Here is a 131434-nt window from a genome sequence, read left to right on the forward strand (position 1 = left end):
CCTCTGCTCTGAAAGCAAATAGTTAAAATCAAAGCGGAGCAACTTCTCAAGATCTTGCTTAGCCATGCAATGAACTTTTGAATCAAGCATAGCAGAAATTTCATTTCAGTTCCAATCACAGACTAAATGACTTGTTCAGGAAGGTTTAATTAAAACAATGACTGAATTGGGAGAGAGTTGTTTTGTAATGAGGATATGATCTCCTACCACTGTTACCTTAATTGCTTAGGATACATTCAAGGTAAGAAAACCATAAATAATATCAGGAAATAAAGAAGCACACAGGAGATCATTTGTAGCAGCATTTTAGAAGAACCTTGCAAAATGTAGCGTATAGTCATTTTATTTTTTAGTATTTTAACCATTATTCTCAATAAACTGCGAAACTAGAAAATGCCTTATGCTATTCTTTAGTCTTATAGGATAATTAAATGGGCAGAGTCTTTCAGACTCATTCTTGTCACAGTATAAATTTTCATTAATGAATATAAGGGCATAATGGTGAAATTTTAATATTATTCATTAAAGGAACATTATCGCTCTACCCCCCAAATCTTTTCTTTGTAACAGAAGAAATGGCTACAAAGGATTCTACATATTCCTGTACTACACAACTATTTATGTACACTTCAAGACTTGCTGAATTCAGATATGTTTATTTTCCTCCCTTAAAAGTCAATTATAATTAAAGACTCTTCTGAAAATATATCTGCTCTTACACTAAAAGTTGATTAAGCAAAACTTACTCAGGGAGAACTGTAGCCTCAGATCTTACCCTATTTTTAGGGTAAAGAATGTCTGAATAATGCACAAGACTATATGTATTATATGCATTTCTAATTAGCCTGCTGGCAAGAGAAGCTATATTTTCCTCCATCCATTCAGCCAATATGGATCTTCCACTTATAAGCACTGAAACAGAGGCAGAATGCCACTAAATATGTGATTTGCCTACTTAATTCCTGTGTATTTTTTCTGAGAATGCTATAACCTAAGAAGGAAAACAGGCTTTCAACCAAAAACACAACAGGACCACATTTATAATATACTAATAGAAAACACTCTGTATTTCTCCTCTGGGATAGTACAAGTTATTTAATATTTACTTCTGACTACGGTTTCTCTTCCAATATTTGGCTATTGGTAGATGTAAGGCTTCTTTTCTGATGCCTACTCTTGAAATACTTAAATGGACAAAAATGCAAAAATATTTGGTTTTCAGCAGCAAAGTAAAAAAAAATGTAAGCACCAATATATATATATAAAAATAAAAACAAAAATGAATTCAAAACAGATTAATTTTCATTTCTGTAGCATGTAAAATCAGAGGCTGACATTATTTTAGAATGCCAACCTTCTGGAGATTACTATTAAATTCAAACATTCTAATACAATTCATTTTTTTCTCATGTGGTGCATTCACTGAAGCAACAAATCCAAAAATAATACAGCAGGGTTGCCAAACAGACCTCATAGTATTTAACAAATATTTTGTTAAAACATTAGTGCTAGTATTAAATTATGAGCAAATACAATATAATAGGACACAGAAAATGGTGGAATTAATTTTAGTAATAGTAGTTTAGCGACCACCAAAATTTCTCAATAAATAAAACAAGTCTGAAAAACAATTGCATGGCTCCCCACCAAGCTTGGCTGAAGATCCTTTGGGCAGAAATTGTGACATAGGCACAATGTCTTTGCATTTCAGGAAGAATCAATATTAACATTTAGAACCTACATGTTTGGGAAAAGAGAGAGAGTGGGCAGAGGAAGAATAGAATGGGCCATCAAACACATTTTGGAATTATCTTCCGTTCGTTAGTTAAATGACATCTGCTTTATTACAAGCTGCCAAAACCAACTGTCTAGAAAAGAACAAAGGAAGGCTCTTTCTCATCTATGTCATGCATTATAAACTAGTTCCTAAAATTAACTGCTCCAACTATCATATCGTGATTCTGATTCAAACACACCAGCCTAAGAATATACATACATGTACAAAGCAGTAAATGGAGTTGTAATAGTTAAGAATGTGCTTATTCTCTTTTCTGCATATGTCAGGGAAAAAAGTGGGGTAGAAGGAAAGCTCTGAATTAACTATCTAAAAAATATCTGCTGAGCACTGGAATCATTTTCTATACTCAATTTCCACCTGGTCAGCCTATCTAAATTTGATCCAATGTTAGTTGACATTTTCTATTTCTGTCTTATTATTCACTTTTGTATTACCCAAAGTTTCTTCTGAGACATAATAGGGTTTCCTTCCTTCCCCCTTAGAGGTTTGTGGGTCATCTAGGAAAAAAAAAGGTGGGGGAATGGATTTTTCTAGTGGATTAAGTCTCAAACCCACACAACCAGTTGGAAGTCAAGTCAAAACCCAGCTTTCCCTTTGGCTCTGTGAAAGTCCAGGGTGCGCTGGCACCCATTTATCCATTCATGCATACACAGACAACTCCTTGGAGATTCAGAAAAGAGAGTTAAGAATAAGAACAAATATCTAAAGAGATCCCTGAACTTGCCAGGGTTAGAAGGTTTTTCGGTGGATTGCCCAGGAACTGTCTTCTTCATATTCTTTCTTGGAAACCCACATTTTCTTAAATGTGTCAAGTGAAGCCAGGATGGAGCCTCTGTAGAGGAACAAGCACAGAACTTAGATGCATGGCTATTAGGAATAACTTTTTAAAAATCTTTTTAAAAATATTACTAAACTCATAGTCATCAACTTGCAAATTAAAGGATGCCCAGAGATTTCTTTTCAAAAGTATGGCAAACAAAATAATCAGCATTTGATTTATCTAAATCCATCTATCATCTATCTATATCTATCTATCATCTCTGTCTTTCTACCGTGTTTCCCCATAAATAAGACCCTGTCTTATATTTTTTTGAACCCTGAAATAAGTGCTTGGCCTTATTGCCATGCCCGATTGGGCTTATTATCAGATGTCTTATTTTGGAGGAAACAGGGTATCTACCCACCTGTCATCTCTCCCTCCCTCCCTCCCTCTCTCTCTCCCTCCCTCTCTCTCTTTCTGTAATTATGTATCTATGTATCTATGTATCTATGTATCTATCTATCTATCTATCTATCTATCTATCTATCTATCTATCTTTATCTTTCTGTATCTCTGTCTGTCTATCTCTTATCTATTTGACTGGCCAAAGTGAACTAGCTGACTTTTATGTCAAAGCAAGGATTGGAACCTGGATCTTCCAGCACCTTAACCATTACACATTAAAAAGTTTGTTTCAAACTTCTCCAAAGAGCAATTATTTAACCACAGTAATTTGTTGTATACCATATATAGTACAAGACTCTAGTTCAGAGTCTTCTTAGCTTTAAATGAGTCACTTTCTATTTTAATAAAATGTGTGCATCCATGTAAAAGAAAGTAAAACTACAATTTCTGCTGCAGGAGATGTTGTACATACCCAATCCATGTAGAATATAATCTCTCTTGAGGAGCAGATATCTAGGGATTAAAATAAAAAGTGAGGAAGATTAGGAGAAGACATTTATTGTCCATATACCAAATTTACAAAGCTCTTCTATTGCAGGCTATTGGATTTTTTTTTTCTAACAGTCCCAACCAACCAATTTGAAAGCCAGAAAGATATTTATTACTGTGGTTGACAATCTGTTCAAAAGACCCTTTGAAATAGACTTGTTGTGTCAGGTAAACACAAGTTTATTAACATAGCCCCTGATGTTAATTTATGATTAAGGTGGTCATCTAAATCCTGAAAATTCATAAACCATCGGTTGGTTAACCATAGGTAGCTGCATTATACAACCACAGTAATAGTAAGATAATTTATGTCTTTCTAAATTAATTTACCACTCTAAACAACTCCAAGAAGGGCAATGGTGAGGGATCTTGGGAGTTATAGTTCAGCAACATATGAGGGCCACAGTAATTACATCACTGTGTTATAAGTTTCATAGGAGAGGCACTAACAGCTATGACAGATGAAGAGCTGGTAAGTAAATTGGCTCTTTGATAATTCCTATTTGGACAAGGAAAAGACTTGAGATTGCCCACAAGTGCTACAGACAGTTGTCCCTCACAAAGAGATAACAAGACAGTGGTCTCAGGCAGATTTAGAGCTCTAATAGGCAAAGTAATAGCCATCTTGTTCAAACTGCGGTTGGTGCCACCAAGTTCTTTTTAATCACTTTCAGAAATTGCTTGTCAACTGCTTTTCAGCTATTGGGAATCTTTAGATTGACACATTTTACAACACTGAGTGAGTTTCCATCAATTGTTAGCTACACACATTTGAACTACAAGTTTAAGAACTTTTTTTTAAAATAAACAGCAAAAAGGGTGATTAAAACTTTGATTTTAAACGGACTAAGACTCCAGATAAAGTTGAAATAAGATTTTGGAATTAATTATACAGAATTCTTCTAGTAAGAAATGAGTTTGTTTTAAATGTTTTTTAAAAAACTAAAATAAAATAAGATTTTTAAAAAATGGGCATGAGGGGGAATTAAAGAAGAAGAAATTAAAGATTACAATTAAAGGAGACGACTCAAATTATCTTATAAATACAGAATGAAGCAAACTATTTTAACATTGGACATAATAAAGGATAATTTTTGAACAATAGATCCAGAAGTTAATTTTACAAGTGTCGGTCTCTATGGACAGACTATGTCTAAAATATGTTAGGGAACAAGTTCTACTTTACAACATTGAGACAGAGTTGAAAGTGGATTTTAAAATGGCAGGCTACAAGAATGACGTGCAAAAGTATGTTACACCGGACATGCAAAAGAAACTGGCTGACATTTTAATGATTAAAAGGGGTTAAAAGAACAAATAAAGAGAGCGACCTGGATAATTTCCCTAACTCTGTCCACAGCTAGGAGTTCAATCTTAACCATCTCAAGTTTGACTCAGCCTTCCATCCTTCCCAGATCAGTAAAATGAGGACACAGATTGTTGGGGGCAATATACTGACATTTGTAAACTGCTCAGAGAGCTTTATAAAGCACTATGGAGTGGATGTAAGTCTAAGTGCTATTGCTATATTCAATTGGCAAAAAAGGCTTGTTAAGGTTTTGAAGAATCTTGTGAGAAGAGATAAAGAAAAAGTGGGGGGAAAAATCAAAGGTTTGCAACATTATTTGAAGGGATTAACTCTACTCTTATTTAGAAGTAAAAAGAAGGAATATATGGTTTATTTGAGCAAGGGTAAAATATATACATTATTATATCTGGCAACCCTTAATAGACTTTTGCTCACAACAGGGCTGAAATAACATTTTTATGGATTTGTTTATAGATAAGAAATGGGATATGGGAAGAAGAGATCATTTGATGTATTTTAAGAGGAGGCGATAAGTTATTTAAATTGTTTATAGTTGTTATGATGGTGATGTCACTTTTGTATATATTTCTTTACTTTTTCTTTACTATAATTTTTCTTTTCTAGTTTATTGTGTATCTTCTGCTCTTTTATTCTTTTTTTTTTTTAGTTTGTATTAATTTTTACTGTTGTAATTGTGATTGTTAATAAAATTACAATGAAAAAAGAACATATTGTTTTAGTGATATCTGAGTAGATGATAGTTAAAACAGAGTATGATAGGTTTCTTAGGTCCTTTAATGTGAAGATTATATGGTTGCAATATGTCACCCCATTGATCACTAGGGCTGAATCTGCTGATCTGGCTGGTATTCCCTTCCTCCTTCACTGCTCCATGTGCATCCCTCCCGAAGCTGCGCAATTGGTGGAGAAGAATAATCATCCCAGATAGGAGTGTACTGATCTTCAGGCAAATGTATACATTAGTTGTGCTCCCCTGCTACAACCTCCAAACAAGCTCTACATACCCTGATTTTGACATCTTTAGGGGCCAGTTTCTTTACTTCACTTAGAAGTCTATCACCAAAACCTATTAAATATAAGCAATAATTTGAGTTAACAACCTAGGGTATTGTAAAGTAATCAAGGTTTCCTGAAAACAAATCTAGAATCAACCAAACAATCTCTGAAACAACATCTACATCTTCTTCCTCTATAATAAAGGAATGCACGAAATGTATTAATACATAAACTACACCAGGGGCGCCCAACCCCTGGACCATGGACCAATCTGTGGCCCTTTGGCAACCAGGCTGTGCAAGCGTGCGAAGCTTCATTTGCGCATGGGCGGGAGCTAGGTTGCGCATGTGAAACCATCCCCTCTCCCCTGCTACTGCTATTGCTGGTCCGTGGAGCCAGAAAGGTTGGGGACCGCTGAATTACACGGAGCAGATAAATAATAGAATAGGTAAAATCATTTAAGGACACAAAAACTGTATTTCATTAATATTAAAAAAAGAGACATATTAGGAAATGCTATGACTATTTTCCCAGAAACTATATGTGAATCTAGCCTGCTGACTTCCAGTTCTTCCAACAGGGCTGGAAGAAGATTTTTCTGGGAACAATTTTTGCCTACTTCCAGGAAAAGAATTATATGGAGTGCTGCCAATATTTACTCCCAAGAGCTAATATTATTTTCAATAGTTACAAAGAAAATAAGGGGACAAGTTAAAAGTTAAGTTCAAACACCACATGTTTATAAAGTCAAATAAGCATCAGAAGGAACCTTTGAAGAGCGTGGAGCCTCCAGAGAGCACAATGTTGGAAAAGAGAGTTCGCCTTAAGTCCATATCAGACTTCTGAATTGCAAAAACCAGAACTTCATGCAATCCCTCGCATTCTTCTCCAATCAGATCTGGACGGAACAGTAATTCAGGAGCCCTGAATCGGGCAGGACCAATCTGCAAACAGAGCAAAAATGTCAGGATTCTGGTTCGTATATAAGAAGTCTTATTTCCTAGATTAAAAAACTGTGTCACACAAATATTCTTATGCTCATATAAAGACTTTCTTCCCACCGCACTAGTCTAATCTAAAAGGACTCTTAAACAGAACTTGAAGTGCAGAGACAAGGACCTTCTCCTCTTCAGTATTGTGGTGATAAACTGATATGGTTATAAATTACTCTATTTTAAGATTCTACAGGACTTAGGCAGTCTGATGCTATCCAAATGTTTTGGACAACTTCAACAATATGTCAACTTTTTCACTGACATATCGACTAGGCCTGATGAGAACTGAAATTCAAAACATTTGAAAACTGATAGATTTCACATTTTGTTCTACGGCAACTTTGAGTAAACAAAACTTCAAAAGCCCTTATTGTAAAGAATACAATCTTACTAAGATTGTGTCAGATGACTGACACCAAAAGTATCAGTTGTACCATTCCACTGAGTTAAAAAGGAGAAAAGGAGGGAATGGCAACTCAAAATAAACAAAGAGATGATTAAAAGATGAATGAACTTAAATCAAGATCACTTCAATTCTAGAATCCTGAAGGAGCCTGAAGGTACTGTGTTACTTCAGAGCCTTTTCCCATGATTTCTTTAAGAAATATTTAAATTATGTAAAGTTTTAACAAACCTCAATGGTGCTTCCATCAGGAAGGTAATATTGAGCTTTTTCAGTTTCTAAAGTTTCATCCTTCTGAGGGTTTATTGACAAATAGCAAGCCCGCTGTGGAAGAATGACAAGCAAAGATAATAATCATCAGCATTCCAAAAAGCAGCCCACGGTAAAACAATGTTCACTCGGATGCTTCACATGTACTATCATTCATTAGTTTTTTTGCCTTTTGGTATTGTTTTTATTCCCACTTCTAACATGGAAGGAGCCTCACCATACAAACAATGTCATAAAATTCTTAACCATTTGATGATTAAAAATGAAAAATTCTAGAAAATTTATTAAGAACCAGCAGTTCTACAAAGAAAATCCAGAGTAGCAAAGCTCTCCAGTAGACATTGTTTTGTGGAATATAGATGAATCTATAAGATGGGAGTTTTCAATATAGACTCATTCAGCAATGATACAAAGGACATGAAAAAAGAGCTTTTACAGTGTTTATTTTCCTTACAATGCTTAACAGCAATTCTGTAGTAAAACACTATATGACCTCCTTCCAGCTGATCACATAGTAGATGGTAGCCCAGTGTGTAAAGAGACACACCACTGTTCATGAGTTAAGCCACTTTTCTCAACCTGGAGATGGTCACTGAGAACTGGAAGACATCAAGTTGAAGAAGTTGGAACAAGCCCACATGATCACCTTATGATTGCAATAAGGTACACAAGCCACTCAGAATATACCATTAAAACACCTTGTTTTCCCCAAAATAAGACATCCCCTGATAATAAGCCCAATCGGGCTTTTGAGCGCATGGCAATAAGGCCAAGCGCTTATTTCAGGGTTCAAAAAATTATAAGACAGGAAACACGGTATAATGGTATGTTATATCAGAATGGTATATTCTGAGTGTACATTATTGCAGTAATCCTGTATGATAAACTAGCTCTATTATCAGAGGTGAGTTGCTCGAATGACTAGAGAAATTATACTTTTAGTAGTGCTACTTCAATTGTAAAATTCACTCTTCAGGGAGGCTTATCTGACACCTATTTTGTTATAATTTTAAAATAAGATTTCTGCAATTTTTCCAAGGCTATACTCCTGAATCTTGTTTTCTTTCTTCCTTTATGTGAAATTTCAACTTTTTGTAGTGTTCTAGTGTTTGAATTTTATTAACATTGTGAGCAACCTGAGAAGGACAACTTGTAAATATTAAGAAACTAAAGTAGAGTTTCTGTGTTTTAAACACATAGGTTAAGAAGTAATGCTTTTCTAAAATGACCTAGTAGCTTCATTATGGAATAGAAATTGGAATGAAGTAATTGTTTTCCACTCAATTTCTCAAGTATCATGCTATAACGTAATCAACTGTTGTAGTTAATCTGAGTTTTTATGACAAAGTTAAAGTATCTATTAATAAGAATTAGGCACATCTACTTTATTATCCTTGGCTTTTGTAGAGCTCAGAAATCCTTCTACATAAGGAAAGTTTATAGTCAGAAGGGCCAAGAATCCTGGATATACTGTAACTCTCTGGTAGCTTTCCCAAGCAAGATCTGGCAAACAGCTTTGTCCAGCTCTGATTTTTCTTGCCAAGATGTTCCCATTACTTATCTAGTAAGCAAATTCTGCATTCCTGACCTAACCCTAGCCCTAACCCTGACCCAATGTTTAAACAGACAGTGAAAGCTTGCATATTAGCCATAAATCTACTGATCTACCAGCGGCAAATAAAGTTCTTGACTTGATGTAAATTACAATGCAGTTTGATCCCAAAGATTAGTATATTTGCTATGTTGTGTGTTTTTAAAATTGTTATCTGGGCTCAGACACCAGCTAGTAATTTGAAAGGAATATGTAATGAAATACAACCTTTTTAGAAAGTGGTATTTACGGAAATGTCTGAAGGTTTTCCCTGGTTTACCATTTTTAACAAAAGAAAAGATATACATGCAAGAAGCCAAGGTAAGAATATTCTATTTGTTTTTTTAGATGTGATAGCTTTCTAAGCACCAAAGGTTTCTGATAAGGGGGATAATTTTAAAAACTACAATCATGTGTCCACTATATGAATGTGCACAATTACACATTAAGGATTAAGATTGTAATCATATGACTTCTCTAAACATACTGATTGGACTGAGATTAAAGTAGAACTAAGGGAAAATGGCCCTCAAGAGCCAAAAGAGAGCAGTTCTGCACCACAGATGCTATTTAAACAGGCTTGTTTCCCCATCTTTTCTTGTAATCTGGATAGACATTAGCAAATGCTATGACATATATCAGCTGTAACTGCTCAATCCACCCTCCTCTGCTCAGTACCTTAAAACAGAAGAGACCCCAGAATCAAAAACAAAGGGCATCCATGCACCTCTTTTATGGTTTTGACGATCTCAAATTCAGATGATGTATGGAAGTCATAGCCTTCCTTTCGGAGATAGAGGCGAAGAAAACGAGAGACATCACGGCCAGCTATGTCAATTCGCATAATGGAGTGGGGCATTGCAAAACCTTCATATATAGGTACTGCATGGGTGACCCCATCCCCAGAGTCCAACACCACCCCTGTAGTTCGTCCTGTTGCATAACTACAGAAAGGAGAAAATCAACAGTATTTGATGGATAATCTGTAACACTTCCAAGATAGTAATTCCCCCAGCATAATTCTATTCTTATGTACCTAGTAATAACTAAATAGCAATCTTTATGAAAGAAAATCAGTGATAATAAGTGATGTATTACTACATCAATAATGTAATATTGATGTAATGATACATCAATGATCATCAAATTAAAACAGAGGAAAGTTAAAATTGTAAATTCACTATGAAAAAGTGTGGCATTGGGCCAATTCACCAGAATTTATAAGGAAGCAGCAATAAAAATCCACTCTTTATATGTACCATACTAACAGAGTGGATTTTTACTGCTGCTTCTGTATTTGCCTATGGTATAAATCTCTTCATTTAATTGTCAAGACATCTTTGAGGAAATCTTTTTTAAAAAATCAAGGTGCATATTTAGTTAGAAGTAAGTCTTAATGAACAAAGATCTACTTGTGTGTGCATGTAGAAAATCTCCTTGATCATTCCATATCCAAAGTAATGCAATAAATTACAAAAATTAGTTTTTGTTCCAGGTTGAGCTTAAAAAAAGTTATAGGTAAGATACTTACAGACTAAGCACAGCTTGCATAGAGATGAATAGAGCTGGCACATTGAAAGTCTCAAAGAAAACCTCAGCTGCTCGTTCACGGTTCTTACGAGGATTCAGTGGCGCTTCCGTCAAGAGCACAGGATGCTAGTGATTAGGAACACAAGGGACTCAGCCATTATTCCATGGCCAATGGAGACTTTCTCAGTTATCTAGCACAAAGCCTTAGGTTTAACAGTCTCTTCCTTCTTGTGGCTATTCATTTGGAAAGTTGATCCCACCAAAAGGGAATTGTGAGGTAATCCTTACACTAAATCTGCCATATTGGAACTGCAAAAATTAAGATAACCACTAGATGGTAGGACATAGTTAGCATTTTCTGTAACTCTTTGCTGCCACCTACTAGTATTTTTGGAGTCCAGATATGGTAGCCTTACATATAGTAAATAGCTACTCATCATGGATGGGGAATATGTATTATCAGCGTACAGCCAATATTACTACTGGTGAGGAAGGCTAAAAGCTGTAGTTCAGTAACATTTCCAAAACTACGGTATAAGTTTCCCTTCCATGAGTGGATACAGATATAAAAACAGCTCTTTTAAAGCACAAGTTTAAATGCATTTTTTTCTTCTTGTTATAGTAGACAGTGGAATTATTATGTTGAAAGTCCATGCTTGTGTCCCCTCATATCTTAAATCAGAAAATGTTAATCCATTTTTGTTAAATATATTATAATGGCTGAAGTCACACATCACATCATCTTATGGCTGTTTGGTTTTGACTTAGTGCAATGCACAATTTCAGCCATATTCTCTTATTCTCTGTATGAATCTAGCCAATAACCTGATTCAGGCTAAGCCAAAACAAATTGTTACATATTCTTACATAACACCTATTCTCACACTAAGTCAAAATGGAGTAAATCACATTACTGCTTGGCACCATGGGTATAAGACTTCAGGTCAGACATGACTATAAATCCTTACTCTTCCTGAAACTCATTCCTATATTCAGAAATAAGCTAATAGCAGGAACTTCACTCTTAGAAACTTATACTCCTAAATAATTTTCTAAATACGGAAGAAAATCAACATGCTATAAAATGTATGTTCCAGGACCAAGATTTAAATTGTAAACTTTTTTATTCTGCGCTCTTGAATTAATAAACTTGGCTGTGCTTTTCCTAGCCATGAGATTGGAATGCACCTGGTTGGCTTATAAAACAGCTGTCTCTGGTCTTTCCAGTTTAATTCTTACCCTGTGAATCCAACCAATAAAATTGCTATCTCTTTTGAAGTGAATTGAACAGAATCAAAAATGCTAATTGAGTTGGCATTGAGATTGAAAAGCAGATACAGCTTTTTCTCTTATTAGGTACTCTGGAGCTTAGAGAAAGAAAGGTAGCTTACTTCTTCAGAAAATGTCTGGAGTTGATCTTTTGAATACACGTACTGCCAAATGCGCTCCATATCATTCCAATCCTTCACTATACCATGTTCCATTGGGTACCGTATAGAAAGAAGACCTCTATGTTCCTTAAGAAAATTAAAGAGCCAAGACAGCCAATCAGTCAGAGAAGGAGACATATATACATACATTGCCTTGCTGACAAAAGATTCCCAAATATAATAACCACTAAATTTACAATGGAAATTACACTTGTAACATAGCAGAAGAAATGTGTTCATCATGCAACAATCCTTTATTTGTAACAGCAACTGTGTGGATGATATTTATGCATCCATAATTCATATGTTTCATTATGTATAGATATGAGTTCATTATTACTATAATCCATTTGAGTTCATTCAGGAATACTTCTAATATAAACCTAAGCAAATGCCTAGAACCCAATCTGCTTATCAAGAGGAACATAGGAACGATAAATATCAGACTCTGCTTAGATAAAAAGCATAGGCTGTTTCTCAATTTCTGGTGACCCTAAAAAAGAATAAAAATTAAGTCAAATAAATATTGTGATATTACCTCTGCTTTTGGGCCAATGAAAATGTCACCTTCCAAAGCTCCAGCCATAACACGGACATGTTTTGGTCTGCCAACACTGAAATAAGTACCACAAAAGGAAAAAATGGATTTATGACTTCAAAAATTCACTCAGAAAAGGCCTTTTTAGAATTGTTAGATTAAGGTGCTGCAACTTGAACTGAGTGATTGAGTTTAATATCATAGGATGATTTAATTTAACCATGGTTATTGAATAAGAATAATGCACACATCACATTAATGCTTAAATCAGAGTCACTGGTTCATGCTACAGAACTAATTCAATATCAAATATCTTCAAAATCCACCATAGGATTAATGAAGAAACTAATTTGTTTTGCTTCTTAGAATAAGCTAAAGGATTCTAATTTGCTGCAAGCAGCAAATTGTAAATATCCTTAAAATTCCAAATCCATGAGAAGCTATTTCTGAGCTCCCGCCAAACCCTCAGTATTAAGGAATTCTGTATCCTATATGCCACGTAATAGCCTAAATCAGAGGTGTTGAACTCGTGTGGTCATGGCAGCATTACATGACGTATCAGGACTTTCCCCCCACTTCGCTAAACCGGGCGTGGGCGTGGCCAGCGCGTGACACATCTGGCCCGTTGGCCACAAGTTTGACAGCCCTGGCCTAAATGAAGCTATTCATAAAAAATTGTGTATGTTCAACTGCCAGAGCCAGCATAAGTTAAAAGTCTCAAGTCTGCTCCATGCTAAAATGTTCATAATAGGAAATTATGGAACAGCAGCCAAAATTATGAGGAGACTTACTAGTTTGGAAAACAGTACTTAGGTATTTGATCACCTGCAAAGCCAGCTTTAATCATGCCAGAACCCTGTTGGGATAAAAAAACAAAGACCATCATGTGAAATGAGATAATTATTCATGAGCGTCTTGGCTCCAAAACTATGCCTATCAACACATGAAAAAAATAGTCCAAATTTAGCACCAGCCCTCTTGTTGAGACCTTTCAATGAAAACTTCACCCAATACATTCCATTATGAAAACTGTATGACCTGTTAGTGAATTTATATGACCACTAGATGGAGCACATCCCATTATCACACTTATGCAGCCTCAGACCACCCAAGAAGAATTTCTTTGTGCGGGACAAAAGGTTTTAGAAATATAGTAAGACAGAAGGGGCTTTTCCTCAAGAGAACTACAAAAAACAGGAAAGATCCAGTAAACAGCACTGAATCACATCACCTTAATAACTTACAGAACACTGAACCATTTGCCCCTCTGTATACATCTTTAGAAATTTATGAAAATAATACACCAGCCACAGCTTGGTTCAGACAAGAAACTTGCAAGGTTGAAATCGTATTGGCTAATTTGGGACTCAGCGGCAGGATTTGCAGATGTTAAAACTTCAGTGATTAAATAATGGTTAATTTGACTGTGGATAAGCATTGAAAGTATTAAAATCTCAGGTGAGTCAAACCTGAATCTGGTCAATTTATGTATATGTTCATGTACCTGTCTAAGCAATAATAGAAAAATTATTTGCAATTGCCTTCTTCCAAGATTTGATTTTTAAAAATTGCCTATGTTAATTTACAGCAAACTTTGAATAATAATAAATAACCTATCTACTGTGTTGTGCAAACAGGTCTTTAAAATACAGTTCTAACGGCTATGCACAACAAAATTAATTCTTTATTAAGGTCTCTGGCCAGCTTTTACAATTAAAATACAGTAAAACGATGGTTTAACACAACAATTAGTTGTTAGGGAAGGGGAAAATAATGGGACAGTAAACAATGTCTGTGCAGTTGGGTGAACTTGGTAAAAAAAAATTGGCTGCCTTATATGTAAGTGTAGGGTTAGTGTCCCTTAAAAATAATAAACATAAAATTTACGTGCATGGCCCTCATATTTGGAAATGATTGGTGCAATCAAAGCCCATTTTGGAACATTGTAGAATGGACATTGTATGAGAATATGGGTGTTTCTACCTTCCTAGAACCATAAAGGCAAAGTCTCTGTGAATAAGGGATCCCATGAAATCTTTCCTCAAGTGGGGCTAATGCGACTGCATCAAAACAGGCTCTAGAAAAGGCCCATCTGTTTTTGCTTAGTGTTAAAACTGTTGAAGTACTCTGCAATGGAGGGGTTGTGGCTCTCTAACAAATGGCAATTCAGGGCATTTGCAGAACAAAGTAAAGAAAGGTAGAAACAGATTAACTTTTACAGGGAAGGAATCCATCTAACCACAGAAAAGGCCTGTTCCCTATTCCCAACTGCCTAGCCTCTTTCAACTAATTAGCATACAGAAGAATCCCTGAATCACATCATATAATAAAACTACAGACATGTTCTTCTAGCAGGCAGCAGTTTTTCTTATGACTTGGTTAACCATATGGAGAGATTTATAGAATAGAATAGAATTCTTTATTGGCCAAGTGTGATTGGACACACAAAGAATTTGTCTTTGGTGCATATGCTCTCAGTGTACATAAAAAGAAAAGATACATTTGTCAAGAATCATAAGGTACAACCCTTAATGATAGTCATAGGGTACAAATAAGCAATCAAATCATACTAGGAAACAATCAATATAAATTGTAAGGATACAGCAAAAGTCAGTCATAAGTGGGAGGAGAGGGGTCATAGGAACGATGAGAAGATTAATAGTAATAGTAATGCAGACTTAGTGAATAGTTTGAGTGTTGAGGGAATTATTTGTTTAGCAGAGAGATGGCGTTCGGGAAAAAACTGTTCTTGTGTCTAGTTGTTCTGGTGTGCAGTGGTCTATAGCGTCGTTTTGAGGGAAGGAGTTGAAACAATTTATGTCCAGGATGTGAGGGGTCTGTAAATATTTTCACAGCCCTCTTTTTGACTCGTGCAGTATACAGGTCCTCAATGGAAGGCAGATTGGTAGCAATTGTTTTTTCTGCAGTTCTAATTATCCTCTGAAGTCTGTCTATCTTTTTGGGTTGCAGAACCAAACCAGACAGTTATAGAGGTGCAGATGACAGACTCAATAATTCCTCTGTAGAACTATATCAGCAGCTCCTTGGGCAGTTTGAGCTTCCTGAGTTGGCGCAGAAAGAATATTCTTTGTTGTGCTTTTTTGATGAGGTTTTTGATGTTAGGTGTCCATTTTAGGTCTTGAGATATGATAGAACCTAGAAATTTGAAGGCCTCTACTGTTGATACTGTGTTGTCTAGTATTGTAAGCAGTGGTGAAATCCAATTTTTTTTTTACTACCGATTCTGTGGCTTGGTGGGCATGGCAGGGGAAGGATACTGCAAAATCTCGATTCCCACCCCACTCCAGGGGAAGGATACTGCAAAATCCCCATTCCCCCCCATTCCTGGGGGAAGGATATTGCAAAATCTCCATTCCCACCCCACTCTGGGGCCAGCCAGAGATGGCATTTGCGGGTTCTCCAAACTACTCAAAATTTCCGCTACCAATTCTCCAAATGGCTCAAAATTTCCGCTACTAGTTCTCCAGAACCTGCTGGATTTCACCCGATTGTAAGAGGTGGTAGTATGGGAGGGTTTCTCCTAAAGTCTACCACCATTTCTACAGTTTTGAGGTATACAATTTTTTTATAGGTACAAAATCACTATTCTGAATTGTACCAGAAAACCAAGAAGGTTGCTGGGCAGTGATTTTATGACCCCAAAATCCAGAAATTATTGAACATAACATGGAAATCTAATTGAGGATTTCCTGTGACAAATACTAATTACCGATTACTAAATCCTATCTTCAAAGATGTATGCATCACAGCAGTGTCCATTAAAAAAAAATATTCAGGAGAAATGCTTTGGATCCTCCACAAGCACAGCACTTGTCTGCTGGTATTTACTGAACCAACCCTTCATTTGAGAGGTCTTTGGTGCTCTCTGAACTTGGTTGTTTCCTTCCAGACGTTTCATTACCCAAACTAGGTAACGTAATCAGTGCTAGCCTAGACAAGTTACAAATAAATATTCTCCTTTATTGACCCTTCATTTCTCAGGTTTCTGCATAAGTTCGAAAAAAAATGCAACATTTAACAATCATATTAACTGATGAGCTGATTCTTAACGCGGCGTTGTTGTTTTCAGGGTCAGAGAGAAATCTGAAAAACGGTAGAAAGAAGCCTGGGCTGGATGGATCTAAAAAAAAACGTTTCTTCACTGCACTCCCTGTTTTACAGAAAGAGCAGCGCGGGCAATTATACACAGTAGCAAAAATACACCCAGGGAAAATGGAGGAGAGCGAGGCAATTTTCCCAGCTACCTAACCCAGGCCATTCTCTCTCGCACGCTTTGACCGAAGGAGCGGTTGAGAACAAAACGGAGCCCTTAAAGGTCATAAAAGAACGAACAGCAGAGCCAACGCGCCAATAATCGCGCATGAAACTATGAAGGGGGAGGGGCGAACTCCCTCGCGAAACGCGAACCGATGACGCTGGGTCGAGAATCGGCAGAGCGTGACCAATCAGAGGGCGAGGAGCTCAACAGGGCGTGGATTTACCTGCTCCGTTGTTCTGCAGGCTGCGCCGTTCTACCATTGAATGGCAAAGGCATCGGCCAACGGGAACGTGGGCCTGGATCATAGAGGAGGAGGAGGAGGAGGAGAGGAGGAAAGAACCCAACTTCGGTTGGAGATGGCGAGGGGCAGAGGATTGCCCGGAGACTGGGCGGGCGGGGGCGGGGAGGATGGAGCAGAAAACCACCGGCTGACAGATCCGTTGACTGGTTTCTATGAGGAGCAAAAAACCCACCGTGCCAATCGCGACGCCTCCCCTCCCCCTCCCCCACCTTCTCACATTGCAGAGACAAAATTGCGCTCGGACTCACGTTATCAATCACCACCGGCTGATTCGCGATCACATCGTAGGACTCCATGGCGAGCGCCTATGCGCCGCCGGCGACACCCACCTCGGTTACTGCCAAGCAAGCGACAGCTCAGGCGGCAGAGCGCATGCTCAGAGCAAAGGCAAAGCTTGTCGGGAAAGCGAGTTTCTATGGAAATAACCATTGTAACTGGAGCTTACCCCGGAAAAGAGGCCTTTTTTTTTTGTTTTCATGAGTGGGTGAATGAATGAATGAGTCTATTTATTTGTTCTAGTAAGTTACCGTGGAGTACTGATTTGCAAAACTATTTTTGTCCTGGAGAGAAATAAAAGGTATTTATAAGCAAGGAAGAAATGTAAGATTTTTTGATATCAGCATTCTCCGTACAGTTTTAAAAAACCTCCTTCACACACATATTGAATGTTGTATGTGTTGGTGCAGATATACTGTATACAATATGTTAGGGTTCCAATATTTAGTCATAAAGAAATACAGAAAAGTCTAGTCATTTTGCAGCCATCTATTGACTACATGAAAGATTTGGAGACCAGTTATGATAGGCCTAACACATGTTGCATTTTTTAAAGTGGCCCAGTTAATATAAATTCCATAGCAAATACAACTATTATCCTTTTATTGGGATTCCTGTTTCTTTTCCCTTTTTATTATGGTAAGTAAAGGAGATGTTGTAATACATTGAGGGGGAGAGAAAAAATTACGTTTTATCAGGACAGAAGTTCAGAGCATGTACCTACTAATATCTTTTGGATATAATGCATTCAATTTTTTTTCAGTCCACAGAAGGAATTATACTTCCATTGTATGGAAACCTTTATATGGTCCATTGCAGTGATGTGAACAAATGTAACATCTAGAGCCCCTCTTAGTTGCCACATTCATTCATAACATTAATTGAAATGCACACACTTGAACTGTTTATCAGTGAATAGACTATATTTTTTTATTTGTATCCCATCTTTATTATTTTTAAAAATAACCCAAGGAGGTGAACATATCCAACAGATCTTACTCCTCCTACTTTCCCTACAACAACAAACCTGTAAAGTGAGTTGGGCTGAGAGAGAATGACTGGCCCAAGGTCACCCAGCTAGTTTTCATGATATAGGTGGAATTAAAATTTACGGTCCCCCACTTTTTAGTTTGGTACCTTAACCATTACACCAAATTGGCTCTATTCTTATTTGACCTGGTGCACACAATAAGATGTTATTTGCTGAAATTTGAATTGGTGAATAATTTAGTTAGGAAACCTTGCTGAGGTTGGATATCATAATTCAGACCCCAATTTCAGGAGGTGTTAGTTATAACTTGCCAAAGAAGGCAGGGCTAAAACCCTTGTTATGTAGGTATGAAAGTACTAGAAGTACTAGAAAGTACTAGAAAATTTTGAGACTCGGAGTGGGAACATTTTGCCTTCCATACAATACAATACATACTTTTCATACAAGCATTGGGCTCTAGAACGTTGGGTGGTTGTGTCTATGAAATTCAAGGCAAAGTCTTAGAATGCTTTATGGATTGCAAATGGAATCTGAGGAAGTACATGTTGTTATATTTTATGTGTTTCCCATTCCTTGTTTTATCTGATTTTCTACTCCCCTTTAACTAGCAAAATAGAAACTATACAGCTAGCCAGTATGGACTAATGGTTAAAGCAGAAATAGAAAGCGGGAAACTGTAAACTCTACTCCCACCTTAACCATGAAAGCCAGGTAGGTGACCAATCACACTTCTCAGCCCAACTCACTTCACAGGGTTGTGGTGGCGAAAATAGGAGGAGGAAGGAGTGCTGGATATGTTTGTTGCCTTAAGTTATTTGTAAAAATAATAAAGATGTGATACAAATAAATAAAATTAAAAAAGAGAATTTCCCAAGTATTTGTATTAATATCAGTGTTCTTTAACTTGTTCATAAATGACTTTGCAGTTCAGGTGATAAACAGTGAGATAGATGGTGAAAAGTTTATATTTAGATATGCTAAAACGTTTTAATGTTTTTCATACAGTTTGTTTAAAAGATTATGTGTATTTTTATGAAGAAAATGATTTTCAGAAAACTCAACATTAATATAGCATTAAGCTTTTGTGACTTCAAACCTGTACCCCATATATCCGGAATTCTCTGAGTAGAGACAAGAATATAAGATGAACCATCCTTTTAAAAATCTCACATATATACACACATCTATTAAAGAGGTGCAGACAGAAAATTGCACAATACATGTTGATTGGTAATACTAGAACTGCCCAACTGCAAGCAATTTTTAAGATAAACCCAGCCTAAGGTACTGGTAGTATTAAAACGTATTTCCCAACTAATTGCCCTCCAGATATGTTAGGATTATAATCCTCATAATTCCATATAAGTGCAATAGTGGGAATACACATATAATTACATTTATTATATTATGTATGAATCACACCACTTGAATAGATGGAGATGGTTGACCCAGAAAAAAGGTCTCATCCCAGTGCTATCCATCTCCTTGGTTCTGGTTTTTGCATAGTTGTACATTTTTAATGTGCACAGATTTAAAATTTTAATTGCTTTTCTATTCATCCTTTTACCTTCTATAAGTTCCCCAGAATCGCCCTATCGGAGAGATGGACAGCATTCAACGTACTAGATTAATAACTTTATTGTCACTTTGAATGTACGCTAATCAGCATACATTAAAATGAAATTTCGTTGCATACAGTTCTCAAAGGGTCACCACCTCCAATATACTCTTTCTATACTGTACTGTTTCTGTATACTGCAATCGTGGACGATTCACTAGGAGATAAAACTCTATTCGCCCTAGGCTGGATTCATAGGCTACGATCTTTTTAAAGTAGGATTTGATAAAGGAAGCAGAACTCCCCCGGATACACACATGGCAAACTATGTCCCAAAGGTGCTTTTTTTCTAGAGGAAAGCTGGACTTTCTGGGGGAGAGGGAAGTCTCTAGAAAAAAAGCACCTTTGGGACAACCGTGACCTGGATGACCGGGAATGCCCACAGACACAGGGCAAGGTAGTAATTCAACCACGGCTTGCAGCGCGACATCGTTCCCTCTGCCCACTCTGGGCAAGAAAGCGTCAGCAATGCAAGCTAAGCGACGCCAGAGGTCAGAAACGCGCCGGCGGAGAAGGGGGTGGGACACCGGGTGGAGGCGAAGGTGGGATTATGTCAGCCTCTTCTTTCACTACGGCGTGATTGGCAAAGACTGTGGCCTATCAAGACTGGAGTCGGGGTTAGTGGGGGGACGCTTTTCCCCTCCTCCTGCTGCTGCTGCTGCTGGGCCCTGCTGGGGTCGCGAAAGGAGTTTGGAGCGACCTTTGGTTTGCCTGCGGGGGTCGGGATCGTCCCCGTTCCCCCCGCCACCCGCTCCGAGCTCCGTTGTTTCCCTCTGCCCTTTACGGGTTCCCTCATGGAGACCGTCGCCCCCGTTGCTCCTGGCCCCGGAGCGGGACCGTTTCCTTCGCTTTTCCCCCCGGGGCTACACGGGATCTACGGCGAGTGCCGGCGATTGTACCCGGAGCAGCCCAACCCCCTGCAGGTCACGGCGATTCTCAAATACTGGTGAGTGAGGCGGGAGGAGGAGGAGGAGCTGGTTCCGATCCGAAGGTTTGTTCCGCGGGTACCTTCGCGGCATTTTTGGGACAAGAGGCCTCGGGGGGCTCCTGAGCGAGTTTGGGCCTGGGCGAGGGGACCGGTGGGCGACAAAGGGCGAGGGGGTCTGGCTCCTTGAACGCGGTTCCGCCGAGGTTGGAAAGGTGATAAATGTGTGTGTGTGTGTGTGTGTGTGTGTGTGTGTCTGTGCGCGCGTGTTGTGAAGGAGGATCTGTCGGAAAACTGGGAGTGGCTAAGAGTGGTAGAAGGGACTTAAGTTTTGGGACGGCTTGTGGTACTTGGGTCGGAGAGGGTTGTTTTGGGGGAGAGGAGGAAAAGTGGTTGGAGAGGGGGATCATCCCTCTTAGAGCATCATCCCCAAAACGTTGTGTCAGCGGTTTGAGAGTTGTAATCCAAAACGCTGAAATGACACGGGATTCTGGCCTGTACTCAAATCTAAATCCTGGGTGGTTGAAACCCAGATTTTAAAAATGACTCCGAATTTGGAAGAGTGATTTTACCAGTTTATAAACTGTAATTATTTATGGGTTGATGTCCTGATGTATGTCTGTATGTGAATAGAATAGAATAGAATATAAAATTTATTACGGTCATAAACCAGCAAAAGACAATAATCTATTTACAATAATATTAAAAGATAATACCAATAACAATAGTAAATAATAACATCCATAACAATAACATACATTGTATCATACAGTTTAGATCGTGCCCATGTGTACTTGATGGATAAGTAGATAAGTATGTATATAAATATAAATTGTGTAAAAATTGTTTGAGATATCTATGAAAACTTGGAACAAGAAAACATGTTTAGTCCTGTAACCGAATTTTTCCTTGTGGTCATTGCAGCAGTACAGAATTTTGCTACTGCAAGTGTAGTAGCTGGGTTTGTGTCCAGGAGGAGATAGACTACATACAAATTGTTTGCCCTCCCTGGTAATCTCTCTAGCAAGGGGAGAATATGCATTGGCCTAAAAGCACTGTATAACTCACAGTGATTTTACCAGTTTATAAATTGTAATTATTTATGGGTTGATGTCCTGATTCATGTCCTTGTGTGAAGAATAGGGGAGTGTTCAGAGAAACAGCTTGAGCTTATAAAGGATTTAAATTTTGTTACGCTGAATCTTGCATGCAAGATAGATTGAAAGAGGAATTGTTCTTAAATTTTGCCGTACTGTGAATAAATATCAGAAACCATTAGAAGCCCGAAGACCTTTATTTTTAGTAAGGGCAATATTGATAAGGTTCTGCAATTTTCGTAAATGAATGCATGTCTTTTGAGACTGTCCTTTATATTCATTACATCTTTAAGAGTTGGCTTTTGCATATTATTGCTAGCAGTAAGTTAGTGGATGGATCCTTTTCCTTGTCTTTAACTATTTTCCACACTACTTCCATTTCTTTTCCTATTTTATCATATGTACACATATTTTTCTCTTTGGTTTAAATCATGTCTGAGTCTTAGTGTGTCCATCTAATGTTACACTTTAACTCTAAAATATATAACTTTAAGGGAAAAAAAATGTCATGTGAGCCCAATCTTTATGTTACTTTGCTATCTTTCAGCACTGAATACACTTTCCCCAAAGGATAATTTCTGATGTTGTGAAACTGTTTTCAGGTTGGATTATTTGTTTTGCTGATGTAGTTAGGCAGCAGTTGTGTCCATACGTGAAGCATCTCCTCCTTTCATTAGCAGTGGTTTTATTCTCAGTCATACCATCTCACTTTTTAAAATACATAAATAATCAAAATGTTACTGCCTCTCCCAATAAAGTGCTCTTGAAGTGACAGACTGCCTGCCATTGCAAAACTGTAGAAATGCTGCCTGGCTTGTCAATTCCCAGTATAACCAGGGCAGTCACTGATTTCATAAATTGTCTGGTACTGGTCACCAAAATCATCTATTGATGGTTTAGGCCAAATTATGGTTAGTTGTCCTTCACAGACATGGCCAATGTTCTGCACATAACACAACTGCCATGGAAGAAATAGATGGAGAAAGGGAATTGAACTATTGTAATCACATTTCTGGATTGAAATAGTGCCATCAATAAATAGTGGGGGGAAAACTGAAGTTGAGAAAATTTGATGAATTTGCTTGAACTCGTAAATGTTTTGAATTCAAATATTGCTGTTATTTAATACCAAGGTCATGAAGGGTTTAACAGAATAACAGAGTTGGAAGAGACTTTGGAGGTCTTCTAGTCCAATCCCCTGCTTAGGCAGGAAACCCTACACCACTTCAGGCAAATGGTTAACCAATATCTTTTTAAACACTTCCAGTGTTGGAGTATTTGCTGGTTATTTGCATGGTCCCATGGAAATAATAATAATTTTTCTGTACAGGTAGCCAGTTACTTAGGACCGGTTGCTTAGCGATTATTCAAAATCACGGTGGATCCGAAAAAGGGACTTAAATCCTGGATTCAAAGTTCTGATGTCTCTTTCCCCCTGTAGGCTCATGATTGTATTTTGGGCACTCGGCAACCAGCCCACATTTACAGCCATGGTCATATAATTGCAATGAATGTTTTTTCCAGAAACGTATTTTCCTCCAGTTGCTGATTTTAAAAAAATGCCCCATTGAGAACAATATGCCCACAATGTTTGCTTTATGACCACCCACATTTGCTTAATGACTGTCACAAAAAAAGGTTGCAAAATTGGGCACAGTCACATGATGAACCAACCTAAACACTATCAGGACTTAAGATCAAAATTGTGGGTTCAATTGCCATCATAAATTGAAGACAGTTTGTACTTGATCATAACAGAGAAAGGATCTGGCAATCTGCTTTTTACTTGTGTTGATCACTGAAAAAGATTTAAGATTTTTATATTAGTTAGTAGTATCATCTTACTCCTCTGTGTCTGTTGATTTACAGAGCCAAAGTGCTGTGATTGTCCCAGATGGAGCTGCCTGTTGCTCCTTTCCCTGATTAGTCTTCCCAGTGATTGACAACTCTGTGAATTAGATATTTATTTAATTTGAATCTGGAATCAACCACAGCCTGTAATTTTAGACTTTGTTTCACTCAAAGGATGCCTTTGGGAAAGTATTGAGTAGCTAGGTTTATTATATTTGAAAAACTGTTAGTTTGCAAATAGGCATCAACAAGATCTTAAGGACAGCATGTCTGGCTGGGTTGTAGGACGTGTCAAATATTTCAACTTTCAATTTCTAAACAGTAGGGGTGCTCAAAAGTTGTCACATGCCTTGGGGATTGTAAAGTTATTTTGGTTATTTTAATATAATTTAGATGTGCTTGGTAAGTAACTACATACATATCATAACTTTTTAACGTTTTATTTGTTTCATTTAGTAACTAGGATGAGCTAATTGAGCACTACATAATTGCAACACTTCTTTATTATTATTATTATTTATAAATTTATGAGAACCAAAACCAGAATTAGGTAATTTTGATCATTTTCTTTATTTCCCGTTTCCTCCAAGGGCTTTGGTTTGAAATTAGTTTACATTGTATAAAAGATTCTATAAAACATTTTAAGCAAATGTTTAGTTTCTTGTAATGTACTCTTAATTACTGTCAACAGAAACTGAAAATTATTTAGTCTAAGTTTCATTTAAATATAGATTTATCTTTATGCAAAATTTCATATTGTACAAACCAATCAACATATTGTACCAGTCGGTCAACAATAAAAACATAACCAATCCATAAATGAAAAACACTTTGAACCTACATCATTTCACTTAAAAATATTTACCTCTTCCTTGTCAGTTCAAATTAAAAGCCTGGTTAAAAAGCAATGTTTTCAGGGCTTAGCAGAATGCTAAGATTAATGGCATAAGGTTAAGATCTTATTTGTCTACTCTGAAAAATATTCTTAGAATACAAGTATGCATGACTTCATTTCATTTTGGAAGATTTCATTGCCTGACATAATAAATATGAGCAAAAGTAAGGTTTGTTGGTTCTGCAGTTTACAGTAGGCATTGATCTCTGGATATAGCTGGTTTGAGAATGAAGGGAAGAGAAGAAAAGGAAGAAATCGAATTGGATTAAGAAAATATGACTTAAACTTATATTTCTTTGTAAATAAGAATGTATACTCATATTGATTATAAAATTGAATGCAGTGGTATGATTAGTTTTGTGGAAATTGGCACAAAGTGATGTATTTTGATTCCTACAAAATGATATGGAAACTACAGTATATAATGCAAACAACTTTTTTATGGTAAGAGTTGGGAAATACCATATTTTTCGGACTATAAGATGCACACCGGTGTATAAAACGCACCAAAATTTCAAAGAGGTAAGCAAAAAAAAAAAAAAAAGGTTTTTGCTCTCCCTGGCCCCAAGGAGCACTCTGCAGGCCTCTCAAAGCCTCTGTGCGCCCTGTTTTTCACCCGTTTTTTGCAATAATGGCGTTTTTGCCCTCCCCAGCCCACTGGAGCACTCTGCAGGCCTCCCAAAGCCTCTGCATGCCCTGTTTTTGTGAAAAATGGGCCCATTTTTTGCAAAAATGGGATGCATGGGGTGGGGCTTCGGGAGGCCAAAAATGGCTGTGTTCGATGTATAAGACGCACCAACATTCCCACCCTCTTTTAGGGTGGAAAAAGTGCGTCTTACACTCCAAAAAGTACGGTATCTGTTTCTCAGGCATAAGCCTATTTAAAATCACTCTGTTCTTCTATTGAGAATGGTATTTTGCTTTCCTTTGGCTTATGTAAAATAACCTAAATTAGCTTCTCTATTGGTAGTGATTCTGCTTGCCAGTAAGCATGAAGACCTTCAGCTCTTCATCAACAGAGTCTCAGAAATATTTGAAAAATATGGCTTAAAGCTTAACACCTCAAAAAGCAAGATCCTGGTCGTCAGCAAACAACCCATTAATTTACCACTGATAAATTCGGAAGGAATACCACTAGAAAAAGTTGAAAGGATCACATATCTCGGTTTTAATTTACATGAAAGCTGGGACATGATCAGTGAAGTAAAGACAAGGATAGAGAAAGCTGGAAGAGTATTCTTCAAAATGAAAAAGGTCTTCTGCAGTCACGACATAAGCCTAAGACTGAAAATCAGGCTTGTCAGATGTTACATATTTTTTATCCTGCTCTGCGGAGTAGAGAGTTGGTCTCTGACAGAAAACCATTTGAAGAAACCAGAAGCATTTGAAAGAGCACCTTTCTAAACCTGCAGAAATAGTAAGACTGACATCTGGTGGTCCAACTGTTCAAAACTTTATTTAGGTATGACTGAAAAATGTTTCACTTCTACAAGCCTCAGCTGGTAGAAGCTAGCATTCAGAAGCTAAGCACACTGGAGTCTGATTATGAATTACTTTTGACTTTACAAAAAATAAATAAATTGCAGGACCATATGTATGAAATCTAGCCTGTCCCAAGAGAGACATTCTCTTTTACTTCTTTTTAAACTTTGCCTTCCAATTGTGATTTTTAAGATGTCTAAATGGAGATTTTATTCAATCTTAATCTCTGATCTTACCTTTTCTATCTGAAAAAAATGCTAGAGCTTTCTGTAAAGTGTTTATTTCAACTTTGCTGTTAGTTTTTTTTCCACACAAAAATGGAAATTAGGCTCTGAGCTTGTCCTGTGATTATCTCATTGTTAATTGTATTTTTCTTCTGACATCATCTGGTTGAAAACTAGGCTATATTAACTCTAGTATGGAAATTGTTTTTGCAGTTTTTTTGTATAAAATACCCATCTCTTAGGACTTCATGCCATACATCTATGAAATGAATTGAGATCCACTTTATTTCTAATTTTGAAAAAGAAAAGTTATTCACCAGTTTGGGGTAACAAATGGCATATATCACTAATTTTGATAAAGATGGTGATTACTATTATATGTTTCACAAAAACAAAATATGCTACTTGAGTTTTTTTCTATTTGGTTTGCAATAATTAAAAGGTTGGCTCTTTATCTTATTGGTTTGCAGTGATTAAAACTAGTTGCTTGGTTAGTTTTATTAATATGATCTTAATAAATCACAAGTTTACCTTAATAGCAGAAAGATAAGAATGGCACATATTTCTGAATCTAAAAAGGTTTTACTGAATTTAACCTTTAACTTGGTCCATACTTACATTGTGTTCTAAATTGTGCTCTAATTTGATTTGTTTTTCTTAGGCTTAGCATGGTGCATGCAATCAACTAATTCTGACTTATCAGCAAACTAAATAAATCATGGCTGATATAATATGTGAATCTAGCCCATGCCTGAATGATCTTTAGATAAATATTCCACAAAGGCACATTATATTTTTGAATAAATGTAGGGTGTTTATGGTATAATATTACAGAGAAAAAATTAGACATATTTTTATTAACAATTTTTATGAAAAATTATGCTGTCAGATGAAAATATTCATTTTAATTATGTTCATTTGTTGCTTGCAATACACTAACATCTTTGCAATCCTGTAATTTGTTCAGTATTAAAACAGAAAAAAAAAATGAAAGCCAAGCAATATAGAACTTTTAAGATCTATGACAACAGCTATGTAGTTATGATGACATCAGGCAAAGTTCTGACTTAGTTTCAAATAGAAGCATTAACTGTTTTCAGAAGGAAGTGGTGTAATAATGTGGAGTAGAGGTAAATTCACTTACTTGAAACTATTTCCCAAAACTGGGCTAAAACATTCTAATTTCTTTTTTTTCTCTTTTTAAAATAGGTTAGGTGGACCGGATCCTCTGGACTATGTCAGTATGTACAGGAATTTGGGAAGTCCAAATCAAAATGTTCCTGAGCACTGGCATTATGTAAGCTTTGGATTAAGTGACTTGTATGGTGATAACAGAGTGCACGAGTAAGTCTTTAATTTCTATGTATTACGATTTGTTGTTTTCTGAAGTTGTTGGAAATGCAGTAGAAGAAACATACATGCAAGTAAATAAAGACTAGTTTTGTGCATTCAGTTAAGAAATGGTTAGTTTTAAATTTCCGGAATCTCAGAAGATCATCAGTTTTCATATTTTTTCCTGTTTTTACTTGAAAAAAATGGGACGTTTTGAACAAGAATAGCTAAGTTTTGTGAGTGTACGAGTGAGAAAGAAAATTATGTGGCATCCGGCAATTTCATAGCCAAAAATATTTACTATAGAGAAGATATAACTGCTGGTACAGCTTAATTTTTCAACAATTGTAGTATTGCTGAACCACTGGGACCAGTGGGAAGATTGAGAGTTGGAGGTACCAAGTTAAAATAATTTCTTTGTAGCACAATTGGGGAATTGGCCTTATTGGCTCACAGAATGACAACTGTTGTAACTGCCACTGCTAAATTATAATATGGATTATTTTAGTAACACTAAATTTCTAGGAAACATCAACTGAATTCGTGCCTGCCTTGGTGGAGTATGATTGTTTAGCCCTGAGAAAGGTTGACTGAGGGAAATCATGATACTGCACCTAAAAGGGTGTCATTTAGAAGACCAGTATCTGTAGTGTCTCATTCTAGAACGGAGGAAACAGACCACTGGATTAAAATGACAACAAATGAAATTCCAATTACCGTATTTTTGGAGTATAAAACGAACCTCCGCCCCCAGGGGGAGAAAAATCTGGGTGTGTCTTATACTCCAAATGTAGCCCCGCCCAGCCTCGCAAACGGAGATTTTAGAGGAAATCTAAAGAAGCCTCTGAAAGAAGCTTCAGAAAAAAAAGCCTCTGAAAGGCTTTTATCTAAAATTATATGGCAAGCAACAAAAGAAGAAACAGTAAAGGTTCTAAACAAATCTGGAGAATGACTCAATAACCAACAGATCAGAAGAGGTTAATCTACATACCAATACCAAAGAAAGGAGATGGAACAGAGTACAGATAGTCCTTCAGAAAAGAAGCCTCTGAAAGAAGCTTCAGAAAAGAAGCCTCTGAAAGAAGCTTTTTTTCTGAAGCTCTGTTTCAGAGGCTTTTAGAGGCAGAATTTTTTTTTCTCCTGAAAAAGAGTTTCAGAAGTTTCAGAGGCAGAAAAAAAAAGCAAGGCGCAGAGCTCACAACCAACCAACCTGTTGCTAAAATTTACTTCTGGGAACAGCTGGTTGTGGGTATTCTGGGAGGCCGATCCACCCACCAATCAGCTTTTTTCTTATTTTCCTCCCCAAAAACTAAGGTGTGTCTAATGCTCCGGTGTGTCTTATACTCCAAAAAATACAGTACATGTTAGAAAAGTCTTCCTGACAGAAAGAGCAGTTCCATGGTGGCTTCAAAGAGCTAGAGAGTGGTGAGTTCTCTATCACTAGGTGTATTCAAGAAGAGCCTAGATGGCCATTTGACTGAGATGCTTTACTTTGTAACAGAGCTTTCCAGAAGACCATAGATCTCCTGATTCTTCATACCTTATCTTGTTTTGGCTGAAAACTGTCAAACATAGGTAGCTTAGCTAGTTTAGCATCTTTATTGCAGACAAGGATGAAGCCTTACCCAGCATATGATTGCCCCCTGGTGTGTTGGCCAAAAATGGCTGAATACTATATTTCAGTAATACATGGGCATGAATTTTCTGGGGTGGTATTTTTATTGGAATGGATTCCCACCCTCCATATTGTAGAGGAGTTTATGAAATGAAATGTGTTCCTATTTCCATTTCAAAAATTGCATCCAAGAAATTCTGTTGATCCCTTTTGGACTGGCCCCAGTTTAGTAGAAGAAAATCTGAAATGTTTTGACTTCCATATTTTGGCAGAAATGAATTCTTTTAACAGTTTCAGATGTTTTAGCCATGGCAAAAAATGAAATTCATAACAAGATATTTGGGGCTGCAAGAATCTGAGTAATGCAGAACAATATTCTTTTAGTTTGTATCTGAAAACAACAACAACTATGTATCAAAGATATGTGAATAAAGCATCCATAACATGCATGTCTTGGTCTGTATATGAACCACCCCAAAGTAACTGTTTTATATATACAATGATTTGGGCATAAACTGATTTAAACATCTATCCTGTTACTATATCTTTCCAATTGTTGTTGGAGATAAATCTCTTTGTCCAGGCTTTCCCTGCATGAATGTTAGATGGTTTCTGATTTATTTATTTTCCTTTTCATCACACTTTAATAAATATATTTTATTTTGTATGCATTGTTTTAATAATTGCACTATAAGATGCTTTGAGTTGATATGCAATTGTACAGGAAGCAGTATTTTTAAAAATAATAAATAGAATATTCCTCAAAAATATATGAAATCAGAAGGTTGGGAAGCACTTGTATAGAGTACAAACGCAGGTTTTAAAAATAGTTCTGTGCAATATAATTCAAAGGGGTTGTTTTATTCTGGGCTTAAAGTATTATTTTTAGAGTATGAACAATTGCTATTATTATTATTATTATTATTATTATTATTATTATTATTATTAGTTTGATTTATATGCCGCCCTTTTCTGGAGACTCAGGGCGGCTTACAATGTGTTAAGCAATAGCCTTCATACTTTTGTATATTTATACAAAGTCAGCTTATTGCCCCCACAAACCGGGTCCTCATTTTACCTACCTCGAAAGGATGGAAGGCTGAGTCAACCTTGAGCCTGGTGGGATTTGAACATGCAGTAATTGCAGGCAGCTGGTGCTACTTAACAGTGCTTTAGTCTGCTGTGCCACCAAGGCTCTTATTTATTACTGTTATGAAATACTTGAGAAGGAAATTTTAGTGTGAAATTAGGATTCATCATGAAGTTTAATTGTAATTGGCGATTGTATGTTTTCTTGTTTATAAGTTAGAATAAGAATTAAAATGAATGAGCTGGAAGGAACCTTGGAGGTCTTCTAGCCCAGCCCCTTGCTCAAGAAGGAGAACCTATACTATTTCAGATAAGTGACTGTCTAGACTCTTGTTAAAAACATTCAGTGATGGAGCACCCACGATTTCTGGAGGCAAGCTGTTCCACTGGTTAATTGTCCTTCCTATTAGGAAGTTTCCTAATTTCCTTGATTCCAGTTTGCTTCTCTCTTTGGTTTGTTTCCAACCATTGTTTCTTGTTCTGTCCTCTTGTGCTTTGGAGAATAATTTGACCCCCTCTTTTTTGTGGCAGCCCCTCAAGTACTGGAATACTGCTATCATATCACCCCTCATTCTTCTTTTCTTTAGACTAGCCAAACCCAAATCCTGCAGCCATTCTTCATATGTTTTAGTCTCCAGGCCTTTGATCATCTTAGTTGCTCTTCTCTGAGCTTTTTCCAAAGTCTTAACATCTTTTTTGTAGTATGGTAACCAAAATTGGTTGCAATATTCCAGGTGTGGTTCTATTAGGGCTTTATAAAGCGGTAGTAATACTTCATCTAAGTGTTAGATTAGAAAAAAGTATTGATAGCAAGACAGCATTTACTTATAATTTCTAATGTTTAAATAGAATTGCTGCATTTATGTATCTGTATTTTATATTATAAAATACAAATCTGTATTTTATATTCTGTCACTATTGCTGCCTATTCATGGATAACATACTAACATGTAGATGACACTACATAAAATGACCTTTGATATGATTCAGGTTATTAAGTCATAATTTATTTTAACAGTGATTTGTGGCATGAACAAAATGATTTGCTTCATGGGTAAACTTAAGCCATAAATCATTATTGCAATGCAGTGGCACATTACACTAAGTAAGATGTATCTCTCAGACACCAATAGCCATAAAGCAGTTAATCTAAAGTGTACAGATTCTGCTTTTGTTGCAAGTGATGCATCCCAGACAGAACTATCTTGCTGGAATTATAGCAATAGCACTTAGACTTATATACTGCTTCACAGTGCTTTTACAGCCCTCTCTAAGCGGTTTACAGAGTCAGCATATTGCCCCCAACAATCTGGATCCTCATTTTATCCACCTTGGAAGGATGGAAGGCTGAGTCAACCTTGAGCCGGTGAGATTTGAACTGCTGAACTGCAGCTAGCAGTCAGCTGAAGTAGCCTGCAGTGCTGCACTCTAACCACGGCGCCATCTTCATGTAGCTGTGTGCATGTGATTGTTATTGATGTTGTATAGATAGCTCTTAACTTACAATCACAATTGGGACAGGAACTTCAGTAGCACAATGATTCAGTCGTTAAGTGAGTTGCGGTAAATTTTACCATCTTTTTGCTGTGTAACTTTTGAACTAAACAAACTGTTGTAACTCCAAGAATACCTGTAACATATCTGTGATAATATGTTTTAAAGCTGATGATTATTAACCTTGTTAGGTGAAAGAATTCCTAGTGATGTGTTCAAAAGTATTTGAGAAAAAAGAACATTATGACCAATTTGTCATAATATCAATTTGTCAATTTGGTTTCTGCTTTAAATTTTGTAATAGTCAGTATATTCATATACATATATATTCTTTTCTATCTATCTATCTATCTATCTATCATCTATCTATCTATCTATCTATCTATCTATCTATTTATCTATAATTAGTCTTGTTAAAAGTAAAATATTCGGTTGACTGTATCAGGAGCAGGCTTGAAGCTTTAAATATAGAGTGTAATATAATCATCATTTTAGCTGGCAGTGCCTATTTTACCCTTTGTTTTGCAATTTAGAATATATAATCCACAACTTTTTATTTCATTTTCTCTATACGTAGTTGCTGCAGTTCTGTTTCAAGGAGAAAGAAAGTGAAATGTAAATGTTTTCAATTCATACCCATTTGTTTTGGGGTAGTTTTGTATATCTTAAACCCTTGGCCACATATCTTACAAAACCTGAATCTTTTATGCACCCCACCAAGGCATTTCAGCACATTTCCTGTTCTTTGTTGGTGGTAGACCGCCCTGGAAGCCATGACCACCTTCGTTTTTTGTTTTGCTTAAGTCTGATGGAGTATGCTTGGCTTTAAAAGTCAATTGTTTGAGGTAGCTAATTTGAGAAACAGCCCACCTACAAAGAGGCTGACATGAACTACTTAAACTCATACACAATTCCTGGATCTAAAATACACCGATATTATTAAAAACACTTTTTTGTTGTTGGTTCTAAAAGCATGGAGAGATTCTTGCTTTATATTTATAGCACAGTAGTTGAACTTAAAAGGACTGTTTTTAATAAGAGTAATGTGACTAAATTTAGCTCAGGGCAAAGCCAGTCTGCAGCATATCTGCATCTGCTTCTTTGGAGAATAATCTCCTTTCTAGCTTAAAACAATTTTCCAATATAACACACTGAGAGAGGAAAGAGCTAATTATTAAAATTATTAAAAAACAGTAAAGATAGGCAGATTCTCATTTATCTTTTTTCAGTATTATACATTGGCCCTCTGTTTCTTCCTGATTTCCTTCCTTTGAATTCTATTCTCTTTGCATCTTTTGCTATCCCAAGATACTGTGAACACAGCAGTGCTGGGGGGACTGAATTCCTCTTCTGCTTTTATCAAGTCCTTAATTGTATCTGGGAGGTTTGACAGCTATATGTGACTTCTTCTGCTTGCTAGTACTGAACTCATCATCCCCCCCTCCCTTCCCCCAACATAGCGACTTTGGCATAGTTAAAGACAATTGTGCTTTCTTTCTACAGGCAGTCCCTGAATTAAGAACAAGTTTTGTTCCCCAAGCCTGTCTTTAACCTAGATTTGTATTTTAAGTCAGAACAGGCTACTGTACCTATACTTCTGCATAATAGGGATGAACACTGCAATTCGACTTCTAACAATCCTTTCCTAAGGCAATGCAATTCTTGAGAAAAAGAATGTTCTCTACTCCTATTCTCAATATTCCATTTGTCTATAGTGGCAACTTCCATGAATTTGTCGAATTTTCAGAAATGTATGACTTGGGGAAACTTGAATTTAAGCTAGAGGGACAAGGGTGGCATTTGCAGTCATTGTACACTATAAAGATTAACTACTGTTGCTTAGAAATTCATAAGAGCTATCTCTTGTCTTCCTGGTAGAAGATCCAGAAAGGCTACAAATCCATAGCCCTTCCTTTCTTCTAAATCCATAGAATCAGAGAATCTGTTTGCTAATTTGATCTTCATCTAGAATAAATGGATACAGCTACATGCATCCTTTACAGATCAAAACACTAATTTCATGACTTTTAAAAACTTGATATAAAATGAACTTGGTATCTTTGTAGAATAGAGAAAAGTCATTTTGCTGAAGACATTTACTAGTCATTGCAATTTTGTCTACTGCAGTAACTCTTCATAGTTTGGGAAACTATCTAAGACTCTTCTAATGGGATGAATAGCCATTTTCTAGCAGCATGGAAACTAATGAATTATCAAAGTTATTAGTAGATAAAAATGAAATGTTCTGCATAAATTCCTCTAACCTCGTACACTTTTATAATCTGCAGTTTTCTTGATAGGATGCCGTTGAAACTTGAGAGCCATTCTAAACTGACAGATACTGTTTATTTAAGCTTTGTTTTATTTTTGCTGTCATTATAATTTAGTTTGCATTGTTCTAACTTTCATTAGTTACTAACAAGTTTTTATTTATATGTATTGCACATATTTTAACTGTTATCAATATTTTTGTTGATTTTAGGTAAATACTGTGAATTTGTATTGATACAGAGGAATACTACTGGTAGTAAAATAAGTAGAATAAATGAACAGTGGAATTCTAAACTTATATTCCTGAACCTTTCTTATGAAACCTTTTGTGGTTAATTTCCTTCAGATTTACTGGACCAGATGGACCAAGTGGTTTTGGATTTGAGCTGACATTTCGACTTAAGCGTGAAACTGGGGAATCTGCACCACCCACCTGGCCAGCAGAGTTAATGCAAGGCTTAGCCAGATATGTCTTCCAATCAGGTATAATTTAAATGTTTACTTTAAACACTAATAGTTTGTTGTTGGGTTTTTTTTTTTTTTTTTGCAATAATTAGCTCTGATTCTAGCTCCTTTTTCATAGATATTTCATTAATTTGAATTTTGCGTAATTTGTCTGAAAGATGAAACTCATATTTTTATTTTGATAAAGCAAATTAGAGGCTATCACTTGCACTAGTAAGGACTCTGAAAACTGTTCATAATCTAGGAATAAGGACTTTGAATACCAATGTTCAGTTGAATAGTGGTATCCAGATTATTTTACAGACCAGTTAAAATCCTGGACTTTTTTGTCTTGTCTTTTTGAGTTAGTAGTTTTGTAGCTGCATGTTTTTCAACTTAGAATGTCTCTGTTGACTATTTTTTATTTACAAATTGGTTTTCTCTGGGTTGACAGTTTGAGCCATTTCACCAACTTCAATCCCAACAGCCAATAAATAAGTCAGTTCCCACCCCTCTTCTTAATTATTGGTTGGAAATTAATTATTTTTCATCTGAAGATATCTTTCTTTTACTGAAGCCTCATTTGCTAAGCAATCTCATTCAATATTATTTGACAGCCAAAAGTTTAAATCTTTCTCTAGCTTGTTTCTGATACTTTCTTTTATCTTAAATGTTAATTTATAGAATATTCAGCACTTTTTGCTTGCAATACATTTTGCTTGCAGGTTTCCAATGTAAAAATATATTTCCATTGCCGGGTCCTTGGTGCTCTCTAAGCTTGGTTTTTTTCTTGCAGAAGTTTCCTTATCAAACTAAGTAACATCAACAGTGTTAGTAGGGAGTGGAGTTTGCTGTCATTTTATATCAGTGATCTTGGTGGGAATGGTCTTTGTGATTTTACTTTGAATTAGAGAAAAGGGAAGCAAGCTCAAGGTGAGAACATTAGTAATTGAAATCCCTTTTCCATTAACAAATTTTCTAAATGGAAATAATATTTAATGGTCCAAACCATTTCATTATGTTTACTCATATTTCTAAAACATTCTTATCATATCACCTTTGCTTTATTTTTATTAGAAATAAAAAAAATATAGATGAACATTTTTATTTTGTATTTTTCCTTTATAACCCATTTGGGTATCTATTATTTTGTAGTCTCTATAGTCAGCTAATAGGAAATTCCTATCTTTTACTGAACTTTTTATGGAATCCATATAAAAAAACCTGGATATTTTGTACTATTTAAATTGGCTGTTGCTTCAAAAGCTTTATCTGTTTTTACATTGAGTCTCAATGGCAGTAGCCTTCTGTGATTTAGTGTTCTCAAGCCTCAGGAGTGTTTTGTTCCTGTGTACCAACTAGATGTTGAGTAATATTTCATGGGATAATGACTGCTTTGACCTCTGAACAAGAGGTTCATGTTTCAGATTTACCTTTCAGTGGTTATTGAATTAATCTTTTTAATTATGCATTCAAGTGAATTGTAATCTTGATCATTTAAGTGTTGGGAGTTCTTCAGAAGCACATTCAAATTACTTCAATTATTACTTGAATCTGTGACATCTTTGTTGGAAGTAGATTTTAATACAAGAATATTTAAACTACTATTGCAAAAATATTGTATAGTAATTTAATTGATCATTGGGTATGTGAAAATATTTGTAATTTCATTTTAAAATTGTTCTAGAACAGGGGTGTCAAACTGGTGGCCCACAGGCTGAATGGGTCATGCGCAGGCCATACCCACCCCAGCTCCACGAATGAGAAAAACACCTGAAATGTCACATGACAGCAACGTGACATGGCGAGTTTGACACCCGTGTTTTAGAATGCCATATTTTTGGTTCTGTTACTTATAGTAAACATGTTCTCATATAATGCATTAAAAGATAGGTAACATTCTAATATGTAAGTGGTTTTTGTAAACATTTATTGGAAGTCATAAGGACATAAGGAAAACTTCCAGAATAAAAGCTTATGTCACCACAGAATATTGTGACTAATTCAGAATCCAGTTTTTCAGTTTGCAGATTATTTCTGGCACCACTATAATTAAAGTACACCTCACCTCAGCTATGATGTGCAAATCCAGTGACAGCTGAGAATCAAGTTGTGCGCTAAGATTATAAACCTTCACCAGCTTCATCAAAAACATGCTTACTTTCTAATTTCAGTTGTCACTATCAGTTCCAGTTTTATTTTTGTAACAGCTCCTCCCTATTGTCTGATTTTAATTTTTCCCTCATCTATCAGTTTCCAATATTTTAACAAATTGGGATCTACAATTCCTTGTTCTGTTCTGGCTTTAAAATTTGCACATCAAATTTTATTAATAATAAATATTTATAAAGACTATTTTGTCTCATAACGTTTAGTGATGCTCATTGAATTTCAATAAACCTCTATTTAGGTATCTCAGAAATTAAAAATGTTGGTGGTCCAAATCAAGGTGTTAATAGATGTCGTAATTGTTATGTGGGTGGCAACAGAAAAATGATATGTACCTTTCACCTTTTATGAAAATGATTTTTACCTTTTACCTTTTACCAGAGCTAATGATAAAGATTCTTAGTTCTTATCCACTAATTGATTTAAAGTAAAAATGATAGCATCCATCCATATTTTTCATATAAGAGGTTATAGTTTTTAAAATTATTGTTACCTGTATCTTCTTATTCACTTTCCATTCATTTAGGACATTTAGGATTTTGATACAATTTGGGTTGAATGATAATATTGGAAGATGATACAATTCCACAGAAAATTAAAGGAATTAGTCATTATTTCAGTGATAAAAATGTCTGTTTAGTGTTTTTTCCCAAAAACTTCAAATTGCATAGCAATAATTTGTCTTGATAATGATTTGATCCAAGTATTGTGGGAAACCTCTATAGAAAGACAGGTCTTGCTGTTATTATACGATAGCAAGGTCCGCTTTCTTAAGCTTTGATATTGGATTTGCTCACTTTGAGGTTTTGAAATTGAATCCATATAATTTTTCATATACCGTATTTTCCAGACTATAAGACCCTCCAAACTATAAGATGCACATTAGCTTTAAAGGAGGAAAACAAGAAAAAAAAAATCTGCCTCTACCTCTCAGTATCCATGCAGCATTCATCTGGCTAGTGTCTTTGCAGCAAACAGCAAACAGCCTGGTCAGCTTCAGCATGTTATCGCAGCACCAGCACGTGGCTCGTCAGGGTTCTGCTCAGTTGCGCCCACCACCGGACAACTGAGCTGAGCTGCTGCCGCCACAAGGCAACACTGGAGTCTTCACTGCCGAGCAGCTGATTGGTGGTTGAATCAGCCTCCCAGAATACCACTGATCAGCTGTTCTAGGCGGCGGGGACTGCTGAGGTCCATTCACCACCGCGGCCCCTTCACCACCTTGGCCTGTTCGCCGCCAATCGTATTGATCGGTGGTGAAGGGGCAGCAGCAATAGGCGGTGGCAATCCCCACCACCTAGAACAGCTGATCGGCACCGCACCAACTCCCCTCCCCCCGCCACAATATTCACTCTATAAGATGCACAGACATTTCTACCCACTTTTGGGGTGGAGGGAGTGCATCCTATAGTCCAGAAAATAGTAGTAGTTGGTTAGTTTAATTGTAGTTTAATTGAGCAGTTAGTATGAATGGTATATCTGTAGAAGAAAGACATTTATTAAATAGTCTTCATCCAAATAGACACAAATAGCTGGACTTCCAGCAGAGATTTGTATTAGCATTTGAAAACCAGTTGGAAATGGTTGATTTCCTGAAGGAAGAAATCTAGGCAGTAAAATACAGAATCAAGAGAATATTGTGACAAAAACACAAGCCTCGGGAATAAGTCGCTTTGTAACTCCTTTCATTATGGAAAATAGTGACTGAGGTTTACATAATTAAAGCATTTAGTTAATCAGAGTCCTAGCTGGTGTTTTGTATGACTTGGAAGACATTGAAATTTGGAATCCTAAGGACTCGTAAGATGGCTTTGAATATTGTTGAGCAGCTGCATGTTCCTTTTCTTTATAAGTCTTTATATGCTTTTGAAATCTGAATGTATCAATTGATTTTCCATACATGTCTGTTGAAATGTGAAATATTTCTTCCTTAGGTTACACTTTATTTTCCTGCACCTAATCCTCTGGCCCAATTGCTGTAGTTTCATGGTGGTCAAAAAATCAGGTTTCCCTCGAAGGCTTTGATGGTTTCCAATGAAAATAATTTTCTTTCCTGATCTTCCTGCAAGATATTTCTAAAGTGGATTTGGAGACTAAAAGTTATGTTACTTCCAGCCCCCATAACCTAGCTCTAATAAATGCCTTAACCCTCATAGTTGTTGATCAGTAGAATTTTGTTTTCCTGTAGTCAAGGGATTAATGGGACATGTTTCATCTAAGCAGGATTTTCCATGATCAGATTCTCTATGGATCCAAAGATTCCTTGTGGATTAATTAGGATAATAGAGGGAGGTGGTTGGAAATGCATATGGTATTAAAACTTACTTGCATTCATTCTTTTGTGCAAATGGATAAAACTTAACAGAAAATAATGGCATATTAAAATCTGAGCTTTTGATACCGCCATTAAGACAGCACTGTAAACTAGCAGCCAACTATGAATGATATAATATATGGATTTTAACTTTACTGCAATATGTTAAGCATTTTAATTCTGATTAGTTTCTAGAAACAAAGTAGACGTAAATTTTTGACAAAATATTTGTCAAAACATCCCTACATTGGGATGTTTTTGCCAGGCTCTGAACAATTTATTTATCAAGGTTGCATTGATTGATTAATTGATTTGTTTATTATTTGCTGCCTTTATTATTTTTATAAATAACTCAAGGCTGCAAACGTACCTAATACTTCTTCCATCTTCTATTTTTGCAAAACAAGCCTGTGAGGTGAGTTGGTCTGACAGAGAGTGCCTGGCTCAAGGTCACCCATGGCTTTCATGGCTAAGGCAGAGTTTGAACTCCTGGTGTCCCGGTTTCTAGCCTCGTGCCTTACTGTTTTTGTTAGAACTTCGTAAGTCACATTGACTCTTTTTAACGAAAAGTGACACATAAAGTTGCAAAATAAAAATAATTTTTCACTGCATTTTCCTGTTTACTGGAACTTAGAGTTCCTGGCATGGGTTGGCAGGACCAACATTTTATGTAGAAAACTTCATGGAATCCAGTCCAGATGAATGAGCAGGATGATCAGAGATAAACTGTCCTTCTGCACCAGCTTGCTAAGTAGAATGAATTTTAAAGAGAGTAGTCACTTCATAGAAGACTTGTTAAAAAAAAATCAAGAGTGGTAACTTTTTTTGCCTTCTAATCAGTGGTGCCCAGATGGGTGTGTGACTTATGGCCGTTTTTCACACGGCGGTTGCAGCATCCCCATGGTCACACGGTCAAAATTCAGATGCTTGGCAACTGGTTCATATTTATGACGATTGCAATGCCCTGCAGTCATGTGATCCCCTTTTGCAACCTTCTGACAAGCAAAGTCAATGGAGAAGGCAGATTCACTTAACAACCATGTTATTAATTTAACAACTGCAGCAATTCACTTAACAGTTGTGACAAGAAAGGTCATACAATGGGGTAAAACTCACATAGCAAATGTTTCACTTAGCAACACAAATTTTGGACTCAATTGTGGTCGTAAGTCGAGGACTACCTGTAGATGTAAGCCATTTCACTTTTTAAAAAAAATCTCCATTATTATACATAAGAATAGAAAATAAATGGGTAGTGCTTCTATTGTAATCTTTTTATGGTGATGTGATGCTTGTTTTGGCCATTTATTGATTATTCCAGGTTTTTAAGAAGTTTGCCTTCCTTTTCCTCAACAGAAAATACATTCTGTAGTGGTGACCATGTATCCTGGCATAGTCCATTGGACAACAGTGAGTCTAGAATCCAACATATGCTCCTGACTGAAGATCCACAAATGCAGCCAGTTCAGACACCATTTGGAATCGTAACATTTCTCCAGGTATGTGTTCTCTAGCAGCCAGTATTCTTATAATTGTCTATAAGAAATAATATTTTATTTTTCTATATAAACAATTATCAGTCATTTTCTATTTTTAGATATTAAAAAGACATTATATACCATTTCCCATTAAAAACCATGTAAGTAATTTTGGTCAAGGCTAAAGTACCAAGTACTTCCCATAATAACTGTGGTAGACTTTTAGGTCACTTTAGTTCATTTTCATCAGACTTCAATTTCTTTCTTTTGTACATCTAATATATAGTCCTTACAATGTCAATTGGGCCTGGAATCTTTCTTGTTGAGCAAAGCAGTTGTTAAGCGAGATGCCGTGCGACCACTTCATTCAACAACTGCAACCTCCACCTCCCCCAATGTGGTTATTAAGCAGAACCCCAGGGAACTCCAGATATAGTAGGGCAGAGAGATGGCCCAGGCCTCCCACCACACCTGGGAAGCCCAGGCCTTCTCCCCATTCCATCAGGGGAAATGACCATGGAAACACTGGATTTCCCTTGGCATGCTGGAGAAATAGACTTCAAATCTGATGAAAATGCTAGCAGATGTCAGCATTCTGAGTCTTCCAGGGGTGGGGAGAATGTTTCTCTTTTCCTCCCCTCTGGAGCCTCTCTGAGCTTTCCGAGGGGAGGGAAAGGCTCAAAACACTCAAGTTTCACTAACATTTTCCCTTCCTCTCCAGAGCCATCTCTGAGCCATCTGTTAGGGTGGGGGAGGCTAGTGAACGCCAGTGGTTCTGAAAGGCTACAACTGATCTTAGCCAAAAGGCATTCACTAGAGTTTTGCCCAGATTTTAGGTCCCTTCCTCCAGTGCACAGGACTTCCCCCCCCATTTTTCTCTATCGTTTAAATTTGTGCTACATTATGTTAGTTTTTCCAATATATTTACTTGTAATGTATAAAAAGATCCTGTTATTATTTTATTTTATTGTTCTAGATTGTTGGAGTATGTACAGAAGAGCTTCATGCAGCACAGCAGTGGAATGGGCAGGGTATATTAGAATTGCTTCGGACTGTTCCTGTGTAAGTAGAGCATTTCCACCTGATTTGAAAGTCATATCAGCAGTTAAAAGACAATGTCTGATTAAGATAAATTCAGCCACTTCCAAATGCCACACTTGAAATAATCTTTTTAAAAACCTGTATACTTAAATAGTTGAGGTTCTTCCCCCCCCTTTAATTGCACAGTACAACTTGAAATTGCAATTTATTTGGTTAGTTATGGCATCGCCATAGTACATAAACCAACTAAAATCCTCCAAAGCATCCTAAGTAAACCAAAAGACCCAGCAGGCCCAGAAGTAAAAGCAGGAGTCATCTATAAAAGTGGTCACCAACTGGTGGTCCATGGACCACGGGGTGTCTGTGAGAAAATTTTGGTGGTCTGCAGAAAAATTATTTGCATTTTTTATGTTGCACTAAATCAAGGGTCCTCAAATTACAGCCCCTGGGCCGGATATGTGAAATGAATGTTTGTGTTGCTGCAGAGAGTCTTCCCCCTTCAGGGTCTTTTTGTGTGGGTCGGAGGGGGGCAGAAATTCTGACTTGGGGTCTGCTTCAGCCTCCTGGTGTGGGGCTTTGGGCAAAGGCTGGAGGGAAGTGCCGCTGGTGGTGAAGAGCCAGAGAGCCTTGTTCCAGTGGGACTGCATCATGGCCTGGAACTGGCTGACCATCTCAGCCTGCTGAGCCTCCAGGCACCAGTACCTGGCCTTGCACTCCTGCAGGTCTTCCCTCTGCTTGGAAAGCCTATGCTTATAGTCCTAGTGAGGTGCTTCTGCTGAGCCTCCTTCTTGGTCAGATCCAATTTGAACTGAGCCAGCTATTTTACTCAGGAGTGGCTGGGAGGAGAGGAGTGAGTAGAGGCCAGTGAGGCACTCCTCGATGTGAGTGACATCAAGTTGGCCACGCCCACCCAGTCACATGACCACCTGGCCACACCCACCCAATCATTAGGCAATCATATTAGTGGCCCACGGCATTTAAAATTATGAATTTAGTGGTCTCTGAGGTCCAGAAGGTTTGTGACTCCTGATCTATAATATACAGTGTAAGGACTATAAGAACCACTACGTACAACAAACAGGCAGAAGATTAGCAGAGCGCATCCATGAACACCAACTAGCAGTCAGAAAATAGGATGAAAACTCCTTTATTTCACAACACATGGATAGACTTAATCATAGTTTTAGCTGGAAAACAGGCCATCCTAGACCAAGCCAAGTCCAAAAACGCTAGAAAATTCCTGGAAGCATGGCACTCAAACAAATCAGCCACCAACAGCCCCTTAGAGAGAAATAACATCTATGTACCATTCAAAAGAGACAATCAAAAAGCCAAAAAGGAAAAAAAAGACCAAAACACCTCCTCATCAGCAATCAACACCCAGATGAGCAGAGATTAACACCAAGATTAACACTAGACCAACAATCAAGAAATAAATACCTCAGTCAGGAAATTAACCAAGTCAGACAAACAAGCTAACAGTAAGCAACAGCCTAATCAATGAATCATCAATATCATTCTACCAAGACCACAAGACAGAACAAACCTCTAATATATAAAATGAAATTGGTCCACACTCCCTTCTTGCACTGATGAACTTACCTAGTTCGGTAATTAAATGTTTGCAAGAAAACATCCAAACTCAGAGAGTACCAGGGACCCCAAACTTCAACCCTGAGCTACAAAATACTGTCTTCTATTGGTTACTTTATGTAACATGGGGAAAATAAATATCTTTAGTGTGAAGATATTTTAGATATCGTATTCCCTTAGGATTGTGATACCTAAAGAATTATGTACATTCGTACAAATTTGATAGCCTGCAAAGAGAATCTGAGAAGGCATTTTGTGGTCTGAGATATAGTTAGTAAAGATGCACAAGACACCCTAAAATTCTGGGGATAGTTGCAGTTAATTATTCTTTTTTTTTTTGTACATCTATAGAGCAGGAGGTCCATGGTTAATCACGGATATGCGACGTGGGGAAACAATATTCGAAATAGATCCACATCTGCAAGTATGCATTTTCATTTTTTAGTTTATTGATATTTCACGAGTGGACACAGTTGCATTTTTAACCCAAAACAATTCTCTCCTTGTATTGGAATGTTCTCAGAAAAAATAGTCAATTATTTTGTTATTTTGCTATCAATTTTTGACTTGTGAGTCTTCATGCTCCCAATTCTTGGAAGCACGGTCAATAAATGGCTCAGTTCAGATTAGTTTCACTGTTGCTACTGAACTGGGTCACATACATTATTTCCTTCCTTCCTTCCTTCCTTCCTTCCTTCCTTCCTTCCTTCCTTCCTTCCTCCCTCCCTCCCTCCCACCCTCCCTCCCTCCCTCCTTCCTAACTTCCCTCCCTCTCTGTCTCCCTCCCTCGCTTCCCGGACATTTGTAAAACTGCACAACTCCAAAATGACTCTGGATGGCATGCAGTAAAAACAATTAAAACAAAAACAACAAAAAGGCCCATTCATGTGCAGATTCCCTGATACCTTGTGTGCTTGGGGGAAATTGAAGGATTGAATTATGAAGGAAAGACATCTGTTCATTGCTTTGTTTTGTAGAAACCAATATGATTTATGATAACTATAATGATTTCAAAAGCCTTGAAAAGCTATATGTAACCCTTCACTTCTGGGTTGGAAATAGACTAGCATGCTGAAAGTGATATTTGCAACCGTTGACAGTATTGGAATATTAAATGTAAAACTGTCATTTCAGTGTGAAGTCTTCCTTCAGTATTACCAAACATCATAACTATAGTTCATGGATATGTAGTTTCTAACAGTTTCTTCAGTGGTATTCTCAAGCAAACCAGGTTGTACGTGTTTTTGTTTTCATGTGAAAAAGAAAATTGAATCACTTTTTTTTTCTGTTTTCATGTTTTTTTCTTCTGTTTCATACTGTTGCAGTTTACCCTTTCTTATTTTAAAAGCCAAGATTTAGTTTAACAGCATCATCTGGTGGTGAATGTTAGAACTGAAAATAAATCGTTTTCTTCATCTGTTGAACTTGGTAGTGAGATGCAGGAATATCTCTTTTCTGATATTGATTTTGGAAGTGAAGCATGGTGGGAGAATTAATGGTTGGAATTCATTAAACCTTATTTTTGATTCAACGCTACACTTTCGTGAAATGTAGTTTTGAATATATGCTATGTCTCAGGACACCAAATGATAACTGGCAACTCAGACGTTCTGCCATTGCTTGGTGATAGAGCACAGGCATCATCATGCACAATTACAGAAGTTCAATGCCTCCAGATAGGGCTGGAAAAAAAAGTCCCATGAAGCAGTGTGACATTACACCGGGCGGAGCTACAGTATGTTCTGAGTTTTAAGCCCATTGTATTCATCAGCATTGATTTGCAGCTGACTTTTGTGTCTTTAGAGCAGTGAAAAATGAGGACTGCAGCTCTTAATTTCTCAGACACTTAGCATTAATAAAATATATGTAATAGATCCTGTAATGACAGAACTATGTTCTCAAATGTGTGCTTGTTTGGGATCCTTTTAAGCAGGACCGAGTTGATAAAGGGATTGAAACAGATGGCTCAAATCTAAGCGGTGTCAGTGCAAAATGTGCCTGGGATGACCTTAGCCGGCCACCAGAGGACGATGAAGACAGCAGAAGTATCTGCATTGGTACACATCCTCGACGATTGTCTGGAAAAGGTAAGCTAAACTTTGATCCCATCAGCCTTAAGGTTTATTTGGCCTAATAGTTAAGGCTAAAAACCAAGGGTCTGTGAGTTCAAGTCCGACCTCACCCATTAAAGACAGCTGGGTGACTTTGGATAGTCAGTCATCCTTGGCCCAACCCACCTCACAGGATTGTAAGGAGATCTACCTACCTACCTACCTACCTACCTATCTTTATATTTTATATTTATAGGTTCCTGGGCCTCTTACATAGTAATATAGCTACTATACCAAGAAACGTAGCAAATTTTTGATGTCAGTTTCTAAAAATTAAAATATTTACTTCCCAATCTAAGTGAAAATAGAATGCAGGCACTTTCCAAATATACTCAGACCCTGTGCATAAGAGGAATTTTAAAAAATATTTAAATAAACTGTATTATAATTAGGCAACCATTTCCAGCTCAAGAATATATTAAGGTCCAAGTTAGGTCTTCAAGAAACTTCATCAGTACTGTGAAAATGAGTCTTTTCCCTGATGCAAGGTTGTGCAAATGTGTTCACAGACAAGTCTCCACCCACCCAAAATGGAGCTTTTTGCTGACAGACAGTCGCTTCCCTCCAGGTGAAGGAGAAAAACTCTGGTTTCCTGGCCTATTGCATTTTGAACCCTTTTGCTGAGAGGAGGGGCAAGCATCTGGGAAGAGGCGTAGCAACTAGTTTTCTTTAGCAATTTATGAGGCAGGCCAGGGATCACAAAGTCACCTTATCAACTCTGGGTTTTTCTATTGCCATGACTTCAATGTGCCTATGCAGATAGAATGTCATAGAAGTAAACATGAGGAAGCCTATAAGTACTAGCTGATAACAAATGAAGTAAGATCATCTTCAGGATAATGCATACTGTCAATCAAAAAGTGAGGTAACTCTTGAAAACAACATGGGAGTTACTGATGCAGGGCAAATTCACATAGATTTTCTTCCCTTTCCTCTCATTGCACTGTCTCCTGAATTTTTTTTCTGTAATTGAAGAAATCTTTTATTTGCAGAAAGACAATTCTGATTCTAAACTATTTAGAAACTAGTTAAAGGGTGTTACATTTTACAAACATAGGTTTTAGTACTGAAAAATTTGTGTACTAATACCTGTGACTTTGTGTTAACTTTATATAACATTTCCCCAATGATAGGGAAAGGGGTGAAGCCAGAGGATCAACATTGCTATTATATTCCATTATGCTTCATTCAGTGCTTTGTGACTAATGTTTTCCAAAAATCGTAATTTGAAATATTACTCAACACTTACGTTTTTTGAGTGTTGTTTATATTAAACGGATCATAGTTGCCAGTTTGCTGCAAGAAACTATGGGTTTTGATATATAGATGAAAAAGAAAGTATATGGTCTTTGTTTTAGTATTACAATCTACTCACCTCATCTATGTTTAACTCTATTTTTAAATTTCTGAATTTTCAGACACAGAACAAATTCGAGAAACTCTACGAAGGGGACTAGAGATTAACAGCAAGCCAATTTTGCCACCAATTAATACTCAGAAGCAGAATGGATTGAACAGTGACAGAGCACCGTAAGTTTAGTCTTATACATGAATCTTGAAGTGAGAAAAAATAGGTTTTTCTCATTTTTCTTATGATAATAATGGGAGGAAAGGCTACTTTGGTATATAGTTTATAATATAATATTTATATTATAATTATATTATATAATTATTATAATAATAATTAATATAATGTTGGTACTATACTTCAAATATATTTTATTTATGTATTTGCAATATTTTATTCTGCTTTTAATTTAGAAACTTAAATTTAGAAACTACCGAAGTGGTATTTGATATACAGTATATAAAAATATGAAACAAAATAGTAAAAATGGCTTAAAATAATCAAAGGAAAGCAAATAACAAATTGTTTATAATTAGGGCAATTGAAAAGAGTCAGTGGAAAACTTGGCTAAATAAAGAACATTTCACATTCTGAAAAAAATATTCAGGTTTGAGAATGCTAATCTCTGCTTGAGCACTGGTAAACATCATTAAATTAAAGTAGCATAAAGCAGAAATGATCTTAGAAGTAATTTAATCTCTTCTCAGTGCAGAATCTTAGAATATGGTTTTAACGTATGTATTTTTGTACTGTATGTATATATAGACAAACAGACAGACCAACAGAAAGATATTTTTTTGTTGTAAAATGAGCAGCCAATACATTTTATAAATAAATAAATAAACTATCTCTAACCAATGATCCAGCCTCTTTTTCAAGTTCACCAATGAAAGGGGACTCATGACTTCGTGTAGCAGCCTATTCTTTTGGCTGGCAACTTGTAAATTCAGGATGTTCCTCCTTGCATTTAGCCTGAACCTGCTTACTTATAGCTTTTAGTTAGTATACTGTTTCTGAACTTGACTTCTGGGACAATGTCTACTATCTTTTCTGTGTTATAATATTTCAGATATTTGAAGCATATCTTTATAAGAGAAAATGCTTGTCCTTTATACCATAGTTATTTATTGGTTTATTTATTTATTATTTCAATTTATATGCCGCCCTTCTCCGGAGACTCAGGGCAGCTTACAATGCGTTAAGCAATAACCTTCATACTTTTGTATATATCTGCTTAGTAGGGCTTTCGCCCCCCCCCCCCCCCAGCGGTGTTCTTTTTTATACAAAGTCAGCTTATTGGCCCCACAATCCTGGTCCTCATTTTACCTACCTCAAAAGGATGGAAGGTTGAGTCAACCTTGAGCCTGGTGAGATTTGAACTTGCAGTAATTGCAGGCAGCTGGTGCTACTTAACAGCACTTTAGTCTGCTGTGCCACCAAGACTCTTTTATGTGAATATTGGCAAGCCACAGGACAGTCATTAGAACATCAATATGAGAGTCAAACTCTAAGAGCTCAGAATCTAAAGGCCAAAAGTTAAGAAAGAGAAATTGAATGAAAGGCTAAGCTATCTCACATTCTAACATAAATGTGTTGACCAAGTTACCATATAGTGTTAATTGAGAATGTTCAAATTATTAAACATCAGACTAGCAAAATTAAAAAAAAACAAAAAACTATACACCAGATAGCAGCATATTTATTTATATCAGTAGCTGAGGTAGATCATATATGTAATTAATTTACACATTACTAGCAATATGGGATACATAAGAAGTAACTGCATTTGGGTCACGTTACTTGGCCTTTTGTGTACATTAGATATAAACGTTTCTGTGTGTGTGTAAAGAAAAAAATCAGAATTTAAATTTTATTTTGATTTCTCAGTTTCAAATGTTCCTCTGCCTTCTTTAGAATATAAATAATAGCATATTATTGTTCACAAGTAAGCAAAGGATAGTTGTTTTCAAGTAAACTCTGAAGTACACACTGTTAACAAATAGAGGTTTTTTGTCTGTATCCTGTGGCTGTTTGACTTATTAGCATTACATTAGATTCTGCACATTACTTTTTGTAATACTGATTATGAGTGTCCAAGGTTTGCAGCCAAATCTTACAAAAAAAGAGGAAGAATTGGCACCTTTAGAAGAACTTCCAGGTTGATAGAACTAGAAAATATCTAGACAATCTTTTCTTTCCTCTCCCCCCTCCCTGCCATATTAGCCCTGTAGGGACTATGTGCTCTCAGAAGTTACATAAAGTAGAGTGAACCAGTGGTGCGTAGAATATGATGTCTGGGCTAATAGGCATAGATTGTTCTCCTCGGAAGAAAAACTGGCTGGAACCTTATATAGTAAAAAGCTATTTTAGAATGGAAGGTACGCTGTAGTATAACTTTAGCATTTTATACCTCTTCTGTAATTTCATATCTCTAACTTTAGTTATTGGTCCTCTGTTATAAAAGTAAACAAATTATATTATTTTTTGTCCACATTGCCTAGTTAAAGTGTATATAACAAAGGAAGTATTTAAATGCAAGTGCAGCATTGCAAATATATCATTTTTTTCAGCATTACCCAATCAGCATTGAACTTTGGTATCAGAGTTTTCTTAAGAAAAAATATTAATTGTCTGTTAAAATATAGCACAGTAAGTCATACAGACTCTTGCGTTAAGTAACTTTAATGTACTTTTTAGAACTTTTAATTTAAGTAACAGATAGGCAGTGGAACATTGTATTTCTGCACAAGTTCACTTCTCTGTCTCTGAATCAAATACCCCAGACAATAGATTTCATAAAAATAGTCAGCATTTAAGAATAACTACCCTAGTTTGTTATTTTATTAGCAAGCTTTAATCTGTTACTCAATGCCTGTCATAGCAAATCTTAGTTTCTCCTTTACTTGGACTATAAGCAATTATTGAAACTTTGGTCTCTCAGATTCTTAGAATCCCAGAAAAAGTGTAGGATAGTTAAACTGTATAGCAAGCAATTGGTTTTTTTTTCCTGGAGAATTTATATTAACTGCCTTCAAATAACATGGTTTATATCATCTGTCTCTAATATTGCAGGAGGGTCAAAGATGATTGCAAATTTGTTTATGTGACTATGACTTCTGTTCAGTGGTAGGATTCAAATAATTTAACAACCGGTTCTCTGCCCTAATGATTTCTTCCAACAACCAGTTCACCAAACTACTTAGAAAGTTAACAACTGGTTTTCCCGAAGTGGTGCGAACTGGCTGAATCCCACCACTGCTTTTATTGCTTTCTTAGCAACAATAGAGATGTGGTTTTCCAGCAGATTATTAGCTGTGCTGCTGCTACCCAAATCCAGATCTGAAGTTTAATACAGCAGCAGCTAACAGCAGTACGGCTAACAGTGTTGTTGTTCATCTTAATTCACAAGATGTAGAAACCAATTCAGGCTCTTAGTAAGAACAGAAAATGAAGAAGAAATAGTTGAAAGTCAGCAAAAGTCACCTTGGTAACTGCTGCATTACACTCATTTAAAATGAAGAGACTTCAAACATTGACTACAAAAGAATTTAATCATCTAAAGAATTAATCTGACAACTGCCCACACTTACACCTCCCACAATCCTTCAATCACTCAGAATGAGCTTTAATCTCAGATTCCCTTCCAATTCCATAAAATGTTAGATATGCAGTCTCATGCTGGGGCATTTCCGGCATATTTCTCTCATTTAAATGCACTCTCTCTTTCCTAATACAGAAGTCATGGCTCTTGTCAGTTGTTATTCATTTCTTTCTTGATATAAGCTGAGAATCCATGAATTATTTGTGTTGGTTGAGTGGAGAATTTTATGTGGCAGTTTTTTAAATATATTAGTTAATGACAACTGGAATTTTTTTATGTTAAATAGATCTGATTAAGAGTACTTTATGTGTGTAAGAGTAAATGAAGGTAAGAGATGATGACCATGAAAAAGGAAAATAACACAAATAAGTAGAAATAAAACTGAAGATACCAGATATAAAACCTGTATTAAGCTCCTGCTTTCAAAGCTACATTTGTAGAGGAAAAAAGCTGCAGTAATAACTTATTTGGCTCCCCCTGATTTTCCCTAAAGTGTTAGAAATTCCATCACCCCCTCATCTAGGTTGTCTTCTTCCCCAGGACCATGCATGGCATTCATTCAAGCTGAAAGAATGAATACTTGATTCTTTATTCAGCTTAGTGTAGGTTATTGAAAATCTTATATGTGGGTGGCCCTGCCAATACCCTTCATTCTTAAGAGCTGGCAAGGCAAAGAGAAGGCCTTCATTTCAGATACAAAGAAAATGGAAAATGGAAAAACCCCTATAAACAGAAATCTCCTGATGTCAGCCGCTGGATCTAACAGATTTTAATGAAACATGGATTTTAGGGACACTTGTCCCAGGACCGTTATCTGGTCAAGAGGTAAAATTCAATAGAATGTGGTCAAGTGAAGAAATTAGGCAGAATAACATTCAGAGTAAAGTGCAAGCAAAACACTGAATTGGAAACGAAAGGACTAATAATAGATTCATTTATTTTTAAAGCTAGAATTACTTTGTTTGCTAATACAAACATCCCCACTTAAGCCAATAGTTTGTTCGGCAGAATTTCAGAATATTGGGATATAAGTATAGCAATATATCTTGATGAAATATGTGACAAAACATAATGATTCAATACTGGCTCCTGAAATTACAAACAAATTTTTATACCGTACTTGTGTACTCTCAGTGCTAAAAATATTCTGTAGATTTAGACATACCAAGCTTTTGTTCATAACCTTATTTCTACGCAACATGTGGATTTTGTTGGTCTGGCAGAGACCAGTTCTGAGCAAGATAATTTACCATGATCAAAAAACCATAACCACTTAACCATATTTAGATGATTAGGGGACTGGAGGCTAAAACATACAGTATAAAGAATGATTGCTGGAATTGGGTATGTCTAGTTTGATGAAAAGAAGGATTAGGGGTGACATTATAGCAGTGTTTAAGTATCTCAGGGGCTACCACAAAGAAGAGGGAATCAAGCTATTCTCCAAAGCACCTGAGGGCAGGACAAGAAACAATGGATGGAAACTAATCAAGGAGAGAAGCAATCTAAAACTAAGGAGAAATTTCCTGACAGTTAGAACAATTAATCGGTGAAACAATTTGCCTCCAGAAGTTGTAAGTGCTTCAACACTGGAAATTTTTAAGAAAAGATTGGATAACCAATTGTCTGAAATGGTATAGGGTTTCCTGCCAAAGCAGGGGGTGGACTAGAAGACCTCCAAGGTCCCTTCCAACTAGTCTAGTCTAGTCTAGTCTAGTCAAGTCTACTCAAATTCAAGTCCAGACTCCTTTTTACTAATAATAGATAGAAATCCCAACTAAGTCTGACTTAAATGAATTGTTACTTCCATCGGTTAGAATGGATTAGACAGTTTTTAAAAATTTACTTAGCACAAGTTTCAGAGATATCAAAAGTGCAACTTTCCTGTGAAGTATTAAGTATACAAAGGAAAGCTACTGTATGGCAAAGTTAGACAGCATACTAAAAAGCAGAGATATCACCCTGCCAACAAAAGTATGTATAGTCAAAGCTATGGTTTTCCCAATTACAATATATGGTTGTGAAAGTTGGACCATAAGGAAGGCTGAGTGTCAAAGAATTGAGGCCTTTGAACTATGGTGCTGGAGAAGACTCCTGCGAGTCCCTTGGACTGCAAGGCGATCAAACCAGTCAGTCCTAGAGGAGATCAACCCTGACTGCTCTTTAGAAGGCCAGATCCTGAAGATGCAACTGAAATACTTTGGTCACTTAATGAGAAGGAAGTGCTCAGTGGAGAAGAACCTAATGCTGGGAACGTTTGAGGGCAAAAGAAGAAGGGGAAGGCATGAGGCATGAGAGAATGAGGTGGCTGGATGGAGTCACTGAAGCAGTCAGCGTGAGCTTAAATGGTCTCCGGGGGATGATAGAGGACAGGAAGACCTAGAGGAAAGTTGTCCATGGGGTTGCGATGGGTCGGATACGACTTCACAACTAACAACAACATTAAGTATACACCAGACCCAACTCTCAATACTCTTTTGCTGCTTTCCCCAGCAAGGTAGTGCAAGGATCCAATCCATCCATGGCAGAACTGAAGTCACAGATAATAATTAATAATAACATTATTATATATATAAAAAATAAAACTAGTTGGCGAAACCTCAGCAAAGGGGACTCTACAACAGGGATTTAGAGATGTGTACCATGTCTGCAATCTCACTCACAATCAGGTCATAGATGAAACTAGATTTGTTACACACAGATCTGATGTAGAGGCTACATATATCATATACTTTGTAAAATGCATTAAGTTTTAAAACCTAAACATTGCTCCAGTAATTCTCTGCTTAAGGATTTACAGTGCCAGTTTGTTATAGTGGTTAAGGCTCTGGACTAGAAAGCAGGAGACTGTGAATTCTAGGCCTCCTTTAGACATGAAAGGTGATTGACTTTGGGCGAGTCACTCTCTCTCTACTTAATATACCTCATAAGATGGTGGTGGTGGTGGTGAAAATAGGGGGCAAGAATATTAGGTGTATTCTCCACCTTGAGTTGACCAAAAATGCATTTAAAAGGTGGGATAAAATCTTATACCTTCTTTGATTTAGGAGTCGTAAGGACAGTTTAGAAAGTGACAGCTCAGCAGCAATCATTCCTCATGAACTGATTCGCACAAGACAGCTTGAGAGTGTGCACCTAAAATTCAACCAGGAATCAGGAGCATTAATTCCACTTTGTTTAAGGTGAGTAGAATGTTAGTTTTTGTATGAGGGGCTGTAAGGACCATTCTGTTATCTCTACATTACCGAGGTCTCTTCAGCCAGATTTTAAAAAGATAAACTGAATATTACAAAGTATTTAACCATGTAACATTATATGCCTATTGGGGCTCAGGAGTGCCATTCAGAGGGCACTGCATGAAATGAGCAATATGCCCTTGAATGTGCTGCATCTCAAAGATTTGGCATGATCCTTCAAGAGACTTATTGCTTTACTACAATAGTAATTCCAGTGCAGATATCTTCCCTGAAAGCATACATATTCAAACAACAGGGAAGACCTTGAAATGGCTGTATAAAGTCTTTGAAAGGCCAAGACGCTTTGTTTTATGCAACCCACACCTTCCTTCCTGTGGCCTCCCCGCACTTGCAGCTCAGTCCCCCTTTCCTCCAACTTGTGTGTGACCTGTATGGGGCCTCCTAGTGTGTATTTGGGGTTAAGACAGCAAGGGGGACTGTCTGGATTGTCATTGGTAACTGATGGTAACTGCATCATACTTCATACCGCATTGCTTAGCGACAGTAGTCTGGTCCTAATTGCCATCGTAACCTGAAGACTATCTGCATTTCAAGGCTTTGGTTAACTCTTATATGTCAAGTCTCAAGTGTCTGAACTGATTGTTATAATACCACAATGCAATCTTGTGGTATTATATTATATATTATTATATATTATATATTTGTTTTGGTTCATGAAAAAGCATATATTAGATTTAGATGGAATGTGTCTGGAAGAGAGAAATGTAGGTGAGATATAGAATTCCTTTCATTTAATTGCTTCTCATTCATTAGTCATTGTACTGTGAAAGTGGTTTGTTCTATGATACAAGTCGTTGAGTTTGTAGTTTGTTTGTGTATATTGGAACTTAGATGAATTTTCTTTTTTTACCCAATCCTTTTTTACTAGAGCCTTAATTACTATAATCAAATTATAATTGTTTCTTCCCCTTGTCCCTATTTTGTTTTTTTTTTATCTTGAACTTTAAAATTATGGGCCTAAAATATTATATGTATTGAGGAGTACATGACATGACAGAGCGCCACATGGGGAAGATTGTATTGATTTGAAAGTCATTTTTTTGTTTATTGTTTCAGAGGCAGATTATTACATGGTCGGCACTTTACATACAAAAGTATTACAGGAGATACAGCAATCACTTTTGTATCTACAGGAGTTGAAGGGGCCTTTGCTACAGAGGAGCATCCATATGCAGCACATGGACCCTGGTTACAGGTATTTTATTTTTATATTTTGTATTTCTGAATAAGAACTGATTTGTCCCATTTTGTTTCAGATGCTTTAAGTCTTTAATAATCATTTTTTGGTTTTGCTGTATTATTTTTAGGTCAAGAATGCTTTTGCAGTCTTTACCCTTTTTTAAAGTATTTAGAAAGTAGAATTATAAGCCAAAAAGAAATGGCAGTTTTTAATACTCTTCTCTATGTATGTAAACAGCAATTTTCTCTTCCCAAATCCCAGAACATTTTACAAACTCTGCATCCTCTAATTTTTTTTCCCACCACTGCAATGCAGTTGCCTTTATAATCACTGTTGTTTTCAAACAGTATGCAGCAATTGAAAAGGCAAGGCTACAATATTTGAAGCTATTAAAAACTCAAAAAGAAAGTCAAAACAAGTAGCCTTGCAAAGAATCTTTAGGATAGCATGAAGAGGCCTATTTTTAAGGATATGGAGAATTCTTCCTTCTTCCCTTAGAAGAAACAATGGCAGAATTTTTAAACAGTTTTCTAGAAAACTAGTTATGGTTCCACAAAACACACTACAACTATTACTTTCTATCTTTTGTTTTATATTTGATTAATCTTGGGAATCCTGTGCACTGAATATGTTGCTTCATCTTTTGTAAATTCCTTCTGTTGTGACTTTTTGCATTTCCCAGGGTAACTAATCAAGGCAGGAAATAGAACTGAAACACAGGATAAAGTAGCAGACTCAGCAAACAGTCTTGTGAGGAATTATTTGAAGTAATTGAATTATGGTGTATGTGGCTCACAAGGCCCATATATTCCTAAACTTTTTCTTTTCCAGATAAATTTCCAAATGCTGAATGTTTAAATATATAATCCCGATCTAATCTTAAAAAATTAAGAAGCCTTATTGTGCAGCTATTTCTGATTTAACATGGTTTCCAAAGTTAAATTTACTTTTTTACCTTAAGCCCTTGTTCTTAGCTCCTCTAGATGTCACAGTCAAACCTTCTATAAGTATTTTATATTTTAACATTGCCCACAGATAATGGCCTGTTTATATTTTTGACTAGAGTGTCTTTGGTTTGTTTTCTGTGAAACTGAATTTTCAAGTACACATTTACAGTAGGTCTGTGTTCTGGTTATGTTTTCTGTAGCTTTATTGGAATTAGCTCAAGGAATTGCTACTTAAAATGTACAAATACCTGTAGTATTAGAGACCATTTTTCATAATAGTTAAAGGATAGTCTGAAATTGTTGGTTCTGGTTAGTCTTTTTCTTGAAAGACTATCGTAATAGGTTTTGTACACCTCTTGGCAATGCTAGTCTTTAATTTACTTAGAACTGAAGAAAACTGCATTCCATTATCTGTATTATGATAAGCCATGCTGAATGGGAGAAGAGCTCAACACATGTTTCAGTCAAGAGACTTATAATCCATACTTATCCCACTCATTCTTCATGATTCAAATCAGCCTAAATTAGGTTGGAGTAAAATTCAGTAATTCATTGTGCCCATGGTTCTTCCTAAATCACCAAGCTGCTTGGTAATTTCTACTTAATCAATCTTGTAAAAACATTTTCCATCAAATATTTTTAGCATGAGTCAGGGGTTTGAAACACTGTCAATTCTATTCTCTCCATAAAGAAAATCATATATATGATATTCATATATGTTTTCGCGGGTATTTGTATACATATACATATACATATACATATACATATACATATACATATACATATACATATACATATACATATACATATACATACACATACACATTTATATACATACACACACACACACACACACACACACACACACAGCTTGACACAGGAATAACAACCTAAGCATTACAAAGTAACTTCAATGCAATATAAAATATTATGAAATATAAAAAACTGTCTTACAGGAGGTCAGACAATTCATTTGTTTAGCTCAGCATGATCTCTTCTGACTTGGTACTAGTAACTTGGGTTTCAAGCAGAGGTTTGTCTCATTAATTGCTACTTGAGATTGAATTAGGGACTTTTTGCATTCAATACATGTCCTGTATCAATGAGCCATTAATAACTGACATACATGCATTAATTTTAATAAATAAAAGTCGGCTAGAGAGCAAGTATTTAATTATTCAGGTTTATACTCTGTTTTACCATGAATCTTCTCAAGGTATATTTTAAACATTTCAAGGTCCCTTCTTATATTCATCCTCCTTAAAGAAGTTGAGTTTGGTGATATCCATTGATTAATTGGTTCTTATATAAGAAGCCAATCATTTAAATAATTTTCACATCTCAAAAACAGTTATATAGGGGTTATTTCAGCTTTATCATTATGGAGTCTTTGTTCTTCTCAAGAATTTAGAGATACTATGATATAATAATTTGTACTTTAATCATGTCTTTTTCAACCTGTTGAACTATAACTTTTTGAATTTCTAGTCAAGATGTTATTAGTTATGCTGACTGAAGTCTCCAAGAGGTCTAGTCTAATCAAAAGTTGTTTAATCTATCAACAAAAAAATGCATATAGTTTGTGTTGCTCTGAGCAGATATAGACAGAAGGATGAAGAAATTAGAATTCGAAAAGTATAGACTCCTGTACTGTAACATACTTAAATATAATGTAAGACAAGATAATTTTATTATTGTCAATTATTTTTGTGTTATGATTTGTCTTTGCATTTTTGAAACCTAATTACTGTAATGGAAAATTAACTGCTGAGTCTATGGATTGAAGAGTCTTGTATGAATAGTCATATAAACTGAGATAATAAATGATAAACTAGCTTGTAACTAAAGTAGGAGTGCAGTATGATACATTATAACAGAACTATGATAATATTTTGCAGTACAGTGAATGGTAAGTGATAAAACAATACAATATTTGGTAACCCTATAGATTGGGATATTTAATATTAATAGATAACATAAATTGTAATCAAGATCCTTGCTTTGAAATTCTCTTAAGAATAAGATAAATTGGCAGGATTTTCCAATCCTATAAAATTAGCAATAAAGCATTAAATAAATCATGCTAGGTTATGAAATGTATTAAATAGCATTGTGGAAGACAGAATGTCAAATTTTACTACAGTAAAGGTATGGCATATCAAAGCAGTAATGAATGTAAGTTTATGTTAATTAAGTTAATTTTATGATTCTGCTGGTAATACTAGTCCATAATGGTTTGCAGAATGAGATGTGTTGGGATTTTGTGTCACCTACTTAAGTCTCTCTCAAGTAATTTTAGCCATTTACGGAAATGGAAAAATGGCAATAAACACATTCCATTCTTGCCATTACTAGCCCCTTTATATATTCCTTTACTCTGTGCTTAAACAGGTTTAGAAATGATTTAACATATTGTGCACTAGGCCTGTTCCAGTAAGGAAATCTGGAGGTAAACATTTCACAGTTAATGGCTTTCCCAGAATTTGTGACTTTATATACGTCATTTCCTGCATGATGTCAAGCAAAACATCCTATTTTCTTCTAGGTGCCATCAGAAGCTTTTTAAAAAAGAAGGCGGCTTGATTCTAGAATGTCTTTCAAATTTTAGTAGCTCTAAATAGCCTATATTTTTAATTTAAAAAGAAACAACAGTTTTACATTTTTATTTTTCTTGTTCACTAAGTAAGTATCGTGGCTTTTTTTTTGCCTAACTAACTTAATGATTAAAATTAATTGTGCAAAGGAGAATAATCTCTACTTCACATAGCAGGTTCTTATGGTTCACAAAATAATCACTTTACCTATTTAGTCAGAAAACGATCCTTATGATCAATTAAATCTTGAGATTTACTGTATCTTCAGGAGGAAAAGCATTATAAAGATTAGTAAAAAATAATGCAGTTTTCCAGGTTTCTTCGCCATTTTTTTTAAAAAAGATCTTCTAAACCATTTATACTAATGCATCCTTTTGTTTTGAAATACACCATTGTTGAGAACCAAAGCTATGCTCAGATATTAATAATGGAGTGTTTATTGAGTGACAGCAGCAAAGATATGTGTTTCCTGACCAAACAGGCAATGTGGTAGATTCTCTGCTTCCTCATTGGTTTCCTCACAATATTTTCATTCAAAAACGCATGGGAAAACATTGAATTTTGTCCAGATACGTCAGCGCTTGGATTGTTACTGTGTCTGTTAACATCATTTGTTTCTAATAAATTCCTGTGTTAAATGAGGGTGCTATCTAAAAACAAAGACTACTCTTTCACTCATAGCTAAAATGGCAGATTTTAATTGTTCAAAATGGGCGGTATATTCTTTATGATAAATTAAAGGTATTTTAACTGGGAGCTGATAGTGACAAGTGATATGATCAGAAATAGATTATGATACTAGTCTGGTCTTTTGCTGTACAGATAGGGAAAGCCCCAACTTTCTGCAGTATCAGTTCTAGCAATACCTCTTTTATTAAAAGCTTAGAGATTGTTCCATTTATTTCTCACGGTGATTTTTGACAGCTATGCTATTGTTTTCTGAATACAGGAAGTCTTGGACCTATATCCACTTGTTCAGGAACTGTTCAGTGTGATGATGGTGCTGAACGAATGGTGGTTATGAGCAGTTCTCGGAGTTCCTGGCTGTACCAGCATCCCATGGTCATGTGATTGCAGCCTGGGTGCTTGGCAATCTGTTTATACTTATGACCAGTTGCTAAGTGCCTGCATCATTTGATTGTCATTTACAACTTTCCCTGCCAGCTTCCCCAGAAAGTCAGGGAGGTAACTGGCAGGGATAGTCACAAGTCTCCCCATTGGTGCACCCTCACCCAGCCCCTCTGCACTTGCTCCGACCATTCATGCACCCCTGTGCCTTTTCCCCAAACCATACAGCACCCTATGCCATCTCCCCAATCCGCGTGGCATCTCTTGCCCTGTTGTCAAATGAGGGCTAATCTGTACGTTAATGGAATTTTCTGTTTTTCTATTATTTTTATACCCCATAGATAATCATTTTATTGAAAAGGTTTTTTTTTAAAAAAAAATCTGCTCACAAGGTGTCAAGGGGCCAATGTTCAATTTTCTGTACATTGGCCAAGAAGCCCCTTAAATCACTGACTATTTGTCCCAGTCAGCTGTTGGAAGACCCTATTTCTGGTTGCAGTACCTTTTGGAAGGACAGCAGATAATCTTACTTCTCCCAAGTTGAATAGATTTAATTGGATATCTGTAAGAATTTAAAAAGAAGCACCTAATCTTTTTGCTGAAAGCTATATATGAATTCAGTATGAAGATGTGTTTTTTTCTGCTTTTTTAAAATCAGATTATATTACTACAGTACTCTGGTATGGTTAACATATTGAATGTTTGTAAAATCAATCACTTCTGCCTGCAAAGAACAAAGAGTTTTTCCAGAGATACAGAACTCTATGTTATTAGTATTCAACTCTGTATTATGAGCCGTGAGTTCCCTGCCTCACCCAAACATGCTCTGAATGGATTCTTGCTCTCATGCTCTATGAGTTATCCCTTTCTGCCCAGAAGACATTAGTAGACACTCCACAAAGGCCATGTAATCTTCAGCAGCTGTACATGACACATTTTGCTGCAGTAATTATGCAGGGTGACAACTTGAACTCAGTCATCTGCTTTCATAAAACATATTGGATGCTTGATTCCCATGAAGTACTTCATTCACTAGGCAGACTTGGTTAACTTGCTGATGTGATTTCTTGAATCTTACCAACCCAAAATTGAATCATATCTCTGTGATTCATAGCAAACCAGATAAAAGGATCCTGTTGCTTAACTGCAACTGTTGATCTGTTCTGATTCTGCAACTGTTGATCTGTTCTGATTCTGCAACCGTTGATCTGTTCTGATCTGATTCTGGAGTACTGATCTGTGTATGTCATAACTCACTCTCTTCCAATTCGAGGTTGTTATATTAAAATACCTATTTTATTTTCCATCCTCTCCTTTTTTCCCCTTTGCCCCCTTTGCCCCTTTCTCCTCTGCCACATTTAGCCAATATGACTGCAATTGGATATAATATAGGAGAAAGGTATGAGTCCACCAAAAGTTTCTTATTCCTGGAATATCCTGGATCAGGCACTGCAAGATCCAGAAGCCACATATATGGATTTGTATATAGGATCTGCATATATTTAGAGGCAATCAATGAAAGTATTTCAGTTATAAGTAAGTTATAGTTCTTCTGAATTATAAAGCAAATTATCTCAAAATATAAGTATGTCTTCTTCATACATTAAAAGCTTTTGATAGCTTGAGTTCTTGTTTTGCAATTATAGTGAATTAGTTCACAAAATTTGCCCCATTATCTCAGCAAGACCAAAATTGAATTTTAAAAGGAATAATGAATTCTATAAATTTAAATCATAAATATCAAAAAGCAAGTCTTGCTTCTTTTATAATCATTGACAGCCCTTCAGTGTTCCAAAATTGGGATCAAGCAATATGAAAAACAGAATTTTTTTTTTTAAGTATTTCGGTTTCAGGGAGGTCTGTTAACAAACTATAAACATAAGCAGAGATTGATGCTTCTATAATGTATATTCTGCTCTATAGCATGTGTAAGAAGCTACTGGAAAAGAGCATCTGGAAATTCAAAGTATTTTACTCTCAATATGCTAACAACTCTCCACTTATATTGCCATCCTGGGTAAAATAAGCTTTTTATCCACCTTCAGCCAATGCATCATTTGTGACCCTTTCTGCACAAAGGGGATCTGACCCCAGTAACTTAACACTTGAGCCTCTGCAGTCTGTTCCTGATAGAGCTGCCTCTAAATACCCCTTGGCAACTGTAGATGATCCAAAATGTAGCCCCATGCATGCTGACAGAGACTTGTCTGTTTGATCATTTTACATCTATGTTGCAAGACCTGCACTGGCTACCTGTGAGATTCCAATTTCAAATCAAATACTGTCTATGGGTTTGCCTGCTCCAACTTGAGTCAACCAGACTAAGGTAGTCCTCACAGGAAAGGCTGCTGATTGTCTCCCATTTTTTAACAAAGAAGTGTGCTGAAGCCAGAAAACTGCACTCTTCCAGAGGGCTTTTGCAACTGAATGTTCATAATCTTTTACTTTATAAAGTCTAATTATCTAATAGTTTTGTTTATCTGGTTTTCTTAATAAATTAGATTAATAAATTATATTACATTATTATGCATTGATTTTAGGTTTAATATTGGATGTTATATAACTTTGTATCTCCTTTATTATTGTGAGCCGTTGGATTAGACTGGACATGAATAATAATTGTTGTTTTATAATGGGCACATATTATTCAGTCAACATTATAGACAAAGGCTTAGAACATTTTTGATAGAACCATCACTGAAAACAGCAAAGTGAATTTAGCAGTTGGGAAATAAACTGTCAGATTTTCTTATAGATTAGCAATTAAGAACAAGAAAAAGCAAGCAGAAATAATCTTTACAATGGAAAGAGATAAATAGTAGTGTGAGTGCAAAATATATCAAGAGTATTGGATATCTTAAGAAAGTGTACAAGTAATGCTTACAGGGCTGCATTTCAACCTCATTGTAGAATTGAGAAAAATACAGAAGGGGACAACTAAAATGGCCATAATATTCTAACATTTTCCTGATAAAGAAAGCAGAATATATTAGGGCTATTACATTTAGGAAAAAAAGAAAAAGATACAGAGCAAAATAAAGAAGTGAATTTTTTTGACAGCGGATTGAGAAAAGATAAAAAAGTATAATACAAACCAGATCTATTTTGTAGAATTACGTGGCTTTGAGAAATTTATGGAAGGTAGAGTTGTCAATCAATATTAGCCATGATAGTTAAATGGAACCTCTTGGTATAGTGGTAGTATTTCTCCAGATCTCAGTTGCAGGGGGACAAACAGCAATTCATGCTCTGCTTTAGGCATCCCTGAAGCCCATTTTCAATATACAATTGGTCATGCTTTAACCAGACTTTCAGAATCCTTGATTTACAGGTTCTTCTCTTGCTCATTTGACTGGCAACATAAATCCTGATATTTCTTTGTCTTTTCCCTCCTTGGTGGGAAAAATTTGAAGGGAATTTATGAGGGCATTTGACTCTGGGAAACATAGAAACATCTCTGAAGCAGCTGTCAAACCCCATAAGCCTCCAAATGTGTGGCTTCTTAATGCTGGTTTAGGTCTGGAACTCGGACCTTTTGAGAACAGCCTTATAACGCAGAGGCTTCTCCATATGATTAAGCCAAATATGCAGTTTTGAATCTTTTTTCTCTCAACCTAGAAAGATTGGGAAAAGAGGGATACTATACTTTGCTCCGTATTGTGTTTCTGTATTCAAGTATGTTGTTTGAATAGAGCTGTATATAAAACACTGTTCTAGAGATACCTAGCCCAGGTAACTGAGACTTCGATAATCCATTTCTCAAGGAAAGCACCCCATGTGAACACGTTTTATGGGATTTTTTTCAGCTTTGCAAAAACTAGGGTGTGTTGTAAGATCTTCATATAAAGGCAGAATTATGTTCCTGCATGACGAATCAGTTGAGTAATCATGGTAGGAGCTATTTGCACAGTTTACCTGAGTTACGTTTTTACATTTCAAAAGTTCCATCGCAAATGCTATTTGATCTTCTCATAGTTACAGACTAGTTTTGAAAATGCATGAAACAGTAGTATCGGGGTATTTTTTTTCATAATTACTTCAAATATTTTTTTATGCATTGGAAAAATAAATTGGCTTTCTTTCCATGGTATTCTGTAGCTAAAAGGCCTTAAATATTCTCACCACATGCTGAGGAGTTTGAAAAAGAAAACCTGGAAAACGTGAAATAGCAGCTTGTGATATGATTTGCTACAAATGTCACCTTTAATATGCTGATCAAATGTATGTGATGTCTATTTGTTATGTGATGTCACCACTGCAAGAGCAGTGCAGAAACTAAAGAGTTTTGAGACACATATAGTTAGCTATTGTTTTGTATACATTTCAGTAAAAGCCATGGTAGCTGGAGGTTTCTGGAATAAGCCCACACATCTTAAAGTTGCCATGATTGAGAAACACTTATAGTGTAATAATATGAGCAAAAACACGAGGTCTTGTATTGCTGTACCTTTGCATCTATGTGCATTTTTTTAATCTGCCTTTTAAAGGAAGGGTAAAGATGCATCCAAACTTCCAGTAACTGCAGATTAATTCCTGAAATTTTGAACATGGTTTAATGAAAAAAATCCTATGGACACATTCAAATTAAGCATTCTCTTGCCTTCTCTCTCTCTCTCTCTCTCTCTCTCTCTCTCTCTCTCTCTCTCTCTCTCTCTCTCTCTCTCTCTCTCTCCCCCCCCCCTCCTCCTTTCCCTTTCCCTCTTCCTCTTCTTACTACCTATTCAATTATTTGGCAAGGGTTCATGTGTTAAAAAATGGGTACATCCATTACATTGCCTGCCTTCTCATATAAAATGATGTTTCTTTACAATTCTTAGATCCTTACCCTTTCTGAATTGACGTTTTATTTGGCACAGGAAATATTGATACAATATAGATGGATTCCATAATAATTACAGGTATTACAGGAGGAAGCAAATAATTACCGGAGGAAATCAACTGACTTCCCAAGCCTTTGTGAATTACAGGATGAGCAACATGGAACAGTGCTCTGAGCACTAAAACGATCTGCTGCTAGGCAATTGTTAACTTGGTGCATAAAAGAATAAAAATTATTGCCTCTCACTTTTGCAGATCTTACTTACAGAAGAGTTTGTGGAAAGAATGCTGGAAGACCTAGAAGATCTGAGTTCTCCAGAAGAAGTAAGTTTACTTAATCTTAATACCTAAAGAGACATTCTTTACAAAGGTAGTCTTCGGCTTATAGCAGTTCATTTACTGACTGAAGTTACAACGGCACTGAAAAAAGTGACGTATGACCATTTTTCACACGACTGTTGCAGCATCTCCATGATCACATGATCAAAATTCAGATGCTTGGCAGTTGACTCATATTTATGACAGTTGCAGTGTCCTGAGAACATGCGATCACCTTTTGCCGTCTTCTGACAAGCAGTCAATGGGGAAGCCAGATTCACTTAACAACCATGTTACTAACTTAACAGCTGCAGTGATTCACTGAACAACAGTGAACAACAGTGGCAAGAAAGGTCATAAAATGGGGGAAAAACTCACATAATGTCTCACTTGACAACATAAATTTTCAGTTCAATTGTGGTTGAGGACTACCAGCATATTTTTGCTTATATATGTAACTTAACGTAACTTATTGTATAGATCAACATCAACATTTGGAATTCTTTGCTGAATGAACTTGAAGAATTAAGATGTTCCTTCAGTAGGGACCTTACGCTAAATTGACATTTCTCCATGTATTTTTTTTGCCATGTATCCTCCTTTCCCTAAGACATTTCCCCCTTTTTATGGTAATTTGTAAAACTTTAAATGTATTACTTTGATGCAGATTTCATTGCAATAATATTTATATACTATGATTAAAAATTATGAATATTCTGTTACTTAGAAAACTTAAAAGTGTTGAAATTGAGATATCATGTTTTCTCTAAAAGATCCAATACTTTGCTCAGAAGAAAGTGCTTCAACCCTTTTTATAGTTTTTGTTTTGCTTTTAGATTAATTGATTAATGCTTTTAGATTAATTGATTAATTGACATTTAATTTAACAGATTTTTCCCCATGGAACCATTTTAACTATCTATTTATGAACTATCAATCATCATACAACTCCCCTCTCAAGTTTTTTTTATAAAAACAGTGAATAAAAACAGTATCGACATCATAGCTGTTCATAGACATACTGTAATGGGATTGGAGAGAGAGAGTATTTTTCTATGATCTCCTTGCACAAATGTTTTCTTTGCCATCTCACTTGTTACCTTCTCACTGTTTAGTTCCTGAGGGTTCCTTATCTTCCAAAGCTGCATAATGTTTGTTAAAATTGCAGGATCATGAAATCTTGTTGTAAATTCTTTATTGGCCAAGTGTGATTGGACACACAAGGCATTTGTCTCCAGTGCGTAAGCTGTCAAACAACAAAGTGATAAGTCATAGATCATATATAAACTCTGGTTTAAAAATCCTCATTTGCTTATTAATCTGATATCTTTTCATTTGCTCCTGTGTTATACAATGATATAAAATATATTGAAAATTTGAAAAAAGTACATTTTCTCACATGAAATATTGTTTATGCAACTTTGGTTTCTCAATATTCACTTCTGTTACTATCAGTAGCTTCTGCTTCTTCTATTCTTAATTTTGTTATTTTCATGATCTTCTAAAAACTGAGACTTTTTTTGTATTGAAAGAAGCCTCTTTTCATATTGATGTATTTCTTCATTTATTGTCTATTTCCATATGAAACACCAGTTTCTTTTAATTAACTATTTTATACATCACTTCAGAAGATATCACTTTTTTATATAATTCTACAGAGAAATTATAAAATACTATCTTCAAATTTTGTTTTTCTTCTCAGGCTTTCAAATTGTACTTTTATTCACCCTGGATTCTAGCAATTTCTATAAGTACTAACTGATTTCTTTGTTTTTTAGTTCAAGCTTCCAAAGGAATATAGTTGGCCTGAAAAGAAACTAAAAGTCTCCATCTTACCTGATGCTGTATTTGACAACCTACTCCATTAAAGACAGCTGACGCCCACAAGTAGCAGCTTACTGTTTATTGCCCAAGGACTAATGGGAGCATTGAGTAGAGTAAAAGTTGGTCCTGACAATGTTGCTGCATAACTACAGCAGAAGAGAGGTTACTCAACAACAGTTCAGCCAGAAATGTTCATGTCTGGTTTTTTCCCTTTTTCATCATGGCTGAACTCTCAGTATCTGCGTATGAATGAGTACAAGAATTAGACAGAGGAAGAAATATTCCATTATGAGTAGCAGCTGTAATACATCTTCCACTATTTTAACTGGCTCTAGAACTGCCTGCTGCCACCTTAGTTCAGGGTTTATATTCCTCATCTGCATTTATTGTACACATTTTTCACCTGTAAGCACATAAGCACATGTTCTCCATAATGCCAAATTTCTTTTGTTAACCAGGCTTCTCCTTGGCAGAATTATTCCTTTAATGCAAGTTGCAATTCCAAAAAGAAAGTAGGATTCTCTACATGTATTGAGAGTAAATAGAGTAAAAATTACTCTATTATCTTGGCTCCAAGCATTTCTTGTGGTTCAGCTGCAGTGAAGTTGGGTGGGTGGGTTTGGTTTTTTAGCTCAGATTAATTGAGTGTAGCTGAATTTTAGAACCCAAATTTTGAGCCCTATAATGAAATGAGCCTTTCATTTGCTTTTCTGTAAAGAATGGATAATTCACTAGTAAGATAACATCCAAAACCAGTTTAATGATAATAATATCAGCAACAACTCCCAAATTGAGCCTGTGAATATTAACAGATTTAGAAAGAAACCTAGCTGTAATTCAGTTGGACTTATTTCTAAAAAAATGTATGTTAAATTATAAGTTTTTATATATTACTTTGATAATGTTTGGAGACAATAAGCCCCCCCAATCCTTTTCAGACACTTTAATTGATAAGATAACCCTAAATTATTGGATTATAAAGCATATTAAATAATCACTCATTTCTTTTACTGATGACCAAGCAAGAAATATGAGTGATTAATTTTATATGCTTTTCTCATTGTACTCACTGAGCTATAAAATGAGTTAATGGCTTGTCTTATTTGTATTAGCACTGTTAGCACTTCTGTTTTTATGAAAATTCCTGATGCTGCACTCTTTCTGAAAAATTTCCACCAACTCTATTTCAGGTCCTAGAGGTGCCCAAGAGCCTGTTATCTTATATCAGCTTTGGAACAAAGCAGTCTATAAAACATTTAAGTTTTGTTAAAACCATCTTCTCACTTTTTATTAATGTAATAGAAAGCTCTGATGAGCATTGATTGAATCAGGCCTCTCCAAAAATTGTAATTCATATAGAAGTATAAATTGTTTTTGAACTATGTGAAAATATGTACTTTTTACAACAGGGGTCCCCAACCCTTGGGCTCTACCCACCACTGGGTCATGGCCTATTCTGAATTGAGCTATGCAAGTGGCTGGCCGGAGCGTGTGCATGTATGCACAACAACCTGCGTGAATAGCAGGCTGGCGGGCACTCACCCATATGTGCACCAGCCCGCTGCTCAAGCAAGTCAACCTGCGTGCCAGCCTGCCACTTGCGCAAAGCCTGTGTGTGCACACAAAGTCGCCCCAAGCCACAAAGGTTGGGGACTGCTGTTTTACAATCTACAAATTTTCAGTGGTCTTCATCTGTAACTCAAAGGATAGGTTAGACTCGCATCGGACAAAAAAGGGAAAACTTTTTTACGCAATGACATTTTGGGAAAAGAGAAAGAAATACACATTAAACATGAGCTGGCCTTTATGCATTGTGAAGTACTGTATTGTTAACAGACTTTTTGAATACTGTGATGTATTAACCTGTTCTGATATTAGAGATCATAAAGCAAGAAGGCTTTGGAATCTGTAACATAAGTGAGAGTCTTTTGGAGAGCCTAGTTCATACTTTGTTTTGAGTAGATATTTAAATAAAATTAACAATGTTAAATTAATAATAGAATATTTCAAAGATGTGCAGAGCTAACCGTAAGATTCTCTGGAGGAAATGCACATGGGTGGTGTTCACATATACTGTGCAACCAAGATCATTAACCATTATTTGTTGAACAAGCCAGAGTCAATTTTCTGGGACAGCAGAGTGATTGTGACTTTGATCAGTTTCTTATTTTCACTCCATTTCTTCTATCATTCAGGTGATATTTCATAGTGTTCTTAACAAAAGTTAAAAGAACAAGGTTTGTTTGTTTGTTTGTTTGTTTGTTTGTTTGTAGGAAGATTTGTTCTATAATTTGCTCTCTAATTAAGCAAGTTAATTAGAGGGCCAAGTGTGGTGCCCAGATCTTCTTTTGATAGCCCTCAGATCTTCATCCAACTGTACTGCAAATGTTGGCACTACAAATGATGAAAATTGCTAGCCTGGTTTCCCACCATTTTATGACAAAATATTCATTAAAACTAGTATATGGTCTGTAACACACAATGCATTTTTTTAAAAAAAAAAACAAATCCCCTGCAAAATCCAGAAAATTCTACTTCCGCTCATTTATCTGAGAGCCCCATCCACTCTTTTGCACCCTAGGAAATATGTATAACTTCCATCCTCAAAAAGGATAGTCCTGAGAATTTTGTGATTATTGTTATTTTGGCTTTGTAAGATTGATGGAATTGACTTTGTTTACTTTTTTGTTGTTGGCGGTTTTGTTAAATGTACACTATATTGGGTTTTTAAAAAAGAATTTGTAGAATTTAGAGAGCAATTCTGTTTTGTGTAGGTTTGGTTTCGCCTGTGTCTGTTATCTGAGTATGGTTAGTTTTATTTCTATGAAATGGGTATTTTGTTGAAATGTGTATGCTTTGCTTTGGCATTGGGAAGCAATTCCCTATCTTTTCAGGGAGGAGTTAGGCATGAGGGAAAATAGCCTGAGTGGCAGAAATGCTGTGTAGTTTTTCCCACAACTGTACTTTTATTTAGTTTCTGAAGGAACTGAAGTGGGAAGCCTATTCCTTAATTTTTATGCTTCAAACTGTAATTGGATCTAACATCATTGAAATGCTTTTATATGGAAAGAAAAGTGATCCCTGCTGGTAGAAAACAGATATGCTAGAGAAATGACTAAGCTAGAGAGAGCCTCCTACAAGATCTAATTTATTACATATAAATATTGTGTGTGTGTGTGTATGCGCGCACACACATTTTAATTTTAAAAGGACCAGCTGACCTGGAGAAATGTTCCAACTAATTCAGTATCTTGTTTTTTCACAGATGCCTTTGAGAATCTCATAGGTCAAGCTATAGCAATAGCATCCTCTTCACTTCTCAGGACCTAATACTGAGAGACATAGTTAAGATGATAAATAATTGTTTTGATGGTTGTCATTCTGTCGTGGGCTCTCGGGAATTATTTCCTCCAACTAAATTAGTTTATGTATATAGTTTATTTGGAAATATATTCATTACTGTAATGGGAAAGTATTAGTTACAACTGCCTCATTGATTCCTCTCTCTCTAGTTAACCCTCAGTTTGTTCTCTTTAAAGTTTAATAAAAGGAGGCAGAGTCAGTATACTGTGAAATGCTAAACTGGAATTTAAAAACCGTTGTGAATTTCTCATGAAGGATCTACAAGTTAGAGCTAAATAGTGTCTCATAGGATTTTCTGCAAGATCCTAGTGTTTTCAGTGTTATGTCCTGCATGAGTATTCATTTTGGAGGGCAGAACTGACCCAAAATATATATTTTTAAATGACTTGTCTCTTTGGATTTCCAGAGAGAGTGCATTCAGGTTTTTTTTATCTACTTGAATGCAACCACAAGTTACTGGCTTGGCAAATCAAAGGTATGGTGCTTTTATGTATTTTTGTTTAATCAATAACAATTTATGACTGTTCTAGTTAGTTCCCTAAGGGACAACATAATAGAACAGGGTTTGGTCTCTCCTCCAATTCTTCATGAGCAGAAACTCACACTGTGGCTAGTTAGGCTGACTTTTTATTTTTTCTCAACATAAGGTAAGAAGAGTTTGCTTTGCACTCTTGTTCTTTGCTTGCTAGTTCCTGAAGTGTTTTACCGGAAATAGAAGCTTTGGCTGCTCTTCAGTTGGTTTGCACCTGCTACTTAATCCCTTCAGCACCTGGAGCAGTAAACACCCTTCCTGGCTTGTCGCAACAATTATTAACTTTTAGTGCAGCTGTTGCACTAGTCATATGCCAGGATAATGCTAACAGAGCCACCAGACCATTCCAGAGTGTTTAACTATCTAACTATGAAAAAATATCTGTAAGTTAGTTATCATACAAGCTGTAAGTAGAATAGAGATTTGAAGCTATTGCACATGTTGCAAGTTCTGGCCTATCGCCTGTTTTGCTCTGAATCCCACAAAAGCACTAAAGATTTTTGTAATGCAAAAAAAGTAAAAGGTTCAAAATAAACAGTTGGATTGTATTTAAAAATAAATCATTTAAATATACAATCCTATCACAAATAACATTTTAAACGCATTTAAAATCGACGATAAGCTACTTGAAATATGGTAGAAGAGCAAAAAGGAAGAAAGTCATTGTTTGTTGCAGAATCAGGTATAAAAAAAGAAGCTGGGCTCACCCTGAAGAAGACAAAAGAAATAAACATTTGCATGGCTATTACATTAAATCCTACATCTGTAGTCTTCATAATATCTCTTTAGATTTTATATAAATGTGTACATCTTGATTTCATGTTTCCCTTTTGTTAGATGGTGGTTGGGCAAAAAAGTAAGATACAAACCTTTGAAGTCTCTGCAGGATATTTTGCGTTTCAGTCTGATGATCAGTGCAGAATTAGAAGTGAAAGCAACTTCTATGGCAGATTTAAAAAGGATTGCACTGTCATTCCATTACATTCTCTTTTTCCAGTAGTAGGGACACAATCACAACATGCTTTATATGACCCCTATACATAAGAGAAGTAAGGGATTAGAGAACTATTCTATTTACATAAGCATTTTAATGGTTTGAGACAAAAATATTTAATACTGTTCCCCATGAGTACCATCCTTGCAGTTTTTAGGAAAAGAAATGATGCCTTCCATCTTTGGTAGCCCTGTGGCATTTCATTTCCACTTAACCTGTATGTCCTTTTCTGCTAGACATCTTGAATGTCAAAATTAGTACTGTCTGATATAAATTTATAAGGACCCCAGACTGACCTATTCCTTAATTAACTTGTCATTATTATGTATTATGTTTCATATGTATTTCTTTTTTCTTTTTCAAATTGCTTACATACAATCATAGTAAGAGCTTTTAAGCTTTCTACTGTTTTTCCCAAAACATGTTTCTTATTTTTAGCCAATCAGTTTCCTATATTGCAAATATTTTGAAAGAAACTCTCATTTAGAGAGTTACGATATACTGGTAGTGAGTTCCAGATGAGATGAGGGAATCATATGTTTAAACTCTTTCTTCAATTATATTTTCTTTTCAGACATTGTTTTAAGGCTTTGTTGCCAGCTAATTGTTGTGGCATCCTCCCTAGTCCTTATTTTCCTTTTCAGGGCAAAATTACACATTTCTTCTGTTACACTCTTATGATATAAATCTTCAGTGAATGGAAGAAAGTGATTCTATGATCTGTGTTCAGAGTATATACCATAATATGGGCACTGTGTTTAATACAAATGGCTGTTGTGGGCCCCGGGTTGATAAGAAGATGCAGGAGCATGCAAGTTTCTTGCTGGATCTTTTAATTCCAGGTTAAGATGAACTAGCTTTCTTTCCAGTTTTACTTTCAAGGATGAACCCCACCCCCCAAACTTATCTTAGAGAAAGAAAAACCTATTTAAATAATTTTAAAATGTATGAAAAGGTTCAAAAATTTAACAGTACTTTATGAACAATGCTGCCCATGACTTAGCTTTTCTGGAGCTGTATTTAACAGTAGCAAAGACCCATGGTGTGTGTCTGTGTGTGCGTTTGTGAACATGTATGCAAATACATGCACAGTTTAATCTAGTTTAAGGACATAAAATTGGTATTCAGTAGTAGCAATTCTGAATTGTACTGCAGCTGAAAACAGCACATGAGAGTTAAAAGTTTGAATTGAGGTAGTATCACACTTCAAATGAAAAGAAGTATTTTTCCTTTTTTGAATGGTTGTATCTCAATAGGAACTAGAGTTCTCTATTCAGCAGAGGGCTTGCTAATTTTTTTTTCTTTTTGAAGGGAGAAGAACTCTTGTGGGGTGTTAGTTTTATACTTCAGATGGCTGTACTATAGTTCTAGGAAGCTTTAAACAAATTGAAATATACTTTTGGAGAAATTAATCCTTAGACTTGTTCAGATGCTAATTCTGACTGCTGAGGCTGTTTTGAAAAGCTTCAGCTGAGATGAACCTTTTTGTAGTTCATCTGTGTGTGAGTGTGTGCATATGTGGGGGGGAGCACGTGTGTGTGTGTGTGTGTGTGTGTGTGTGTGTGTGTGCATTTCTCTACAGATATATTTAGAGTTACTGCAGAAACTGACTGAAAACAGTTTACTTCTCCTGCAGTAATATTTCAATATTTTAGTATACCCTTTTTCTACCAAAAAAAAAAGCAATGAAAACCTAAACTAGCAGTTTTTAAAATATTTTATATTAGTTTGTAATGTATATTCTTACATTATCACAGTGCTGGTATGAACTACTTTTTTGTAATATTTTTGTGAATCACAAAGCTTTTGTTTCCCTTCTGTGTATTCAAAGTACATTAAACCTGTTTGCATATTGTGTTCGGTGTGTATTTATTGATTGCAGAGCTGATAAATTAGATTTTATTTTTCACTTATACTTAATTTTCTTTTTCCAACTGTTATCTGCAGGTTGTAACCAGATAATAGGCAATATATAATATGAGGGCCAACCACCAGCATCTCCTTATCCACAATCTCTGTTGCAATTATCTGTTGTTGTTCTGAACAGTACAGTCTACTTCAGGAGAAACATTTGAGTAAATGTGGATGTATGCTAATTTTTATAATATGATGTGGAAATCATTAACACAAGTGCAGGAACCTTACTGCATCTATAGCAACTAACTTCAGCCTAGTAACCTCTACATGTGTTCAGACTAAAACTCATATAAAATTCTGGAAGTAACAGAGTTCTTTTCTAATTTTATTTTTATATCATCTTTCCTTGGCTATTGAAGAAAGATAAAGTTAAAATGATCACATGATCCTATGTATCATATTGAAGTACTCAGAAAGCACTTTACTGTTGTCAAAAAAGGAAGGGGACTTTTTTTTAGAAAGCTGCAACTGAAATGGGGGGACTTCATAGAGACTATAAGTGCTCACTGATTTTTGGTCACCTCCTATCTATGTGTTCTAAAGAAAGCATAACTCCCACTTAATTACTATCTTGAATAAATATAATTTGATAGTTGGATTGTGCCATTAATTTGGTTTGGATGCTCTGCTCTCAGTCTGGATAGTGAAGTTTTGCAACAGTGAAAACTAGTGAGAGACAATACATACATCACTTGGGATTTTGGGGAGTGGGGGGAATCAATTTTGTTTCATAGTTTCACCACTCCATTGGATTGTGCATATGACTTAGGATCCATATGATATTGAGCCACACTTTGGAGCCCTGACTCAGCTTCATTGATCTCTTGATTTACTGTGCTTTGTGGCATAGGCCCTGTGGCTTGTTGCAAAAAGTCACTTTATTATCCTGTTCTTCTCAATTGAGAAATTACCGAGTCTCCTATACGGCTACATCTCATTTGGAATTCTTGCTGTAATGGAGTGATACACCTTGTCCACCCAGTGAGGCATATCTTCTAGACCACTGGAGTGCTTATACTATCAATATATATCCGATTTTTAGAAATTAATGTTTTTCCACAAAATTTTTAAAGAGAATAAAAAGTGTGTGGCAAATTTTGATTCTGTAATTCATAGTGCTGTGCATTTCAGGGATGAAATGAATTTGTGTAGAGACCTGGGGAATCGTTCTTTCTTCAATAACTTTGAGAGCTTTTGTTGCATTACTACCATATCAACAGATGACAGGAACAGTATGAAATACTCTATGTGAGCCATCGTGTTTACACATACGTATGTATGTTCCTGTAACTGATTAAGAAAGTTCTGAGAAACTAAAAATACTCATACTTTAAATCAGTGATTTTCAACCTTTAAAGAAGAAATCTTTTTGCTGGTGGCTGCCTAAACTCAAGCATTATCTATGGTACATTTGTTTTATTTTCCACTAGTATTGTTACCTCAAAAATACACTATAGTGATGAGTTGGATTACTAAATAACATGGCATGTATAAGGACTAAAGTTAAGCTTAGGCAAAGTGTTTATTTTCAGATGACATCTTGTTTGCAATTAAAACTTCAATAAAAGATACTGCAAATAAATCATTTTCAGCCTTCAACTGCTTGAGTACCGTATTTATTACTGGTATATTTCCAATTTTAAATTATATTGAAACAATTGAACAAACAAGCTTTCTGGTATTTAACTTTTCTTTTGTTACTTACTGCGGTATTTTGGCTTGATGAGATTTTCACAGCTGTTTCACAAGCACTCTTAATTTCTCTCAGCAATGTTTACATCCCATTTTTCCAGTTTTTGCTTGTGAGTGCAGAAAATCCCAATTCACACTGGTAATAGGTTAAAAATGTTTCTTATCAGACTTCCTTTTCCTGCAATCGAAGTGTGTATTCATTCTGTGCCTACATCCAAAATTCAAGAAAAACCTTCCATGAGGTTTAATTTCAAATTGCAGCTCTTCTGACATACACTAATTCCTCCCATTCGGTGAGACTAAGCTGAAATTGGTTTGATGTTTCAATAAAATGGTTTCTCAGCTAGTCACAGTTTTCAAAAGTAGACTGAAAAATATAATTTTATTTTCCAGCTTGTTCAGCAATTACTGGTATGACCTCATTTTGTTTGCTGCAGTAATATTGGGAAATATGCCCATATTTGTCTCTTTCACTTTTCCAGTCTAAAATTTTTACCATTATTACTTTGATCTATAGTCATTGTCTTATTTAAATATTTAACAGTAGCTACCAAGAAAAATAGCTTTGCAGACTGAAAATACAAACTCCTGGCTGCTGAAGAATAAAGGTGGTAAGATGCATCATGTTCTTCAATTACATCATAGTTTCTCATAAGCTAACCAAAGTTGGGATGGAGGGAAAAGTATGCAATTTGTTCCAGTTTCTTCACAAAATTTGGGAAACGTAATTAGTGACCCTCCATTTTCATGACTGTGTCTACCCGTTTTCAACTTGTAGCCAATTGTTTTTGCAGCTAATGCTTCATGATACTGAAGAAAACTTATTGTTATAACATTACTGTTTATGTTTCCCATTAACATAAATTCTTTTACTGACTCACCCATTAAAAGAGCAGCAGGTTAACAAATTCCTATGTGCACAGGATTTCTAGGGCAACGCAACAGATTCCAAGTAGCTAAGATAAGACAACTACCCTCGCTTTGAGTTTTTCCATCAAATTCTTTACCACATTGTTCTATTTTACAATCATCAACATGGCAAATGATTGACAGTAATTGAACTGCATCCATTTCTTTCTCTTTCTAAATTGAGGTATAAACAGTTTCTTCAGTGTTGGCTAACATACTGTCCATGAAAGGAATTTCCTTTAATTTTTTGTTCTGCTTCATTCCAAATCTTGACTTTCCAATGGCACTACAAGCAGGAAAAATCAGTATGTCTATAATTGTGTAAGGATCCATAGTTAAGAGAATAAATTCTGTGATTAAATAATTTTTCTTAGGCTTTACCTGGAAACTATTTTAGCAAAATTCAAACTTGATTGCTTTTTCGAATTTAAAAATCTCCCATAATACCATCAAATGTTTCTCAATAGCAGTGTTATTTTAGTTAGGAATGTCTCTGGCTGAGAAGAAACTATTATTTTTAGTTTTCTTGTTTATTATGGCACCTTTCCCCCCCCCCCCCCATTTATATTCCATAATTGTTACTTTGTTCCCACCACTGTAATCTTTATATTTTCTTACTGACTACCCATTAACATTTTAACACATCCCTGGTATCTTTGGGCATCACTGTCACTTCCTTATTAACCAGTCAAACTAAGCTATATACTTGCATTTGTTACTTAGGGTTTATTCACGGGGGAACAGCTTTCAAAAGGTAACATTTTAAACTGAGGCTTAGTTTTAGCTGACTCACCTTCAGGCTCTTGAAGCACATTAACCCAGATTTCAACAATACTTGTCTCAGTCAGGACATCACTTACACAAGAATGAATCGTTATTCATAAAACAGAATCACGTCTACTATAATAGTACATTCATTCATTAATAATTTAAAGTTCCTTGTAAAACTTTTCTGGTCCTGTCATGGGCTTTTAAAAAAAAACTCTAGCCAATTTGGTCGACTCAAGCTCAAAAGATCCCTGGACCCTAGACAATAGGATTTTTATATCTACTTATAAGGGTTGGGGAAAAGTTTTATTCTGAAAAAAAGTATCCAAAATACAAAAGTGAAATAGGTTTGTGTGTGTTCTTTCTAAATCTTATGCTACACTCTATTTCTATTAATACTATTCAGTGTTTCTATGTTAATGTTCTACTATTAATACACCTTACTCTGTAACCTGTATTTCTATGCTATATTATACTATTCTCTAAGTATACTATTACTATTGCTATTATACTAGTATTATTACTAGTATAATACAGTGTTTTAACTCCTGCAATCCTGGTTCATCCTTAAATTCCATCCGCACTCCCATTCTCTCAGATTTTCTTCTGTTGCTATTTTCTTTAATGTTCTGTTAATGGCCAGCAGGTAAAGCATTGGCACTTTCCCAATGCCGTACTTTGCCCTTCTTTTCTTCCTGACCCTTCCATCTCTGTAAAGCAAACTTATTTGATGCTTTCTCTTTGGTTGCTGCAGTTGCTGCTGCTGAGTTTCCAAAACATGCTCATTTCCTCTGTTTTCCTCTTTGTCTCTTGCCTTCTCTTCCTTTCGCTGTTTCAAGGTTGCAGTTCTTACAAGCAATTCTGCCATGCTGACACTGGGAAGAAGGTTCAAATAGGAGGGGAGAAAAGCGGCACAATGCCTGCCATGTTCTTAGCAGCCTGCTCTTCCACAATCCCCTAGACTGACTATGTGGCATCCAAGATGCCACAGCAGTCTGGGTAAGTAATACAGCTTTAAATGAAAATTAGTCAACAGGCTCATATTTTCTGTGGATTTGGGTGTTGACACATTCATACAATACTGAACGTGTTTCAATTCTGCATGATCACAATAATGTTGTAATATCTGTTGGATCAGACCTCCTGCATTTTGGGGTAGCAGGTTGTGAGCCTAATTGTTGAATCCTGAGAAATGGCCAGGTAGAAAACCTGAAGTTTTGAACAAGGAGAAGTGAACACTCCAGATGCCTACAAAATTTTTTGCTTATAGAGACCATAGAACTTGTCTCTATACTTAACATTGATCTGAATCTTCCCCCAAAATCCTGGGAATAGTTTTAGGCAAATACATTGGATCAGGTTGTTATGCCTTCTCTTGGAGAAATGCCTCTATAGTTGTTTCTTTCATATTCATTTTTTCTAGGGTTTTTTTTAAACTCTAAATACTTGCATTGTTTCATTTTTATAACTCTTAAAAATAAACCAAATGAATGTTGAACCATTTCAGTGTTTGCCCACATTTTATGATCTAACTGTATTTCACTGCAGAATTTGGGTGCTATTCTATTGGAGAATAGTGGAGTACATGAAGGGATTTACATCTGATAAAACATTAGGCTTTGCCTGACAAGCACAAGTTATTTGGAACATTTGGACTGGGGCATAAAGGGAGGTGCAAGATAACAGCAAGAATGGGGCAATGATTTGTTCAGTCATTTAAAAAAAAGTTCTCTTCTGGGTACCCTCAGGCAGTTGCATCTGGCCTGTGCACACAGTTAATATTTCAACTGCTTTGAGGTTGAGCAGAATGTTAAATATCCACTGAGGCAGGAGAAGGCCTGAGGCAGTTTCTAGGGGCTGGCAACACAGAGACAACTATAGGCTTGCTTTTGCAAAACAGCAAAGTCTTGCGACTTAAGGCATCAGTCCAACAAACTGATAGCAATCCAAGTAGTTAATAGTGAGGCAGAGATTCTTTCTTATCATTTTTAATTTTTTATATCATATCTTGTCAGTTTTGTACACAAAGATAAAATTTCATTTGGACAAAAAGACATGTCCCAGACATGTCCATGTAGTTTTCATTGCAGCAGTATGATTGTTTTTTTTTTTTAACTTTACTCCTTTTTGGGTGTTTTTTCAGCTAGAATCCCATTCCCCCAGCATTTCCTAAAACCTCCAACTCAAGTCTTAAGACAGCTGTACTTCATTTTTACAGTTAGATACTGCAGTTTTTAAATTCAGATAACTTTTGCAACAATCAAAACACATTTTCATTTGTTTTATTCTTTATAATAATATATGAAGTCATGCATCAAGCAAAATGCCTGTGGACGATGAATAAAGGTGGTGGGCGCCATTTAATTGTGTCCGTTTCAACTTATATGAGAGCAAACTGGAATTCTTTGGGGAGAGAAGTGGAGGTGTGCCATACTTTTAGCCAGATTTTGTACATTCTGCTTGAGCTAAGTGAAGATACTGTGCTAAACAATAACATAATCTGATTGATTTTGAATTAGCATCTAAGTGTAAACATGACTATAATAGTTTATTAACTACAGTTTGTGACTTAATCATTAATTCTTAAATATGAACACAGCTATGGTTCAAACAAACTACAATATATGAATCCAATCTAAGAAAAAGAGAGAAAGGTAAATCCCTAATGTGTTTGATCCATTTACCCAGCCTTTTAACATCCTCCAACTTTGGCCAACATTATTCATCAAGTTATGAAGGCTACCCACTCTGGAAAGTCTGTCAATTTCTTAAGTGCTGCATTTGCATGACTGTGCCTTTTATAGGGTAGATAATATTTCAGGATTTGAAGCATTCCTGTCATCTGCTCCAATAATTTTCTTTCTTTAGGGATGAAAACATCAGGAGTAACACCTGTAATTTCTGAGGGTGGGCTGTATACTATCCTTTTGATGTCTGGGACGCACTTCTTAGGGTCAGTACATGTGCTGTGCTACATGATTGTCTTATCAAATGCCTACACAAGTTATGTTTGTGAGAGCTTAGCCAGATTACTTAGTAACACTTCCTGGAACTTACAGTAAGCATCTGTCTGGCCTGGATGCAATCTTTGGTTTCCTGCTTAGTCTAAAACCCATAAGGACCTTTTGCATGCAGATTCTCCTGTTTAACAAAATTGTTATTCCCCTCCTCCTCCATTTGCACCATGACCTTGACAAGCAACTGATTAGCCCTGGATTGGCTGTTAGTAAGTAGGGTTTTTTTGTTTTATCAGACTGCATGTTTTAACTATGAACTAAAACTATGATTAGAATATATCACATGGGATCTTTGAGATGCTAGTCTCATTTGTGAGTCAAGGAGGAACTCCAGAATATATTGATTTTGGACGAGTTTAAATATATGTTGATAGCATTCTCAGTATCAAATTGTGATTTCTGTTTTTGGATACATTTCATTTTCATCCTGTCCTCCCATCCCTCAATCCCTCTCTTGATTCACCCTGGATTTTATGATGAAAACTTAGAGGGGGGAGGTGTTAATCATAAATGAACATTTCATAATTAACCTAGAGGTTAGATATAAAGTCACTTCAGGTTTGGAAAGCAGGCTTTGAGGGAGGAAACAGATGAGAGAATATGCTGCTTTCTCCAGTAGTGTGTGACTACAAATTACCTGAAGTCATCAGCTTCGTAGACAACTGTCTGCAATCTGTCTTCTCCTCCAATACTAATGACAAGCTGTGTTTGGCTTACATTTACCAAGAGCAATGGAGGATTATTTATTTATTTAACAAATTATATAGGCACCAAACTCACCCACAGTAATTCCCAAAAGTTATTTTTTTAATCCTTTTGATAAATAATAGAATGCAAGCTGAAATACCTGAGCCAGTCTGAGAGGGTTTTTTTTCCCCCTTCCCAAGCTGATCTACTCATCCTTGATTCAGCAACAAAAAGACAGAAACATTACCAGCATGAAATTTGCTGCCTCCACTGCTGATCCCTATCCTGTCTCTCTTGACTCTGTTCCCAGTCGTAGTCACCTGACTTCCCTCCAGGGAAATGAATGACAAAGCTTAATAACTTTACACACATTAAGGCTGTACTTAGACAGTGTCAGGAAAAAGGGAAAACACTACTTCAGCACCAGTTAAAGTTGAGGAAAACTTAAATCTGATGGGCTGGGGGGCAAGATGACATGGGGTCTTGGCAGCAAAAGATGGTTCCAAGGCAGTGGTGGGTTTCAAATTTTTTTAACAGTTCTGTGGGCGTGGCTTGGCAGCCGTGGCATGGCATGATAGGCATGGCTTGGTGGGCGTGGCAGGGGAAGGATACTGTAAAATCTCCATTCCCTCCCCAATCCAGGGGAAGGTTACTGCAAAATCCCCATTTCCTCCCAATCAGCTGGGACTTGGGAGGCAGAGAATAGATGGGGGCGGGGCCAGTCAGAATTTTTACTACTGGTTCTCCAAACTACTCAAAATTTCTGCTACTGGTTCTCCAGAACTGGTCAGAACCTGCTGAAACCCACCTCTGTTCCAAGGTATGGTTGTACTGTAGTCAGGTGCAAGTGGAGAATATTCTTGAGAACAGGGATGCAGTGATGTTAGTTACAGATATATACAATAGAGAGAAATGGAGGCCTTTGAATAGGTATTCAATAAGTGAGTGGACATGTGCTTACAAATTCACGTTTGTAAGATGCTAATGTTCAACAAAAGTTACCTCTCCCATTTTTGACATTCCCAGACCAGCAGATTGATTGGCTTTGAAGCAAATCTACTTGGAATTGCTTAGAATAATTTCCTCTGGCTAACAAACTCAGTAGTGCAGGAAAGAAAGGCTTATTCAAAGGACATTAAGCATACTCTTTAGCTGATATTATTCTGAGTAGAATAATAACAAACAAGATCTAAAGGAAGATAATAACTTCCACGGGAGAAAATATGGAAGCAGTTCCCCACTTTCCTTTGTCTGAATGTTCTTTGATTTGTGTAATCCAATGAGAAGAGAGGAAATCCAGTTGGGCAAGCTTTAGATCAGCCTTCCCCAATCTCCCACTCACCACATCAGCTTCCCTTAAAATCTATAATCCACACGTACAGTTGAAATGCAATGCATCTTGAGGGTGTCAGAAGAAAATGATCTAGGTGAACAGATCCAGCTTCTCTGCAGTTCTCTGGACCCTCATGTTAGACTGATGTAACTTTCTAACTTATATGAGTTAGAAATCCATCCATTAAAAAGCAACTTTTAGAAGAACAAGAGGAATCTCTAAAACATATTTCAGATTTTAAATTCCTCAGAAAAGTATGCTAAGGGGGCGTACACGCTGACTTGAAATTCAACTACTCTTAATGAATTACTTTCAATTTATCCAATCAGTTTACTTCATTAGCCAGGATTTGTAGTGGGAAATGTTCTGGTTTGAATATGGAAAAACAAAGTCACCGCTTACTTTGGCTTTGAAGTTCGCTGATAGCCTTGAGTAAGTCATACTTTTCTTGGCCTAAGACTACCTGTTAGGTTTGCTGTGGAGCACTGCAGAGCACACTAGGTTTCAGTATTGAGAAAGATGCCAGTAGAGGATGAAGTTTCTTTTCCTTCAGACTTGAAGGTTGAACATTGTGCATACTTTGCATTATTAAAGATTGCTAGTTTATTTCCCATTTTTAAAAGAACTTGAGAACCAAGGCTGAGAAACATAAAATCACTGAATAGAAAGCCCTGGTGAAGTAAATACCTGATTATATGCATTCCTTTGCTTAACTAATACCTCCTTCCATACATTGGCTATATTAGCTTTCTTCAAGCTGGAGCCTTCCAAACAATTTAGATTTTATCTCTTACAGTTCTCAATCATTCATCCTAATTGTGAACTGAGGAAGCAAAAGTCCAACACATCTAACAGGATAGTGGAAAGCTACATCACCTCCCATGATGCGGCTCTTAGACATCCTCACAGTATGCTGCTAAAATCTGGCAATAAAATCCTCAACTTGACCAGCGTGAGGTTTATTTCCCCTAAAGGTAATGTAGGTATGTGCTCTCTCTGATTACTTAATGTACCTATTTCAAAGCTAAAGAATCCCCCAAAATCTTCCAAGAAGTAAAAAAAAAAAAAAAAAGGCTGCATAAACAGCATATGTGGAATGTATTAGAGAGAACACTGAGATATAGTGTTATATAAATGTACTTATTTTATACATTTTAACCCATTTTTCTTCTTTCAGATCTCAAAGCAAGGGCACCGTAATTGACAAACCCTCAATGTTTGATATTGTATAGCTCAATAGTGCTCTCTAGACCTTGTGGTACAGTGGTGGGTTTCACTTACCTTTGCTACCAGTTCACGCACGTGCCACTTCTGCGCATGCACAGAGCGTATTTGATAAAGTCCTGGCAGGTGGGCAGAGCCTCGCGCCGCTGCTGCTACTGGTTCGCCAGAACCGGGGCAAACCAGCAGAACCCACCCCTGTTGTGGTAGTTGAACACATGCTGAGATTCCTAAATAAATGGCTTTTATCTCTCTCTCCCTCCCCTCAATTCCCCAAAAGTCTTTTTCATGTTATGCTATTTATCTAGTGATTCATCTAATGAAAACTGGAGTATTTCATTATCTTTCCACCAAAGGTCCTTCTGCAGAAATTATCTAGCCATCAGATACTTTCTTATTGATTGGCTACAGCCAAGGCATCAAAAATGGCAGGCAGGCAGGCAGGTATCGGCCCTTTGAGGTAGGCCAGGTCGAGAAACATACACTGCAGAAATTTTAAAAATGCTAATTTATTTTAAGGATATATAACAAACTCTTGACAGCTGCCAAGGTTTCCTTCTGTGTCATGTTATATTAAATAAAATCAAGGCAGAGTTATTTTGAGTTTCTTTCTCATGCTTGCTTGAATCTCTGCAGTCTGTCATCTTTTCACAAATCCAATCTTAATAATTCTTTGATACCTTCTTCAAGGTCATACTTAAATTCTTTTACAAGAGAGACATAAAATATGCTGCAGTTTTCCAGAATGTATATTGCTAAATTAATGGAACTTATGCATTTGTGGTTGAGTGTCTTAACTTTGGTGTTCCAGAAGAAATTATAAAGGGGAAGTTAAGATCTAGAATACCTTGCAGAAATCAAAAGTGTCCTCAGGGCACTGGTGAAACAACTGGTTTTTGCCTTTGCTGACCCCTGGGTTTGGGACATCATTAATATGTCAGTAAAACCTGAGATTTTTAATGGATAGTAATCTTACACTGCTTGATCCTTCCTAGAAAGGACCCCCATGACTTGCAAAGAAAGATTTTAGTATAACTCTTCGTTTCATTTTTGTTCTAGAATAGGTCACAGCCTTTCTACACCTACCTGTGACTTTCCAAAATCATGGTCCTGAGAGAGAATATGGTGGCCAAGAGAATGAAAATGTTGAATGTTGGCAATAAAAAGATTTTTTTCACCACTTAAATTAGTCTTTTTTGACTAACATTCTGGACATCTGAAAGGATTTTAGTTTTGTGAGATTCTCAAAAGAAATAGGTTCTCATAAGGGATGGACATGCAAGTTATATAGTCCCAGGGCTAAATCCATTATTGTATATATATGAGTCACATCTTTCTCCAACCACTGAGAAAGCTCTATGGAGATTAGAAATGCAGGCTCTTGCGTTTAAGAAAAATACTGAATATGACTTTACTCTGATTTACTCTGGATCTGAAAGGATTATCTCTTTTATGATAAAATTTGTTTTCCATGAATTGTGGTTCTGAGAGATGTTGCCTAAAACCTCTAAAGACTATTTCATATGCTATGAAGAATGCCACTGTCTTTCTCATAGGTGATCATGATATCCCGCTGACCAAGCAGCTAAGTGGAACATACAGAAATTTTTGAACTGGACAGAGAGCAGGCAGTCTTGCCCTTATTCTCCCCAATATTTTCACATTTAGCTGGATGTTTCATGGGGCATTCAGACTGGCCTGATTATGACTTCCCTCTCTGTGCAGTGCAGCACTCTAATAAAACAAGATCCCAATTCATGTAGAAAGCTATAGTCACATTCAAGCTGCAATAACCTCCGTTTCCTAGCAGGCTTTCAACTAGACATTTGGAGGGGAATGTTAGCATGCATGCCTCATTCTCCAGTTGAGTCCTCAGTGCATTAAGCTCAATATTTGAAAAAGGCTTTAAGGATCTATGACCTTCCAGGTTTCACTCTCCACTTCATCAAACAGAATTATGTATTCATAGAGCAGAATATAACACATAGAGCAAAATATAACCTTTCCCAGAATATAACCTTCCCCAAAATCTGCCGTCCAGATGCATTGAAAAACTATTTCAGAATTCCCAGGAAGCATGGCCTTGGGCAGTTTACACTGGAAAGCACCAAGCTTAAGGAAACTGATAATGAAAGAGGGGGTGTTTGTAGGATACCCCTAACCAAATTGATCAGTCCCCATGAATGATCAAACTGAGGGCTATGCCGGTTATATTTAGGCCAGTCATGTTGATTATCATTCAGCCATAATCATTGTAGTAGTCTTTTCTTAATCTTTTAAAAAATCTCCATTGAGTCCTTGAGGAAGGATTGGAAGAAAATCTCACCTCTGTGCTTTTGTGCTGCTTTATTCCACCTCCCCACTCCCACCCCCATCCCTGGGATGATCCAAAAAGAAAGACCAGATAATATGCTGCTGGAACAGCCTCACTTTTGCAGCTGTTCTAGCCTATTGGCTCTGCACCAGAGGCTGAACAAGAGGACTAATCACAAATTAACCCCCTTTTCCAGATTAAGATGAGTCATGGATGGTTGGATTTATCCAGCAAGTAATCTTGGCCTCTCTCCTAACATAGCAATGGCTTCTCTGGGTTCAGACAATATAATGGGGCTGCCAGTGACACGGCTTAGATTTTGTATTAACACAGTCTAAGTAAGCAGGGTTGTCTGCTGGGTGGGCCAGATAGAGCAGCTGCCTCCCTGAATTAATTGGACTGGTTGCAGGAGAATACAGAGGCAGCAAGGAAGTGCTTGAGTCCCTACACTGAAACCTGGCTAGGGCCAATTGGCCCCCGCAGTGCTATGTTAACATCTCCCACCCTGAGTCTCTAAGATCTCACTCAAAGTGGGGGAGAAAAGGCTGCCAGGCTGCTGCTCAGAGAGAGACAGTACTGAAATGAAGGCTAACAAACTCTCCAAGCAAACTTAAGGAAGTGGTAGTGATTGTGGATGGAGACTGCCCGGATATACATCTAAATGCTTGTCAATCAATCAGAATAGAGCTGGAAGGGACTTTTGAGCTATTCTAGTCCAACCCCCTGCTCAAGCAGGAAACCCTATACCTATACCATTTTAGACAAGTGACTGTCCAGTCTCTTCTTAAAACCACCAGTGATGGAGAACCCACAACCCAGTTCCATGGGTTAATTGTTCTCACTGTTAGGAAGTTTCTCCTTAATTCCAGATTGTGTCTCTCCCTGATTAGTTTCCATCCATTGTTTCTTGTCCTGCCCCATGGTGCTTTGGAAAATAAGTTGAGCCCCTCCTCTTTGTGGCAACCTCTCAAATACTGGAATAATGCCACCAGGTCCGCTCTATGTTTCTTTTCTCTAGCCAAACCCAAATAAAAGAACATATCTTTTATTTTATGTACACTGAGAGCGCATGCACCAAGACAAATTCCTTGTGTGTCCAATCACACTTGGCCAATAAAGAATTCTATTCTGTTCTGTTCTGTTCTGTTCTGTTCTATCCTGCAACCGTTCTTCATCTTAGTTACTCTTCTTTGCACCTTTTCCAAAGTCTCAACATCTTTTTTGTAATGTGGTGACCAAAATTGGATGCAGTATTCCAGATGTGGCTTTACTAAGGCTTTATAAAGCAATACTAATACTTCATGTGATTTTGATTCTATGCATCTGTTTATACAACCAAGGATTGTATTAGCTTTTTTGGCTACTGCCGCACACTGCTGGCTCATATTCAAGTGCTTGTCATCCACTAGGACTCCAAGGTCCCTCTCACAGTTACTGTATTTGAGCCAGGTTTCACCTGCAGCTTTGGAATCTGCCTTATTGTGGGTGAGGAGCTTGGCCCACTCAGCTGAGTTGAGTATTGTTTCTAGTGCTAGGTAATAGATTTTTCCCTAGCTGTGATTAAAACTAGAAAAACCACCTTCCTACAGCAGTATAATGTCTGCTATAGCACTGAATTAATAGGATCCAGCTGGACAACCAGCTATGTCCACTCCTCTTCCTGGACATTCTAATTCCTTCCACCTCCTACGACTTTCCAGCCAGTTTTCGATCCCTACCCAGCCAGGATTCCACAGTGCTGACTGTGGGCTTGTTTGTGAGGTACAGATTTTAACTGGGGGCCTGATCTCATACTTCTAGCTATTGTAATGTGTTTTTAAAGCTCTGGAATCTGGAGGTTGGTTTTCTTCTTTCCTTTTAACATTTAGGTAGGACATTTTGATATACTTTTCTCAGAAAAATACACATTTCAGGGAAATACTTCTTTGCTCAGTGCAAAATTAAATTTTGGAACTACCTGCCACGAGATGGAGATGACCACTTGTTTAAGTAGCTTTATGCTTAATAGTTAAGTAGATTTAATGCCCAGTTTTTCTGTAATTACCCAATTCAGAATAATATGATGATTTGAATTCAAGCTGCTGGGATGGGAGAGACTAATGCCTCTTAACCTTGCTAGTGGGCCTTCAGGAGCCATCTGATTACTTTCTCTGTTATATAAAAGGCAGGATCAGAAATAGATAAGTGTGATCCAACAGGACTGTTTCTGCTTTTCTTAGGCATTCTATTGAAGCGTGACTGTTCTCACAAAAGCTCTGTCTTAGAAATGTTGATTTAGTCTTAAATTTTGATTCAGTATTGATGCTGGTCTATATTTAGTTGTATCTCATGTTAATCCTGGTTAGAGTAACCCCTATTGAGAGGAATTCTAACCAGATTCACTAAAAAGCATGCCACGTTGAATGAACTAGAGCTAGTCTCAAATTAACACTGGGCTGCATATACACTTATCCTTTTTGTCATAAGTAATTTTGAGATATAAGAATTAGTTACTTTGGCATCAAGGAGTCTTATCAGAAACAATGGGAGGGTTTATTACTGTGAACGTTCTTGTCTTTTGTCTCCCTTTATTAGGAACTAGTTTCCTAAGTGTCAGTTCTGCCAAGACCTTGAATACTATATTAAACCAGCTTATATATTGTGGAAGTCCAAAAATAAAACTTGCTGCTCACATGGCAGACATGCTTAGCCAATGGCTCAGTATAAACTATTAAAATATTGAAACTAATAGTATACCATGCAATCAAGGAATATTTACAATGTGTAGTTCTAAACAAATTCATATTTTCTGTGAGACAAGGATAAAGAATGACCTTCTTCAAAAAGAGGTAGGGGAAAGGGGAATTTTGAAAAATGATTTATTTTAACAGAGTTTTCCTATGTGGGGAAACTGAAAACAAATATAAAACTGAGGACTTCATGTTAAAGCTGCTTCTTGCCCCTGCATAGCTGAAAAAGTGTAAGATGTAACATTCATCATATACCGTTTTCCCCAAAATAAGACATCCCCTGATAATAAGTCCAATTGGGCTTTTGAGCACATAGCAATAAGGCCAAGTGCTTATTTCAGGGTTCAAAAAAATATAAGACAGGGTCTTATTTTCAGGGAATCACGGTACATACACATGTTGTAAGAAAACAGGCTCCGATGTAACTTGAAAATATAGAAAATAAAAAAGAGCTTGCTTCTTTGATGAGGAAATTAATTTTTATTTAGGACAGGGTATAACAAAGAAACACCTGTCTGGTCAGCACGCTGGGGTGATTTTGTGATTAGGTGTATAGAAGAAAAAGGACACAATAAAAAGAAAATTCTTATTTTTTACTCCTTTCTTCCAACTTGCTGTTGAGAATTCAGGAGGGTCTCCCTCCTTTTCTTGGGGAATTTAGCCAATTAAAAAAAGTCAACCCCAAATTCTCAAACAGTCAATCATGTGTCAGAAAAAGAAAGGTATTTTTCTTTTCATTTTTTCTGGGGTGACGGGAAATTCTTTAGTATAGTGATTGAACAAAATATTTATGTATACTTATAGTGAACAGAATATTTTCAGTAATTATCCCAAATATGGCATTATTGAAGTGTTCAATAGCAGCTGGATATGGCAAGTGCAAACCCTGTTTAAGTAGCTTTTAGCATAAGAAAAAAGCAAGATTTTAAGAGCGGATACTAATGCAGATATCCTTATGCTACACAAACTATAGTCTTGCTAAAATTCAATAAGCCATGCAAATGTGCCATGTTGCAGGTAGCCATGATCTAAACATAATTAAAAATAGGGTTGCTTTTAAAAAAAATCACTGGGTAATAGATAAGCTTTTCTACTCCAGATATTGGATCTCTTTTTCTATTTTTTTCCAGCTAGTCTCATTTGAATAAAATGGTTTTAAGCATAATGACCTGAATTCTTATCCCAAGTCAATTATGATGCTTTCTGTAGATGTGTTTGCCGAACTGACTGATCTTGGCAGTCAATGGCCTTGGTGAAATGCCCTTGTTGGTTGATGGCACATGATCACAGATATTTCAGTCTAATGGGAACTGTTCGTCTCGATAAAGTTGCAGTCTTCCAAAGATGGCTGGAAGGCTGTTACTTCTTGCTGTTTTTAATTTTTAAAATAAATTTTTAAAATTAGAAATGGTTGTATCAGAATCTTGTAATCAAGAATAACATTGGGTAGGGCTACCAGATCTGTGCTCCAAATACCCAGATGATCATTAAATGGCAGCAGAGTAGACAGAATCTTTCCTGCCACTTAGTAGTTATCTGGATCATTGCAGTCCAAATTTTGTAGACCTAGAGTGGGTTTGTTTTCCTATGTGCAAACAGAGCTATAGTAAAAGAGAAATAACAAATAGGAAATACTACTGTATTTTAAAATTCTAAGTACAGCTTTAATAGCAACAGGGGAGGTTTAGTAGGCCTTTAAAACAATTCTACAATTGAAATTCTAGATATACGTTTGTGGATTTTATTTATTTTTATGCTTCATTTTGGTTTTTACCACAACTTTGCCTTAACATATAAACAGTAAGTAATGCTGGACTAACCAGCAACCCAATTGAAGTTCTTCTGAAAGCATATTACATATGTGAATATTCTGCCCCTTCCCTCTCTGCTCAACTTTTAAGACTAAGATTTCAGCAAAACTGATAGATCTAAAATTACAATGAATGTTGTTTATAACAACACTTCTGTGCTTAGCAGGCTTTTGAGTTGGAGAGGAAAGTAAGTTTGCATCTCAGAACACACACTGCAACAGAATCTAAGAAGCAACTACAGCTGTTATGCAACACTGTTCCTTTGTCTTTTAAGAACCCAGCAAAGAACAATTTACTTGATTCTTATAAAAGTTGTTAAGAGAAGAGGTTTGGTAGTATCATTGAGAGAATGCAAAGCAATCAGCCTCAAGAATGCCCAAGCCAGAGGTTACATGGAATTGCCAACTTGAGATTGTGAGTGGGCTCCTGCAGTTTTAAGAGCTGCAAAGAAGGAAAAATCTTCTATGTTCTTGCAGTGATGCCAAAAGTTGCCAGGGACAGCATTGCATAATCTTTCCTTGATTCTTGGTGCTAGCAATACGGTACTCAGATAAATTATTTCTTGTTCAGTGTAACTGTTTTCCTATGATACACTGAATCAAACTAGCCAATTAAATTTTAGCTTTTGGGATTGTACAATCATCAGCCCATGGTAGCTTATGATTCGGCGAATCATGAACCCAGTAATGTTAGGTTAATTAAGAATGGCTTAGCTAAGCAGATAAGCTGTGTGAACATAGACAGTTTTGCTAACTTGAACTAGTGTTTCTCACGTTGGTACTTTCCAGATGTGTGAGATGCTAATGTCTTATTGCTTTCCCAGCTTTCTCTTAACTAACTAACTAACTAACATACTGGACTAAGAGAGTATCAGATGGGAAAGATTAAGCTGTATACCAGCTTTCTTCAAACTCCAAACTTTTTTCAAGATTTATTTATTTATTTGATTAAACTTTGACTCCAGACTGGCTCTGTCAGAACTTCCAGAATTTATAGCACTGTCTCTATTTTGGGGAATTCATGACTTTAAACTGCTGTTATTAGAATTTTTGAAAGTGTTGTGTAAAGAGTTTTAAAAAGTGGTTGCAATTTGGAAGCATGTACATGAGAAAAGGGACTTTTGATTAGGGTGGCAAAATGTAACAAAATGACAAAGAAATCTGAAGCAATAAGTATTTTTGATGTTGAGGTCAGTACTTTTTTTGTTAAATGAATTAAGTTGATTTTTAATCTAGTGTTCTTCAATGGTGCCTCATCAAGCTGGAGTGAGAAAACAGACGATGTGCCATTTTTATTAATTGAATAAAGAGGTGAAGGGAATGAATGCATCATATGTTCTGATACAGAACTGAGTGATCTGGCTAATATTCTAGAAGGCAGAAAGAATATTAACAGCTATTTTGATTGTTTATTAAAGTGTGCTGGAATTAAGAGAATGGGATTTAATAAAAATGTAAAAATAACTTTGTTTAGGAAAAAGAAATGAAATGCATAGGCATAGATAATAAGCATAGGAAGAGAAAATGGGATACCTGCTTTGGCAATCATAAATGTGTGAAAAGGATCAGCAGTGTGATATGTCTAGGAAAATGGTAAATTATCTTAGGCTGCATCAAATACAAATATTACATTAAATAACTTTCTTTTGCTTTATTAAGATCCCAACCTTGAATATTATGTTCAGTTCTCAGACTCAGACAAATTGGAGAAACATAAATAATGGTTATAAGGCTAATTGAGGGAATAGAAATTTAGTCCCAAGACAAGTCTTTAAAAAGAGTCTTGGGAAATGGCTATTGTCCCAGAGTGAAACTCATGATAATAGTTTCAGTTGATTGGGTAATCAGTTAACCAAAGAGGTGGTGGGTTCCTCTTTCTGGGTATGTTCAAGCAAAGAGTGGGCAAACAACCGAATGATATGTTTTAGTTTGGGTAGTTTGGGTACTTGTATTGAGAGGAAGTTGGACTTGCTGACTTAAATGGTTCTTTCCATCTCAAAGATTTCATGAATCTTGATTTGCCTGTATGTACTTTGAGCAAATTAACAATTGGCAAACATTAGAAATCCTTTTGTTATCACACACACACACACACACACACACACACACACACATGCACACACATGCACATACACAAACACACAGACATATTTTGGCAAAGGTGTTGTTAATGAATATAATATATATATATATATTCATTCAATAACACCTTTATATATGTGTGTGTGTGTGTGTGTGTGTTAACAAAAGCACACACACACACACATACATATAAACACACATACATACTTTGGCAAATGTGTTGTTAATGAATGAATATATACTGTATATGTATGTATGTATGTATGTGTGTTCATTAATAACACCTGTGCCAAAATCAGCTTACAAGGAAAGTCAACTGATAAAAACCTAATATCAATAATACATTTTATTTTAAATGAGAATTTATACAATATCCATAAAGCTATTAACAAATTGTTGACAAATAAATACGTTAGCAATTTGTATATTTGAAGAGGATAGTCTGCCCCTGGAACAGGCCAAAAATGGGACGCATGGAGGCCAAAAATGGGACACTTGGAGGCTGAAAATGGGGTGTGTGGACCCCGAAAATGGGGCGCGTGGAGGCAACAATAGGCAGCGGTGATCCCCGCAGCCTGGAACAGCTGATTGTCAGTATTCCGGGAGGCAGATCCAACCGCCCATCAGCTGCATGTGCTAAATCAGGCTGTGCTGAAGCTGACCAGGCTGTTTGCTCTTTGCTGCAAGGAGGCAAATTGCTGGGAGGCAGAGGCCAAAGGGTGGGGGCGGCAGGTGGGTGGGGGTTCGGCAACATTCACTCTATAAGATGCACAGACATTTCCACCCACTTTTTTTGGGGGGGAGTGCGTCTTATAGTCCAAAAAATATGGTAGTTCTGGCAAAGTTTTCAATGCTTCCTTTTGTTTTGTATATTCTGTGGGCTTCCATTCTTTGGCCTTGTGAATGACAAGGAAGTTGCCATAGACTGTTCTGCCACAGGGCCTCCCTCCCAACTGTGGAATGCACTGTTGCAGAAGTCTGTAGAAATGTGCTTTGTTGCAGTTGTAGAGACAAGGTCAGGGTGGAGATGAGAGAGCTTGAGTTCTATGTTAGCTTTTTTGGCATATTAAAGCTGCGAACTTGTATCTGTCCTTGTAGATATCCACGTAGGTAGATCTAAATGTAGAGTTAAATTTATATTATATATACATTTATTTCTTCTAAGAACTCAATACAGCATATATATTTACTTCTTCTTCCCATGTTTTTCTCACACTAACAATTCTTTGAGTAAGTGGATTGAGAGACAGCCACTAGCCTAATGTCACCCAGTAAGCTTCCATAAGTTTTCCGTAAGAAAAACTACCATGATTGCTTTGTTAGGCACTGAGAGGCATTTTTAGAAAAGACACATAGATTTTTTATAAAATGTAAGGAAAATGGCCAATGTTAGAAGTGGCTTGTTAAGTGACTATAACAGACAAGAAATAAAAAGAAGGAACAGATATTAATTCTCTTACAACTCTGAGCATCTCAAATAGATGAGAATCTGCAGATTCAATGCACATGGACATTAGGTTTTTTTTGCCAAAGATGACATCTGATGCAGTCAATAAATTCTTTTGCAAAAAAAAAAATCTTTCTGGTTTTGAACTAATTTGGACACTGTTTTGCACCTAAAATGATCATCATGTGGCATTAAGCTGAATGTTTCAACTGATGACTGCTAATATAAATTTCCCGTAATTTTGAGATTCCCCACCTGACCAGAAGCCAAAAGGCTGCAACCTCGAAGATTTTTTTATATATTGATAGAAAAATCTCTTGTGAATCAAAAATTCTAAAAAATAAACAGTATACCGTAAAATGTAAGTATACAAATTTTTGGTTTTTTTCTATGAAACTGAACCATTTCATTGTGAACACAGAACTGGTAAAGTGTTCCATTAACCAGAACACCAATATTTGCCTTTATTATTGTGTAAATCTGTAATATTCAAAATCTATAAAGAATTGTTGTGCGACTCAGAAATTAACTTGACCTCCACTCTAGGTCCATTTCAAATTGGTTTCAGAGCAGCCTACAAGATTTGAGATGGCATGAGTCAGCCTATTCTGTAGATGAAGATTGAGTTCTCTTAGATCTCTCAGTGACTTTTGAGAAGAACATCATATCTTGGGCATGGGTGACAAATTCACAGTGGATAAAGGGCATGCCAAGCTAGGGTGTAATAACTTTTGGGATCTTGTTAAATGTCATCCTAGGTTTAGTATTCTGTATGCTGGGCAACAAGACCTCTTGACAGGAATAGCTTTATACTGACCTGAAGTTCAGCCTACGTAACATGGAACTATACTGGCAGACAAATTTTATCCCCATTTCAAAAAAACTTTTGTATGTCATATAATGAGTCTAGTTAGATACCTTATAGAATATAGAATTAGAAATACTCATAAAATAACATACATAAAATAAAATTATCCCAAAGGCTTTATAATATTTACCAGCACCCTAAATTGGATTAGGAAGTCTACTGGCAAGTAATTCAGATCCCACAAAACGATTCTTCTTCTGAGCATCTTCGGCAATAATGGTATTACCTCCTCCCTTAAATATGTATTGCCATCATGCCCTCGTTGGCCACCCTTAGTATCAAAAGGAACAGATTTCTACTTTGTAATGACAAAATTCATGTCATCGAAAAAACTGTTAAGTATCACAAGCTCAAAGGAATTCCAAATGGCCTTGAAAAATGTTACCTCTTTTGTCTCGCACAACTTTCTGTGTAGCATCCAGTTCAAGATTATTAAGAGTAATTTTATTCTCTAAATCCCTAGCCCAGGAACTCACAGACCAGAATTTTTTGTTTTCCCAGAATCCAGAAAGAAATGGCTCACTTTAAACAATGCTATGATCTGCACTCTATAGATGCAATATATGCAGGGACACATTGATGTTTTATCTCTTTTACCAGCAGAGTAAATATGGACTTGTACCCATGTCCAGTCTTTGTCACTTCTCATTTTCCACTAACTCATCTTGCATTAGCATTGCTACAGATGTCACATTTTGCACCTCAGTTCCCAGAGCAGCTTAGTAAACCAAGGAACCCTTCTGGCTATATGCCCAAGAAAAGCACTCAAGAATAATCTTATCAAGTGTCTTGGTGACTTTTGTATTTCAGACATCAATCAGATGCCCACAGAACTCCTCATTAACTCACTGGGAAAGTTCCCAAGAATCTTTTGGAATCCAAGAGAATCTATAAGTTGCCCAGGAAAAACCAGTTTAATGGGTTCATTCCCGCCTACAAAGTTTGGTGGCTAATACCAGTTCAATGCAACTTAATAATGATCTGTCCATGACACAATGGATTGTTGTGAACATCCTCCCTCTTCAGATTACATATTAATTGTTCTAAAGTGAAGATCTTCCTGTTGCCAAAGCATAGAGTATCCAAGTCACCCTCCTTCTCTACTTTGGAGTCAGGGCTGGTGTACCACCCACAATCTGACTGACAAATTTCATTTTGTCCATTCAGAATTCCATATCCACACCAGATCTGTTTGTTCCTCCAGTGCTAGACATGGAGCAGGCCTTACGATGAACCGGCCTGACTTTCAGCAGAAGTAGTCAGACTTAGACTTCCAGTGATCGAGCATCAAGAGCCTTGGGTTGAGACTGGGGAGCAGGAAGTGGGCTGGGAACCAGATTTTCTCTCTTTCTTCCCTATAATGGCTTGCCTTCTGCCTTCTCATGTAGCTCTGCTAGTTGTAAAACCACGATCTTCTCAGCCTCAATGACATTCAGAACACCCACTTGCCCCCTCCTTTTTAAAGGTATCACTCCTACTTCTGAATCTAAAATGGCTGCCATGAAATCTTTCATCTTTTTAAGGCTCCCAACAATGAACATTGCAAAAACAGCTGCCCATGCCAATCTACTACATGGGGGGAGGGGGAGAGAAGGGAAGCACTTCTTTTATACTGTTCATTCAGTGATCAAGTCCCTCTGAGTTGCAAATAGAAGCAAATCAGGTGCCTGTTCTCAGTACTTTATTAGGCATGTATGTGTGTTGTTGTGGAGCCTCTGGGGTGTTTTGCTCAACCCTCTAGCACCCCATCCTGAAGAGATGTTGCAACCCAAGCAATCTTGTTTGATAGGGAGTTGCAAAACTTTGGGATATCAAATTTGAAGGAAGAAAAACAGATGACAGCTTTAGAATCACCAAGGAAGATCGGGTTATTTTTTCCCCCATTCTCTAGTGGATACAGTAGCATTCATTTTGTGAATGTGCACGTTTTTATTAAAAGTCACAACGGTGAGCTCTTACCAGGGATGAAAAAAATAGCTGTCATATTTATATTTTATAGCTTTCATCTTCAGTAACAGTGTTAATACTTGCAATGCATCCCGTCTCTGATTTTGGAAACAGATGAATTGGATTTTGAAAAATGACCAATAGTCAAAATGTGACACAGCTAACATTTGGTCCAAAGCCTATTAGAAGGTATGGCCCAAATCTCTTACTTCCTATTGTTCTATAGTATTAGTATCTGTCATTCAACTAATATCCCTTGACTGTATGTCACTTGAATAACCTATATCTTCATTAAATTAACATCTCTCTTTCAAGAAATAATTAAAATAATGAATCAGTGGCACAGTATATTTGTAGGCTGTATTGGCCAAAACCAAAGATACAGCTGTAAATTGTTTTGCGTGGTGTATGTATGTACCATATATAAGTTCATACGTATGTATGTAAGTTTGTTGAGGGTCTTTCCCACTTGTGTTTGACCACAGAACCTCTTCTTTTCTGCTGGGTCTTCCTATTATTGTATGAATCTCAGCTCTAGCCTACACCTAAATAATTTTGAGCTGTTTCACTTTTAGCAGAGCACAAGTTATAGCAGTTTCATTGTAGACAAAATCTAATGTGTTTCACCAATCATTCTCTCAGTGGTACTCTAGATGGCCCTAGCAGGTAATCAATTAAATGAGCTAGCAATGTGCGGCAACAGCCAAAAAAACCAATGCAATCCTAAATTGCATTAACAGAGGGATTGAATCAAGATCACATGAGATACTAATCCCACTCTATAAAGCCTTAGTAAGATCACGCCTACAATACTGTATCCAGTTTTGGTTACCACACTATTAAAAAAAATGTTGAGATTTTAGAAAGAGTGCAGAGAAGAGCAACAAAGTTGATTAGGGACCTGGAGGCTAAAACATATGAAGAACGGTTGCAAGAACTGGGCATGTCTAGTCTAATAAAAAGAAGGACCAGGGATAACTTGATAGAGGTGTTCCAATATTTGAGGGGCTGTCCCAGAAAGGAATCTATTTTCCAAAGCACTCAAAGGTCAGACAAGGAACAATGGATGGAAACTGATCAAGGAGAGATTCAAACTAGAACTAAGGAGAAATTTTCAGACAGTGAGAACAATAAACCATTGGAACAGCTTGCCTTCAGAAATTGTGGGTGCTTCATCACTGGAGGCTTTCAAAAAGAGTCTGGACAGCCACTTGTGGTATAGGGTCTCCTGCTTTCAAAAAGAGTCTGGACAGCCACTTGTGGTATAGGGTCTCCTGCTTGAGCAGGGGATTGGACTAGATGACCTACAAGGTCCCTTCCAAGGTCCTATTATTCTGTATTATGTAGATCACCTGGGATTTACTGGCTACTTTGGACTAGCAGGAGCATGTCTAAATTGCCTAGTTTCTGGGTACTTTCTTGTAGGACCATTCTGCTTTTTTCATTTTTCAAAACAGGCTTTCCTTTACCTGCTATATCTGGTGCATAAAGATACCCCCATCTCTTTTTTTATTAGTCATTCTCCCAGCCCGGGATCAGCTGCCAGGGCTGGAAAAAGTAGAGGTGATGAGATGTGGCTCTTTCAAAGCCCCAATAGATGTATACTTATACATTGATAGGTTGTTAATTCCTAGGTTGGGAGAGGTGGCAGGAGATCTCAGGAAGTGAATGCTGACAGATGCAGTGCTGGGATTGGAAGATCATTTTCCCACTCAACATTGGTGAGGTTGAGAGGAGATGAGATGAGATGAGATGAGATTACAGCCTTCCCTTCCTGGAAAACAAGGACACCATGCTATGGCCATAAGCCAGAACACAGACAATTAGGACTGACAATGGGGACAGCAAAATTTAACTGGCATACTTTTCTTCTGGCTCACAGATGGGAGAAGAGCCCTTGGAGTATGTTGATTGCATTTTATTGTGTCACTTCCGTGCATTTGAATTGTTCCCCAAATAATCCATACAACTTCTTTAAATTGGGAGGTCTGCTTATATAACTGGAAGATTTTTAAAGACTCTATATGTTTATTCAGAATAAGTCACAGCAAATTCCATTGGGCGTATCCTAAACAACTGGCTATGTAGGATGGTGCTGGGGTCATTCTGCAAACCAAACTGCCTCACTCCTTTAATCTTGAGGTGTGAAGGTGGGAAAGATGGACCTGTTGAAGCACAATTTCACATAAAATGTAGCCTGACCAGGAAGACACACAGACAAAAAGTAACATGCAGAGATGCTCATATTAACTAATTTGCTTTTCTTGCCAGATTATGTCACAACTGACACCATATTGCAGGGAATTTTTGTTTGCCTGTTGGCACATGTTCCTTCCCCCCTGTAGGCCTGGTTCCCACAGCTCATGGATTGAATACTGCAAAGCTGCTTTCTCCTGGGGATTCTTGTAAGGCTCACTCTTGACCATTTTAATTTATTTTTTTGCACCCAATGTCAGCCTGGAAACCCAGAAATACTTTTGGTCCCTTGCCATTTTCTATCTCAGTTCTTTCAAGGGATTGATAAACAGTAAAGGCGAACCATAATGCTACTTAAGCACACACCATCATCTTTGATCCCTGCATGGATCAAAGAATTGCCAGCCAACGCCTATCCACTTTTCTATCTTCCCAGTTTCAAAAGCAGGAAGGGAATTTCTTTTACTCTCAGCTGCCCTAAAAATTTTGAGCATTTGTAAATGAGAACCAGGTTGGTGTAGTTGCTAAGGCATCAAGCTAGAAACCAGAAAACTCTAAATTTTAATCCCACCTGAAGCAGAAAGCCAGTTGGATGACCTGGGGCCAGTCACTCTAGCTCAACCCTAGGAAGAATCTTACCAAGAAAAGAATAGGAGCTTGTCTAGGCAGTCACTTGTTCTCTGTACCTGCAAGTGTCATCAGCCTTCAGGTTGGCAAAAAGGCTCTGACAGATGCTTGCTACCACAGCCATTTCATGTTCCTGTACAAGAACCAGATAAGTCTTTCACAGAGACATGGTTTGTGATCTTCTCTAGCAAGCTGATGGCTTGGGTTTGGGGATTTTGTCCATTTTCCCAAAGCTATACATATTATAAATTTATAGAGCCATTGTGACGCAGTGGTTAGAGTGCAGTACTGCAGGCTACTTCTGCTGCCTGCCGGCTGCCTGCAATTTGGCAGTTCAAATCTTGCCAGGCTCAAGGTTGACTCAGCCTTCCATCCTTTCAAGTGGGTAAATTGAGGACCCAAATTGTTGGCGGTGACTCTGTAAACTGCTTAGAGAAGGCTGTAAAAGCACTATGAAGCGGTATATAAGTCTAAGTGCTATTGCTATAGGCCTTCAGCTAAGTAAAAAATTCAGTTGGTACTATTTTTAAAAAAATAACCATATGAATAAAATAACATATACACTTAAAATATATATTTATATGTGTGTGTTGCCTAGTGCTATTTGTTACATGGTCAATTTTTTTAAAAAAGCTAACATTCATAGTGGGGTAGTTCTTTCACCAAATCTAATCGCAATGATAAAGAACCCTGGAACTCTTCAACAGGCAAGATTTTACAATTATAATGGCCTAGGGAAGAAGCAAGGAAGTGCCACAGAGAACTTAAATATATAAGGAGCCTTGGTAGTACAAAGGTTTAAGGCACCCTGTTATTAAGCTGGTTATTAAGACCAGCTGCCTGCAATTACTGCGGGGTTCGAATCTCGCCAAGGCTCAAGGTTGACTCAGCCTTCCATCCTTTCTAAGGTAGGTGAAATGAGGACCCAGTTTGTGGGGGCAATAAGCTGACTTTGTATAAATATACAAAAGGATGAAGGCTATTGCTGAGCACATTGTAAGCCGCCCTGAGTCTTCGGAGAAGGGCGGCATATAAATCAAATTAAAAAAAAAAAAAGGAGGAATATAGCCTTAACTAAATAATGAACTCTCCAGTACTGTACTGAGTAATATGTGTGTATATTACAATGGGGAGCAATTGTGGATAAGGAACTGAGAGCTACAGGCACAATGATGCTTCTGCAATATTACAAGTACTGCTAATTTCTCCTTAAGAAAATTAAATGCAAGCAAAATGACTTCTGCAGTGCTACTAGGTCTGGTTTGCAAAATTCCACATGACTTTGGATGGATGCATCCAGTGATTAAGGCTATCAGAATATTATGTAACATTCTGTTACATTGTGTACATTATGTAACCTATATAGGTTTTCTTATATCTCTGTTATCATCACGTGGTTGTCCTGAGGTTTTCCGATTTGGTAGCCCTGATATCTCAATGCAATCATTTTTTTTTTTTTTTGGGCTGATGCTGTGTCTTTCTAGTCTTCATATTAGGTACATTTATATCAAAAGGAATTAAGTTATCAACTCTAGTCAATTTCTCTAAGGAAAACAAGTATAGCTTCATATACAGCTGGCTTTAATTGTAAAATCATCTTGAGAGAGATGAAAAATGTGTTACTGGTTATCATGAAATTATTATCTTCAACTCTACACTGAATTCCAGAAGCTACCTCGGAGTCAGATGGCATCAAAAACCAAATTTCTCATAATCTCATGCTCTCTGCACTTTGAACATTGCTCTCTTGCCCTCTAAACTGTGCTTTAAAATAATAACGTAATAACCCCTAAAGTAAGTACGCACAATCTTTAAAGATGATTTTGAAGTTTAAATTTAGAAAGCAAGTTGCTTTTCCTTTCCTTTTCTACCCATGTTTTATTTTTAGAGGTAGAAATGTATTTCCAATGCAAATTGCACTACGGAGGCCCTCCCAAAATGGAGACATTGCCTGGAGAAATTTCTTTTTCTGGAGGGGAAAAATGTGTCTCTCTGTGTGCATTCTTTAACACATACACTTTTCCAGAAAAAAGTACACTTGTATACACACACACACACACACACACCACACCACACCACACCACACCACACACCACACACCACACACTGCTCTTGGATTTCATGCTGGGAGTTTTGTGCCGCCATTCCCTGAGAGTTCTGCCTGGTCCTGTCAGGGACTGAACAAATGTACATCCTCGCTTAGCCAAAGGGGAGTGGAACCAAGAGGGAAAGGAGTGATTTTGCCAAACTGGCTTGACCAGAATGTGACACAAGAGCAGGAAATGAGTCATTCCCAAGAGAGCAGCTGCTTTCAGCTATTTGCATAAAGAAAAGCACCACCAGACAAGGGGGAAATGACACCGGGCTTCCGGACTGGAGTGAGCTCTGCATCTTGGCGGCTACTTGCTCATTTTCAGATGTTTGTCTGCTCTGCCTTATCCTAAAGAATGCCACTGATCTCTTTAAACCCTTCCTCAGAGATGCAACATGAAATCCCTGCTTTAAATAAACCTCACACACAAATAGCCCATCACACCATCACGAACCAGCCAGCATCTCTGTTGATATTAGGGCAGGTCGGGGCAAGGCCACTGGGGGGGCCTCTGAGTTTTTCCCCAAGAGGAGACCTGCTAAGCTGACTGCACAAGGACAAAGCTCTGGCAGAAGGATGATACAGACATCCGTCATCCTCTCAATCCATTTCTGACAGGGAAGGGATTAATTCTCCCCTCACACTGAGTGAAACCAACTAGGTCAGCAGGGTCCACAACAGAACTGGGTGGGAGGCCCTTTTGGTGAGTTAGGATTTAGAGAGTGAATGATACGGCTTCCTCTAGTCTCTTTGATAAACCATTAAGAATAGACCCTGTCCTTCAGATGGATGACATTTGCTCTAAAAAAAAAAGAAAATCCACCAGCAGGTCTAGTTTCAGGTAAGGAAATAAATGGCGGGGGGGGATGCTAAACACAAGTGTGTGGGATCTGGGAATGAACACCTTTTGCTTTGAACGATACTGCAGCAGCAATATGGGGAATATACAACATATCAAAAGGATGTTGCAAAGTTGCAGTATTATACTGGGCTGATTTTGCTGTGCTTTGCAAAGGCACCTATCTTTTCATGAATAGTAATCGATAAAAAAAAATGTACAAGCTCCATATAGTAGATTAGAACCCTACTGGTCAATTACCGGTGCTTTTCAAACATGAAGGAAGCTCAGTCTATGGCCCTGGTATATATAGTAGTTCACAGTGGCGCCTGTCTGAACTTTTACTGTACGATTCTTATTTGCAAAATTTTATAGAAGGTTCAAACAGTGCCATCTTTCACTTGTAAACTTGAAACATTTTGTTTCTTATATCTTTTTTTCCTTTACCACTAATAATCCTTGCAGGAAGAGAAAATAAGATAGTTGCAATGTGGCTTTTCTTGGGTAGCCCCAGGGTATTATCCCTCTGAGAGCCTCCTTAATCATTCAGAACATCTCCAACCCAGCCAGAGTTGAACTTTAGCAAGGCAGGACAAAGTAAAGTTAGGAATACAGAAAGTCTGTTATGAAAACACTGGGGAGGTGGCCAGAACAGACCAGACTGGGTTAGGGCAGCTGCCAATCCTTTGCAATGTGAGGACAAAACAAGACAAAAAACCCAGGGTTTACTTCTGTATTATGTACACACCTCTCCCTTGCTCTCTTTCTCTCTGGTAGAAGCTGCTCTTCATGCCAGTTAAGTTGCTGTGCCTGCAGTGAAGGAATTTATATAAGCAAGTTGAGTCCTAGATTTCTTCTAACAATGCAGTTCCCCCCCAAAAAATCTCAGGTATTTCAGGGTGATGTTGACAATTGAATGTTTGAATATGATAATTACCTGTGTTGTCTGTAAATATAAATCTATGAATGTATAAAACTATCAAACCTACTATACATTGAGAAATTCAAACACTGGGAAAATCCTTCCAGTGGCTGGAAAGTGCTGGACTAAAGGACAGCACTGAGACAGAGGTCTACTACATTAGACAGGACCCGAGGTGCAGGCTATGCAGAGAGGCCACAGAGTCAGTTCCAATACCTTGTAGCAGGGGATAAGATGCAGGCAGGAACAACATATACCGAACAGCACAATCAAGTAGCTGGCATTAGGTACAGGAACATCTGTATTGAATATGGACTAGACCCTCCTAAGTCTAAATCAGAGAGCCCACAAGAGGTTGTGGAGAATAAGAAAGCTAAGATCCTGTAGGACTTCTAGATCCAGACAGATAGACAGGTACTGGCCAATCAACCAGACATTGTGGTAGTAGACAAGAACCAGAAGACAGTACTGGTGATAGATGTAGCTGTATCAGGTGACAACAACATCAGGAAAAAGTACCAGGGCCTGAAGGAAGAACTGGAAAGTAAAAGCCAAAGTGGTCCCAGTGATGGTAGAAGATCTCAGTGCTGTAACTCCTAAACTGGGAGAGTGGTTCTAACAGATTCCAGGAATGACATCAGAACTCATTATCCAGAAAAGTGTAGTGCTTGGAACAACTAAGATACTGCACAGAATTCTCAAGCTCCCAGGTCTTTGGTAGAGGACTGAGATTGAGGAAGACATACCACCCATAAGTGTATTCATATGACTTCTTCAGTCTGCAACATAATCTGGTAAATGTCACTATCCACTGGTAGTGCAGTGGATAGAAGTACTGCACACAAACTCTGCCCATAGTCTGGAGTTCGATCCTTATGGTAGTGGGGAATCAAGGCTGACTCAGCCTTCCATCCTTCTGAGGTTGATAAATAAGGACCCAGATTGCTGAGGGCAATATGCTGACATTGTAAACTGCACAGAGTGCTGTGGCAGCATATAAGTGCTTTTGCTATTGCTATCAGAGCAATATGTGATACCATCTCAATGATAGTGCCTAGTATAAAAGTGTAGGCTTGCACATGCATCTGTATGAGTGTGGATAGATAGATATGCATAATTTATATTGCAAGGTAAACCCAATTATTCTACCTTTTGTTGCATGTTTATGCTTTATATTTCTGTATGTTTATTTTCTAATTATAGGTGTTTTGCTTCCATTTAATTGTGTCTGATTCTCAGAGACTGCTTGGACAAACCCTTGCGGTTTTCTTGGCAAGGTTTTTCAGAAATGGATTGCAATTGCCTCTTTCCTAGGGCTGAGAGAAAGTGACTGGCCTAAGGTCACCTAGCTAGCTTCGTGTCTAAGGCAGGACTAGAACTCACAGTCTCCTGATTTCTAGCTTTATGTTTTAATCACCACACCAAACTGACTTTCAGAGAAGAATAGATATTATTCAACATTAGGTACAGGAACATCTGTACTGAATATGCTGACCAGGGGTGTCAAACTCGATTTCATTGAGGGCCGCATCAATGCTGCATGAACTCTCGAAGTATGTTTTTACTGAGATGAAAGCATATCTTAGGTTCACAGATATCATAGCAATGTGCATGAAAAGGCGGGGTAGACTTTTGGTAACTTGGACATTAGCATGGACTATCATTCCTATCATCCTCATCCATCTATTTTGCTGGCTAGAATTAATAGAAACACCTGTGAGGCATCAATTTGTTTATCTGAACTTTACACTTTGAGGAGTCCTTGGTGCTCTCTGAGCTTGGTTGTTTTCTTGCAGATGTTTCATTACCAAAACTAGATAACATCATCAGTGCTAGTAAGGAGTGGGGTTGCTCCAGTGGTGGGATTCAGCCAGTTCTCACCACTTCGGGAGAACTGGTTGTTAACTTTCTGAGCAGTTTGGCAAACTGGTTGTTGTTGGAAGAAATCATTAGGGCAGAGAACCGGTTGTTAAATTATTTGAATCCCACCACTGGGTTGCTCTCAGTTTACGTTATATTATATGACTAAAACACCAGCAATCAGATGCCCAGATGAGTGTAGATTAACTCCAAGATTAACATCAGACCAACAATCAAGTAAACAATACCTCAATCAAGGATCTGCCAAACAAGCCAATGGTAAACAGTCCAATCAAAGAACCTCTAAGACAAGGCTGTAAACTTCCGGCCCATGGGCTGGATGCGTCACACACTGGCCACGCCCATGTCCGGTTTAGCAAAGGGGGGAAAAGTCCTCATACATCACGTGACGCCGCCATGACGATGTGAGTTTGACACTCCTGCTCTAAGACCATCCCCACCAATACTGCCAGGGCAAGCCACTAGAATATAAACTGAGAGCAAACCCCACTCATTACTAGCACAATTGATGTTATCTTATTTGAGTAATGAAATGTCTGCAAGAAAACAACCAAACTCAGCAGCAAAGACCCTTCAAAAATTTATGGTTCAGGTAAGCAAATTAATGCCTGACAGGTGTTTCTATTAGTTCTAGCCAGCAAAATAGATGGGTAATGAAATGTCTGCAAGAAAACAACCAAGCTCAGAGAGCACCGAAGACCCCTCATTTCAACTCTGAGCTACAAATATTCTCCTTTATTGGTACTGTAAACTTTATTGGAAAAACTAATATGCAGATATTGAATTTGTTTGAGATAAAATATAACTGAGCCCTATTCCAAAATGATAATATATGCTAGTACGAGCATTGCTAGTTTTACCTTTTGCTCCATATCTTTAAAGAGTTCAGTGAAGGTGGTGCCGTAAAGCATACGTGTTAATCTGACTGTAACAAATTGCATTTTGAGTAACTAGCTTAATGCAACCTTCCCTTAATTTCATATCCTATATCTTACATTATAAATTTGAGAATGCCCATCTCAACCCATACATGGAATGCTTTGCTGATTAGAATAATGGGAATTATAGTTCAACACCTCTGGAAGATAGCAGATTTGGAAAAGACCAGCATACACTTTACAAATACTAGATGCTAGTGGACATTATTATCTATTATTTGTACTAAGAATTATTGTTCATAATAATTCAATGAAATTATACCAATGTGAGGAAGAGATTTTTCTTCACAACCAAAATATCTGAGCAAAATCATTCCATTTTTCTGATTTTTGCAGAGGATTTATTCTGCATAAACATTTCCAAGTACTAAAAAGAATTCTGTGTTTCAAAAACATGGACTTCTTTAATCCCACAAAGTAAATTTCAGTACAACTGAGAGGGAAAGCAATAACTTTGTGAGCGGCTGCTTTTTGGGCTGCCATCAGATCAATCACCAGTTTTATTATTCTGACAATTGTGCCCTATAAAATCTTATCATGGCAACATTGTACCACAATCACATTAGTATCTTTGTGCTATAATCATTTTGTGAAGCAGAAGCACAATCATTGGGCACGAAGTCCTTCTTTCCTAAAAGCGGCATGGACCAAATTTCCTTGAAATGTACTCTATGTATTCAAGAGATACAATTGTTCGCCTTTTCTGGGCATGAAACAATTTTTCCAGCAGGATGCACAAGCATTTGCAACATGTAAAGTCTCATTTCTGGGACAGAAATGATTAAAAAATCCACTAGATACCTTGAAATCTTCGACTAGACCTGGTTGGTGCTACCAGTCAGTGGCACGTCTGGTTTTCAGAAGACTTTTTTCTTTAGACAAGGCATCCACTTTTGTACTAATATGATAGGGAGGATTAAAGCAGACCAGGAACCAATCTCTTTCTTTGGCCTTGCCTCTCTAGGGAAGTATCTGATAGATCTCACCCTGCATGAGCACTCAGACACACACGTCAAAGGTGAAGGATAGAAAAAGTGAGACTTTCCATATGTTGTTAACCTATATTGGCCATGTTAGGAGGGTTGTTGATAACGGTGGTTCATCAACATCTGGAATACTCCAGGTTCTTAACCAATTTTTTCTTGTGATTCCCTGATATTGGAAAAGTGGAAAGACTCTACTTTTGACATAGAAGCAGTCATATACCGGTAATTTGAAAATGCTGAGAGACATGCGCTGTAATGTAGGTAGTTAGCTTCCCTTTTATTTTAAAACTTGGACTTGAGATCATCAGAGTGGAATCTCAGAAGGATTCAGCTTCATTTTGTTGAGGGGTGGGCAGCCTTGAGGAAGAAAAAGATGTCAAAAACAAGTGAATGATAACAGGTGAAAGATATGGGAACGGCAGGTTGTTTTTGCCATCAAAAGTTGTGGGTGCTTCATCATTGGAAGTTTTTAAGAAGAGACTGGACAATCACTTGTCAGAAATGGTATAGGGCTTTCTGCTTTAGCAGGGGGTTGGACTAGAAGACATCCAAGATCCCTTCCAGCTCTATTCTGATTGATGGATTCTTGACTGATAGGCATGATCTATAATGGAGCAGGTCTGCAACTTGGGAGTTTTTTTGGACTCACATCTCCTGCTTGACCAGCAGATGGAAACTGTGGTCGGAGGGATCTATAACCAGCTAGCTTGTGCACCAATTAGGGCTGTACCTGGGCAAAAAGACCTGGATAGACTAACTCATCTCCTCATTACCACCCAGCTTCACCACAGCAATATGTTTTATATGGGTCTCCGCCCTTAAAGACTAGTCAGAAAACCACAATTGGTTTCAGTACATGGTAGCTTGCATGGTTGTTGGTGCTCATCACTGGCAGCATGTAAAATCAGTTCTGCAGACTTGATTACCAATTTGTTTCTGGATACTATCTGAAATACTGGTATTAACCTATAAAGTCCCTGATCACTTGGCACCTGAATACCAACAGGACTGTCTCCTCTGCTTTCACTGGTAGAAGATCAAACTCATTAGAACAACTAGAATAAGATATGTTAATACTTGCACTCCTGTATTTTCAAGAGATTTGGGGAGATGAGACCAGAAAGTGATGCCTTTCTATGGTAGTGCTGGTACTTTGGAACAGACTCCTCATTGAGTTCAAGTTGGCCCCCACCATGTTTTTCCAGAATTTTTCAAAATTGTTTCAGGTCTATGCTATGTAAAATAGGACGCTTCTCTTCCCCCACTCCTTCTGACTTCTCTGCTAGAAATCACCCCAGCTGAGATATCACGGTTACTTCAATGCAGCTGTCAGTTTTATTAAGTATTTCAGCATGAAATATCTGTAAGCATAGCACAGCCTTAGATAATAATGGAAATTGCATATAAACTATCATTATCATGTGCATTTAATTGAAATGTATTGCCTGTTTTCTTTATAAAATCAAATTTCAGCAGAGTACAGACAGCAACTTTAAGAAAATAATTTTTAAAAAGAATAAAGGCAATCTGAATTGTTAAAAACAAATTCACTGGAATCAAAGCAAGGAAAAAACTGTCCAACTTCTAGGAAGGAAATACTGAATATACTGTATGTTCATTAGTTCATTTTTGCTCTCCTTTTACTGTGATATAATTTAACTGGATATTAATATTGAATTTTTAATATTCATCCTGTACACAATGTATTTCCTCTTTGTTTCACTGAACTTGGTAAGCATTAGTTTTGTTCAGATATTCTAGGAGTTCTTGCTAGAATATAAATCCCATTGAAATTAACAGGGCTCATTCTGAGCAAAGATCCATAAAATTATGTTGCAATGTAGGTAGATAGCTTCCTTTTCTTTTAAAATATAGGTTTGAGTAAGCAGCAGGGGTGAAATCCAGCAGGTTCTGATAGGTTCTGGAGAACCGGTAGCAGAAATTTTGAGTAGTTCACAGAACAGGCAAATACCACCTCTGGCTGGCCCCAGAGTGGGGTGGGAATGGAGATTTTGCAATATCCTTTCCCCAGGAGTGGGGAGGGAATGGGGATTTTGCAGTATCCTTCCCCTGGAGTGGGGTGGGAATGGAAATTTTGCAGTATCCTTCCCCTGCCATGCCCACCAAACCACGCCCACCAAGTCACACCATGCCCACCAAGCCATGTCCACAGAACCAGTAGTAAAAAAATTTGAATTTCACCACTGGTAAGCAGAGTTGGATCTCTGAAGGATTCAGCTTAATTTCATCAGAGTGAGAACATCCTGCAAGAAGAGAAAAGTAGCAAAACAAATGTTAGGCACTCAATTTTGTATGAAAAAGTCAAATAATGTTATGCTCATATCCTGAATTGTAATTAATACTGACAGAATATTTCTTTTCAAGTCTAATACTTTAGGTTATCTAAACAATAGAATGACAATAATTTTAATTATTTCTGTACAAATACCATTGTAGCAAAACAATATAATGCATGAATGTTTAGAAAAATATAATAAGGAAGGGAGATAGTCCAAATGGTAAACAGGAAAGAAAAAATATATTTTCATTTCTGACCTCTGACAAAAGTATCTCTTTCTGCCTCTAAGCCTACAAAGTGTGAAGGAAACAGATTGGAAAAGGGGACAGAAAGAGTAGGTCTGTCTGGGAAGACTGTTGTATTGTATGGCAGTACAGAATTCAGTCTTGCCCTAACCTAACCCCAATCTGGTGGCTTTCTGGATTTTTGCATCTGTAATTTGGCATATCTAAGAGATTAAGAGAGCAGTGGCTTTGCTTGCTGCTAGATTTAGCTGTTCCTGCTGCCAGTGTGTACTCCCTGGTTGAATGATCTTAACAGAAATATGGCCAGGGAAAGCATCCTTACATATATAACGTATTTCTTTTTTAAAAAATGAATTTGCATTCTATAATAGGACATTTTAAAAAAACACAAAAAATTGAGATTTTAAAAATCATTATTTATAGTGGGACTTGTAAAACTGCATGGCTCCAGGCAAAGGTCAAATTGCTAACAAATATAATTATCATGGACAGGTGACCTTGATTTGATTGGCTCAGAAAGAAAACCCTGGCTGTGCTACAGTCTCTCAAAGCTCTTCTGGCCATGACTTTGCATGATTCCATCTTTAAACCAACTGCAGCTGTTTGCAGTGATTGGACATTTGTTATTCCTACAGCTGAGGCATGTTCACCTGGTATCCAAGTGTCAAAAATAGAGAAGGCTCTATTACCCCATTGTATCTCTGAGTCTAAATAGTTTTTGCAGTGTCTTATAAATGTTGCTTGGTACCAAAGCAAAGGCCAGACTGTGCGAAACAGCACAGAAATTCTCTGTGTGTATGTGTGTGTCTCTCTCTCTGTGTCTCTCTCTCCCCCCATCCCCCGCCTCTCTCTCTCTACCTACCTACCTGCCTACTGTTGTCTGTCTATCTGTCTCTCTTTCTCTCTCTCTTCTGCAGGGCTGTCAAACTCCCGGCCCGCGGGCCAGATGCGTCACCCGCTGGCCACACCCACGTCTGGTTTAGCAAAGGGGGAAAAAGTCCCAAGACATCACGTGATGTGACGCTGCTGTGATGTCATGAGTTTGACACCCCTGATCTACTGCATCTCTCCTCCCTCCCTCCCTCTCTCTCTCTCTCTCTCTCTCTCTCTCTCTTTATCATCTATCTAATCTATTGAATTTATATGCCACCAATGTCACCACAAGATCACATCTAAATGCACATCTAAGAACAAAGGGAACTGAAAAATGGTACAGTCACAATATTTGAATTTACGTTTACATTTTCATCTTCCCCCAACCCCAATAACTATATCAATGGGGAACTTTCAAGATTATGCTTGATGTTAATCAGGGCAAGTTTTTTTCCAATTAATTAATGCAGAATAAGTATTAAAAATGCAAATGGAACATCTACTACTACACCAAGTTGCATTGTTCCCTGTCCTATATTTCCCTTTTTAAGAGGTAATGTTGATATAAGAAATGACAAGGGAGAAAACTAATTAAATAGTAAATTAAAGGTAATTATGACATGTGGACGAAAAGCAGCAAAGTTGGCTGAGACATAACAATCTCTGAAAGTGAGTAGGGAGGAGAATGTGGGAAGAACAGGAAAACTAGTCCAAATGCATCATAGTCGAAGATAATATTGTGCAAGCTTTGGTTGTCATGCCAAACAGCATAATGTACAGAACTGTGGCCAAAGTTGATTAATACCATAGTTGTGAAATGTGGAATTTCCAAAAGGTAATGGATGCAAATTGCAAGACTGTGGAACAAAATATAAACAGTATTAACAATAGATTCTAGATAAATTAAACAAATTTAGGACAACTTAATTAAAATCATGATCCATTGGTCAAATTCTGTGATATTTGTTTTTTTTAAATAGCAATTGATGTACAGCTAAATTTCTGACCTGATAATTTCTCCTGTGGGTAGAACATAATACTTAATGTCCATATACTGTGCATTCAAATACGTAGGAACAGGGCCCAACTATCATAAACTTCAGATTTTAAATTTATCCACTTTTGGTTTGATATATATATATATATATATATATATAGGATGGCCTTACCAAACAGAGAAGATGAAATAGCCGCCTCAGGCAGCAAGTTTGGAAGTTATGAAAGAATAGCAAATTGCTAGGTATTTAATTTGCTGTTACAGTCCTTTATTGCCTGTAAGGGGATGAGTGTTTGTAGAATTTTCAGCATGATACGCCAAAATATCTGGCTGTCTTTGCTTCTATGTACTTAATTGGGGTAGGTGGTGGATACCATTAGAAGCTCTGCCGCTAAGCAGCAACATTCTTGTGCCAGTCCTGAAGAAGAATAGAACTGGAAAAGAGAGACATCTCAGCATAATAGGGGCATTACTGGAAGAAAGAATAGAGGAAAGTTTAGAACAGATTAGGGACCAGAAATTGAAGCCACTGGCCAGCTGTTTGTAGGAATGTGGGTGGGGGGGATTTTTTTCCTGTATTTGTTTACAGCATCTGGTGTGATCTGGTCCATTTTCAAACTTGATCTTTTTCTTTTCCTGGCTTCTCTCTCCTATTCTGTTAGTGTTTTTGAAATGTTGGTCTGCCAATTGGCAATGGACATAATTCCTCTCAAATTTCTGTTTCTTTGAAAAGAATAAAAAATATCGTTTCCCCCAATAAATTAAAATCTAGATATACTATAGCAGTATCTCTCAACTTTGGCAACTTTTAAGATATATGAACTTAAATTCTGGAAGTTGAAGACTATATACAGATAGTCCTTGACTTACAAGTGGTCACTTAGTGACTGTTTTAAGTTACAAATGACCTGAAAAAGGGGACTTATGATCTGGATTCAAAGTTCCAATGGTCAGGACTTCTCCATGGTCAGGTCACTCAATAACACAGCCATAGTCACATTTTATGATAGTTTTCCCAAAACCTGGCATTTATTCCTGATTTTCAACAAAACGACACCCATAGCGAACCATTGATTCATATAACTACTGTAAGATTCTCTTAACAACCACATAATTTATTTAACAACTGTTCCTAAAAAGACTGTAAAATGATATTGGTCACATGACTAACCCATTTTATGACCATTATAACATACAACCATAATTGGCAGGCTCCATTATGGGCATATGTCAAGGACTACCTGCATCTTAAAGTTGCAAAGATTGTGAAACATTGGACTATTGCATTCAGGAGTGTTATTTATCCAGTAATGTAACCAGCTGTTACATTTTTGTAATATTTGGAGAGGAGCGATTTCAAAACTTGGAAAGCAATAATTGAGTAATTCCATTGATGAACAGAAAGCAGAGACTCAAAGGATGGGGACCATCCTGCTTGGCAGCATACATAGAAACACAAGGGGCAGCACAATAGCTTCACTGAAGATATATAATGAAGCCAGCCCAGAAATGAAGGGACTGTGACCAAAGAGCTAAGTTGACCCGTTCTCATCTCTGAGTGCACTGGTTCTGTTGGCTTTGTCTCCCAGTACTCAGTTTGTCCCACCCCTTTTGTGCTCGAGAACTGGTTGTTACCTAATATAGATATTACCCCCGACTGCAAAACAGCAGTTTCACCTCATTTTTAAATTGTAGTGCTTGTAGCAATAGCAATAGCACGTAGACTTATATACCACTTCATAGTGCTTTACAGCCCTCTCTAAGCAGTTTACAGAGTCAGCATATTTTCCCCCAACAATCTGGGTCCTCATTTTATCGACCTTGGAAGGATGAAAGGCTGAGTCAAACCTGAGTTGGTAAGGATCGAACTCCTGGCAGTGAACTGAATTAGCCTGCAATACTACACTCTAACCCAGTGTTTCTCAACCTTGGTAGCTTGAAGATGGGTGGACTTCAACTCCCAGAATCCCCCAGCCAGCAACGCTGGCTGGGGGATTCTGGGAGTTGAAGTCCACCCATCTTCAAGCTACCAAGGTTGAGAAACACTGCTCTAACCACTGCGCCATTACAGCTCAGTGACTTATTGTTGCATGCCCTTGAGACAAAGACAGAATGAATAATTTACCTGCCTTTTCTTTTCTTTCTCATTCAGTTAATATAAACAAACATTGTTTGCATGACCAATGATATATCTGGGCTAGCTGTTACTTATTAGATTTCTATGGCAACTTTCATCTATGCTTCAAAGTACCTTATGTAGGAGTCCCTCCTGCAGGTTAATCCTTTCAAGAACCATACTTTGAAATAGGTTGGGATGAAAGATAGTGGGCATATTGCCACATGGTCAGATTCCCCATTGCAAGTATGGGGCACCAACCATTTCTGGAGCACAGAAATGGATGCCACTGTCTTCTATTCACTTTTGGTCCACCACAAATGCAATCCCTTTTTCTGCTCCGACACAAAAGATGTGATGGCTGATAGTATTACTTCTAGCTTGCCTGTAGTGTGACTACTGTGCAGAAGCAGGACTGTACTCTCACTTGTCTAACATGTCTGAAAGCTGGTAAAAATATTAATTTTCTTTTCCTGACCCACCAACTTTTTCACTGTGTTGGCTTTTTTGTTTTAAATAAATTCAACTGTTGCTGTTTCATCATTTCCCAAGTTTCATTCTGTAAAATGATTCATTTATCCCAAGTTTTCAAGTTTCATTCTGTAAAACCACTCTGCTTGAAATGTCTTGAATAGCACATCGATAAAACTTTTTTAAAATCCCAGTACAAACCTAGACAGACCAGTGAAAAAAAAAATTAAAAAAGGGATAAAACCTCTATTGGGTTTCGTACCAGTGACATTCTACATGTCAGGTAAGTACTATAATCATTATGCATTTCCAATAGCCGCGGTAGCAGATCTTATTGAGCCAAACTAGGAAAATGCAACAAAGCATGCTTTATTTGAAAGCTGGTTGTTGTGCCTTCGTATTTGTATATTTTGATGCTTTAACTCACTCTCTCTCTGTGTATATGAACACACACACACACAGAAATATCTGTCCAGTAAGACTGACCTATAGAAAAGAAAGGGATTGCCAATTACTTTTGTAAAATAGTAAATTGGAAAGGCACAGAAAGAGAGGAATTGTTCAGTAAAGGGCTGTGATAGTCTATTGGCTGGACTGAACTGAAGTTTCTTAGGACAGGGTTTGTTTTTTTTTTTCATTAAACCAGTTTGGTGCTAAGCAAACATTAGCACAGGGCAGGAGCAGCTTAAAGGTATAACACAGATATGTTAGCTTAAAGTCATCTATTAAGTTGCCATAGTTGAATATACATCAGAAATAATATCTTTCTGGTCCACATCAAGCAGCCTAATTTTTGTACCAAATCTGTCTGTTTTGTTAGCAGAAGTATCTTGGATAGAAGGTACAATACAACTTTTCTATTTTGTGGTTTGTTCATCAGATGGACTAAGACAGCAGCTCTCAGATTTCTTGGCTGAAATATGTGTTTCTTGATGCAAATGTTACTATCCACCTGGTAGTAGTTCTACTCTGTGCTTCTTTATAGATATTTGAATACATAAGTCCCCCTCATGCTGTCACTTGTTCCATCCTTCCATTTTTACCTTAGCAGATCCTTTAAACCTCTTTTAAACAGAAAAGTATAATCTTTTTTATCCACTTCCCCCACTATCATGTATTCCTACAAAGAATTATCAAGGGCACTTGTACATAAAAACATTTCTTTTCCTTTGACAAACTACAACAAAAATATTTTTCTAGAAATACATCCACAGTGCAAGTGGCTGTGTTTAGCAAGCGAAGCCTTAGCGAATGAAAAAGGACAAAATAAGCTGAGAGCATGATACTGACCTGCACTGTTGAAAAATGGTCTCAGCAGCAAGTTACAAAAGAATCCTAGGTTTTAATCAGAGGTAGTGCCACACTGACCATAGAATAAGGTCTATTGCTTCCAGTAAGACTTGTTACAGAACACCACTATATATTGTATTGATATTTTTCCCCAATAATGACCAGTAGGTAGATCTGGATGAATATATTTTGCTGCCTGAACCAGAGACTGCACCTCCCCCATTCAAAATACAGATAGTCCTTGATTTTCGACTACAATGGAGCCCAAAATCTCGTTAAGTGGGACATTTGTTAAGTGAGTTTTGCCCCATTTTACGACCTTTCTTGCCACAGTTGTTAAGTGAATTACCGCAGTTGATAAGCAACACAGTTGATAAGTTAATAACTGAACAATTGTTCAGTTGTTAAGTGAAACTGGCTTCTGCATTGATTTTGCTTGTCAAAAGGTTGTAAAAGGTGATCACATGACCTTGGGACCCTGCAACTGTCATAAATATGAATCAGTTGCCAAGCATCTGAATTTTGTTCACATGATCATGGGGATACTACAAAGGACGTAAGTGTGAAAAATGATCATGAGTCACTTTTTTCAGTGGTTGTTGTAACTTTGAACGATCACTAAATGAACTGTTGTAAGTTGAGGACTATCTATACAATAGCCAGCTGAATAGGCAGAACTGATACGACTACCTCTCTTACCACATCTGAAAATAGCAGACAAGCTTAGAAAAAGAAAAGCTAGTAGGCAAAACTAATGGATACAGTGTCTCTCCTCCAACATGCTTCAGCCAACTTCCACCTCTGCCACCTGAGACAGCTGATTTGCTGTAGCCCCAGCCCTGATGATAAGGTAGAGTTGCAATATAATCCTAAGAACTTCTGGTTGCATTATCTATGTGAAATCTAATAATGGTCTTTGTTAAAATCCAAAGAGAATTGATCCATTCATGGTAGATCACAGTCAAGTTGATGACAAATATGAGGCTCAAGTACAAGGCATGATGTTGTTGAGTTCCCTGCTGTTGCCCTTTTGGTGTTTCAATTTTTGTATAGTAATATTATATTCATTCAAAAAGAAGGTGAAGAATGGACAAAAAGAGTTAGCAAAAACTTCACATGTGGGAGAAGAGAAAAAAATGCCATACAAAACTGAGCTGTCAGTTTATGAAACTGGCTATGAAGTTATCAGGGAAGCTAAGAACATGAATCAGAAAAGATTGCAAATGTGGACTAGGCTGGGAAATAATAGCCAAAGGGCTGAGCAAGGCAGCAAGTAACAGCTTGCTGCTTTCGTGAGAAGTACTAACTAGACAAGAGTTTCTGTTGCTCACAATTCAGATGCTCTGATTGCTTTCCTTTGAAACGGGGAAGCCAGTGAAGAGCCTATCTCAAGAAGTAATAAGTACTGTGATTCCTATATGTCTTAGGAGTGGGCTCCACTGAACTCAATAGGATTTATTTCTGAGAAGAATGCATGGTTAGTGTTAAGTCCAGAGTTGGAATCTTAATTTCTGGATCTAATTAATTTACGTGGCACAATTTAGGACACAATATGAATGAACTAATATATCAAGGTGTATATCAATTGAATATACGTTATTGATTTTTAAAATAAAACAAAAAATGAAGTAATGAACATATCGAATTATTAGTTTCCTGAAGTGGCTGACTCAAACTGTCCAAAATAATGTAAAATAAGCTTATTTCAGTGGGGAAAATTGCTAGGTCTATTCCCAATAAGATATTTCTCATAAGGTGGCATATCTGGAAGAATATCAAGGCTGTGAAATATTTGTAGATCAACCAGCGTTTCCTAAGAATATTTGCAGCTATTACGCCCTCCCATGTATTTCTTTCTATTATGCATGGATTCGGATGAGAAAAAGCACAGGCCTTTTTTTGGATATTGTCAAAAAGATGACAGTAAGAATCTCTCTTAATGTCCAGTTCTAAATGACATGTATTTTTTTTCCACTTAGCTTCTTTTTAACATATAAAATTGTCTAGAGAACGTCCAAGCATTAAAAAAGTCTTTATGCTTAGGAGTCAAAGAATCGGCAGTTTGCTTTGAAGGAGCAAGATGAGCATCATGCGTATGCAAACTTAGAGACACAATGCAAAGATAGCTATTTTGTGGCAAGAAGACTGAAAAAAATTCTTCATCTGTTGCTGTAAAGCAGTTACCTTGGTTGAACATTGTGCCAATGATTTCCCACCACTTGGAAGGGACAGATTGATTGTTAGCATAGAACATTAAAATGAGATGGGAATAGAAAAACAAGTTAAGAAGAACCTGATGAGATCAACAGTATTTGTTGTTCCTATTTGAACATGTGCAAAGCTTCAAGATATGTTAATCTATACCCAAGAGCCATCGTTGGAAAGTCAGGAAAACTTTTTTTAAAAATCTCCAAATGAAGTTTCTTGAGCAATTTGTTTTGCTATAATTATTTTTGTGGATGAAAAGATATACCAAACAGTTCTGTTATTCCCAAATCTCTTTGTCCTTGAATCAGCCTGTTACAATATTCTTCCATGTGCTTTTCTTCAATCCAAATCTTATATTAATTTTATTTCTCCTTGAGCCCCTTTCAATATTTCAATATCTATTGATTGCTTTAATTGCTACATTGTATTTTGCATTTCTACCATGATAGATCTCTTTCCAAGCACTAAATTCAGATTTCTTAGTTATGGCTGGGTGCCACATTATGTTTCCCCAAACTACCCTCTTGTGCTGTAGCATCCCCAAATGAACCAGGAAGTAAAATGAAGTCTTGCTGATATTGATCAGAATGCTACATATTAAACATTGATGGTCAAGTTATTTATTTATTAGATTTATGGCCACTCGTCTTGCCATTCTATACCATACAAAAAAAAAAACAGCAAAAGCATAAAAACTTACAATGGTCACTAAGATCAAATGCAATAAACTCTCAGCAGTAGCAACAACATCTCATGTTATCTAACCTTTCAGCTTCCAGGCCTTATAGCACATCCATACCTCTGTTGGAAGGAAAATCCATCTTGTTCAGTTCCAAGCTAGGAGAAAAATGCTAGAAACAACATGGAGGCTGGTTGGAAATAAAGTTTAATGATGTTTAATTATATAGGGATCATAGCTGGCTCTATAGGCAAAAGAGGAAATGCAAATCCTAGGTATTTGTCTGAGCTAATCTGGTCAACCTCTGCCTTATTGTTTATCTGAGCTCCTAGGTTTCTGTGACTTTGAAGTTTGGACTGCTTTGGGGGTGATGCAATGAAGGGGCTTGTGTTCTGAAAGGATGTTGGGCAATTCCTATTGTGGCTGATGGCTTTCATCCTGTATTGGATCTTGGGTGAGGGTTGGATCTTGGGTGAGGATCTTGCTTTCTAATCCTATCATTCTGCCAAGAAGTTTCAAAATATCCTGTCTTGAATGGATTACCAAATCTGCATTTCTAAAAGCTGGCCTCCTCAGTTTCTGCTTGGGGACAGGGAGACTGGGGCTGGTTTCTGTCTTTAAGAGTATGTTTCTCCATTTCTCCTTTAGGGAAATATAATATTCTGTCTTTTTAATATTTCCCAAAATATTTCATTCTTCTAGTGGGGGGGGGGGGGGCTTCCCACACTTCCATACTTCCAGAAGAAAATTGTAGCTGGGCTAGCACCAATTTAATCTTCTGGATCTCGTTTAAGGCAGTTCCACATAGATCACATTGCAGTAATCCATTTGGTGGGTAACTAAGATATGAGTATGAGCAGTGCCTCATATTCCACAAAAGAGTACAACTGGCACACAAAATAAAGTTAGGCAAAAGCCCTCCTTACCACAGTTACCATTTGCTTTTCAAAAGGGAGCTCTGAGTACAGGAGAACTCTTGTATGGCGCACTGGTTCTTTTTGGGGTAGTGCAAATCCATCCAAAACCAAAGGTGGGAAAACATTAAATCCAGCAGGCCCAAAACTTCCATTTTGCTAGGGTTGAGCTAAAGTTTCTTCTTCCCCAACCAACCTCAAAACACTAAGACAGAACCGCTTTGGCATCATTTGGTTGACTCAGGAGATTTAGAGCAGTATATTGATGATGTCTTACCCTCAGCCAATGACTTCATTAGATGTTAAATAGAAATAGGGAGAGTGTAGAATCCTTAAGTATTCCAAAGAAAAGGGACTGTAAGCTAGATCTCTTTTCCCAGGAGGAAGGAAAGCACCAGAAGAGAAGAATCCACTCAAAACTCCACCTCCCATTCCTAGCAGCCAAAGCCAGTTCAGATGATTATTATGATTCACAGCATCAAAAATCAATGAGAAGTCAAGGGGAGCAATGATGAATGCACCATCCCATCCTGCTCTTACCAGAGGTCATTCATATGTATGATCAATGTCATTTTAGTTATATATCTGATCTGAAGCCCAACTAATCAGGGTCCAGATAAACTCTCCCCCCCCGCCCCCCCCAGGAATCTCAAACTCCTGTGGACCTACCTTTTTAGCAAACCTCCTTTAAAAAGGGATAATTGGAGATGTGGCCAAAGTTATTCAAAGCAGATGGATCCAGCAATTTCTTCTTGAGGAGGGTATAACACTAATCTCCCTTATTACAATATCCTGTAAATGTTAAGCATCCAAGTTGTTATAGGCTTAACTTTACTTCTCATTTGTACCATAACCAAAGGGCTAGATCACTTAAGCATAATTCTAAGCAGAGAATTCTAGTATTACTGGTCCAAAATGGCAAGTCCCCTTGTTTTTGTAAGAGATATTTGTGAAAAGCAAAAAAGAGGGTCAGTGAGAAACCAGCAATAGTTGGAATCCACTCTATAAAATTCTACGAACAGCATAAAACAATAACTGAATAAGGGATTAGTTGGGGGGGCAGGAAATATAAGGTTTCCTCACCTATCCCAACTTTAAATAGTGCTGTTTACTAATTATTGTCCCATGGCGTAAGTTTTGCATTTGCTGCCTGGTTCTTTATTATTGTTGATTTTCATGATACTGCTGTATGTTTAACTCTGTTTATTGCCTTAAAATGTTACGTAGTTTCAGCTCAGTTCTGAATTTTACAACTTTTCCATGACTACTTTCATCCTCATAATTGCTGAAAAAGTTGAGTGCTATCCCAAACAGCAGTGATTTCAGTAGAATGCCCTGAATCACTATTACCAAACTCATTTCATTCATTATTGTCTTTTGTGTGCAGATTTTCATTCAACTGTCTGGCTTCTTTTTATTTCACCTTGAATTGCAGTTGCAAATAACCTGAAAATCAGGGCAGATAAAAAGAGAACAGACTAAATGCAACCATATTTTGCACCAGCATAAATGTGATAGTTTTCTGGCTGCCTGGTTCTTTTCTTAATTACCCAGATTTCTACGCCCCTCCATTCTAGATAGGCTCTGAGGATTTCATTATGTAGATGAAGTTGTTGGATATGGTCATAAAGCAGTTTGGGAGTGGATATCAAGGACATGCTGATGGTACCAGTTCTATTTATCTTTGTCATCAATGTGATCTACACTAGTGTCCAAATGTGTTGATGTATTGGGTAAGGGATAATAAATTGGGGGGGGGGGGAGAAAAAAGCTCTTTGAACCCAGGTGGGGTGACATTCCCTGAAAAAGCAAGTGCCATTTTAGTGTATTGTAGGATTCATTTCAGACACCCAAGGTAGCCTGGAGTGCATTGAACTATCACTGCCTTGTTTGGTAGCTGTAACTCTCCCTGATAAGAAAAAGCCCAACCATATTGTATTACTTTTGAATTACTGCAAAGCACTATTCTAGAAGGTTTCCCCTTGGTTATGGATTTAGAAAGTGTGTCTAGAAAGAGTGCAGGACGTACATGCTGTCACCTGTATTTTAAGAAATGGTTTCCCCCTTTTCTTCTGACAGGGATAAATGGGTCTGAAAAGTGCTTTGCTGCAGCTTGATTTCTGAAATGCCATTACAATGAATTGAAGTTTCTGCAGGTCCACATTTTGTTTACAATTTATTACTCTACATCAGCCCTTGTTCAAGTCTACCACCATTGTTAGAAGCCCTGGAAAAAGGACCTGTTTGCAAAATGGATACATGATATCCTATCATCTTTACTGTTCTGAATGAGATTTTTTAATACAGACAGAATGGTGGCTTGGCAGCAGAAAAGCTTCATCATATTTCAGACGCTTAGATTTCTTTGCAAAAGCCTAGATAAAAGTATGCAATATGTACAGAAAACATGGAAGAGGAACTAACAATATGTTTCATTTCTCTGTCTTGTGGAATGGAGGTGAACTAATGGAAGGCTGCTTTCTAGAGGTTTCTATTGGTCAGCTGGAGGGAGAGTTTTAGTTGAGTTATTCTGCTCAGCATTCGGGAGCTGGCAGAGCTGAGATTATTGACAGATCTTTATACTGCTTTGGAGGAATTAGGGGATAGAAACTGGGCCTTGTGGAAGAGTCCTCTGTTAATTGGTCATTAGGAAAAATGGGTTGATGCTGAAAATTATTAGTTTAGGGTTCTATGATTATGATTATTACTGAGCAGTGAAAATTATAAGAGTGTTGTTTATCCAAGAAGCCTCTGCTATTATGTTGTTTAAAAGCTGCATACAATAAGCAGCTCTATTGCCTTTGGTAAAGGAAAGGCTGCATCCACAAGAACAAACAGCTTGTCTGAGATATGAATTTAAGTCTTGCCTGGTTTTGTCAAGAAGTTAATACATTTAGAACACATCTCAAACCAAGGAAGTGCAATATTCCTCAAACATCTTATCCTGGGTATAATTCTTCCCAATAAAAAGAATCTAGATGGCTAGAAGAGTTTAGCATCGATTATATTATCAAGATTGGGTAATGAAACATCTGCAAGAAAACAACCAAGCTCAGAGAGCACCAAAGATGCCTCATTTCGACCTTAGATACAAATATACTCCTTTATTGGACAATCTATCTTCATAAGGTTTATTTGAATTTGAGTAGTATCATCTTCATCAGTAGTGATAGAAATGTTTAAATATTTATTTTATATTACTATTCAGAAGAACAAGGATGTCATTTGGCAAGGAAAGAAACTTGGGGATTGGTATAAATTTGGATGGGATTCATCTTGTAAATTCGAATGTATTTGCTATTGTTTTTCCCCATTTTACATAATTACATATAATGTTTGAACTTCAACTACTGGAACTCCTATGATTGGCCATGCTTGCTAAGAATAATAGGAGTCATACACCCAATTCATCTTGATGTCAATAGGCTGAGGATAATAAATCTATAAGCTATAAATGGTAACACCCGCATCTCCTTTGATTCTGAAGTAATAAATGTTGCTGTGATGTATGCCGTTCGTAGATGGTGTGGCGATTTGTTCCTGCTTACAGGCCTGACCTATGAATTGGAAGGTCTACAATGAGAGACTGTTCCTTTTGCTTTGCTTTGTCAAGTATTACTTCATCTGCTGATTCACTTAAGTAGCATAAAGAAAAAACTGGTAGATTTCATGCTAGAGGGAATTGTATGCAATTATCCAATCTGGCCTTGGATGATGTCTAAGCTAGAATTCAGCACAATTGTCTCCACTGTGGCCCTATTTGGATTATATTTTAAATGAATCATTAGGGGATTACCCATCAATTTAGTCCAGAGCAGCTTAGATTTACTCTCAAACAGTTCTAGTTTTGGTAAGCACAAAACTAATTTCTCTAAATCAGCTTATTCATTGTTGTTAGGAAAAATGCTTCTCTGAGGGTTGTTTATTCTATTAATTTGCAAAAATAGCAAAAATTTTGCCCCCATATGTGGCTGTTCTAATCATTTCTCTCTTCTATAGCTACAAGCAGGGAAAGAGCTAGGAGGACCAAAATAAATAAGGTCCCCCAGAATCTGTCTACAATAGTGCCATTCCTGACTGTATAAATGTTTTTTTTTTTAAAAAAAAACCTCACTTGAAGGGAAAAAAGCATAGGCAATTGGGAGTGAAGCAACAGCCTCTAAGTTTCCATTACAAAAACTAGAAGAAGAACATGGCTTCCATTTGACCATTCCAGTCATCCTGGATTGTCTGCTGCCAGCATACGAAGATGAGTGAATTAATTAGAGGAGTAATCAATATGCCAGTTATGTAGGGCAAGCAGGACCATGATTAACTTTGTGTAAGTTCACACTCAACTGAACCAAACTATTCAACTGTCTCTGAATTCCCTCTCTACTCCTTTTCTAATTAATATTGGCAAATGTAGGTATAATATATAAAGGGAAGTTTTCCTTTTTTCTTTTCTTACAAATGAAATGTGGGGAGATTCAGGACTAATGAAAGGAAGTACTTCTGAACATAATGCATAATTAAACCATACCTGCCAACATGTCAGAATTAGAAATAGATGTGTTGTGCAATGGGCCATGCATAATACATCACCCTATACTTTTGCTCCTCCTCTGCTGCACACATTCCATCTCTTGTTCCCTAAAGAAATAGGCATGGCAAAACGTTGCTAAGTGGGACTGAAACAGAATTTGGTATTTGGTAGAACAATCTTCCCTAATGCAGTGGGCAGGATGACTGGCTTTGGGAGTCCACATATTTATTTAGCAGAACTGTCATTCCACATCAAACAGAATATTGTTTAAAAATACACACATACACACTTAATAATTGCAAGTAGCTATAATAGTTTAAAAAGTTTGGGGAGGCCTGTTTCCGCAAAGAGTGGGAACTAATATTGTAGTAATGTATTAATCAGTATTCAACTACAGTAGGTGGGATAATATGTGTGTATGTGTTTGTTTTTTTCATTTTTAATGCACTTTTAAAATATTTTGTTTTTGTGTTTTGTCTTCGTTTGTTTGTTTAAAAAATTGAGTTTTGTATTTTTTAAATAAAGAAAAAATAGAAGAAAAAATAACACACGCATACCTGAAAAAGTAAATTATATGGACTGGATCAAGAATCTATTAACCTTTTAAATTCTTTTGACTTTGCCACATTGATCCTAGGGCTAATGGTACCTTTAAAATACTCACATCACCAATCCTATCATGGTACGCTGAGAAATCATAAACATTGTGCTTGCTAGTGCCTCCTTAAGGAGGCTGGGTCACACAGTTGCTGAGCAATCCCAGGGAAATGTGCATTTGAATTACAAAGGCACCAACAAAGTGGAACAAGATTTGCCAAAACAAGCCTGATGTTTTTTTTTCAGTGTTTGGCTATCACACACACCAAAAAGAGATGCAGAATCTCTTTAAGCAGGAGCCCAAAAGTGTCTTGAGGAACTGTATAGAACATCACTATTGTGCGAGCAACTAGGAGCCCTGTCATTCTTAACACTGTAAAGATGTGCACCAAATGACTTGACATTTTGAAGGTCCACATTCCCCAGGATGGAGGTTTTCAAGAGGATGAAAACCCAAACTACAACTATGGCAGCCATTGCAGATATTCATCAGGCCTGACTAAACTATACGGATACAATGACGACTAGCAATTCCGAAGGTTTTCCATGAGAACTGGGCAAATCTATAGCAAATATAGCCATCACTGGATATACTTTAGATTGATATATGCAGTGGTATGTAAGCGTTTGTGCAACCTTCTGAATTTTCAATATTTCTGCATACATGTGACCTAAAGACTTGATATGTTCTCCACACAACCCAAAAGTAGATAAAGAGAACCAATTAAACAAATACATCAAAAACATTATACTTGTTAATTTATTTATTGAGGAAAATGGATTCATAAGCTTTTAAGTACCACTGTATTACTTCCTCAATGACTGGCAGAACAACTTAAAAACCGGTTGCTAAGAAGCTTTTGCTCTGGTTATGCCAGTGAGTTTCCAGGATGACAGTTATAGTCTAGGCTCTCTTCTTGAGACTAAGCCACAAAGGCAGAGTTGTATTTATTTCTAGGAAAGTGTACGAAGATACAAATAAGTCAGTCTTGCTAGTGCACTTTTTATTTATATAATTCCATCCTATTTTTCTCTCCTATTTCCACCTTCCCACAGTTTCAGTAGAAGGATTTTCAACATCGTTCTTCACTCTCTTAAAAATGATTTCTTTGTCTTTGTGGAAACATAAATAAAAATGTTTTCCCATTTTTTTCTCATTCCCATTTTTTGTTGAAGATAATATACCCTACTGCTGTCTATCTGCATAACAATTACCATATAATTTTCATATTATATTCAGAGTCAAAACTGATCCATTTTTCTCCTTTCAAAACTTTACTTAACTCTATAAGCAAGGAAACTTTTTATGTCTCAGTAAGATGGGATCAAAAAAGATATGCTTTCAGTTGGAACTTATTTAACTCTGCCCTGTAGCTGGACAATCCCTAGATTTTGAAGAGTTTGCCTAGTTGCTTAGAAGTCAGTTCAGGATGATTTTGATACTTTCCTGAATGTCAGTTAAAAGGGAAGAATCACCTTAGGTTGCGGCCCTATGGCCAAGAAGTTTGAAGCCAGCAAAACGTGTTTGTTAAATAAGATCATGCAATGAAACAGTTTTACAATCTTAAACCAAAAATCTTAATACTGTACATGAATTTCCATTAGCTTTTCTTAGGACCATGTTCTTGCTCTCATATAGCAGGGCTTGGTGTGATCAGAAAGACTTAGTTAAATATTCTACAGCAATCACTACTCTAAATGTCTCGAATATGACATTGTGGCCACATGTAGAATCTACTGATTGCAAAAGCTGGTAACCGACACAGCATTAGAGAGCCAGTGTGGTGAAGAGATTAAGGTATTGGACAAGCACCAAGGAAGCTCAGATTCAAATCCACCTTCAGTCACAAAAGGTCGTGGGTGATTTTAAGCCATTCAATCTCTGTTAACCCAACCTAACTCACAGGGGTATCCGTGTTGGGAAATATAGAAAGAGGGAATATTATAACATCATCTTGATCTCCTGAATAAAAAGTGAGATACAAAGCTTACAAATTAAAAAGAGAAATAAAACATCAGGCTAATTTGAAAAGGGCATGTTCAATTAAATGACTGATCTAGATGACTATGACCATCATAAGAAAAAGATGAATCATTTATAAAATAATTGGGGCTTTCCAATTACATATACCCAGATCACTTTCTTCTCCAAACAGTTGCACTTCAGAAGTTCTGTAGCATTTGTTAGTATGCCATTTTGTGACATCACAGCAATTCTACCAGGACTGTCTTTGTGGCAATTTTCAAGTGGGAAACAGGTTTAGGCAGTCTGAGGCTATGACAATATCGGCTGTCAGCACATCACCTGATCAAGAAGACAGTAAACTTCAATGAGTAATCACAGTTCATTCATACATGCACATTTTAATAAGTCTATTCACCCAGATAGAGCTTTAAAAAACAACAGGATTTATATTTTCAAGACATCCCCAGTTGGGATCATGACCCAGTTAAGTACCGGTGAATTAGTAACTTACTTTCCTCTAACACTGACACAGATAAATTAACTTCTTGCAGTAAACTAGTGCCTCAACTATTTCAGCTATGAATTTTGTGTATGGTTTTTTTTTTTTTTAAATATGATTTTATTTTTCTTATATATATAGGTATACTTTTTGATATTTTGATATTGTTTTTTAATTTAAAACAATTTAATTTAATTTTTAAGTCAGCCAGAGTCATGTTTTTGAGATGAGATGGGTAGGTGTATAAATTGAAATAATAAAGTGTAACATAATATATCTTTGGAGGTTTTAGCTGTTGATATTAGTAGCCCTGCAAAAAATTCCAAATATTGAAATTATTCCTTATGATGAACCTAAAGCCTTTTTATTTGTTTAACTAATATTGTATTATGTGAAACCATATGAAAATGCAGAAAAAATGAGATTTTGTGTCTAATGAGGAAAATTGGAGCATTCATCTTTCTAGTACTACCGGTATGAGTATAGGATACAGAACAAAAAGATTTTTGTTTTTGATATTTGTATATATTTCTATAAACAGGAAAGCACTTTCATTTCATAGTGTCTTCACCTTCCTTGTTCTGAGATGATGTCCCATCAAATTAGATTTTGCTCTTTTTCTTACTTTATTTCATAGGCTGACCTTTTCACATCAATGCAAAGCCAACTCATGATGTGAAAAGCTATTTTCTTTAATGATAAACTAGATCTAATAGCTAGTTACTGCAAAAATAGTGTGCACAAATTTCAGAAAAATGAGAAGGAACTTTACCAAACTGTGGTCTCTGCCCACTCTGCTGCTACAGAGTGTTTTCTCTCTGTTGTCTTCATCAGGCCTGATTTTCAGACTTTCTGTGGCAGCATGGTCCCTTGACCTAGATTAGCATCTGTGTTGAGGGCCAGGACGCTATGTTGATTAACAAGGGAGGGCAGTTACATGCCCAGCTGGTTACTGTTAGTAACTGTTTTGAATATAGCAGAAGCTGACTTTGTTTTTCTTAGCCTCTTTACTGAACTCATTCTTTCTAATGCCGTCTCTCAAATTCTCAATTGTCCTCTTGTACACTTTGGTTGTCTGTATCTCTTTCCTGTCTGCCAATCTCACCCAGAGATCCTAAGTGCCTTACAATGAAAACAATATAAAAACAACAAATCAAACTCTTTCCTCCAGGTGCCAAACTATTTGTACTGTAAACAAATCAGCTCCATTCTTGTCTAATGTAGGGGCCTCCCAAATCTCAGGAGAGAGACTACTGCAAAGAATCAAGATGGCTACAGAGAAAGCAGGCCTCCAAGGTACTACCAGAGGATGATATTTGAGGAAAGGGACCTGGAGCATGCTTGGCCTATTTGACCTAGTGGAAGAGACTGTTCTGCAAGTAAGCTGGAGCTGGGTCATGCAGGGCTTTAAAGGTGATAACTACCACCTTGAATTGCACCTGGAAAACAAGTGGGAGACAATGCAGCTCATGCGATAGTAATGCAATATGGATGAACAAGATGAAGGTCACCTCTGGAGGGGGCTGGACAACAGGCAACTGTGATGGAGGTCCCGCCACTGGACGAAGGGGCACCTCAGCCGGAACCACCAGACCGCCCGTGGGCAGATCAGGTCGGGTAACCACCGCACCAGGATCAGGACAATGATTACAGGCACCACTGCAATCTGGAACAGTTACAGCTTCCAGATGGGCCTTCAAGGGCAGCTTCATGTAGTGCATTGCAATAATCCAATGAGGTTCAGGAATGGGAGCAATTGGCCTACAAGATGGTGATTATTAGTATTACACTTGTCACCGGTTTTTCCAGCAGGAGAACCTCAAAACTACGTACCATTTCTGAGGGAGTGCTATCTTTTCCAGTATCAAAGTGTCATCTCTCCTAACCACAGACAATAAAAAACCCATAACCACTCTGCCTTGCTAGAATTGAGTCATAGACAATTTCTCCCCATCCAAGTCCTTATAGTCTACTGAGCAGGCACCTGAACAGCATCACATGCCTGGCATAGAGTAGAGATCATCAGCATATTAACAATACTAAACCCCATGCAACTAACTGATCTTTAATCTTTTACAGACCAAAAACATTTACTACATTCTGAGGAATATTGTTTGGAGTTCCAAATATAGATAGTTCTTGACTTACAACAGTTAGTGACTTACAACATTTGGTGACACAGTGTTACAGCAGCACTGAAAAAACTGACTTATGGCTATTTTTCACACTTACGACTGTTGCAGCATCCCCTTGGTCACATGATCAAAATTTAAATGCTTGACAAGTGGTTCATAATTATGATGGTTGCAGTGTCCTGAGGTCATGTGATCAGCTTTTGTGACCTTCTGACAAACAGAAGTCAATGGGAAATCCAGATTTACTTAACAACCATGTTACTAACTTAACAAATGAAATGATTCACTTAACAACTGTGGCAAGAAAAGTTGTAAAATGGGGCAAAACTCACATAACAAATGTTTCACTTAGCAATATAAATTTTGGGCTCAATTGTGGTCGTAACTCAAGGACTACCTGTATTCAGACAAAATGGGGAAAACCTTTCAATTATAATTTGTGGGGGAAAAACACAGCAGTATACTCATACAGCATAAATGCTGGCAACCAATCTTGTCAATCCAGGAAAAAGGGAGTAAAGAATATTTCTCGCAAGTTCTGGCATTCTTTAGAACCCTATATGAAATTTAAAACAGCCCAGGAGTTCTATGGCACCTTGAGGATTAATTAACACATTTGTGGTTGCATAAGCTTTCTGCAACTAAACTCTTATTTCAGATATTTAATCTGAGCAACTGATGCTCATTACATACATGGCTGTACAAAATATAATAACATAATAATGTTAAGCTTTCATATTACACATTGTATATGTTTAGAGTGCCTTACACATAGCATCTTAGTAATTGTTAAAGTCTTGCTATAGGGTAAGTATCCCCACAATCAGTTACAGAATAGAGTACAAAGCACATATTAGCTCCAGAAAATATTTTGCGATAACATGCCTCAAAGTGTGCAGCAATACAAACAAAAGAGTTTATTCTTAATTTTCATTCGCCCCAGACTTGAATTTATATGTATAAATTAATCTATATATTTTTGTATTCTTTGTGTTTGCTGATCATGAGCCCCACATTTAACTACCGTAGCAAAACCCCAATTTTTCCCCCTGAATTTCAGATAATGCACTATTCTATTTTCCATTTAGCATTGTGTAGAGACCAGATTGCAAGCATGAATTAGTAAGTAACATAATTTCTATCCTTAATGCATTTGAAAAATAATAAGAATTTAGGAAAAACCTATTTCTTTTAAGCTCCTTCTACATTCCACAGTCTGACATACTGAAGATACATATTCTACTCATTCTAATTCACGTCATTTACAACTAGACTGCTTAATTTTATTCTTTTAATTAAGAGCTTACTTAATCTTGATTACCATGTTTCTTGCTGGTACTATATATTACATCTAATAATGCAATGCTATTCCATTCCTATTCCATTAACATAAACAGAAGAGTTTTTAACATGTTTTCAATAATTTAAAAATTAGTTTGTTTGTTTGTTTGTTTGTTTATTTATTTATTATTTATTTATTTATTTATTTATTTATTTATTTATTTTATCTCAAATTTATATACCGCATCTTCTCCCGAGCGACTCAGGGCGGTGTACAGCCAGATAAAAAACATACAATATAAACATTAAAAACAGTAAAAAGGATATATATTAATTTGGCCCCAATTTAAGATAACAGACCAATTAAAAATTAAAAAATATTAAAAAAATCTGTTAAACCAGCCCGGCTTGCTGGAAAAAGAAAGTTTTAAGGGCACGGTGGAAGGCACCGAGGTCTTGGATTCTCCTTATCTCTGGGGGCAGCTGATTCCAGAGGGTAGGTGCCCCCACAGAGAAGGCCCTCCCCCTGGGGGTCACCAGCCTACATTGTTTGTCTGATGGCACCCCGAGGAGGCCCTCTCTGTGGGAGCGCACAGGTCAGTGGGAGGTCGTCGGTAGCAGCAGGCGGTCTCAAAGATAACTAGGTCCTATGCCTTATGCTTTAGAAAAATATTTTCCACCCTGCCTATTTTCCAGGATTTAGATTCACTAGCTTTTCTCACATGGTATGGAAAAGCTTCTGCAGATAATATTGGCAGGAAGGTTCTGATAACTGATTTACTACTCTATTCACTCCCCCACACCCAACCCCAGGGAAATTCACCAATCTTCAAATAATAGAAGAAATAGGCACCATAAAAAAATTCTGTTGAATATTTTCTAACATTCAAAATAGAAAATGTAGCTGCAGTAATTTGTTTTTTTACAGAACTGGATTAAGGATCTAAAGATCATAGCTTTCAATATTAATTTTATTTTATCTCTTCTCCCTGTAAGAACAGTTGGTAGCAAAAATCAGATGGATTTCTAGTTAGTAAGTTATTTGTAGATAATAGGCTCTTATTCCCCTCAAATAATCCAATCCATTAATTACAACCGAAAAAACCCTGGCAAAATTGAAAGATCACTGAGCATATTCTCAGTTTTCAAAAGCTGACAGTAATGCCAACTATTGCAGAAAAAGTTGTCCTAAAAGAGTAACAATTTAGTCATTCAAAATATAATTGGATATTTGTAATAGCTCTGCAGTATTAATAGTGTTTGTCTCTTTTTCCTTCTTCAGAGAAAACTTATTTGCTTCACCTACCCTACATCCACACAGGTGGAAAACTGCAATATTTAAGTATAAGTGAGCTGTAAATGCAGCTGCCACCAGTGAATGAAGCGTACTTGGAATACTTCTGCATGTCATCCAGAAATTGTAACTGAGAACTGTGCCTCTCACAGCGAGGAAAATTCTACTCCTCCCTGTGGCCAAATGTAAATGCTCAATATACTCACAGAGGGAGTACATGCAAGTGCTGACAAAATCTGTCTATATCTTCTTTTCTCATATGAAGTCAGGCATGCCATTACCTGGGAATATGCAGGCCTTTTCCTGAAACAGCAAAAGCCTCTTCTAAACTTGAAGTGTTATGAACTGTATTGGTTCTGAATGCCTGCTAAAACCACTCTAAATAAAGTAATGCTGGAACATCCAATAGAAAATGTCACAGCAGAGTTAACCAGTTAACAGTGGGAAAATGGCAAAAACCATTTTACAGATCCTTCTGTAGTTAGATCTTTCCTT

At 36.9% G+C, this 131434-nt stretch overlaps 2 protein-coding genes across 2 annotated transcripts; one reads left to right on the forward strand and one right to left on the reverse strand.

Annotated features, from left to right (window-relative positions):
* Positions 1-1886: 1886 nt before the first annotated feature.
* Positions 1887-17509, reverse strand: ACTR1A (actin related protein 1A). Its single transcript, XM_070946109.1, has 11 exons — positions 17424-17509; positions 13387-13451; positions 12596-12671; positions 12019-12144; positions 10629-10753; positions 9825-10041; positions 7468-7560; positions 6608-6782; positions 5847-5908; positions 3436-3476; positions 1887-2630 (listed from the first exon to the last, which is right to left on the reverse strand). Exons 1-11 carry the CDS (start codon positions 17469-17471, stop codon positions 2528-2530), a joined length of 1131 nt encoding a protein of 376 aa, XP_070802210.1. The 5' UTR covers positions 17472-17509; the 3' UTR covers positions 1887-2527.
* Positions 17510-20773: 3264 nt separating this feature from the next.
* Positions 20774-66950, forward strand: SUFU (SUFU negative regulator of hedgehog signaling). The gene is made up of 12 exons (XM_070945295.1): positions 20774-21006; positions 27744-27878; positions 34682-34818; positions 40619-40761; positions 41717-41802; positions 43726-43798; positions 45308-45461; positions 46904-47015; positions 53482-53616; positions 54748-54886; positions 64554-64622; positions 66395-66950. The coding sequence occupies exons 1-12, from the start codon at positions 20855-20857 to the stop codon at positions 66482-66484; spliced, it is 1425 nt and encodes a 474-aa protein (XP_070801396.1). The 5' UTR covers positions 20774-20854; the 3' UTR covers positions 66485-66950.
* The last annotated feature ends 64484 nt before the right edge of the window (positions 66951-131434 follow it).

This window comes from Pituophis catenifer, unplaced genomic scaffold, assembly GCF_029215685.1.
Source record: "Pituophis catenifer annectens isolate HBS135680 unplaced genomic scaffold, rPitCat1.0.hap2 SCAF_6, whole genome shotgun sequence".
Taxonomy (NCBI): Eukaryota; Metazoa; Chordata; class Lepidosauria; order Squamata; family Colubridae; genus Pituophis; species Pituophis catenifer.

What these genes read in the sequence shown, in the direction of transcription:
- SUFU (XM_070945295.1), top strand. Translation starts at nt 20,855, where the DNA reads ATGGAGACCGTCGCCCCCGTTGCTCCTGGCCCCGGAGCGGGACCGTTT. An exon ending in GAATCGTAACATTTCTCCAG is followed by an intron (nt 40,762 to 41,716) that starts GTATGTGTTCTC and finishes TTATTGTTCTAG; the next exon opens with ATTGTTGGAGTATGTACAGA. An exon ending in ATCTGAGTTCTCCAGAAGAA is followed by an intron (nt 64,623 to 66,394) that starts GTAAGTTTACTT and finishes TTTGTTTTTTAG; the next exon opens with TTCAAGCTTCCAAAGGAATA.
- ACTR1A (XM_070946109.1), bottom strand. Translation starts at nt 17,471, where the DNA reads ATGGAGTCCTACGATGTGATCGCGAATCAGCCGGTGGTGATTGATAAC. An exon ending in AGCCGGTGGTGATTGATAAC is followed by an intron (nt 13,452 to 17,423) that starts GTGAGTCCGAGC and finishes TTATCCCAACAG; the next exon opens with GGTTCTGGCATGATTAAAGC. An exon ending in TTATATTCTACATGGATTGG is followed by an intron (nt 2,631 to 3,435) that starts GTATGTACAACA and finishes GTTCCTCTACAG; the next exon opens with AGGCTCCATCCTGGCTTCAC.